The sequence below is a fragment of the Melanerpes formicivorus genome, unplaced genomic scaffold, assembly GCF_026170545.1.
Source record: "Melanerpes formicivorus ecotype bairdi unplaced genomic scaffold, bMelFor1.0.p_v2 SCAF_13, whole genome shotgun sequence".
Classification (NCBI taxonomy): domain Eukaryota; kingdom Metazoa; phylum Chordata; class Aves; order Piciformes; family Picidae; genus Melanerpes; species Melanerpes formicivorus.
Genome location: NW_027142365.1, coordinates 1,806,357 through 1,945,189, shown reverse-complemented (window position 1 = coordinate 1,945,189; position 138,833 = coordinate 1,806,357). Strand labels below are relative to the sequence as shown.

The 138,833-nt window shown below is 53.5% G+C and overlaps 3 protein-coding genes across 8 annotated transcripts; 1 reads left to right on the top strand and 2 right to left on the bottom strand.

The window, feature by feature from the left end:
- Positions 1-29,344: 29,344 nt before the first annotated feature.
- On the bottom strand, positions 29,345-50,388 carry SNAP47 (synaptosome associated protein 47). Of its 3 annotated transcripts, none has more exons than XM_068145822.1 (5): positions 50,342-50,388; positions 42,979-43,534; positions 39,689-40,173; positions 35,047-35,171; positions 29,345-29,870 (listed from the first exon to the last, which is right to left on the bottom strand). In XM_068145822.1, exons 2-5 carry the CDS (start codon positions 43,473-43,475, stop codon positions 29,724-29,726), a joined length of 1,254 nt encoding a protein of 417 aa, XP_068001923.1. In that variant the 5' UTR covers positions 43,476-43,534; positions 50,342-50,388; the 3' UTR covers positions 29,345-29,723. The 3 variants fall into 3 exon arrangements, with proteins under 3 accessions (XP_068001923.1, XP_068001922.1, XP_068001924.1); XM_068145821.1 differs by lacking the exon at positions 50,342-50,388 and adding an exon at positions 46,222-47,099; XM_068145823.1 differs by lacking the exon at positions 50,342-50,388 and adding an exon at positions 45,996-46,018.
- A 110-nt stretch (positions 50,389-50,498) lies between these two features.
- JMJD4 (jumonji domain containing 4) lies at positions 50,499-61,085 on the top strand. Of its 4 annotated transcripts, none has more exons than XM_068145819.1 (8): positions 50,499-50,583; positions 51,243-51,462; positions 51,549-51,875; positions 52,523-52,688; positions 53,933-54,058; positions 55,330-55,597; positions 56,494-56,640; positions 57,959-61,085. In XM_068145819.1, exons 3-8 carry the CDS (start codon positions 51,611-51,613, stop codon positions 58,268-58,270), a joined length of 1,284 nt encoding a protein of 427 aa, XP_068001920.1. In that variant the 5' UTR covers positions 50,499-50,583; positions 51,243-51,462; positions 51,549-51,610; the 3' UTR covers positions 58,271-61,085. The 4 variants fall into 4 exon arrangements, with proteins under 4 accessions (XP_068001920.1, XP_068001921.1, XP_068001918.1 ...); XM_068145820.1 differs by lacking the exon at positions 50,499-50,583 and adding an exon at positions 50,716-50,866 and having other exon boundaries at positions 51,243-51,406; XM_068145817.1 differs by lacking the exon at positions 50,499-50,583 and adding an exon at positions 50,716-50,866.
- Positions 61,086-61,977: 892 nt separating this feature from the next.
- Positions 61,978-97,430, bottom strand: ALS2CL (ALS2 C-terminal like). The gene is given in 27 exon segments (XM_068145815.1): positions 61,978-62,333; positions 62,765-62,861; positions 64,010-64,159; positions 64,776-64,837; positions 65,923-65,965; positions 66,411-66,584; positions 67,572-67,640; positions 70,083-70,240; positions 70,836-70,929; positions 72,226-72,399; positions 73,830-73,957; positions 76,707-76,784; positions 79,813-79,924; positions 80,770-80,928; positions 82,112-82,210; positions 82,483-82,548; positions 86,026-86,154; positions 86,156-86,223; positions 87,363-87,429; positions 88,151-88,227; positions 89,898-90,017; positions 90,315-90,443; positions 91,892-92,057; positions 93,067-93,132; positions 95,331-95,523; positions 96,798-96,906; positions 97,312-97,430. Coding segments are annotated over 27 exon segments (2,940 nt in total). The 5' UTR covers positions 97,393-97,430; the 3' UTR covers positions 61,978-62,261.
- Between the last annotated feature and the right edge of the window lie 41,403 nt (positions 97,431-138,833).

Sequence of the window (138,833 nt, the reverse complement as noted above, 5' to 3'; positions counted from 1 at the left end):
CAAAAAAACCCAAAACACAGTCTGAAGGAGTGTTCAGGTGGGGCTTGGGCTCTGCCCCCAGGCAACCAGCACCAGAACAAGAGGACACAGTCTCAAGCTGTGCCAGGGGAGGTTTAGGCTGGATGTTAGGAAGAAGTTCTTCCCAGAAAGAGAGATTGGCCATTGGGATGTGCTGCCCAGGGAGGTGGTGGAGTCCCCAGCCCTGGAGGTGTTTGGGAAGAGCCTGGATGGGGCACTTGGTGCCATAGTTTAGTTGATCAGATGGTGCTGGGTGATAGGTTGGACTGGATGATCTCAAAGGTCTTTTCCAACCTGGTTAATTCCTATTCTATTCTATTCTATTCTATTCTATTCTATTCTATTCTATTCTATTCTACTCTACTCTACTCTACTCTACTCTACTCCACTCCACTCTACTCTACTCTACTCTACTTCACTCCATTCTACTCTATTCTATTCTATTCTATTCTATTCTATTCTATTCTATTCTATTCTATTCTAACAGCCTGGCTGAGGCACTTGATGCCATGGTTGAGTTGATCAGATGGTGTTGGGTGAGAGGTTGGACTGGATGATCTCAGAGGTCTTTTCCAACCTGGTTAATTCCGTGAGTTCATCTCTTCAGACCCTACAGACTCAGCAGTGGCAGAGGTTGCCTCCATGAGCCCTAGAGGATTTAGGATCACTCAAACGAATGCCACAAGCCTCAGCAATGGTGAAAGTCACCATCCCAAGCTCTGGAGGTGTTATCAGAGAATCAGAGAATCAATAAGGTTGGAAAAGACCTCAGAGATCATCAAGTCCAGCCTGTCACCCAGCTCAAGCAAATGCCACAAGCCTCAGCAAGTGTCACTCTGTGTAGCTGATCATATTAAGCTAGGTCCTGGTGCAGGTGGACATCACTCTGTGCCACAACTCCACCTCAGCCCTAAGGTCAGCAGCTGCCCACTAATAAATATCAATGTCTAAGGGTTCATGAGGCTGGGGCCAAACTCTGCTCAGTGGTGCCCAGGGACAGGACAGGGAGCAACAGGCACAAACTGGAACCCAGGAGATTCCATCTGCAGATGAGGAGAAACTTTTCATGCTGTGAGGGTGCTGGAGGCCTGTCCCAGGCTGCCCAGAGAGGTTGTGGAGTCTCTTTCTCTGGGGAGATTCCAAACCCACCTGGGCATTGTGCTCCTGGGCAAGCTGCTGTGGGTGCCCCTGCTTGAGCATCAGGGTTGGACTGGATGATCTCCAGTGGTCCTTTCCAACCCCTACCATGCTGGGGGGTGGGAATTCTGTAAATAGAAATCAATGCTGACAAACTGTCACCAAAACAAAGGATATTGCCAGAGCTTTTTGTCCTCCCAGATCTTAGCTCAGTGCCCTCACCAGGAGATCATTTTCTCTTTGTGATGGGAAAAGCAAAGCATCCATGAAATCATCCAGAATGGTGCTGGCACAGCAGCAGGAGCTGTGGGTGCTCTGTGGCTTTCAGAAGTGAGCCTGGCTGGCCTGTGTGGTTTGCACACATACATAACCCAGAGGGAGCTCCCAGATCTGCCTTTTCTTCCTGGCTCTCCCACACATCTGTGGTGTGATGCTGGGCAGCTTCCCATCCACAAGCTCTTCCTCAGTTTCTCCACCCTTGGAGGGCTGCTATACTTTCAAAGGGGAAGTAGTTGGCATGTTTTCTAGGCTCCTGTAGGAGGGCACAACACCTAGGCTTGAGGAGAAGGCTCCTGTAGGAGGGAACAACTCCTAGGCTTGAGGAGCAAGGCTCCTGTAGGAGGGAACAACACCTAGGCTTGAGGAGAAGGCTCCTGTAGGAGGGAACAACTCCTAGGCTTGATGAGCAAGGCTCCTGTAGGAGGGCACAACACCTAGGCTTGAGGAGAAGGCTCCTGTAGGAGGGCACAACACCTAGGCTTGATGAGCAAGGCTCCTGTAGGAGGGAACAACACCTAGGCTTGAAGAGAAGGCTCCTGTAGGAGGGCACAACACCTAGGCTTGAGGAGAAGGCTCCTGTAGGAGGGAACAACACCTAGGCTTGAGGAGAAGGCTCCTGTAGGAGGGCACAACACCTAGGCTTGAGGAGAAGGCTCCTGTAGGAGGGAACAACACCTAGGCTTGAGGAGAAGGCTCCTGTAGGAGGGCACAACACCTAGGCTTGAGGAGAAGGCTCCTGTAGGAGGGAACAACACCTAGGCTTGAGGAGAAGGCTCCTGTAGGAGGGAACAACACCTAGGCTTGAGGAGAAGGCTCCTGTAGGAGGGCACAACACCTAGGCTTGAGGAGAAGGCTCCTGTAGGAGGGAACAACACCTAGGCTTGAGGAGAAGGCTCCTGTAGGAGGGAACAACACCTAGGCTTGAGGAGAAGGCTCCTGTAGGAGGGCACAACACCTAGGCTTGAGGAGAAGGCTCCTGTAGGAGGGCACAACACCTAGGCTTGAGGAGAAGGCTCCTGTAGGAGGGAACAACACCTAGGCTTGAGGAGAAGGCTCCTGTAGGAGGGCACAACACCTAGGCTTGAGGAGAAGGCTCCTGTAGGAGGGAACAACACCTAGGCTTGAGGAGAAGGCTCCTGTAGGAGGGAACAACACCTAGGCTTGAGGAGAAGGCTCCTGTAGGAGGGCACAACACCTAGGCTTGAGGAGAAGGCTCCTGTAGGAGGGAACAACACCTAGGCTTGAGGAGAAGGCTCCTGTAGGAGGGAACAACACCTAGGCTTGAAGAGAAGGCTTCTGTAGGAGGGCACAACACCTAGGCTTGAGGAGAAGGCTCCTGTAGGAGGGAACAACACCTAGGCTTGAGGAGCAAGGCTCCTGTAGGAGGGCACAACACCTAGGCTTGAGGAGAAGGCTCCTGTAGGAGGGAACAACACCTAGGCTTGAGGAGAAGGCTCCTGTAGGAGGGAACAACACCTAGGCTTGAGGAGAAGGCTCCTGTAGGAGGGCACAACACCTAGGCTTGAGGAGAAGGCTCCTGTAGGAGGGAACAACACCTAGGCTTGAGGAGAAGGCTCCTGTAGGAGGGCACAACACCTAGGCTTGAGGAGCAAGGCTGCTGTAGGAGGGAACAACACCTAGGCTTGAGGAGCAAGGCTGCTGTAGGAGGGAACAACACCTAGGCTTGAGGAGCAAGGCTGCTGTAGGAGGGAACAACACCTAGGCTTGAGGAGCAAGGCTGCTGTAGGAGGGAACAACACCTAGGCTTGAGGAGAAGGCTCCATGAGGACCTGCAGAGGAACACTTTGTATTAAACCCACATCTCATCAGTGTCTGCAGGCTCAGACATCCCTGCAGTTGTGGTGACCTGGTCATGCTGGGTTAATGGTGAGGCCCTGATGATCTCAAAGGTCTCTTCCAGCCAAAACAATTCCCTGATCCTATTATTCTCTTGACCTGAGGCAGAGACATGCCGTGCCTAGCTTAGGTGCAAGACAGATTGCCCCCCAAAGAGGGCTGCCTTCCAAGCTCTCCACAAAGCTTCCATGAGATGTGATGCCCCAGGGAGAAGGGGTGGTGGATGGAGAAGAAACCTGCTGAACAGGGCTGAGGCAAGGGAAATGAGATGTAAATCAGGGCTGTCATCCCTTTCCTGACCCGGGCTGCAGCACATACTTCTGCCCTAAAGTATGTTTGTCCTGGAAGACAGAGACACATCAGCCTGCAAATAGCTGAGTGAGAGCACAGCAAGGAGAGCCAGTGCTTTTTTTTCCCCCTTCAGACCCCTGCTATCCAAATTGTCCTGGCTTTTATACCTGGGATGGAGGTAAGACCAAATCCACACACACAGACTGGTGAGGAGATTGGCTGAGAAAGGTTGAGGAGATGTCTGGGGACATTGAGAGTATTGCTGAGAGCACTGAGGAGATGGCTGAGAATATTGAGAAGGTAGTTAAGAGCACTGAGCAGATGGCTGAGAACACTGAGGAGATGCTGAGAACACTGAGGAGAGATGGTTAAGAACACTGAGGAGATGGCTGAGAGCATTAAGAAGATGGTTAAGGACATTGAGGAGATGGCTAAGAATATTTAGATGGCTGAGAGCATTGAGAAGGTGATTAAGAACACTGAGGAGATGGCTGAGAGCACTGAGGAGATGTTTCTCCAGTCCCAGAGCCTGTTTGCTTTCAGTCCTACACCTCAGACATGATGAACATCACGTGGATGCCCCTCCAGGATATTCCCCCAGGCAGAAGCAGCTTGCATCCAGCCAATGTCACCCTCCACACCCCAGCATCATCACTGAGTTGAGCTCCTTCAGCACTCCCCAGGTGTCCACACCCCATGTGCCACAGGAATTCTGACACCTGGCCCCAGGCAAAGTCACTCCAGGCCCAGGTTCTGCATTGGGGCATCAGTGCTTTGGGTGGGGAGGGTTGTCCCAGGTGGACTGCCAGGTCCTAGCTGGTGGTGGACATAAGTGGAGTCAAAGGAGAGTGTCTGCTGCCTTCACAGGCTGGAATTGGTGCCATGGTTTAGTTGATTAGATGGTGTTGGGTGAGAGGTTGGACTCCATGATCTCAAAGGTCTTTTCCAACTTGGTTAATTCTCTTCTCTTCTCTTCTCTTCTCTTCTCTTCTCTTCTCTTCTCTTCTCTTCTCTTCTCTTCTCTTCTCTTCTCTTCTCTTCTCTTCTCTTCTCTTCTCTTCTCTTCTCTTCTCTTCTCTTCTCTTCCCTTCTCTTCCCTTCCCTTCCCTTCCCTTCCCTTCCCTTCCCTTCCCTTCCCTTCCCTTCCCTTCCCTTCCCTTCCCTTCCCTTCCCTTCCCTTCCCTTCCCTTCCCTTCCCTTCCCTTCCCTTCCCTTCCCTTCCCTTCCCTTCCCTTCCCTTCCCTTCCCTTCCCTTCCCTTCCCTTCCCTTCCCTTCCCTTCCCTTCCCAATAAAATTTGTCTAGGTTGAGAGAGACCTTTGGAGTCACTGGGTCCAACCCTTCAGGTAGGGCTTCAGAGTGAGCATGCAGGCAGTGGGTCTCAGTGGGCCCTGTGTGTTTGAGGTCTGTGGCAGCAGGGTGGAGGACCTCAGGGGAGCTTTGTGACCGAGCAGCAGCTGGCTTAGATGCATGAGTTGGCTCAAACAAGCTTTAAGCTGCTTCCTCTGGGGCAAATGCCAGGCTGTTAATGGTCTGTTAGAGCTAACTCTCAGCAGCACTGGGTCTTCCAGGGGACAAGTTGCTCCTGGAAGGCAGTCACAATGCTACTATAGAGAGAAGGGTTTTCAGCTGAGGGATGTTTGCCACCAGCTGCTTACACAACACCTTGTGCTTCCTTTGCCTAGGCTGCCCAGAAGCCAGCCATGCCCTGGGCTGAGCCCCAGCAGGGTGGGCAGCAGGGGCAGGGAGGGGATTCTGCCTCTCTGCTGTGCTCCACTGAGACCCCCCTGCAGTGCTGGAGCCGGCTCAGGAGTCCTCAGCACAGACAGGGACCTGGTGCAGAAGGGTCAGAGATAGCTACAGCAATGCTGGCAGGGCTGGAAGCCCTCTGCTGTGAGGCCAGGCTGAGAGAGTTGGGCTTGGGCAGCCTGGAGATAAGAAGGCTCCATGGGGGCTTTCTGGTAGCTTTTCAGGGCTTTAAAGGGTCAGTCAGAAAGCTGGGGACAGACTTTTTAGCAGGAGCTGTGGTGGCCAGGCAAGGAATGATGGGTTTAAACTCAAAGAGGGATATTTAGACCAGAGAGGAGTAATGACATTTTGGAATAGAAGTGGTGAGAGCCTGGCCCAGGCTGCCCAGAGAGGTGGCAGCTGCCCCCTCCCTGGCACCAGTGCAGCTCAGGTTCTTTGGGCCTCTGAGCAACCTGCTCTAGTTACAGTCTGCAGGGGGATTGGACTGGATGACCTTTGAAGGTCCCTTCCAACCCAAACCCTTCCATGGCTCTCTGAGTCTAAACTATGCAGCAGGATGACATCTTCCAGCAAGGCTCCGCTGCAAGCAGGCCTCCATGAACCAGCATTCCCTCATGAAAACACGTGCTCCTGCTTGGTGATTCCCCTGGGGCTGGCAATGCCAGGCAACAACAGCAACCACAAGAGTAAAATAGCAATTAAAAACCTGAAGGGGAAGCCTGTGTGTGAGGGAGCCCAAAGAGAGGCCAGCTGTGTGGCTCCTGCTCAACCTGAGCCTCCCCAGCTCTGCCTTGGTCAATCACCAACTCTCCCTGCTGCAAGCAGAACATAGAATCATAGAGTCAATAAGGTTGGAAAAGACCTCAGAGATCATCAAGTCCAACCTGTCACCCAACACCTCATGACTAGACCATGGCACCAAGTGCCACATCCAATCCCCTCTTGATCACCTCCAGGGATGGTGACTCCACCACCCCCCTGGGCAGCACATCCCAATGGCCAACAACTCTCTCTGTGAAGAGCTTTCTCCTCACCTCCAGCCTCACATCACCAATGCCAAGCCCTTGCTGGCTGCAGGACTGTTTGGTGACCCTCCTGTGGCCCCATCAGGCTGGTGCAATGGATGGGGCAGAAAGGAGAGCTCCCATTTTCCAACCACAGCCAGGGATCAAGAGCTGTAGTCTGGAGGCAGCTCCTGCAGGAGTGACTCACACGCTGTAAAGGAGCAAGTGCTTAAGGCCAGACCCCATAAATCCACCAAATTAGATGCTGGTGACATTATAGACCTGTTTTGTTAGTTTTTCCAGCTGAGCTGCAGACCACAGAAAAAGATTTATCCTCCAAGGGTTGGGATGGGGGGGAGGAGGGAGAGCAGGATGAGGGGAAAGGGGCAAGAGGGGAGTGAGTCTCAGAAGTTAAGTTTCTCATTGATTCTTTTCCTCAGGAAGGGGGAGAAAAACAAAAGAACATTTTGTTCCTGCTGCTGGGAAGATGGAAAATACAAATTGGGTATGGGGGTGAAGCAGAAAGGAGGAGTTAAATATCTTCCCTCCAGCAAAATATTCTTCCCTCCAGCATTCATGCAGAGTGGAGGAGGCAGCAGCAGCCCTGGAAGGGGCAGAGCACAGCCAGTGATGAGGACAAAGCAAAGAGAAGGGGAAGATAGGGACAGAGAATTCACCACATGCTAGAGAGGCTTGCAGCAATATGCCACAGAGGTCTTGAGCCTCTGATAGAGACTGAGCAGAAGACAGCCCTGAGAGTGTGACCAAAACCTCTCTTCCTCATCTTGACAGCCAGGCAGCAGTGCCTGTGTGGTTGACATGGACAGCCAAGCTGGAGGGGAACCAAACCTCCTGACTGGAATCTCAGAACCATCAGAGAACCACAGAGCATCACAAGCTGGAAGGGACCTGCAAAGCTCACCTAGAACAACCTCCCTGCACTCAGCAGGGACCACCTGCACCTAGAGCAGCTGGCTCAGAGCCCCAGCCAAGCACATCCTGGAGCTCCAGCAACAGGGAAGGAAAGAGGTGATCAGTGCAGATGTAGATGGCTGTGGTGAATCAGGGAATTCCATGGCAGGAGCCTGGTCAGATGGAGATGAATTGAATCAGGGAATTCCATGGCAGGAGCCTGGTCAGATGGAGAGGAATTGAATCAGGGAAGTCCATGGCAGGAGCCTGGTCAGATGGAGATGAATTGAATCAGGGAAGTCCATGGCAGGAGCCTGGTCAGATGGAGAGGAATTGAATCAGGGAAGTTTCATGGCAGGAGCCTGGTCAGATGGAGAGGAATTGAATCAGGGAATTCCATGGCAGAAGCCTGGTCAGATGGAGAGGTATTGAATCAGAGAAGTTTCATGGCAGAAGCCTGTCCTTCAGAGTTGCACACAGGCAAGATGACCTCAAGACCATCATGTGGATGGGCTGGAGAGATATGGAACAAGAGAAGATGGACCAAGACAAGAAGACTTGGTCAGAGCAGATCCTCCCTTTGCTCATGCAATTCTGCTAACCACATCTAAAGCTCTGAGCAGTCAGGACCTTGTCCTTCTGACAGCAATGTCCTGGAGTAAGAAGGGAGGGGGGAAAACTAAATAGCTTGAACACCACTGGAAAGGTTTTGTGTTCCTTGCCTGCCATGCTGACAGGTGAAGAATGGCATTAAAATGAAAGGAAAGAGTTTTTCCCTCTTTCTGCTTTTTATTTTCCCCTCTTCATGGCAGATGTTGACCTGGTGTGCAAGCTCCAAGCACCACAAGCTGCTGTGGTGACGTGAGGCTTGGGTTGCCCAGCAGTGCCAACCCATAGAAGGAAGCAGGCAGGAGCCTGCCCTCCAAAATGGCCTTGGGTACAAATAAGGACCTGCACTCTGCAAGCTGTCCAGAGTCAAGGAGAGCTTTGGAGATCCAGGAGGCAGCATTAGCCTGTCTGAGGTGAAATATTTAGTAGCAGGGCTTAAGGACTGAAATATCTTTTCAAATATAGCTTTTAAATGTTATTTACCCAGGAGGAGCTGCTGAAGGAACTGAGATTGTTTAGTCTGGAGAGCAGGGGACTGAGGGGAGACCTCATGGCTCTCTACAAGCCCCTGAAAAGAGGCTGGAGATGAGTGAGGGCCAATTCTGTCTAGGATCAGGTGATTGAAAGAGAGGAAATGGCCTCAAATTGTGCCAGGGGAGGTTTAGGCTGGACTTGAGGAAACATTTCTTTGCTGCAAGAGTGGTCAGGGATTGCAACAGGCTGCCCAGGGAGGTGGTAAGAATAAGACTAGATGAGGCACTCAGTGCCATGGTTTAGTTGATCAGATGGTGTTGGGGGACAGGTTGGCCTTGGTGATCTCAAAGGTCCTTCCCAGCCTGGTTAATTCTGTGATTCTGTGTTGCAGACACCACCCCTGCAGGTGTTCAAGAAACCTGTGGCCATGGCACTTTGGGACATGGTTTACTGACCATGGTGGTGCTGGGTTGAAGGGTTGAAGGGACTCAATGATCTTAGAGGTCTTTTCCAAACAAAACAAATCTGTGATTCTATGATTTAGAGCTCAGTTCAGGCAGCAAAAGCATTGATTCCAGCTGAGACCAATCACAAGTGGAGTGGAATGGAGTGGAGTGGAGTGGAGTGGAATGGAATGGAATGGAATGGAATGGAATAGAATAGAATAGAATAGAATAGAATAGAATAGAATAGAATAGAATAGAATAGAATAGAATAGGAATTAACCAGGTTGGAAAAGACCTCAGAGATCATCCAGGCCAACCTCTCACCCAGCACCATCTAATCAACTAAACCATGGCACCAAGTGCCTCAGCCAGGCTCTTCCTAAACACCTCCAGGGATGGGGACTCCATCACCTCCCTGGGCAGCACATCCCAGTGGCCAATCTCTCTTGCTGGGAAGAACTTCTTCCTAACATCCAGCCTGAACCTCCCCAGGCACAGCTTGAGACTGTGTCCTCTTGTTCTGGTGCTGGGTGCCTGGGAGAAGGGACCAAGCCCCACCTGGCTACAACCTCCCTTCAGGGAATTGTAGAGAGCAAGAAGGTCTCCCCTGAGCCTCTTCTTCTCCAGGCTGAGCAACCCCAGAGCTCCCTCAGCCTCTCCTCCCAGGGCTGTGCTCCTCCTGGACATGCTGCTGGCTGAGGTTCAGCAGGATCCAGTCTGTAGGACTTGTGACAGGCCAGAGCAGAAGCTTAGCTCACTGGAGGACTGGGAACACAGGAACGGGAGGAGGCAAAGGTGTTAGCTGATAGTGCAGGTGCAAGGTCCCTGTGTTTTTGCAGCTGGAGCACCAGGGGGCTGGGACTTTTCCCTGGGCTCGCTGCACAATTCAGACTCAGTAATTGCACAGCTGCTCCAGAGGGACCTGGAGTCGCTGTGTTTTCTTAGGACCCATCTTCGCCATCAGACTCTTCAAGGTCTAATCCAAAGGAGGGGGAAGGATTTTTCACCGGGCAGGCACATGAGAGTCGATGTTGCTGGAAGGATGGATTTGGAGCATTCTTCTGAGCACGCTGTTCCCACCTCAGCCCCCAGCTCGCTCCAGGGCAGAGCTAATTCCCACATCCTGGGAACATTAGGTCAATTGTTTGTCAAATTACCCAGGTGAGTTCACACTTGCAATGAGCTCGCTTTCACCTCGGGCTGCAGCTGGGCTCTGGGTAGACCTTTCCTCTTCCTTACTTTTATCCACCCAGGCATTGTTCCATGGAGCGTTTTCCTTTGGAAGAGTCGGACAACCCCACGACGAATCCTTGGGAAAGACTGACCTCTTCTGGGAAGCCAAAAGGCAGCTGCTCAGGGAACCTGAAGCCAGCCATTGTGGCCTGGAATTTCCCTTGGGCATATTTGGGCAGCCAGCTCTCGGCGTTGGATGCTGAACAATTTCAGTGGCTTCTCTAGAGATGCCTCTCTGCAAGGTGATTTCCTCTTGCTGGCTCTTGAAGCCACAGAGGATTCTGGCCTTACACTAGCTATTTTTATCTATCTATCTATCTATCTATCTATCTATCTATCTATCTATCTATCTATCCATCCATCTATCCATCTATCTATGTATTTATTGATTGATTATTATTGTTCTCCCTCATGTCCTTCACACTCATTTTTAAGCTCACTGAGGTTTTCTAAGCCCATTCAACTCCATATCATCTCCCCCAGCTTCCCCTTTCTGCTTCCTCCTTAACACTCAGCCCTTCTCCTGGTGCTCACTGCTGGCCATAATCCATTAAAGTCTTCCTGGAGAGATTCCAAACCTGCCTAGACACTGTGATCATGGACAGCCTGCTGTGGGTGCCCCTGCTTAAGTAGGGGAGTTGGACCAGACAGAATCACAGAATCATGGATAGACCTCATAGAATCATGGATAGGCCTCATAGATCTCATAGACAGACCTCATAGAATCACAGATGACCTCCAGAGGCCCCTTCTTACCCCCAGCACGCTGGGATTCTGTGAATCTTTGTGGTTCTTTACACTACAATGGCTTGGAGAGCCCAGTTTGGTAGAGCTACTCTCTTCCATCATCCCTCTTGAACACAGACTGTGTAGGGATATAAGAGCCTGCCCCTGGCATGCACTTCCTCTCACACTTGCAGCAGCGCCAGCTCTTGCTCAGGAGGCTTTGGGAAAAGCCTGTGACTTGCTAAAGCTTGTTCCAGGTTTTTCATTGGCAAAGATTGCCTCAAACATAAGGCTTCAGAAAACTTTTGAATCTCTTCCTATTTAGATTCATAGAGTCACCAAATCAGTGGGGTTGGAAAAGACCTTTAAGGACATCCAGATTCACAGAGTCACCACATCAATGGGGTTGGAAAAGACCTCTAAGAACATCCAGATTCATAGGGTCACCAAATCAGTGAGGCTGGAAATGACTTTTAAGAACATCAAGTCCAACCATGAACCCAGCACTGCCAGAGCACCCCTAAACCATGACCCTCAGCACCACATCTCCATGGTTTTCCAATCCCTCCATGGGTGAGGTCTCCACCATGGCCCTGGGCAGCCTGGCCTAGGGCTTGACAACCTCTTTGGTGAAGTCATTTTTCCCTACTATCCAACCTAAACCCCTCCTGGTGCAACTTGAGGCTCTTTCCTCTTGTTCCTTGGGAGAAGAGGCTGACTCCCACCTGCCTCCAACCCCTTGTTCTACCGATGGAGTGAGGGAGTGGTGATGTTTGGTGGTGGAATGCCTGTTTCATCTAGGCAGGCAGGAGTCTAGTCCTTGAATCTTGAATCTTAGTGCTCTCCATGGGCTATCTGCCAGTTTTTCATTTCCCCTCTCTTTCTTTATGCTGATGGCATCCTCAAGGTGCCTTTGCCATGAGTCAAGGTGCTGCTGTCTGTGTGTACACAGGCACAGGCCAAACTCTGGTCCTGCCCAAGGGAGCTCAGTTCTTCAGCTGTCCCCTTCAGCTCTCAAAACCACTGTGTGGGAGAAGGATCTATATTATAACACCACTGAGAAGACCTTTAGCTTCAGCTGATGTTTTTGGCCACATGAAGAATTATCACCCACTAAAACCCAAAATCAGAGAGGTCTTTGCAGCTGTCTCAAGGTCTACTTGCATGTCCCTCCTGTTTGACCCATGGCCTCCAGGAGCTCAGGGGGTTGCAGTAGCATTTGACAAAGGCTTTCAGAGGTTAGTGTGGATGGGCTTGGACAGGAGAGCAGCAATATTTGCCTGTATGGAGAACAAACATCCAAGCAAAGAAAATCTTTCCAAGGCAGGGTTATTGATATTAAAACCACAGAACTTAATTAAAGATGAAGATAATTGAAGCCATATGGCAGAAAACTTTCCCTGTTGCCCCTGCATGCCACGTTGTAGACTCAAAGCCTGACTCCCAGAGAGAGAGCAGTAAGTCAAGGTGACTGGGAGCATTCAAGGAGTGATTATCTGGGATCATTAGTGGGGCTGGTGGGCAGCAGCTATAAACTGGGAAGGGATCCTGATGAGGTCCATGGCCTTTAACTCCTCTAGTAAGTAATGAGAGCTGTAAATCTGCCCATTACAGGCACTGGTAATGCTGCTGCATTCAGCCAGCAGCTTTGCTTTAATCTCTTCATGACATCAAGAGAAAAGGAGGGGGACCCTTGCTCCAGGACCTGAGTGATCTGAGCCTCCTGGACTGGGTGCAACTCCCCATTTCCAGGTGGGCATTAGGTGCAGCAATCTGAAGACTGAAAAGCCAAGTTCTGGTCCCAATACCTCTGGTTCCTTGAGGAACTGAATGGGTTCCCAGGGATCTACAGCTCTCAAAGTGGGAAAAGGCAGACTGAGAGGGGATTTTTCTCAGGGAGAAGCTCCAGGGAGACCTTCCTGTGCCCCTGCACTGCTCAAAAGGGGCTGGTCAGAAAGCTGGGAGTAGACTTTTTAGCAGGACCTGTTGTGACAGGACAAGGGGTGATGGTTTGACACTGAAAGAGGAAGATTCAGACCAGACAGGAGGAAGACATTTTTCACCCTGAGGGTGGTGAGGCACTGGCCCAAACTGCCCAGAGAGCTGTTAGATCTCTGAAATCATTTCAGGTCACGTTGGATGTGGCTTTCAGTCACCTGTTGTGGTTGCAGACATCCCTGCTGACTGCAGGGGAGTTAGGCTAGAGGACCTTTAAAGATCCCTTCCAACCCAAACCATTCTATGATGCCATGACCTCCTCCCTCATTCCAGGCCAATTCAGTGGGGCTCATTTCTGCAGCTAGCCTTGCCTCTCTCAGCAGGGAGCAGCTAGAGATGTGCTCACATAACCAAGTGCCTCCACTCACCTCCAGCCACCAAGAGCTGCAGCAGTTAAACCTCTGAAGTCTGAGGTCGTCTGGCATTTCTCATCTCTCCTGGACAACTATCCCTGAACTTGCCCAGGCTAAGAGTTTCTGCTGCTGGCAGCAAGAGGAATTATGTCCTGTGAAGAAAGTGCCTACAAATCATCAGCTGGAAATGGACCACATCTCTGAAAGGAATTTCCACAGCTTTCCTGGGCAACAATCAGAAGGTTATTAGCCATCTGCAAATCCAGACTGATCATGAGCTCACCACCTTGCTGGGCTATCTCATGTTGCAACTGTCTCATTCTCTGCCTCAGTTTTTCCCACTTCTGGAGCTGAGCACATTCCCCAGTGACCATCTCCTCCACTAGCGATAAATCAGGGGGTTCAGTTCTGGGCCCCTCTGTGACTTCCTGTTCCAAGCTTTGCCAGATTTAAGCCAACAGAAATGCTTCACTGCCCCTTCTCACAGGTCCATTATGTATTCACAGAATCCCAGCATGGTGGAGCGTGGGAGGGAGCGCTGGAGATCACCCAGTCCAACCCCCCTGCTCCAGCAGGGTGCCCACAGCAGCTGGCCCAGGGGCACAATGCCCAGGGGGGGTTGGAAGCTCTCCACACCAGGAGACTCCACAACCTCTCTGGGCAGCCTGGGACAGGCCTCCAGCACCCTCACAACAAACAACTTTCTCCTCCTGCTCAGGTGGAACCTCGTGGGGTCCAGTTTGTGCCCTCTGCCCCTTGTGCTGGCCCTGGGCAGCACTGAGCAGAGCCTGGCCCCAGCCTCTTGCCCCCCCTGCTCCCTTTAGCTCTTGCTGAGCATTGCTCAGCTCCCCTCTGGGGCTGCTCTGCTGCAGGCTCTCAGCCTTTGCTCCTCACAGAGCTGCTCCAGGCTCTTCAGCAGCTTCCCAGCCTCCCCTGGACTCTCTTCCTGCCTCTCTTGAACTGGGGAGCCCAGAACTGGACCCAGTCCTGCAGCTGTAACCTCCCTGGGGCAGAGCAGATATTTACATTGGGCAGGCTGTGTTCCCTCTCTCTTTCCTTCCATACTCGCCCCCAAAGCAGAAGCTGCACTTAACCCTTGCTCCTTCAGAGTATTTAGGTGCAACCTTTCCATCTAATCCTTTCCAGTTTATGCCTTTTCACTGAGCTGGGCAGAGTGGCTGCCACCCAGCCAGGCTGGATGCAGATGGTTACCCTTGGCAAGCTTTACCTTTGGGTTTTGTTTGGGTTTTTGTTTTTCCCTCCTTCTTCTTCTTTTTCCAAGTAGGAATAAAAATTCTTCTGGTGGTGGCCAAGCTTCTAAGCACCCCCCAGGCATTAACAGCAAGCCTGGTGTTAAGTGTTTATGATTTCCAAGCTGCTTCCCCTCCCAGGCTAAATGTGTCCTTTTATTGTCTCGCCCCTTGCTGGCTGGCTCACCTGGCCATTGTTTCCCTTCCTGCAAAGCTTCAGGCTTTTTGTCCTGCAGCTTTGAGTTCTCTGCCTTTTGTGAAGCTCTTGGATGCCTTCACCTTCCCTGAGCTGCACCATTATGTCCTCCTCGAGGCACAAACCACCATTTCCCCTTCTGGAGCCCAGAAGCCCCTGCCCAGTGCCAAGGCTGGCATTCCTCAGGCTGAGACCTGAGCCAGCCTGGAGGATTTGGAGAAATGAGCCTCAGGTATTGCAAGGAAGAGCTCTGGGGATTGCCAGACACTGCTGCAGCTAAGGTTCCACTGCCCTCCCTCCCTCCCTCCCTCCCTCCATCCCTTCCTTCCTTCCTTCCTTCCTTCCTTCCTTCCTTCCTTCCTTCCTTCCTTCCTTCCTTCCTTCCTTCCTTCCTTCCTTCCTTCCTTCCTTCCTTCCTTCCTTCCTTCCTTCCTTCCTTCCTTCCTTCCTTCCTTCCTTCCTTCCTTCCTTCCTTCCTCCCTCCCTCCCTCCCTCCCTCCCTCCCTTCCTTCCTTCCTTCCTTCCTTCCTTCCTTCTTTCCTTCCTTCCTTCCTTCCTTCCTTCCTTCCTTCCTTCCTTCCTTCCTTCCTTCCTTCCTTCCTTCCTTCCTTCCTTCCTTCCTTCCTTCCTTCCTCCCTTCCTTCCTTCCTTTCCTCCTTTCTTCCTTTCTTTCTCTCTCTATTTACTTATTTATTTAGGACAGGGTTCAGCTTCAGAAGTTTTTATACCTTTAGCCCTGGCCTCAGGAACACAGAATCATTTCATTTGGAAAAGACTTTTAAGATCATTCTTCCACCTTCCCATTCTGAGGAAGCTGAAGCGAAAAAAAAGCCTCCCAGAAACAGCAGCCTCCTCTCAGCTGGCTGCAGGAGGGTTTGGATGATCCCCAGCCCCTGATGACAGTCCTGGTTCCACGAGCTGGTGAAGCTGCTCATCAAGATTCCTGGGCACAGCCATCCTAACTTGCATAGAATCACAGAATAGTTTGGGTTGGAAAGGACCTTTAAAGGTCATCAAATCCAGCTTTGCACTTCAGGATCTCAGGAGCTTGCTCGTTTTTCAGTCCTGCTTGTGGACAGATTGACTTTGGATGCCTGTTGAATGTGCAAAGCAGGAATTTGACACTAAGCCAACGAATGCCTCATCAGAAATATTGTCCTTCCCTTACACCAGGCTTTGCTTGGCCTGCAGAATTCTCCTTTTACTTCTTGAACTTGCAAACCACCAAAAGAGAGCCAGGAGAGACCTGGGGCTGTTTAGGCTGGAGAAGACTGAGGGGAGATCTTGTCAATGCTGATCAATATCTAAAGAGCTATGTCCTGTCTTTCCATGTTGAGCAGAAGCATGGAAGAGCAGAGGCCATACCGCTCCTTGCACCTCCTTCAGACAAAGGACTCTTACTTACATTGTTCTGGCAGGAGATAGAAGATAGAAGAGAGAGAAGATGCAAGACAAGAAGATAGAAATAGAAGATAGAAGAGATAGAGGATAAAAGAAGGTAGAAAATAGAAGACAGAAGAAGATAGAAGATAAAAGAAGATAGAAGATAGAAGATAAAAGAAGATAGAAGATAGAGGGTAGAGGTTAGAGGGTAGTGGATAGAGGATAGAAGATAGAAAGTGTGGCCTCAGGAAGATATGGAGGAAGAATGGAACTGAGTGGAACTTCTTAGCTATGGAAGAAACCTAAGACATAAACAGAAGCTCCAAGGTTGGAAGCTAACCTCTCCACAGCTGGAGATCTTCTCTGCAGCCACAAAGCTGGAGGAGGAAATGAGTTGTAGGTGAGGAGCAGATTAAAGACTCCACTAGCTGGCTGCCCCTGAGATTGTGCCAGACTAAAACTCAGCCAACAGTGATCTAGGATGCAGTCAAGCACTCACTGATCTCACTGTGGAGACTCCTGAGGAAAGAGAAGTTGTGCTCCTCAGGTTCACCAGATGAAACATAATGGGTCTGAGCAGCAGCTTGATCTCTCTGCCCTCAGCCACCAGGCTGGATGGTTGGCATCAGTTTTGGTAAATTGCTTGTGGCAAAGAATGTTTCCAGAGACTCAACTCCACCTGAATGGGAGCAAACTGTTAGAGCAATCCATGGTACAGCTTTGCTCTTGGGCATCTGGCACCTTCCCAAACCATTTCTAGATACTCTGGCAATGCCTTTGCAGGGATGGAACCCCAAAGGCAATTGGGATGTGGCTGCCTACTTGTGGAGGTAAAAGAGCTTCATAGTGCCAATGCAAATCTTTCTATAGCATGGCCTCAGGGCCAGAGAACAGCCCTTGGAGCCTGGCTGTGATTGCCACGGCAGAGCCTCTGCCTCCAGGGGCTCCAGGCTTGTGTAGAGCAAAGAGAATAATCAACCTCATCATAAGCACAAACACAGAATCATAGAATCAATAAGGTTGGAAAAGACCTCAGAGATCATCAAGTCCAACTTATCACCCAACACCTCCTGACAACTAAACCATGGCTTCAAGTGCCACATCCAATCCCCTCTTGAACACCTCCGGGGATGGGGACTCCACCACCTCCCTGGGCAGCACATCCCAATGGCCAATTACTCTTTCTGGGCAGAGCTTTCTCCTCACCTCCAGCCTAAACCTCCACTGGCACAGCTTGAGACTGTGTCCTCTTGTTCTGCTGCTGGTTGCCTGGGAGAAGAGACCAACCCCCACCTGGCTACAACCTCCCTTCAGGTAGTTGTAGACAGCAAGGTCATACCACAGGTAACAGAATGGTGAGGGTTGAGAGGGACCTCTGGAGATCATCTAGTCCACCCCATGCAAGGCTGAGGAGAGACTTCTTGAAAGGGCTTGCAATGGTGGGGTGAGGGTAAACAGGTTTGAGCTGGAAAAGAGGAGATTGAGACTGGAGATAAGAAAGAAGTTCTTTACAGTGAGGGTGGGGAGACAACAGGAACAGGTTGCCCAGAGCAGCTGTGGATGGCCTCTCCCTGGAGATGTTCAAGGCCAGGTGGGGTGAAGGCTTGAGCCACTTGGGCTGGTGGGAGGTGTCCCTGCCCTTGGCAGGGGGTGTTGGAATTAGATCTTTAAGATGCCTTCCGACCCAAACCATTCTATGACTCTGTGACTCTGATTCTGTGACTCTGTGACTCTCTGATTCTGTGACTCTGTGACTGATTCTGTGATTCTGTGACTCTCTGATTCTGTGACTCTGTGACTGATTCTGTGACTCTGTGACTCTCTGATTCTGTGACTCTGATTCTGTGACTCTCTGATTCTGTGACTCTGATTCTGTGACTCTGTGACTGATTCTGTGATTCTGTGACTCTCTGATTCTGTGACTCTGATTCTGTGATTCTGTGACTCTCTGATTCTGTGACTCTGACTCTGTGACTCTGTGACTCTGTGACACTGATTCTGTGACTCTGATTCTGTGACTCTGTGACTCTCTGATTCTGTGACTCTGATTCTGTGATTCTGTGACTCTCTGATTCTGTGACTCTGACTCTGTGACTCTGATTCTGTGACTCTGACTCTGTGACTCTGTGACTCTGTGACACTGATTCTGTGACTCTGATTCTGTGACTCTGTGACTCTCTGATTCTGTGACTCTGACTCTGTGACTCTGTGACTCTGTGACACTGATTCTGTGACTCTGATTCTGTGACTCTGTGACTCTCTGATTCTGTGACTCTGATTCTGTGATTCTGTGACTCTCTGATTCTGTGACTCTGACTCTGTGACTCTGATTCTGTGACTCTGACTCTGTGACTCTGTGACTCTGTGACACTGATTCTGTGACTCTGATTCTGTGACTCTGTGACTCTCTGATTCTGTGACTCTGACTCTGTGACTCTGTGACTCTGTGACACTGATTCTGTGACTCTGATTCTGTGACTCTGTGACTCTCTGATTCTGTGACTCTGTGACTCTGTGACTCTCTGAATCTGTGACTCTGTGACTCTGATTCTGTGATTCTGTGACTCTCTGATTCTGTGACTGTGATTCTGTGACTCTCTGATTCTGTGACTCTGTGACTCTGATTCTGTGACTCTGTGACTCTGTGACTCTGTGACACTGATTCTGTGACTCTGATTTGGTGGCTCCATGACTCTCTGATTCTGTGATTCTACTATGACCTTATGATCTTATCTGCAGGGAAGCCCAGAAGACTTCAGCAAGGTCTGAGGTCTGCAAACAGCAGGATTGGGACCTTCTGTGCTTGCTGTTGCCCCGGTCTGGAGGAAGTTCAGCTTGGAAGCCTCGAGGGGCCAGGCTCCCCGCTCCACTCAGCCTTCCCTGCCAAGCTCTTTAATTTGGAAAAGGTGAGCACTTGTGGCAGAGAGCTTCGTGCCATTTAACTTCTTGTTGTTGTTGCTGCAGCTGATGGGAAACTCACTGCTTTCCAACACAGCTTTCATTAAACTTATTAAAAGGGTAAATATAGCTACTCCCTTTGGGGAGTTCTTCCTTCTTTTCCTTTTCTTTTCTCTTTTCTTTTCTTTTCTTTTCTTTTCTTTTCTTTTCTTTTCTTTTCTTTTCTTTTCTTTTCTTTTCTTTTCTTTTCTTTTCTTTTCTTTTCTTTTCTTTTCTTTTCTTTTCTTTTCTTTTCTTTTCTTTTCTTTTTTCTTTTCTTTTCTTTTCTTTTCTTTTCTTTTCTTTTCTTCTTTTCTCTATTTTCTCTCTTCTCTCTTCTCTTCTCTTCTCTTCTCTTCTCTTCTCTTCTCTTCTCTTCTCTTCTCTTCTCTTCTCTTCTCTTCTCTTCTCTTCTCTTCTCTTCTCTTCTCTTCTCTTCTCTTCTCTTCTCTTCTCTTCTCTTCTCTTCTCTTCTCTTCTCTTCTCTTCTCCTCTTCTGTTTTCTTCTCTTCTCCTCTCTTCTTCTTTTCTCCCTCTCCCTCTCCCTCTCCCTCTCCCTCTCCTTTCCCTCCCCTCCCCTCCTCTCCCCTCCCCTCCCCTCCCCTCCCCTCCTCTCCCCTCCCCTCCCCTCCCCTCCCCTCCCCTCCCCTCCCCTCCCCTCCCCTCCCCTCCCCTCCCCTCCCCTCCCCTCCCCTCCCCTCCCCTCCTCTCCTCTCCCCTCCCCTCCCCTCCTCTCCTCTCCTCTCCTCTCCTCTCCTCTCCTCTCCTCTCCTCTCCTCTCCTCTCCTCTCCTCTCCTCTCCTCTCCTCTCCTCTCCTCTCCTCTCCTCTCCTCTCCTCTCCTCTCCTCTCCAAACCTCTCCTCTCCGAACCTCTCCTCTCTGAACCTCTCCGAACCTCTCCTCTCTGAACCTCTCCTCTCCTCTCCGAACCTCTCCTCTCTGAACCTCTCCTCTCCTCCTTCCTTTTCTTTTTCTTTTCCAACTGATTATTTCTCAGAGGTAAAACTTTTCCATGCAATGGCAAACCATCAGCAGTGCTTAGATTAAGGAGGGAGGGCAGGAGGGAGGGAGGGAGGGAGGGCAGGAGGGAGGGAGGGAGGGAGGGAGGGAGGGAGCTGTTGCATTTATTCCTGTTTTTTGTTTTCTTTGAGAGCTATAAAGCAGAAATGAAACAAAACTGACTTTATATTTGCAGACAAGAGTGTGTGTGTCTTTATGCATTTCCCTCCTACTTGCCAGTTTTTGCTCTTTTTTATCCCCCCTCCCCTTTCAGAGCACTGCAAGCAATAACACTGTGGGATGATAGAAGCCTTTCTGTTGCTTCTTGTTTCCTTTCCAATAATGAATAAGCTTGAAGGGCATTATTTTAACTAGGCTCTTGTAATCCTTTAACAGGGCTTGTTGAAAATAAGACCCAGCACTGCCAGACACCAGGCAGCAGAAAGCTGCTTAGTGCCAAACTCCTTGGCACTGGAGAAGCTGGGAACTGGCTGCTTTTGCCTCCTCTGCTGTGCTTGAATGTGTACCTTCCCGGGTCCCAAAGGGGGCTGGAATCCAGGCAGCACCTAAAGCTTGGTCCCTGTCCTCCAGGAGGGACCAGGCTCACTCTTTGTGTCACACCTGGTTGAAGGAACTGCTTCCAGGATGGGCTGAGCCCTAAGGGGTTGGGAAGGTCTCGGTGCTGTAGGGTCAATGCCATAGCATGAAATCATACAGTGATGTAGCAACTCCTGCTCCTAGTCCTGACAGGCATGGAGGAACACTTCAAAGCACCAAGTCCAAAAGCTCTGAAACCAGAAGGCAGTTCAGAGAACCTCAGACTGGCTATTAAGGATCTTAGAAGGGTTTAAGGCCATCTTGCTACTGTCAGAGGAGAGGAAAGGATCACACACTCTCAAAGTCAAGCTCTGCAGCTCAGCAGCTCTTGGCTCAGTCCTTTGCTCTCCCACCTGGGGAAGGACATTTTGCCTCTGAGCTCTCCCACAAAGTGTGTGAGAGTCTTTTTTATGCCCATGTCAACCATCACCCTGAGCCAGGAGCTGATCCTAGCAGTCCCTATGGATGTGGCTTACTGGCTTGGGCATGTGGATGGCGAGGATGAGGTGTCACAGGACTCACAGAGAGCTGATCCTTTGCTTCCTTGATTTGCTAATACAGCAGCAGCAATGCTCCCACTGACAATTCTCACCCCACTAAAGAGGACCATGAGCAGGTCCAGCCTCAGTAGGCTTTGCTAAAGGATGTGAGAGAATGGCTGTGGGATAGGTGCTAGAGAAGGAAGCAGCTGAAGTGCCCTGGGTTTGCCCAAGCTTTCCTACCCAAAAAGGTGCTGCTCAGCACCCTCAGCAGAAAAGGAAACAGAGACAATCACAAAAGATCTCTCCCTTCTCTCCAGTCTGAATCTCCCTCCCTAGTTCAAACCATCCCCCCTTGTCCTGTCACAGCAGGCCCTGCTCAAAAGTCTGCCCCCAGGTCTCTGCTCAGCCCTTGAAGCACTGAAAGGCCAACAGAAGGTCTCCCTGCAGCCTTCTCTTCTCCAGGCTGCCCAAGCCCAACTCTCCCAGCCTGGCCTCCCAGCAGAGGGCTTCCAGCCCCTTGACCATTTTTTTGTGGCCCTTATGATAATAAAGAAGAATTAAGAGCAGCCACAGGATGGACTTGCACTGGATCATCCAGACCATGGTTCCTCATGGCAGGAACCTCTCCACTGTGCATTTGTCCCTTCTCAACAGCTCTAACAGCAACCAACTGATCAGTAGCAGTCAACTAAGGTCATGGTCATGGGGCTTCATCACCTCCAACAGGGCCAGAAGTCATGCCTTGCCCTTGCCTTGCCGCTGGCCTGCTCATGGCCATGGCTACTGCCCCAGCTGTGGAGCTGAGAGCTCCTTCAGGACCTTTGAACCCAAAGGAAAAGCAACCCTGAGAGCCGGATGGAGCCCTCCATTAATCACATCGCCTAAGGACCATGAGGACTGTTGAAAAAAGCTTTGGGAAGCCAGAGATAAGCTGCCCTGGCTGCTTCCTCCTTGCCAGTGAGCTCATCAGAGTGCTCACATTTTCCACTCACGTCTGAAGAGCCTGCTGGGGCAAGTGAGAGGCTGGAGGAGCTACCTGCACACACCTGGGAAAAACAAACAGGGCCTGGAGATAAGAGAGTGGCAGAGCAGAGAGATAAGAAAAGGACTCAAACACTCATCTCTCCTCTCTTCATCCTCTCCATTTCCTCCCAGGAGCAGCTGAGTTCACAGCACGCTGCTCTCCAGCCTGAACTTCAAGGGCTGGGTGATCAGCATCACTTTCACAATGGACTTCTGTTCTCCCTGGCAGAAAGGTGAAGTTTCACATAGCTCCTGAAGGCATCACCCCTGCTGGCCTCAACACATGCTACAGGTCCTCAGCATGGTGAGGCTTGGAAGATCACCCAGGCCAACCCCCCTGCCCCAGCAGGGCACCCACAGCAGCTTGCCCAGGAGCACAATGCCCAGGGGGGTTGGAATCTCTCCAGAGGAGACCCCACAACCTCTCTGGGTAGCCTGGGACAGGGCTGCAGCACCCTCACAACAAAGAAGTTTCTCCTCATGATGAGGTGGAATTTCCTGTGCTCCAGTTTAAATACATTGCCTCTCATCCTATCCCTGGGCACTAATGATAGGCTGCTCCCATCCCCTTGACACCCACAGGCTGCTCCCATCCCCTTGACACCCACAGGCTGCTCCCATCCCCTTGACACCCACAGGCTGCTCCCATCCTCTTGACACCCACAGGCTGCTCCCATCCCCTTGACACCCACAGGCTGCTCCCATCCTCTGGACACCCACAGACTGCTCCCATCCTCTTGGCACCCACAGGCTGCTCCCATCCCCTTGGCACCCACAGGCTGCTCTCATCCTCTTGGCACCCACAGGCTGCTCCCATCCTCTTGGCACCCACCTTTAAGGCATTTGTAAAAAATGATCAGCCTCCCTCTCAGCCTTCTCTTCTCCACACTAACCAGCCCCAGCTCTCTCAGCCTTTCCTCATCAGACAGATGTTCCAGTCCCTTAATCATCCTTGTAGCCTTTGCTGGACTCTCTCCAGGAGCTGCCTGCCTCTCTTGAACTGGGCAGCCCAGAGCAGGACCCATTACTCCAGATGAAGCCTCACTAAGGCAGAGTAGAGGGGGAGGAGAGTAGAGGGGGAGGAGAGTAGAGGGGGAGGAGAACCTCCCCGGACCTGCTGGCCCCACTCTTCTTCATGCCCCCCAGGAGACCATAGTCCCTCCTGGTCACAGGGCACATTGCTCTCTCATGGTCAGCTCACTGTCCACCGAGACTCCAAGGTCCTTCTCCGTGGTGCTGCTTCCCAGCAGCTCAGCCTCTCACTCACCTGCACTGTGCACAGGCTTATTTCTGCCCAGGTGGAGGACTCTGCACTTCTCCATGTTGAACTTCATCAGGTTCCTCGCTGCCCAACTCTGCAGACTGTCCTGATCAAGCCCACTAGCCCAGTTCCCTGGTGTGCTGGCTGAGGGGACTCTCCTCATTCGGATTCTTTCCTGCCCTCGTTGTCAGAAGACTGCAGTGGGAGGAGGTTTTCCTGGAGCAGCCTCTCTGCTGTGGCCCAGATGAGTCCCTTCAGGGAGCAGCCATGAGGCTGAAGTTTCAGGAGATTTGAAGAGGAGATTTTTTTCTTGCTTTGGAAGAGAAGGTTTTTGAGATTTAAAGATCACAGAAGAGCTCTCAGACAGCGTGGGCTAGATCAGCTCAGTGGTTTGAACACCAGTGCCTGCTTGAGATGCTCTGGAATACACCCCCTGGCTGTCCCCCTGCTTCTAGTCGTGAGCATGGCTCTGCCACACAGCTTGTGTGGACATCTCATGTACCTCACAGTGCTTCAGGTGGCTTTGGGCATCTGGACCACACCTTGGGCTCCACTCACTGCAGTGAGGTTCATTTTGGTTACACCAAATGTCTGGGGTTGTTGTGACACCCTAGGAGGATAACATAGGGTAGAGAGATAGGACTCTGCTCTGCTGAGACCACAGCTGGAGCACTGTGTCCAGTTCTGCAGCCTCTGTCCCAGGAAGGATCTGGAGGGGCTGGAAGGTGTCCAGAGAAGAGTCAGGAGGATGAGCAGAGGGCTGGAGCTGCTCTGCTCTGAGGACAGACTGAGGGAGTTGGGGTTGTGCAGGCTGGAGAAGAGAAGGCTCTGAGCAGACCTAATTGTGGCCTTGCAGGATCTGCAGGGGAATCCAAGAAAGCTGGGGAGGGACTTTGGAGGGTGTCAGGGAGTGACAGGACTGGGGGGAATGGAAGAAAACTAGCAATGAGTAGATTGAGATTGGATGTTAGAAAGAAGTTGTTGCCCAGGAGGGTGGTGAGAGCCTGGCACAGGTTGCCCAGGGAGGTAGTGGAAGCCTCCTGCCTGGAGGTGTTTGCAGCCAGGCTGGATGTGGCTGTGAGCAACCTGCTGTGGTGTGAGGTGTCCCTGCCCATGGCAGGGGGTTGGGACTGGCTTAACCTTGAGCTCCCTTCCAACCCTGACAATTCTATGATTCTATGAACTATGGGAGGCTCTTGGTGGTGTCCTCCTGGAACAGCAGCTGCAGCCCCACAGTAGCTGCAGCCCCACAGGAGCTGCAGCCCCACAGCAGCTTCAGCCCCACAGCAGCTGCAGCCCCACAGCAGCTACAGCCCCACAGCAGCTGCAGCCCCACAGCTCCCCAAATTGCCCCAAATCCTGGTGCATGAGGAGCTGAACTGAACCCTGGGTGTCCAACTCTAACCAGACAAGAGAGACATTGCCAGTATGAAGTCTCTTAAAGCTGGGTGTTTGACTAGAAAGGAAAAAGAAAGAAAAAAGAAAGAAAAAAGAAAGAAAAAAGAAAGAAGGAAAACCAAAAAAGATAAAGAAAAAATGAAAAGAAAGAAAAAGAAAAAAGAAAAAAATGGGGGAAAAAAAGGAAAGAGAAAAAATTAAAAAGAAAAAGAAGAAAAAAGAAAAAGGAAAGAAAAAAGAAAGAAAAGAAGAAAGAAAAAAGAAAGAGACAAAAGCAAGAAAGGAAAGAAAAAAGAAAATAAAGATAGAAAAGAAAGAAAAGAAGAAAAACCAATGAAATATAAAGATAAAAAATAAAGAAGGAAGGCAACAAGGAAGACAAAAGAAAGAGAGTGAGGATGAAAGCATTGAGAAAGAGAGAGGGAAAGCAAGAGAAGGAACATCCATGGAGGGGGAAGCAGAGGCTCCCTCTGATGAAGTCTCTCTGGTTTCAAAAGCAAGGACAAAGACTTGCTGCTGTGAAAGTGAAGTTGTCATCAGCCCGGGGATTTCAGCCCAGAGCTGCATATACAAGGGTGGTCGGGCACTGGAAGTGGCTGCCCAGGGTGGTGGTGGAGTCCCCATCCCTGGGAGTGTGGAGGAAACCCGTGGCCATGGTTTGGGAGCCATGGCATTGATAGGTCCTTTCCCCCTTTCTCCAGTGACTGATTCACAGCCTGCCTTTGCCCATCCCTTCCAGAGGGAGCCTGGAGCTTCCTGAATGAAGGCCAGGTGTATCTTGTCCTCTTGTCTTGCTTCCTCCCCCCCTCCCCCAAAGCCTTTCAGTCCCTTTGAGGTGGGTCTCAGGGTGAGTCCAGCTTGCAAAATGCAAGCCAAGAGGAGACAAGCCAGCTTGGGGCTGGGAGCAAGAGTGTGTTGCAAGCTAGAGAGCTGAAGTCCTCTGGCCCCAGCAACTGCCAGCCCTTCCCCTATGGCCTTAGGGCTCCAGGGGTTGGCTTTTTTTCCCCCCCCACATACTGCTCCATTTATTATTTTGCCAGTTCCAAGTATAGCAAAATTCACAGAGTGAGAAAAGTCTCATTTGGAGCTGGTTTTGGCTCCTCTCTTGCACTTGGACTCGTTTGGGAGAAGGCTCTTTGTACTTTATTACAGCAAATGCCCACAGGTTATTATTTTGGAGCACCATTAGGGAAAGGAGTTTGAGGAAGGGGGGGGTAGGGGGGTGGGCAGTGGGTTAAGGAGGGGTGCAGGAGGAAAGGTGCAAAGCTCCTCTCAACTGCATCATTTTTCACCTTGCCATAAAAACAAATGGTGGAGAGAGCCCAAGCTAATAAACACCCCTTGAGAACAGGAGGGGGGTTCACCCCACCTCTCCCTCTTTGGCTCTGAGGGTGGTTTGGGTTTGTTGGGGTTGTTTCTTTCAGTTCTTTTTAAACATCTGTAAAGCTCATGAAAAAAAAAAGAGAGAGAGAGAAACAAATAACTGTGTTTAAACTCACAAAGGCACAGCCTGGGCCACAGGAGCCTGAGAAGCAGCAAGGAGAAAAGCTGGGTTGGGGTAGGGTCAGAGCAGAGAGGCAGGGAGGCAGATGGATGGGAGGAAAGGAGGAAGAGGAAGGGGGAAAAAAAGGGGAAAGAGGGGAAAAAAAGGGGGAAAGAGGGGAAAAAAGGGGAAAGGGGGAAAAAGAGGGGAAAGAGGGGAAAAAAGGGGAAAGAGGGGAAAAAAAAGGGGAAAGAGGGGAAAAAAGGGGGAAAGAGGGGAAAAAAGGGGAAAGGGGAAAAGGGGAAAAAGGGGAAAAGGGAAAATGGGGAAACAGGGGGAAAGGGGGAAAAAGGGGAAAGGGGAAACAGGGGAAAAGGGGAACCAAGTCTAGCTGAGAGGTTTCCCAGCCCCATGGCAGGGGGGGGTTGGAGCAGATGCAGAACTCTGAGGTCCCTTCCAACCTAAGCCATTCTGTGATTAAATTCTGGGTTAGTCTATGGCAAGGAGGTGGACTGAGGGTTTATTTTACAGCAGCTTCTCAGTGAAATGAACAAAGGAGAGAAGATCTCCACTCCAAGGTATTTAGTAAGAAGAAATTACAGCTTGGAAGTCCTCTGGGCACATGAAATGCACCTACTGCACAGCTCTAGAGTGGTTTACAAACATCAGCACAACACTTTTGCTCTAGCAGGGCTGTGGTGGGCTACCACAGAACACTAAGTCAGAGGCAACAAGGCAGTGCTTAAAGACCCCACAGTAAAAAAACATGGCAGCAGTAATGATAGTAATAACAATGATAATAACAATAATAATAACAACAATAACAATAAATAAATAATAACAATGATGATAATAACAGCAGCTCAATTAAACAATAATTAAGTCTTTCATTAGATTTCTTCCCTGTCAGCACCCAGGCTCAGTCAACAGAAAGTTTTGTGCAAAAGCCACTCTGAGAAGTCATGAAAGGAGCAGATGTGTAAACATGTCCTCTTCCCACAGTGACACCAGAGGGGTTTGGAAGCAAAGAGAAGGCCAGACAAATCTTTTATTGCACAATATACAGTGGATGCCAAGATCACCATACTTAGCCTAGAGGTAAAGTGCATGCCAGTGAGAGTATAAATGAAGAAGTGATGGAGCAGAAGCACAAGAGGTGAAAGGGAAAACTGCCTGGGCAGTGGGTAGGTATGGGGAAGGGAAGGAAGGGAAGGAAGGGAAGGAAGGGAAGGAAGGGAAGGAAGGGAAGGAAGGGAAGGAAGGGAAGGAAGGGAAGGAAGGGAAGGAAGGGAAGGAAGGGAAGGAAGGGAAGGAAGGGAAGGAAGGGAAGGAAGGGAAGGAAGGGAAGGAAGGGAAGGAAGGGAAGGAAGGGAAGGAAGGGAAGGAAGGGAAGGAAGGGAAGGAAGGGAAGGAAGGGAAGGAAGGGAAGGAAGGGAAGGAAGGGAAGGAAGGGAAGGAAGGGAAGGAAGGGAAGGAAGGGAAGGAAGGGAAGGAAGGGAAGGAAGGGAAGGAAGGGAAGGAAGGGAAGGAAGGGAAGGAAGGGAAGGAAGGGAAGGAAGGGAGAAAAAAAGAAAAAATACAAAGAAAAAATAAAATTAAAAAATGAAGGAAAAAAATTAAAAAATTAAAAGAGAAGAAAGGAAAAGAAGAAGAAAAAAGGAAAAGGAAGAAAAGAAGAAGAAGAAAGAAAAGAAGAAGAAAAAAGAAACAGAAGAGAAAGCAAGCAGGGGAAAAGGAGGGAAAGAAGCACAGACTAGAACAGAAGCCACATCAGAGCAGCTCCTTTGCAAGGGAACAGGTGGGAAGTTGCAGGACTGGGGAAATGTGAGCTCCCTGCCCCAGGTTATAGATCCCTGGATCACCTGGGGTCCTTCCTGCAGACTCTGAAGTGATTTAGGAGGGGCAAAGGTCTCCCTCCCCTGTCCTGGAGTCTTGAGGGAGCCAATCTCCAGCTCAGCAAAGCCCTCAGGCAGCAGCTGGCACCTCTCCCTTTGCATTTAGAAACACAGGGCTAAGAGCAGCCTTGAAATGCTTCACCACCACTTGCTGCTACCGAAAGCCACAGGATCAATGCAGGCACCACAAGGGTCAAATCTTCTCCTGATGCCCACAGCTCAGAGCTGTGAATCCGCAGCAGACACGCCAGAGCCACCTGAGGCTCCACACAGCTCAGCCACTTCCCATTTGCAGAGCTGGAGAGGAAGGGCAGGGAGCTGCTGGGAGGATGAAGGACAGAAGGAAAAGGCCTGGGCTGGCACCAGCAGCCAGCAGAGAGGTGGCAGCCCAGACCCAATATGCTATTTGGGGACCACACCAAGTGAGCAGCACGTGCATGGTGCTGAGGGCACTGCACCCCACGGCAGACCCAAAGCAGAACAGCACTGGGAGGGAGACAGTGAACTCCAACACCTGAATAAACTCATCTGTGAAGAAAAGCACTTTCTCCACTCCAGAAATCAACTCCTTCACTACAGCTTGCCCAGGGAGGCCGTGGATGCCACCTCCCTGGAGGTGTTCAAGGCCAGGCTGGATGAGGCCTTGAGCAAGCTGGGCTGGTGGAAGGGGTCCCTGCCCACGGCAGGGGGGTTGGAACCAGCTTCCTTTAAAGCCCCTTCCAACCCAAACCATTCTGGGATCCTATGTGCAGCTTAAAGGGGGAAGAAACAGACCACCAGGAAAATGTGTTGCTGACCATCAAAGAGCAGCAATCCCTTTCTGGGAGGCAGAAGATGCACTGAACTTTGGGACTTCCCTTTTAGAGGTGACTTAAAGTGAGCAAAACGTCAATGACATGGCACAGAGCAGCCCCACCAGCTGCTCAGCAAGGGGTCTCTGCCCAGCCATGCACACCAACCTCCTCCTCTCCATTTCCCAGGGCAGGGGAAGCCTTCATCACTCCCTTAAGAATTTCTGGGGAGATTAAAAGCAAGATGGAAAGCTATGAACACTCCTTGCTGAGGGAACACAAAGGTTCTCTCAGCATCAGTTGCTCTCCTCAGCGTTAACTTAGCACACACACACACAACCCCAACCAAACAAAACCGAGCCCCAATGACTTGCAGTTGGACATCTGGCCCTCAGTTGGGTTATTAAGTGGTTTAAAAGAGCCACCTTGAGAGGGAATTAATGGGCTGTAATCATCTAAAGTAGTCTCAGATGCAGTTCAGTTCTCCTTCACTTCGTTGCAGTGAGGAAATCACACAACCCCCCCAACCCCCAAACCCCCAACCCCCAACCCCCAACCCCAGCCCTTTCAAAAGCAGCAACATAAAGAAGCACATCAAAACTGCCTCAGGTTTATACCCCACCCCTTCCTATTTACAGATGTTCTGCAGTAAAGGATCAGCTGGCAGGGCTTCACCACCCTGCAAAGTCACCAAGGAAAAGTGTTGACCTTTTCCATCCCAAAACACCCTTCAGAACCTCTCCCCCCCCACACACACCGCCTCAGCCTGGAACGGCTTGCAGACCCCTCAGGAACCCAAGCACAGCAGCAGCCTGCTGTTCCAGGGGACACTGCAAACGCCTCCCACGCCATCCAAGGGTCCCTTAAAGCAGCAGGCTGGGGAAGCAGAGCTCCCTGCCGCTCCCCCTCCTGGCAGCGGCCAGCCCCGGCGCCCCCGAGGCGCTAGGTCAGCTTCCTCATCCTGCGGTTCTGCCGGTCGATGGTGAGCGTGGCGCGGTCCACCGAGCAGCTGATGGAATCCAGGGCCTCGTCCTGTCTCTCCAGCTCAGCTTCTGTCTCCAGGGCAAGGCCCTTCAGCTTCTGCAGGATCTGTCAGGAGACAAGACTCAGAGAGCTCAGGGGCTGGACCAGCTGCTTCTCTGGGCAACGCGAGACCCACAGCAGGAGTTCCACAGGATCAGTAAGGCTGGGAAAGACCTCAGAGAGCATCCAGAGAGCATCCAGCCCAACCTACTACCTCTCACCCAGCACCTCCTGACAACCAAACCATGGCTCCAAGTGCCACATCCAATCCCCTCTTGAACACCTCCAGGGATGGGGACTCCACCCTGGGCAGCACATCCCCAGGGCCAATCTCTCTTGCTGGGAAGAACTTTCTCCTCACCTCCAGCCTAAACCTCCCCTGGCACAGCTGGAGACTGTGTCCTCTTGTTCTGCTGCTGGTTGCCTGGCAGAAGAGACCAACCCCCACCTGGCTCCAACCTCCCTTCAGGGAGTTGGAGAGAGCAATGAGGTCTCCCCTGAGCCTCCTCTTCTCCAGGCTAAGCAACCCCAGCTCCCCACACAATCTCTCCACACCAGGAGACTCCACAACCTCTCTGGGCAGCCTGGGACAGGCCTCCAGCACCCTCACAACAAACAACTTTCTCCTCTTCTTCAGATGGGACCTACTAGGTTCCAGTCTGTGCCCTCTGCCCCTTGTGCTGGCCCTGGGCACCACTCAGCAGAGCCTGGCCCCAGCCTCTTGCCCCCCCTGCTCCCTTCAGCTCTTGCTGAGCATTGCTCAGCTGCCCTCTGGGGCTGCTCTGCTGCAGGCTCTCAGCCCCAGGGCTCTCAGCCTTTCCTCCTCCCAGAGCTGCTCCAGACCTCTCAGATCTCTGTAGCTTCCCCTGGACTCTCTCCAGTAGTTCCTTGTCTCTCTTGAACTGGGGAGCCCAGAACTGGACTCAGCACTGTGAGGAAAGCAGTGTGGAAGCTCCTACCTAGCTGCACTGGCAGGGGAGTTCTCTGCAGACAAAATGCTTTGACTGAAGCTGGACATCAGCCAAAGGAGTGAGATTTATCTCAGAAACCATCTCCCAGCTCTCCCCATAACTCACAAGCAGCCAGAAACACTGCTGGGAGAGTAACTGGGTCTGCAATCTGGCTGCCAAAGTGCAAATACAAACCAAACCATGGATCAAGCTTAATCTACCTTCTCCTGTGCTAACCAAAGCTACAAGCTGGACTCTCCTCTGAACCTAGCCCAAACAAAACACTGGAGGCTCTGCAGCTCCAGGAGGAGAGAGGCTGAAAGCCCCAGAGTGGAGGTGGTAGATGTGTGTAGGAGAAATGACATCATCAGCTCTACCCTGTGTATGATTCAGGGCAGGGAAGTGAAGTAAGGAAACAGCTTCACTGCTTGGGACTGGGGAGTTCAGAGGTCCCTCAGTCCTTCCCAGGAGCTTCTTCTCCACATATAAAGACACAAACAGAAAAGCCTAAAATACCACTGAAGAGTCACAGAAGGGTCTGGGTTGGGAGGGACCTCCAAAGGCCATCCAGTCCAACTCCTTCTGCAGTCAGCAGGGGCATCCTCAACCAGGTCAGGCTGCCCAGAGCCCTGCCAAGCCTCCCCTTGAATACCCCCAGGGATGGGGCCCCAACCACCTCCCCAGGCAACCTGCTCCCCATGGTAAAGGACCTGTTCCTAACAGCCAGCCTAAACCTGCTCTGCTCTAGTTGGAAGCCATTGCCTCTCATCCTACCACTGCAGGCCTTTGTAAGGCCACAGGGGCTGACTCCCACCATTCATGAAGTCCCAGTCTGTTTGACCTCCTGCAGAAAGGACTCAGGGCAACTTCTCAGAGAATTCCCAGAATGGTTTGGGTTGGAAGGCAACCTAAAGATCCCCCAGTTCCACCCCCTTGCCATGGCCAGGGACACCTTCCACTAGAGCAGACTGCTCAAGGCCTCATCCAACCTGGCCTTGAGCACTTGCTGGCAGGAGGCATCCACAACCTCCCTGGGCAGCCTGTTCCAGCGTCTCACCACCCTCACTGGAGAGAATTTCTCCCTGATCTCCAGCCTCAATCTCCCCTCTTCCAGCTCAAAGCCCCTGAGCCTCATCCCATCACTACAAGCCCTTGTAAAAAGTCCCTCCCCAGCCTTCTTGTAGCCCCCTCCAGGTGCTGGGAAGCTGCTCTAAGGTCTCCTGGAAGCCTTCTTTCCTCCAGGCTTTTCTCCTTCCCCACCTCTCCAAGAGCCACCCAAATGATTTGTAAATCAAAGCTGTGCCAAAAAGAGGGGGGGGGAGGGGGAGGAAGGGCCCAGGTTTGCCCATGGAAATGATTGATTGCTTCTTTGCAGCTTCCAGCCAGGCTGCCTCTGCTGGGCTTTGCAGTCATGAGGGCACCCTCAGTGCTGCAAACACAGAAACAGACACAACTGTTGAGGCCAGAAAAGCTTTGGAGCAGCTGAGGAGCAGTAAAATGGAAACCCAGCTCCAGGGCTCTGCTCAGTCCACCTGCCAACGAGGCTCTGCCTCCAAACACAGCAGAGCAGGCAAGGGTGCTGTGGTTACTCACACAACAGAAAGCAAAGGCCAGTGGCTGCACTCTCAGCTCCTTCATTCTCTTTGCCAAAGAGGTTTTGGTAAGGCAGCCCTTAACCCTTTCCCTGTCAGCACCTGCCAGCTGAGGGCTGGCTCCTCACTCCAGAGGGAGCTTGAAATGGTGAAGATGCTTTCCCTGCACAGCCCACAGGGCTTGCTGGAAAGAGCTCCTGCACTCTGAAGCCTGGCCAAAGCTGCTCACTGTTTCTTGCAGGGCCAAAGGATGGCAAGATGTGGAGCTCTGGCTGCCCCAGCTCTGTCAGCTGCTGACAGCAGCAGGGCCTTCTGTGCCAGCACAGTGTCTGCATGGGGAAGCAAGCCCTGAAAACTCAGGGTGAAACTCTTCTCTGCCACCCAACCAGCAGGTGCCAGCTGGGTAGGTGAGAGCAGAGGGCACTGTCTACCTCAGGTGCACTCCAGCTCACAAAAGCTGCTTCAATTCTAATTCCCAGCCAGGAAGTGCAAGGAGGAGGCCAGAGAACAGCAGGTTTGGCCAAGAACCAGCACAGACTTCACATGGTGCTAACATGAAGCTACAGCTTCCAAAGGATAAGATGTGAAAGGGGGAAAAAAGAATGCAACTAAGTCTTCAATCCTATCTCCTGTGATCATTCACAGCACACCTGCTGTAATGGGGGAAAACCCAGAACACCACAAATGCTGTGCTCCTGTACAACAGCAGAGAACAGACCAGGTTGGAAGAGACCTTGGAGATCATGGTGTCCAACCTATCACCCAACACCACCCAACCAACTGACCCATGGCACCAAGCAGCCCATCAAGTCTCCTCCTGAACACCTCCAGGGATGAGGACTCCACCACCTCCCTGGGCAGCACATTCCAGTGGCCAATCACTCTCTCTGTGGAGAACTTCCTCCTAACATCCCACCTAAACCTCCACTGGCACAGCTTGAGACTGTGTCCTCTTGTTCTGCTGCTGGCTGCCTGGGAGAAGAGCCCAATCCCCATCTGGCTACAACCTCCCTTCAGGGAGTTGGAGAGAGCAAGAAGGTCTCCTCTGAGCCTCCTCTTCTCCAGGCTAAGCAACCCCAGCTCCCTCAGCCTCTCCTCCCAGGGCTGTGCTCCAGACCCCTCCCCTCTCTGGACACCTTCCAGCATCTCAACCTCCTTCTTAAACTGAGGAGCCCAGAACTGGACACAGGACTCAAGGTGTGGCCTAACCAGTGCTGAGCACAGGGCAGAATGACTTCCCTGCTCCTGCTGGCCACACTGTTCCTGATGCAGGCCAGGATGCCATTGGCCCTCCTGGCTGCCTGGGCACACTGCAGGCTCATGTTCAGCCTACCATCAACCAGCACCCCCAGGTCCCTCTCTGCCTGGCTGCTCTCAGCCCCTCTTCCCCCAGCCTGTAGCTCTGCCTGGGCAGAGCAGAAAAGGGATTCTTAACTAGAGATTCTGGACACCAGCTCTGAGAGAAACTCCTCCAAGGGCCATTTAGAGGAAGACCATCAGGCTGCAATGCTTTCAATAACTGTTTTCTCCCCTAGTAAAAACCTCCAGCCCACTTCCCTTTCATTCCTTTGCTCATTTCCTAACTCTCTCTCCTCTCTGTGTGTTTGTAAAAGACACACTCTGTCCAGCTGGGGAGATGTTTGCTGGAAGAAAACTCCTGCTTCTTAGCAAAGAGAAAGAGTAAGAGAGCCCAGGGGTGGTGTGAGGGGGAAAAAACCCAACAGCAAACCAACCCACACAGGGGAAAACCACCACCCTGACCATGGTTTAGTTGTTAAAGCTTCTTAATCTTAAAGAGGTTCTGGCTAAGGATTTTCCCTGGGTGATAATCCTGTCACTGAATAGGTTTTGCTGATAATCCCTGAGGGGAAAACAGTTTAATAGCTGAGGGGAGAGCAACTGATGTCGTTCACCTGGAGCTGAGCTGAGCCTCTGGCACTGCCCCACAGCACAGCCTGCTCTCCAAGCTGGTGACACATGGCTGTGATGGATACAGAGCTGGCTTGATGGATACAGAACTGGCTTGATGGCTGCAGCCAAAGAGTCCCTATGACAAGAGGGATCTGGAGGTGCTGGAAGGTGTTCAGAGCAGGGCCAGGAGGATGAGCAGAGGGCTGGAGCTGCTCTGCTATGAGGACAGACTGAAGGAGTTGGGGCTGTTCAGTCTGCAGAAGAGAAGGCTCTGAGGTGACCTCATTGTGGCCTTCCAGTATCTGAAGGGGGCTCCAGGAAGGCTGGGGAGGGACTGATCAGGCTCTCAGGCAGTGATAGGACTAGGGGGAATGGAATGAAGCTGGAGGTGAGGAGATTCAGGCTGGAGGTGAGGAGGAAGTTCTTCCCCATGAGAGTGGTGAGACCCTGGAATGGGTTGTCCAGGGAGGTGGTTGGGGCCCTGTCCCTGGAGGTGTTTAAGGCCAGGCTGGCTGAGGCTCTGGCCAGGCTGATCTAGTGTGGGGTGTCCCTGCCCATGGCAGGGGGTTGGGGCTGGCTGATCCTTGTGGTCCCTTCCAGCCCTGACTGATCCTGTGCCAATCACTAGAAATGTGTCAGTGTGCTTTCCTAACAAGAGGCTTGGTCAAGTGCTCCAGGGAGAGGAATGCTCTGCTGTGGGACAGTGACTGCTCAGGAGGTTGACAATTCACCTTACTGAGGAAGCAGAGGGAGTGACCCAGGTCCCACCACAATCAGCTCAATCCCTACCTGTCTCAGCTCTTGTGCTTCTTCCTGAGAGACCTTCTCGTGCTTCTGCAGCTGCACCTGGTCACTGTCCACTCCTTCTCTGGCAGGAGAGCCAGGCTGCACCACTCCTCCCAGGAGACCTGTGGCTACAAGAGAAATTCCCAGCTCTTACTGCAGCATCAGGTCCTGGCCAGCAGCAGGGACCTGCTGCAAGGAAAGCTTGGCACTTGGGATTCACATGCTGCTCAGTAAGTGAATCACAGAACCACAGAATCAGTAAGGGTGGAAAAGACCTCAGGGATCAGCAAGTCCAACCTTGAGACACACAGCTCCCAGAGGTGCTCTGAACATGGGATCACAGAATCATTTTGGTTGGAAGAGAGCTTGAAGATCATCAAGTCCAGTCATGAACCCATCACTGCCAGGGCACCTTTAAACCATGGGCCTCAGCACCACAGCTCCAAGGCTTTGAACCTCCCAGGTGGGGACTCACACACACTGCCCTGGGCAGCCTGCTGCAGATCTGCACAACCCTTTGGGGGAAGAAATTGTTCCTCTCAGCCAACCTAAACCTCCCCTGGGGCAGCTTGGGGCTGATCCCTGCTGTCCTATTGCTTGTTCCCTGGGAGAAGAGCCCAAGCCCCACCTGGCTCCAGCCTCCTCTCAGGGAGTTGCAGAGAGCCAGAAGGTTTCCCCTCAGCCTCCTTTCCTTCAGGCTTAAAACCCCCAGCTCCCTCAGCTGGTCCTCCCCAGCCCTGTTCTCCACCAGCTTTGTTGTCCTTCTCTGCACCTGCTCCAGCTCCAAACTGTCCTTCTTGGGGTGAAGGGCCCCAAACTGAGCCCAGGATTCCAGCTGTGGCTTCACCAGCGCCTAGTCCAGGGGCAGGATCCCTGCCCTGCTCCTGCTGGCAGGGTGCTGTTGCCTCTCTCACTTAGAAGAACACTTTAGTAAGTCAACTCTCCAGCTGCCACCTGTGAGCACGTGGCCTGGGCCAGCCAAGGCCAGTGACAGCAGCTCTTGTGTGCATCAGGACAGAAAGCAGGCTGGAAGGTGCCAGAGCTCTCTGCCAGGACACACAGCTCTTCACAGAGTGGTGGAGGTTGGAGCTCAGGCAGCTCAGCCCCTGCCCCAGCAGGGCTCCCACAGCACAGTGCCCAGCAGCACAGTGCCCAGGGGGGGTTGGAAGCTCTCCACACCAGGAGGCTCCACACCCTCCCTGGGCAGCCTGGGACAGGCCTCCAGCAGCCTCACAGCAGAGAAGTTTCTCCTCATGGGCAGATGGACCCTCCTGGGCTCCAGCTGGCTGCCCAGCTGCCAGCACCCACCCAAGCCCTTTGGACAGCATTACTTCTGTGCAAAGGGAGACAAAAGCTGAAGCCAAAGTCCCCAGCCCTAAATCCCTCTCAAGTAATTACTGCAAGCTCCTAATCCCTGGAATTATTTGTTTCTCAGCCTGAGAGTCACTGGACTCAGGCACCATCCAGCTGTAAGACAAGTGAGTCATTCACTGTGCTGCTCTCACCCTGAGCAAATGCTCCTTGGTTTTGGAGGGGGGAAGAACCAGGCACTGCAAATGCTGCTCATGGCAAATGAGTGCTGTGGCCTCCCTCAGCCACAGACCTCCCCACTGCAGCCAGGAGCCAGGTGAGCTTCTCTGTGCTTCTGATCCACTCAGTCTCACCAGATGCTAATTGTTCCCTCCAACCCCCCCCAAATCCCTCAGCTTCTCTCCCTTGCTCTCCCTGAGGACAAGGGCAGGAGGAGGGTGTGACAAAGGCACCTAAGAAGAATGAGCTGAAGGAGGAGGTTTGGCTTTTCCCAGCTATGCTCCAGTTAAGAGAGCATTGGATAGGAAGGTAAAAGCACTCCAACAATACAAAGGCAGTTTGCTTTGTCTCTGCTGCACTCAGCTGGCCTGGGAGAGGCCCTGCCTCCACACTGAGGAGGAGAGGTCACTACACCTTGGGGTTCCCCAGCTCAAGAGAGACAGGAGAGCTATTGGAGAGTGTCCAGGGGAGGCTACAAAGATCTGAGGGGCCTGGAGCAGCTCTGGGAGGAGCAAGGGCTGAGAGCCTGCAGAAGAGCAGCCCCAGAGGGGAGCTGAGCAATGCTCAGCAAGAGCTAAAGAGAGCAGGGGGGCCAAGAGGCTGGGGCCAGGCTCTGCTCAGTGGTGCCCAGGGACAGCACAAGGGGCAGAGGGCACAAACTGGAACCCAGGAGGTTCCACCTGAGCAGGAGGAGAAAGTTGTTTGGTGTGAGGCTGCTGGAGGCCTGTCCCAGGCTGCCCAGAGAGGTTGTGGAGTCTGCTGGTGTGGAGAGCTTCCAACCCCCCCTGGGCACTGTGCTCCTGGGCATTGTGCTGTGGGTGCCCCTGGGTTAGCAGGGGCTGGGACTGGATGATCTCCAGAGGTCCCTTTCCAAGCTCCACCGTGCTGGGATTCTCTGATGCTCCTGCTGCAGGCATATCCCTCCCTGCAAGTCTCTGAATCTGTGTTTGCTATCTGCAAACTCACACCTCTACCCCATGGAAAGGCTGAAAGGCTGCACCAGATCCCTGGAGTCCCCTCCAGGCTGGCACTGTGTGACCTGTGGACACAGAGGCAGGCATCTGTAACCCTGAGCTTCCTCCTGCCCTGGTTTTAGAGCCAGGGGGGTGGGGGGAAGAAAAGAGAAGAACTGAAAATGAAAGCCCTGTGAGCAGCCAGGGAGAGAAGAGCAGAGGGGGAAGCCTGGTCCATGAGTGCCACCTTGTGCCAGCCAGCAGCCACTGAGAGGCTGCAGGGGAGGCACACAGAAGGGGCTTGGTGGAGCTGGGGAAGTCAGCATTTCCATAAGCTCCAGTTTGCTGCACTGCCATTTCCAAACCAAACAGCCCAGCTGCGGGGGGGGAGGAGAGCAGCAGCCCCCAGGGACTGACTCAGCTGCAAGCAGAGCAGAGCAGAGCAGGGCAGGGGCAAACCAAAGCACAGGAGGGCTGTCTGACCAATTATTTTATGTAAGCAGCCTTAAGACCATCAGGAACTGAACAGCAAGCTGCTGGAACAGCTCTGGGCAGGTTGTTTTTCCCTCTGAGCTGTTGTGCTGACACTTTGGGGCAGGTGCCCAAGGCTGGCTTCCTGCACTATTAACAAGCTTTTCCAAGCCAGGGCCCTGCACAGCTTGTCAACAAGAGGCCATTGCCCTTCCTCCCCAGTCCACTTCTGGCCTGGTGCTGCACACAAATGCCTTCAGCTAGTGGGGCACTGGATCACCTTCCCACTGCTCTTGAACACCCTGCCAACCCACCCACCCTCCAGCTGACTCTTTGGTCACTGATTAGGAAGGAAAGGAGGTTAGGCCTCCAAGGAGACCTAACTGTGGCCCTCCAGGATCTGAAGGGGGCTCCAAGAAATCTGGGGAGGGACTTTGGAGGGTGTCAGGGAGGGATAGGACTGGGGGGAATGGAGCAAGACTAGAAGTGGGGAGATTCAGATTATATGCCAGGAAGAAGTTCTTCCCCAGGAGGGTGGTGAGAGCCTGGCACAGGCTGCCCAGGGAGGTGGTGGAAGCCTCCTGCCTGGAGGTGTTTGCAGCCAGGCTGGAGGTGGCTGTGAGCAACCTGCTGTGGTGTGAGGTGTCCCTGGCCATGGCAGGGGGTTGGGACTGGCTGAGCCTTGAGGTCCCCTCCAGCCCTGAGAGTTCTGTGATTCAAGGGTGCTGACAGAAATGAATCCCTAAGTGATAAAACTTCTCCAAATGAACCCAGAGTTGGATTACAAATAAACAACTCTCTGTGGAATTCTAGGAGCAGCAGCAGCAAGGAAGAAGAACTGAAGCAAGAAAGGACCTGGGGTGCTGGTGAAAAGCAGCTGAAGATGAGGCAGCATTGCCCAGGTGGCCAAGGCCACCAAGCACCCTGGCTGGAATCAGCAATGGTCTGGCCAGGAGGAGGGTAAAGGATTGTTCCCCTGGACTGGGCACTGAGGGCACACCTCAAATCTTGAGGTCAGTTTTGGGTCCTCACTCCAAGAAGGACACTGAGGGCTGGAATGTGTGCAGGGAAGGACAAGCTAAAAGACTTGTGAGGAGCAGCTGAGGGACCTGGGCTTGTGGGGCCTGAAGAAAAGGAAGCTGAGGAGAGCCCACCTGGCTCTCTACAGCTCTGTCAAAGGAGGCCGGAGCCAGGTGGGGGTTGGTCTCTTCTCCCAGGCAAGCAGCACCAGAACAAGAGGACACAGTCTCAAGCTGTGCCAGGGGAGGTTTAGGCTGGAGGAGAGGAGAAAGTTCTTCCTAGAAAGAGAGATTGGCCACTGGAATGTGCTGCTTCTCCAAGGCAACAAATGACAGGACAAGAGGAAACAGCCTCAAGCTGCCCCAGGGGAGGTTAGGTTAGACCTGAGGATCAAGTTCTTCATGGCAGGCACTGCCCAAGCCTGCCTCAGGCTGCCCAGGGCAGTGGGGGAGTCCCCATCCCTGGAGGGGGTTCAGAGCTGTGGAGGTGTGGTGCTGAGGGCATGGTTCAGTGGTGACCTGGCAGTGCTGGGTTAACAGCTGGCCTTGGTGACCTTCAAGTTCTCTTCCAAGCAAAGCTACTGCATGGGAGAGAGTCCATGCAAGCAGGCTGGCAGAGGGCCCCACGCTCCTGCCTGCTGCTCAGAGCTGCACTGCTCATCTGCCACATACCTGCCTGCCAGATGGAGGTCCCCAAATCCACCTGAGGAGACTTTGTGGCACCAGCAAATCCCAGGGCATCTTCTAGGAACTGCATCTTCTTGCTAAACTGCACCTGGAGGATGGGGATGGCCTCAGGCATCCTGGCTGAGAGCAGCCTGTAGGAGGTGTCGGGCCTGCCGATGAAGCGCTGCCGCACGCTGAGCTCGTAGGGCGAGTGCACTCTGATGTCATCCACCTCCCTGGCCTCAAACCTGTGAATCACCTGAGAGCTGCAGTCACTGATCTCCAACCCAGAAGCAAAGAGGGTGAGCTTTCCTGGCTTGACATTGGAGTCTGTTCTGTGGGTGATTATGACTGGAATTCTCATCAGGATTCCCTCCTGGCTCTTGGGCTCGGAGACTGCGGCGCTGCCCTTCGGCTTGGCCTCCAGCGGAGCCTTCCAGAGCCTGCTGCTGAAGGGCCACCAGGAAGGAGATTCCAGCTCAGTCAACAACCTAGCAGGGGAAAGAAGAGTGTGTTAGGAGAGAGGGAACCAGCAGGAGGCTCCTGCTGCCCCACCAATTCAAAGCAAATGACCCTGGACACCAAGGTCTCCTACACACTGGACCCAGCCCTCTGCTCTTTTGCTCCTCAGCCCTGTCCACACAGAGCTGGCAGGCTTGGAAGGGAGATCAAGGCTCAGCCAGTCCCAACCCCCTGCCATGGCCAGGGACACCTCACACCACAGCAGGTTGCTCACAGCCACATCCAGCCTGGCTGCAAACACCTCCAGGCAGGAGGCTGCCACCACCTCCCTGGGCAACCTGTGCCAGGCTCTCACCACCCTCATGGCGAACAACTTCTTCCTAACATCCAATCTCAATCTCCCCACTTCTAGTTTTGCTCCATCCCCCCCAGTCCTATCCCTCCCTGACACCCTCAAAGGTCCCTCCCCAGCTTTCTTGGAGCCCCCTGAAGATCCTGGAAGGCCACAATTAGGTCTCCTCAGAGCCTTCTCCTCTCCAGCCTGCACAACCCCAACTCCCTCAGTCTGTCCTCACAGCAGAGCAGCTCCAGCCCTCTGCTCATCCTCCTGGCCCTTCTCTGGACACCTTCCAGCCCCTCCAGATCCTTTCTGCAGTACAGGCTCCAGAGCTGGACACAGAGCTCCAGCTGTGGTCTCACCACAGTGGAGCAGAGGGGGAGAATCCCCTCCCTGGCCCTGCTGGCTCTGCTTCCCTTGCTGCATCTTCACCAGGACCCATCCATTTCTCAGCACAGCAGGTCCTCCTTTGCCAGTGCTTTGGGATCTCACTGCTGTGGTGTGAGACATCCAGCTTCCAGCTTCCATTCATTCTCTGGCCAACCTGCACCAGGGTCCCACCACACTCAGTGTCAAAGAATTCCTTCCTTCTCTCCTGTCTGACTCTCCCTCTTTCAGTTCAAGCCATCAGCCCTTGTCCTGTCACAGCAGGCCCTGCTCAAAAGTCTGTCCCAAGCTTCCTGCTCAGCCCTTGGAGCACTGAAAGGCCACCAGAAGGTCTCCCTGCAGCCTTCTCTCCTCCAAGCTGAACAAAGCCCAGCTCTCTCAGCCTGGCCTCCCAGCAGAGGGCTGCCAGCACTGCTGTGGCCTCCTCTGGCCCTGCTCCAGCAGGTCTCTGTCTCTGCTGTACTAAGGACTCCAGAGCTGCCCCAGCACTGCAGGTGAGGTCTCTGCAGAGTGCAGCAGAGGGGAAGAATCCCCTCCCTGCCCCTGCTGCCCATGCTGCTGGGGCTCAGGCAGGCCAGGGCTGGTGCTGGGCTGGGAGCACAATTAGCAGCTCATGTCCTGCTTTTCACCCCCAAGTCCTGCCCCACAGGGCTGCCCTCAATGCTTCCCCCTGCACAGCACCTGCTACACACGCAGAAGGCATCAGAACACCTCCAGGAGCAGCCAGAGCATGGCTTCACCCATGGCTCCTGCAGGCAAGGGGAGCAAACTCTCCCTGCTGCAGATAAAACAGCCTCTCAGCTAACATTTGGTCAGTGCCTTCCTTTGTTTTCCCTTTCAAAATCAAAGCACTGAGCTCTTCAGATTCCTGAGGACAAATAATACCTCCCAGTGCCTCTGAACCCAGCCCAAAGCTGCCTTCCAAAAGCAATGAGCAGGGATTTGTTTTCCTCCTCCCCGTTTGTTGCTGCAGATCTTTCCAAGCTCTTGCTGAAGCCCTCAGCTGGCTTGGCCTTCCATGAAAGGGGCTGGAGAGCAGCACCACAGCCACTGTGAAACCAACACTCCCTTTCAGACATGATAGCCCTCTGAAAACACAGCCTGCTTCCAAAAGCAACCCCTTTGAATTTTGTTTGTTTCCCCAGGCAGGTGTCAGGAGCTTCCACAGGGACACCCAGGGCTGCAGCTCCTCCAAGGCACAGCACTGCTGCCCAGCCTCACCCTCTGCTTTGGACTCAGCACTGCTCAGGCCACACCTGGAGTCCTGGCTCCAGTGCTGGGCTCCTCAGCCTAGGAAAGATGTTGAGCTGCTGGAAGGTGTCCAGAGAAGGGCAACAAAGCTGGGGAGGGGTCTGGAGCACAGCCCTGTGAGGAGAGGCTGAGGGAGCTGGGGTTGCTTAGCCTGGAGAAGAGGAGGCTCAGGGGAGACCTTCTTGCTCTCTACAACTCCCTGAAGGGAGGTTGGAGCCAGGTGGGGGTTGGTCTCTTCTCCCAGGCCACCAGCACCAGAACAAGAGGACACAGTCTCAAGCTGTGCCAGGGGAGGTTCAGGCTGGATGTTAGGAAGAAATTCTTCCCAGCAAGAGAGATTGGCCATGGGGATGTGCTGCCCAGGGAGGTTGTGGAGTCCCCATCCCTGGAGGTGTTTAGGAAGAGCCTGGATGAGGCCCTTGGTGCCATGGTTGAGTTGATCAGATGGTGTTGGGTGCTAGGTTGGACTGGAGGATCTCTGAGGTCTTTTCCAACCTGGCTGGAACCCATGGCAGGGGGGCTGGAACCCATGGCAGGGGGGCTGGGACCCATGGCTGGGGGGCTGGGACCCATGGCTGGGGGGCTGGGACCCATGGCTGGGGGGCTGGGACCCATGGCAGGGGGGCTGGAACCCATGGCAGGGGGGCTGGAACTGGCTGATCCTGGAGGTCCCTTCCAAGCCTGACAATCCTGTGATTCCATCAGAACCAGATGCACCAAAGCCCATCACAGGCTTCAGCTGCCAGTGAAAGTGAACACTTCAGGCTCCTCAGGGACCTGCATGGATCTGCCCCACACATTCCAGGTACAAACACCACAAAGCCACCAGCACTGCTCAGCTCAGAGGCTGCTACAGTACCTGTCTGCCACATCCATATCCCCTTCAATCTTGTTGAGTCCTCTCATGATGTTATCAAACTGCTCCCCCTGGTAATGCAGCACCTTTGCTGTGTCCTCCAGACGCTTCTGTGAGCCAGCCAGCAGCCCTGTCAGCTCTTTTCCCTTTGTTGACTGCAAAGCTGCTGCTTCTGCTCCTCCACCTTGGCTTGAGAGCAGCTGCTCCCTCCAGAAGTGCTCGAGGATGTTGAACACCACATTTCTGCTGGGCTGCAGAGAGCTGAACCAATGCTTGGTGCTCTTCTCCAAGATGGTGAGGGAGCTGAAGATCAGGTTTGAAGATTCCTTCTTGATCTCACTGATACTGGAAAGGTGGAAGTCGACCAAAAGCTCCCCAGTCTTGTCAGCTCTGAATTTGATTGCCCCAGGGGTCAGTGAGAGTCTGCCTGAGACCCATTGCTTGGTGGTGTCCAGGTAGTAGGAACAGGGCCAGCTATGGATCCGCAGCTCTTCGCTCATCAGCTCCAAGTTCAGATCCTCTTCTTCAAGAGCAATGCCCTCCAAGCCAGAAGGAGAAGCTTGAGTCAAAGAGGAAGAGGGAAACAAGAAGGATCAGCAACACAATCATTTTGGTTGGAACAGACCTTTAAGATCAAGCCCAACCCTTAACCCAGCCCCACGCCAGGCCACCACTGATCCACACCTCAGCACCACATCTACACTGCTTTGAAAGCCTTCCACCACTGCTCTGGGCAGCCTGGGCCGTGCCTTGAGGACCCTTGCCATGAAGAAACTCTTCCAACCTGCCCTCCCCTGGGGCAGCTTGGTGCTCTTTCCTCTTCTCCTCTCATTTGTTCCTTGGGAGAAGAGACCAAGCCCCACCCAGCTACGACCTCCCTTCAGGGAGCTGGAGAGAGCCAGAAGGTCTCTCCTCAGCTTCCTTTCCTCCAGGCTTAACAGGCCCAGGTCCCTCAGCCTCTCCTCACAACACCTGTGCTCTAGACCCTTCACCAGGTTCCTTGCCCTGCCCTGGATTTGAGCATACCTGCCTCCACATTCCCCCAAAGCCAAGACCAATGTTGATCTACAGTGCCAGTAAGTACCTGGCACTTCCCTCTCCACTCTGCCACCTCAAATCCAGGCATGCTAAAGAGACCCTAGAGTGGCTATCCAACACACTCAGCAGTGCAGGTGAGACCAAAATCCCTCCTGAGCAGGCCTCACCATCATCAGAGAGCAGAAACAGCCAGGCACAAATGGCCAGCTCCACCTCAGGGCTTGGCTGCTGGGCTCAGGAGGGGCTTGCAGGAAACACCTCACAGATCTCCAGAACTTCTGCTAGAGCCTCACTGCCAAGCTAAACCCTCCACATCTGCAGTGTCTGCTGTGTGAAGTATTTGTTGTTGCTCAGTTGCTACCAGGACTGTTTGGAAAGAAGAGTTTAGGGAGAACTGGAATCAGCCTCAGAATGCTGCTGGGCAAACCTTGCCTGACCCCAGGGGGAGTTAAGAGGAAAAAGAAGCCAGAGTGGTGCTGGAAGAGGTGCTGCTGGCCTGGCATGCAGAGCCACTGCACACACATGGCAGTGCAGCAAGCTGGAGCAGAAGAGTCAGAACTGAAGCAGGACTGCCTCTGGTGACTCAGCATGAAGGGCACAAGCTTCAGGGCAGTGCTGGCCTCATGGCATCTCTCTGACAGGTCCTGTGTCCCCATGCTGTCATTTGATGACTCAGTATCACAGTCTCACAGTATCACCAAGGTTGGAAGAGACCTCAAAGATCATCAGGTCCAACCTGTCACCACAGAGCAGAGCAAGGAAAACAACATTCAAAATGAATCACCACCCCCCCAGGTCATCAGAGCAGCACCTCATGGTCAGGGAAGCAGCAAACCCCAGCTCCCACACAGCAGCTGACATCCCTTCTCCCACTCCAAGTCTTTGCTACTTAACATTGGTTTCTGAAAATCAGAGAATCATAGAATCAATAAGGTTGGAAAAGACCTCAAGGATCATCAAGTCCAACCCGGCACCCAGCACCTCCTGACTAACTAACCCATGGCTCCAGGTGCCACATCCAATCCCCTCTTGAACACCTCCAGGGATGGGGGCTCCACCACCTCCCTGGGCAGCACATCCCAATGGCCAACAACTCTCTCTGGGAAGAGCTTTTAATAGGTTGGACTTGATGATCTCTGAGGTCTTTTCCAACCTGGTTCATTGATTCTGGATGTTCCCTCCATAGCCACAACCATAGCCAGAGCTTGTCACTGCCATATGTCCTGGCACAGACTTTCCCAGGCCACTTGTGCCACATGGAACCAGAGCAGAACAAAATGTGAGAGAGGAAAGCACTCTGCCAGCCCTCTTGGCTTTGAATTAGGCAACCCAAGAAGACTTGTGGCTGCTGCCTGCTTAGCCCAGGGAATTTGAAAGGCTTAACTCCCACTGCAGGTTAGGGAAATTCAGGTGGTCCAAACCAGCAATGAGAAAGAAGGTTCATGGTCATGATAAACCTATTCATTCCCCACCAAGGGGGGAAGAGGTTAGAATAGTTTGGGTTTGGAATGAACCTTAAAGGCCACACAGTGCAAAGCTCCACTGCAGTCAGCAGAGACTAGCACAGGCTGCTCAGAGTGCCAGGCAACCTGATCTGGAATGGTTCCAGGGATGGGACATCTTCCACCTCTATGGGCAGCCTGTGCCAGGCTCTCACCACCCCCTGCAGAGAAAACTGTCTTCCCTCTCTAGTCTGACAGTGCCTCCCCCACCTCCCTGGGCAGCACATTCCAATGGCTCACAAACATCAGCAGGCTGCTCACAACAAGCTGTTGCCCAGAGATGTTATCTTGTAAACACAGATGAAACCAAGTCACAGAAAGGTTGTAGGCCCTGGAGAAGATCCCAAGAGAAAGCTGAGCAGGCTTCTGACCGCTGGCTGCCGGGCCGGGCGCTGCGGAGCAGAACGTCAACGCCAAACAACTCCCAGGCCTTGCAAGCAGCAGCAGCAGCCTCCATCCAGGCACAGCCAAAACTCTTACCAAGCAATACAGCCTTCAAGGTTTGGAAAAATCTCCTCCTGGAGCCCATTTTTCACCTGCTGAGTTCCTCAGACTCCATACAAGCACCAGCAGCTCCCCACCAAGGCAGCAGTGCTCCCTCAAGCTGCTCTCTGCCACCAGGGCTGTGGAAGGATTCATGGCTGATGCAGTCTCCCAACTGTAGACTAAATCCCCATCCTCCTAAACCATATCCCAGGCTCCTTACCTCTATCTGTAGATGCAGAGCCCTCAGGCAGCACTTTAGGGGCTGCTGCCTTTACAGAGTTGTCCATCTGTAGGCAGAAGCTTTTATCCTGAGTATTCCTCTCCTTTCACAGTCCAAAAGTGGAGGTTAAGCCCCTTGATGATGAAGTCAAACTCCTGCTGTGCCCTCCCCCAAAAAGAATAAGGTCTAAAGAAGAGAGAATGTCTTTAACCCTGGATCTAAGAGTGAAGCAAGCCCTCTCAGTCCAGCAGGAGCAATGAGGCAGTCACTTGGCCTGTGGTATGTATGTGCATGTGCCCTGGGTCTCATGACTTTTGACTCACCTGAGAGCTTCAAGGCCCTGCCTGAGTCAGCTCACTCCTGTGCCTGAGGCCAGAGCTTCCAAGTGAAAACCTATCAGGTAATTAAACCTATTCATTCTTCTCTTTCTTTTCTTTCTGTCTCTCTCACAAAGAAATGTATCCCTTGCAGAAATCCAGGGGTACAGAAGGCTAACCAAGGCTGGGTTTATTCAGCCAGGAAACCAGAACACAGCCACTGGTCTGGACATTCAACAGCATCCTGTGACTGGGCACAAGACTCCCATGCCAGAGGGAAGGGATCTGACCAGACCTGGGCAAGTTGGAGAGGTAGGGATGTGTGAACATCATGAGGTTCAGCAAGGCTAAGGCAAGGTTCTGAACCCAATCAAGACAGGATGGGGATGAAGGGCTGCAGAGCACCCCTGTGGAGAAGCAGCTTGGGGGTACTGGGGATTGAGAAGCTGGAGATGAGCCAGAGCCAAGCACTGCTTGCCCAGACCCAGCCATCTCCTGGAGTGATCCCCAGCAGCTTGGGCAGCATGTAGAGGGAGAGGATTCTGCCTCTGCTCTGCTGAGATCCCAACTGCAGTGCTGGGGCCAGCTCTGGAGTCCTCAGCACAGACAGGGACCCGTTGGAATGGGGCCAGAGAAGGCCACAGCAGTGCTGGCAGGGCTGGAAGCCCTCTGCAGGGAGGCCAGGCTGAGAGAGTTGGGCTTGGGCAGCCTGGAGAAGAGAAGGCTGCAGGGAGACCTTCTGGTGGCCTTGCAGTATAGGATATAGGAAAAAGGAGGAGGGCCTCTTCATCAGGGGATGCAGTGCTGGGACAAGGGCTAACAATGACACTGAGAGCAGGAGACATTTCCATTACATGCTATGAAGAAAGGACAAGAGAGACTGGCCCAGGCTGCCCAGAGGGGTTGGCAGATGCCCCATCCCAGGAACCACACAAGCTGAGGTTGGACAGGGCTCTAAGCAACATGCTCCAGTGGAAGCTGTCCCCACCCACGGGCTTGGAACTAGAGGACCTTTAAGGTCCCTCCCCAGCCAACCCATTCTGTGGTGCTGTGATGATGGATGTGCCTCACTGCTCTACTCCTGCTGAAGGAACTCCTTGTGCTAAAAGACTTGGACTATTCACAGAGTTGTAAAGCACACCTGCCACCAATCAAAGCATTCCAGGACTCCCCCCAAGAAAGGAAGAAACAAACCCAACCACCACAACAAACCTTTTGTAAACCCTTTAGAGGGTCACAGCAGGAGGAGGGTGGGAGAAAACCAAAACATAAACACAGGGCTTTCAACACAATCCAAGATAGGTTTATAAACTTGAGAAGGTTACAGTCATGGATGGAGTGGAAGAGGAAGAGGCACCTAAAGGACTTCACAATAAATGCCTTCATAGTTTGATTGATTCACAAGCAGCTCACCTTTTCTGGTTTAAGGAACATATGTCTGCCTCCAGAGCAGATGACACATGCAGTCTCTCCCTGTCTGGGCTTCCCAACATCAACACATCATCCACAGCCTGTTTATCACTAATTTTTTCAGCCATCAGGTTGTCTTCTTGACTCCCCCCCAAGCCCAGTGCAGTACCACACAGAGCAAGGACTTGGGATGAAGAGCCTGGATGGGGCACTTGGTGCCATGGTTTAGTTGATCAGATGGTGTTGAGTGATAGGTTGGACTGGGTGATCTCAAAGCTCTTTTCCAACCTGGTCAATTCAATTCAATTCAATTCAATTCAATTCAGTTCAATTAAATTCTATTCTATTCTATTAATTTATATTCTATTCTATTCTACTCTATTAATTTCTATTCTATTCTATTCTATTCAGTTCAGTTCAATTCAACTCAATTCAATTTTATTCAATTCTATTCTATTATATTCAGTTCAATTCAATTCAGTTCTATTCAATTCAGTTCAGTTCAAGTCTAATCAATTCTATTCAATTCAATTCAGTTCAATTCAATTCAGTTCAATTCAACTCAATTCAATTTTATTCAATTCTATTCTATTATATTCAATTCAGTTCTATTCAATTCAGTTCAGTTCAGTTCAAGTCAATTCAATTCTATTCAATTCTATTCAATTCAGTTCAATTCAATTCAATTCTATTCTATTCAATTCTATTCAATTCAATTCAGTTCTATTCAATTCTATTCTATTCTGTTCTATTCTATTCTATTCAGTTCTATTCTATTCTATTCTATTCAGTTCTATTCTATTCTATCCTATTCTATCCTATTCAGTTCAGTTCAGTTCCATTCCATTCCATTCTCTCCTCTCACAGGGCTGTGGATTCTCTTTCCGGCAGCGTCACCACAGCATCCCATAAATTCTTTTGCTCACACACAACTCAGTTGGCTGCTTCTATAAAAAGGAGGTGACTCAACCCCCCTCTTGTGAAGTGTTTTTGAGCTCACTCCATGGAATGGAAGTGTCCCCCACAAGCTGAGCTGTTAGTCCCAACCTCGGGTGTGAGGAGGCGCCACAGACGCTGGGAGGAGGTGCTGCCAGCTCCCCGTGCCTCCCCAGGCTCCAAAACCTCAACCACAGATTCTCATCCTCCCTTGGTCAACTATCAGCATGCTGAACACTTCTGAGTGCATTTCTCCCATGTGGTGGTGGTGGACTCTGTTTTCTCCTCCTCCATGGCTGGTCACAGGACCACAGGATCTTTCGTGGTGTGAAAAGATCTTTCGGATGATCAAGTCCTGCCGCTGCCTAACTCCAAACCATGCCAAACCAGGGTGGGTTATTCCCCCCAAAAATAGGGATGATTGGATATGAGGCACAATCTGTGTACTGAAAGAGTGAGGCTGCCCAGGAAGAGGTGAGGGAGTCACTGCCCCTGGAGGTGTTCAAGAAACAAGCAGATAGAACAGAATAGGGTAGGGTAGGATAGGATAGGATAGAATAGGGTAGGGTAGGATAGGGTAGGATAGGATAGGGTAGGGTAGGATAGGATAGGGTAGGATAGGATAGAGTAGGGTAGGATAGGATAGAGTAGGATAGAATAGAGCAGGACAGAATAGGGTAGGATAGGATAGAATAGAACTAACGAGGTTGGAAGAGATCTTTGAGATCATCCAGTCCAACCTATCACCAACACCATCTAATCAACCAAACCATGGCACCAAGTGCCCCATCCAGTCTCTTCCTAAACATCTCCAGTGATGGAGACTCCACCACCTCCCTGGGCAGCACATTCCCATGGCCAATCTCTCTTGCTGGGAAGAACTTCTTCCTAACCTCCAGCCTAAACCTCCCCTGGCACAGCTTGAGACTAAAATAGAATAGAATAAACCAGGTTGGAAAAGACCTTCGAGATCCTCAAGTCCAACCTATCACCCAACAGCATCTAATCAACTAAACCACGGCACTTGGGGACGTGAAGGGTTAGGCTGGCCTGGGTGATCTCCGAGGGCTTCTCCAACCTTGATGACTGTCAGTCTGTACCATCTGGCGAATCCCCGAGTCGCAGCATTTGGCAGGAAGCTCTGGAGACCACCCAGTCCAACCCTCCTGCTGAAACAGGGTTGCCTGCCAGAGCAGGCTGCCCAAGATTGCGACGTGCAGGTGAATTTCGGAAGCAACCCCCCCCCCAAAGTCTAAACCAGATCTCCCACTCCCACCCTTAGGCCCATCCTAACCTTCCCATCCCCACCCTCCCCTCAAGTTGAGGCCCGGCCATTGACCCCACCCCTCCAGCCAGCCACTACCAACCTCCCGCTATTCTCCCAGCCTCTCCTAGACCCTCCCGAGCCCCTCCCAGGCCCTCCCCAGCCTTCCCACCGCCCCCAGCCCCACACCCACCTCGCTCAGCGCAGCGCCGCCGCTTGCCGCCGCCCCCCCCGCGTCGCCGCTCCCGCGCCTGCGCGCTCCGCCCGCTCCCATTGGCTGAGCGCTGCGTGAGCCGCTGCTCGTCCCTCCTGTCCCCTCCTCCCCCCCAGGCCCCGCACCCCGAGCGCTGAGGTTCCGGCCGCCGCCTCTCTTCTCCTGGCCCCTGCGTCTCGCCCGCGGCCTGCCCCCGGGGTCCCGCTCCGCTGGTGCTGAGGGTAAGTGTAGTTTTCCCCACTCCACGCTGTCCTCTCGGCCTCTGCGGCCCGTGGGTGCGCGCAGAGGGGGGGTGGGAACATCAGGCGGGGACGGTGTGTGCGGCAGCCTGTAGTGTCCGGCAGCCTGTAGTGTCCGGGTTCCCCGCTCCGGAGCTCCGTGAGAGGGGAGCCGCTTGATGGCAGCCCCGTTCCGCTCCCCTCCCCGCCCCGCCGCTCTGCCCTTCATCTCCTGGTCTCCTCTTCCTCGCCGTGCGCCCCCTCTCCTGATGCCAATCGCTGTAGGGTGTGTGGCCTCCCTTGCCCTCGGGCCTCCTCCCTCCCTCCCTCCCTCCCTCCCTCCCGTGCTGTGTTCTGTCTCTGCTGCCTGCCCCCCCGCCCCCCTCGCGTCTTCTCAAAGCCTTCCCTGTTATTCACTGGTCGTGCTTTAACCTATGGTTTTGTAACCTGTCCTTGCCGCCTGACCCGTGCCGGAAGGTGCGGTGAGGATGGGAGGAAGGTCGGGGTGCGGCGCCAGGCAAAGGGCTGAGCCCAGCTACGGCCGCTGGCAGCAGCGTTTTCCCAGGGCCTCAAGTATTTAGGGGGTTTCCCCTCCCTCTACTGCTGCACTTAATTACTTTAACACTGCCATGAATGTTTCTGCTGTCATCTTTCCCTTTCAGGAAGGAGCCAGCCTGTGCTGGCCACCCCCAGAGAGCCTGGTCCCCCTGGCACGAAGACAACGAGGGACAAGCAACATCTTCACCATCCCTGGGGCAACTTTGCTGGCAGACATCCCCCTGGCATTAAGCTTTTAGAAGCTATGGAAGATGCTGCTTAGCCCAAGGTGCTGGGGTGTGTCAGCACAGTCTTGCTTTTTTATCTGGGCACTTCTATTTTCTTGTGAGTGTTCATGGATTTAGAGACTCCTGCTTTGAAACACTTGTGGGCTTGTTCATTTGATTGGTTTTTTTCCTTCTTTGCTGTAGCATAACTGGATAATCCCTGCTCAGCACTGCCTTGGCCAAGCCAGGAAGGGTATCCAGCCTGCATGGACAGAGCAACATTTGCCTGTTCCACTGCCTTCTTCCGTGACTACAGCAGCTCGGCTCAGGGTGCACCCTGCCTCCCCGGAGGGCAGGTTGACTACATTGAAAAAGCAGAATCCTTCACCTACTCAGATTTTTTCAGGGATTATTTGATTCCCAACCAGCCCTGTGTTTTCTCAGCCAAGTTCACTGAGGATTGGGGCAGCAGGAGAAATTGGGTCACTTGGGATGGAAAGCCAAACTTTGATCACCTGCTGCAGAGGTTTGGTAAGTCGTGGAGTTTCAAATCCCTAATTAAAAGGGGGTTGCTGAATGCCAGAGGATGGGGACTGCCACTTTTCAGTGGGGTCTGGCAATAGGAGAAGGGGCAACAGGCACAGACTGGAGCCCAGAAGGTTCCATCTGACCATGAGGAGAGAATTCCTTGGTGTCAGGGTGCTGAAGCTGTGGAGCAGGCTGCCCAGAGAGGTTGTGGAGTTTCCCCTCTCTGGAGACATTCCAAACCTGCCTGGGCTTTTTGCTTGAGGGCATTGTGATTTTGCAGGGGATTGTAGCAGCAGGATGAAGGGCAGGGACTTTAAGGTGGAAGAGGGTGGTGAGACACTGGAACAGCTTGATCAGGGAGGTTGTGGATCCCCCTTCCCAGAAGCCTTCAAGGCCACATTGGATGGGGCCTTGAGCAACCTGGGCTTTAATGAGAGATGCCCCTGCCCATGGCAGTGGTGTTGGGAACTGGATGATCTTTAAAGTCCCTTCCAATCCCAATCATTCTGTGACTCTGATCCTGAGCAAGCTGCTGTGCATGACCCTGCTTTGGCAGCAGGGGCAGACTAGATGCTCTCCAAATGTCCCTTCCTGTCCCAGCTGTTCTGTGAGTCTGTCCCCACATGGGCTCAAAAGAGTTTATATTTCAGGAGAAGCTGTAGTTCCTGTTGCCAACTGTGATGTCAAGGAGTACAATTCCAACCCAAAGGAGGAGCTGCTCTTCAAGGAGTACATCAAGTACTGGCAAGAGTACATTAGGAATGGCTACCGCTCCTCCCGAGGCTGCCTCTACCTGAAGGACTGGCACCTGAGCAGGTGAGAGAGCGCTGGGATAACCTCTGCACACTGCAAGGAGCTGCCCTGGAGCCTTAATGCTCCTGTCTGAGTGTTTAAGTGGCTGCAGTGCTGTTTGTTAGCACCTCCCAGGCAAAATACCAGTCTTAAAGTGCACTGTTCTTGGTGTGCTTCAGACAGCAGAGTCCTTGCTGCTTGTAGAGACTGACAGGCCTGAGCTTTCTCTTTTTAACTCTCTGTTAAATGACTCTCTGTTGGAGTCAGGAGGTCTTGGGTGACAGGCTGGACTTGATGACCTTTGAGGTCTTTTCCAACCTCCTTGATTCTATGATTCCATCCCTGTGGAGAGCATGTGGATGGAACAGTTTGCCTGCTGCAGTGCAAACCTTCCTTCTTAAAAGGAAGGGGGACATAGACTCATAGAATGGTTGGAGTTGGCATGGACCTTAAAGGTCATATAGTTCCCTCTGCCCTCTGCTGGGACACCTTCTACTAGCCCAGGCTGCTCAAGGCCTCATCCAGCCTGGCCTTGAGCACCTCTAGTTGCATGTGATTCAGAGAGCAGGTGTGAGTTACAATCCTTTAGTCAGTTTTTTCTGTTCATCTTCTCAGTTGTTATCTTCTCCTCCCCCTGTTCTGGCTCTCCCTCTCCTCCAGCTCACTGCTGGATTGTCCATTCCCCACATCCATGCAGGACTTCTATGTCCTTTCACTCAAGTCTCTGAAATGCATCCAGCTTTGGTTCTATCCTCACCTTCTGTTTTCTCCTTTGAGTGTGCCAGTAACTCAAAGTAGAGACTTGTCACTTTGCCTCCCTGTTTGTGTGATTTCTCTGGCAGGAAGTCTGCCTAGCCAGCCTAGGCTGGGGAAGGGGTGGCACAGCCAGTGGGAAAAAGCCAGACCCCTGTCAAAGTCCCACAGCCTGCCCTGCCTCCCAAGCCTCACACCTCCAGCCTGTCATCCACTTGGACAGCCAGTCTTGCAGGCATCTCACCTAAAGAGAATGTGTTTGTTAGGAGCTGCTTCTGCCGTGCTGAGGAGTCTCCCCAGCAGCAGTTAAGCTTCACAGCTTTGCTGGGGGACAGAAGAGCATCCAAGTGTGCCTCCTGCACACAGCTCAGCCTCGGCAGCGCCGTGCAGGCAGAGGGCAGCCAAGGATTAGCAGCCCGTTAGAGGCCTGGTTGTAGCTGTGCTTTGGGAACTGAGGTAGAAGGAGCAATGCTGCATCCTCCTGAGGTCCATTGCCCACACCTTGTCTTTTTCAGAGCTTTCCCTGCTCAGGATGTGTATACAACCCCTGTGTATTTCTCCTCTGACTGGCTGAATGAGTACTGGGATGCTGTAGCCGTGGACGATTACCGCTTTGTCTACATGGGACCTAAAGGCTCCTGGTAAGGCAGAGAGGCTGCTGCCATCCTTACCTCCTCTGCTTTATTCTAAGGTTAATGTTGTCCATCAGGACAGCAGTGTGCTCAGGTGACTGAGAAAGCCACCTGCACCCTGCCTTGTATCAGCAATAGCGTGGCCAGCAGGAGCAGGGCAGGGATTATCCTCCTGGACTGGGCACTGGTGAGGCCCCACCTTGAGGACTAGGCTCAGGTTTGGGCCACGCACTCCAAGAAGGACATTGAGGTGCTGGAGCAGGTTCAGAGAAGGGCAGCAAAGCTGAGGAAGAGTGTGGAGAGCAGGTGTGGTGAGGAGCAGCTGAGGGACCTGGAGCACCTCAGTGCACTGGTGAGTTGGTCAGAAGTGATGTCCAGCTCTGGGGATGAAGGTGCATTGGTAGACTTCTCAGCAGTTCTCATCACAGAATCTCTTCTGGTTGAGCTGTTTGTGGGACAGATTGAGAACAGGCTGGTGGAGCAGCACAGAGGGTGTAAAACCCTGCAGTATTGTGTAGACAGAGAGGCCTTTGACTCCACAGACCAACTGGAATGAAGAGAGTTTAAGGTCAGATTTCATAGAGTCACAGAACTGTCAGGGCTGGAAGGGACCTCAAGGCTCAGCCAGTTCCAACCCCCCTGCCATGAGCAGGGACACCTCACAGCAGGTTGCTCACAGCCACTTCCAGCCTGGACACCTCCCTGGGCAACCTGTGCCAGGCTCTCACCACCCTCATGGGGAACAACTTCTTCCTCACATCCAATCTCAATCTGCCCATTTCTAGTTCTGCTCCATTCCCCCCAGTCCTATCCCTCCCTGACACCCTCACAAGTCCCTCCCCAGCTTTCTTGGAGCCCCCTGCAGATACTGGAAGGCCACAATTAGGTCTCCTCAGAGCCTTCTCTTCTCCAGCCTGCACAACCCCAACTCCCTCAGTCTGTCCTCACAGCAGAGCAGCTCCAGCCCTCTGCTCCTCCTCATGGCCCTTCTCTGGACACCTTCCAGCACCCCCAGATCCTTCCTGGCACAGAGGCTCCAGAACTGGACCCAGAGCTCCAGCTGTGGTCTCAGCAGAGTGGAGCAGAGGGGCAGAATCCCCTCCCTGGCCCTGCTGGCCACACTTCTCTTGCTGCAGCCCAGGCTCTGCTTGGCTCTCTGGGCTGCAAGAGCAGATGTGCAGAGTGAGGCTGGTTTCTCTGTGTGTGCATCTGACTCCCAGAGCCATGAATTCATCTCACAGCTCTGAGGTGTTCTCTCAAACCTCTGCTCTGCCCCACAGGACTCCCTTCCACGCTGATGTCTTCCGTTCCTACAGCTGGTCAGCCAACATCTGTGGGAGAAAGAAGTGGCTGCTGTACCCTGCAGGGCAGGAGGAGTTCCTGAAGGACCACCATGGCAACTTGCCCTTTGATGTCACTGCACCGAGTCTCCAGGACAGGAGTGTTTACCCTCGCTACAACCAAAGCCAGCCCCCTGTGGAGATTGTGCAGGAAGCAGGGGAGATAGTCTTCATCCCCAGTGGGTGGCACCATCAAGTTTACAATCTGGTGAGAGAGAGCTGAGAGCAGCCTTTGCATCCCACACAGGGAGAGAAGCAGGCAGCAGGTGTCAGCAGGAGCAGGACATGGCCCTGCTGGAGTGAGTCCAGAGCAAGTCACAAAGATGAGTAGGGGGTTGGAGCACCTCCCTGTGAGGGCAGGCTAAGAGGCTGGACTCAGTGATCTCAAAGGGCTTTTCCAACCTGGTTAATTCTAGTCTAGTCTGGTCTAGTCTACTCTATTCAGCTTGAAGAAGAGATGGCTCCCAGGGGGACCTTCTGGAGGCCATTCAGTGCTTAAAAGCAAGCAAGCTGGGGACAGACTTTTCAGCAGGGCCTGTCTGACAGGACAAGGGGTGATGGGTTGAAGCTGAAGGAGGGAAGACATAGGCTAGAGAGAAGAAAGATATTCTTAGAGGTGGTGAGACCCTGGCCCAGGTTATCCAGAGGTGATAAATGCCCCAGCCCTGGCACCACTGCAGGTCAGGTTGGTCTGGGCTCTGAGCAGCCTGCTGACTGCAGAGGAGTTGGAGCAGGTGAGCTTCAGAGGTCCCTTCTAACCCAAACCATTCTACAGTTCTGTAAGAAGGATGGGAGAGAATGGTAGAGCCACAGGATGGTTTGTCTGGGTTGGAAGGGAGCTTAAAGCTCAGGCAGTTCTAAGCCTCCTACCATGGCTGGGACACCGCCTGTTAGACCAGGCTGCTCAAGGCCCCATCCAAACTGTGCTGGAGTTGAAGCATCCACAGCTTCTCTGGGTAACCTGAAGGAGACACTGTGGTGATGTTGGTGCCAAAGGAGCATTTTCCTTGCTGAGGAAGAGAATTCTGCAGCCTCACTGATGCTAAGCTGTTCTCTTGCACTACCCTGCCTCAAGCCTAACAACCCTTTCCATCTTTCCTTCAGGAGGACACCATTTCCATCAACCACAACTGGGTGAATGGCTGCAATGTGGCCATCATGTGGTGCTTCCTGCAGGATGAACTAGCAGCTGTCCAGAGGGAAATTAATGAGTGGAAGGACCCCGTGGATGATTTGCACCTACAGTGCCAGGTACCACAGTGGGTCAGGTTGTCTGGGGCTCTGAGCAGCCTGCCCTGCTTGCAGATGTCCCTGCTGACTGCAGTGGGCTTGGACTGGATGACCTTTAAAGGTCCCTTCCAACCCAGACATGGATTCTGATTTCTGCCTGATTCTGTGTTTGAGGAGCATGTGTTTGTAAGATGCTTTGCAGCACTTTGTTAATGCTCTAAGGCACACAAGTCCTTAGCTCCATGCCTGAGCTTGGTAGATGTCTCATACAGAGGTGGGAACTGGGCCAGCTTCATCTTGCAGGTGATCAAAGAGTTAGTAAGAGAGAGGGGAAGGGAAGTCTTGTGTGCATTTGCTATGTCAATCCTTCACCTGCTCTCCTGCAGCCCTCAAGGCCTATATCAGCATCTAGTTCAATCCTCTCTGAAGTGTTTACCTTGCCCTGTAGAAATGATTTGCATGTGAGCAGAGGACTGGCTAGCACAGAGCCCACAGAGAGCTGCTTTGAAGACCATCCCTGCTGAGACAGTGAATCTGAAACAAGCAAAACTGCAGGGAAGGTGGCAGCAGGGTTGGGGTTGCTGTCAGAGCATGAAACCACACTCAGCAGTGCTGTGTCCTGTGTGCATGAAACAAAGGTGCAGTTTGTTTCTGGAGACTGTTGCTGCTGCTGCTGGGGTGAAAGCCTTCAAGAATGGATTCAAAGCCAAGGCATTTAGTGCTTAGAAGAAAGAGGCTGGGGGGGGCTAGGGGCATGTGAAGTGACATGCAGAATTCTAGAGCCATAGGGGAATTACAAAACATGATGGAACGTGGTTGCTGGTGCAGAGGAGGGCCAGCAAGATGCTCAGAGGGCTGGCCTCTCCTGCAAAGACAGCCTGGAAGAACTGGGGCTGTTCAGCCTGGGGAAGAGAAGGCTCCAAGGAAACCTCATGGCAGCCATCCAGGACCTGAAGGGGGCTGCAAGAAAGCTGGGGAGGAACTTTTTACAAGGGCTTGTAGTGAGAGGATGAGAGGCAGTGGCTTGAAACTGAAGCAGGTAGGTTCAGGTTGGCCACCAGGAGGAAGTGTTTTCCAGTGAGAGGGGTGAAACACTGGGCCAGGTGCTCCAGGGATGGGGTTGAGACCCTGTCCCTGGAGGCATTCAAGAAAAGACTGGAGGTGGCTCTGTGCAGCATGGTGTGGTTGGAGGTGTCCCTGCTGACTGCAAGGGGTTTGGACAGGATGGCCTTTGGGGGTCCCTTCCAACCTGCTGCAGGCTGTGGCTCTGTGCTAGGATGTTTTCATAAGCCTTCAAAGCCTTGGCTGCCTTTCAGTGGTGTTTTTTATCCCTTCCCAGCTGATCATGAAGTCCTGCACGGGTATAGACTACAAAGAATTCTACAACTTCCTCAAAGTTATTGCAGAGAACAGGATTTCTGTCCTGGAGAAGGGCCTGGATGATGAAGCTTCAGCAAAGAACACCCCCAAAGCTGCCATTTCCACCTTGGGCATGCTCCATGCTGTGTTTGATTTGAAGAGGACTGTGAAGGTGTTGACATCATTGAGTGCTAATGAAGACTTCAAGAAGCTGGACCTGACCTCACTCTCTCCACCTCCGGAGGCACTGCTCCACCACTTGAAAGCAGCAATAGACACAGCTCTGCTCTAGCTTCCTATTTGTCAGCCCTCTGTCAAGTGAACCTCTTGCAGTGTGGGTGGCTGTGGAAGTTTGCAGACTCCTCCCTGGTTAAGAGCTGTTGAAGTACAAAGAGCCTGAGTAGGGAGTGGGGAGAGAGAACCTTCCCAAGGCTGAGTCCTTCTGACAGTGTGGAAGGGTCTAGAGCAATCAGACAGGAGCAAAACCAACTCAGATAAAGGGAGGGGAGAAAAACCAAACCCAAATCCTGTTCATAGTTGCAGCCCTGCTGATGCTTTTCATGCACTCAGGGAATGGAACAGAAATTCTCTGTGGATCAAGTTTACATCTGTCAGGGCTACCCACTGTGGCTGCAGTGCCCTGTACCATATTCCCTCTGCCTGAGAGCACTGTACACAGACAGCAAACCTCCAGCAGCTAAGCTTCACACCTGAATTGCTTTAAGATCTGTCCTGAAAACCTCAGCTTTTCCTTTTCTCCTTGAGTTCTCCCTCGAAGCCTGGGCTGGCCCTGCAGCTGCCCCCTGGCTGGGGAAGAGCTGGCTGTACCCATCTTGTACAGTGATACCTCTCTAAAGCTGAAAGTCTCAGGTAGGCTCAGCCTTCACACTCCTCCAGGACACACAGGGTTCAGTCTGACACAGCAATCAGGAAGCTGAAGTCCTGCTTTTTGCAGGGCAGGTGACAAATCTGCCACTTGCATCACAGGATCCACCCAAGCTCAGGAGGAGGAGCTGCTGTACTCCCCTTTCTACACAGCTCTTTCAAGGCACAGTACTTTAGCAAGCAGAGATCTGATCAGTCAGGGAAGCTAGCACACAGCCTCTCACCCTGTCTCCTCAACAGCAGGAAGAAGCAAGCCATGCTCCTCACACACCAAATAGCACCACTGCATGGTTAGAGAGCACAACTTCCAACCTGACTGCTACCTTTGGGCTTAAAAAGCAAAGCACCCCCAGTGAGGTATCCCTGCTGCTTTGACTGGTTAGTGAAGGAAGCCTAGAAGCACAAATGGCTGCACACTGTTAACCTCTGGTGCCCCTTCAGGGCTTCACTTGAATTCCTGCTCAAGAGCTTCCTCAGTTTTCAGCCTGCTGAGCAGTAAGAGCTCCCTGTAGGCTTAGGATGTGCAATAGCAATCCTCAGTAGGGCAGAATCTATCACCTCCTTTTCTAGGCAATCCCATGGCCTGCCTTTTGCATGTCTCTTTTTCTAGTAGAACTTCTGCAGTTTGAGTAGGAAGTGGTACCTGAAGCTAAGCTTCCAGAGCATGGAAGAACACAGCATGGAGAAAACAGACTTCTTTTTCCCCTCTCTAAGCAGCTGTGGCTGTGGCTCAGTGATTCAGCCTCCTGGCAGGCTGTTTCTTTGCACTGGAAAACTGCCAGCTTTAAGCACCTCTGCCACTGAAAGTTCCTAGCTGGTACTTCTGGCTGTTTACATCCTCAAGCAGGCAGCTTGGAGCTTTCCTGCCCCAGGAAGGTGAGAGTTCAGAGGTGAGGAACAATGGTTTAAAGCTGACAGCTTGATGTTGTGGTAGGAAAGCCTGGTGGTGGTGGTGGTGGTGGTCTGCCAGGCTCAAAGCATGCTGTGCAACTGGGATTGGCACTGCCCACTTGAAACACTGCCCTTTCAGAAAGGCTTTTGGCTTTGGTGTCCAGCACTTCTCATCTCCCATCCCATGATGCTGGAACTGCTTGGCTTTGCTGGGTGAGACCAGCAGGAACACAAGCCTGGCTTTTACACCCACAGCCAGCTTGGACACTGTCCAGCAGACTGCAGCCTCCTCCTTGGGATGGATGGATGGATTCTGGGAGTTTGCTGTGAGGCAAGAATCCAGGCAGCACTTCCTGGGGCAAAGGCATCACTTCTGCACTTAGTTCCTCTTCCCTGTGGAATGAAATGAAGGACTTAAGAGAGGCCAGGATGGTAGAGTGGCTAAAGAGGTGTTCAAGAAGGGAGGTTTCAGCTCCTCACCTTCTCTTGCTCCTCACCCACACTTGCTCCTCACCCAAGCTCCCTCTGCACCACAGACTAGGACAAGAAGCACCAGCCTCAGGGTGGCCTGGGGGAGGCTGAGGTTGGATATTAGGAAAAAATTCTTCTCTAAAAGGGTTGTCAAGGCCTGGCCCCAGCTGCCCAGGGCAGGAGTGCAGTCCCCACCCCTGGAGGGGTTTGGATGTGGCACTTGGTGCCATGGTCTAGTCATGAGGTCTGTGGTGACAGGTTGGACTCGATGATCTTTGAGGTCTCTTCCAACCTTGGGGATGCTGTGAGACTGTTTCAAAGCCCTGGAGATGTGGCAGTGCTGAGGGACATGATTTGGTGGTGACCTGGCAGTGGTTTTACTAGATGATCACAGAAGGTCTCATCCAACCAAATGCATTCTGTGATGCTCACCTCTGAGGGTGCCTGAAGGCCTCCTCCACAAGCCCTGCTAAGGCTGAGTGTGGTCAGTGCAGGACAACAGGGTTAAAAACAAGAGGAAATGATCTGAAATGTTTTGAATCTTCTGATGGCTGCAGCAGGGAACTGAAACCCAAAAATCAATGTGAGTGATCCCATGGCATCAGGAATCTAAGCTGCAGTTCACATTCTCTGGTTTCATTAATGACCAAGGAGCAAGGAGAGTGAACTCTCAGATGCCTGAAGGCAGCAGTGAGAGTGGCACAAGAAGTGTGCAAGCCTGCAGCCTCTCTTCCAACAGCTTTATTTACATACCAGGTTACTGCCAACCCTCCCTTAGGCTCCTCTCATCCCAATATATTAACTGTTGTAACCAGTGTACTATTTATTAAAGCATAACACTTGTGATCAACAGCAGGAAACAGCCTCTAGAGCTTGGGGGTTTGTTTCCCTGGACAAGGTGAAGTCAAACCAAAAAGGCACAGAAATGAAAATAACCCCAAAGCAGGTTAAAAGAGGCCAGAAGAACCTTTTGTGTGCTCCAAAGATGCAGCTCAGACAGGCCTCCTTCTGGCTGCTGGGAACAGGAGGCCAAAGAGCCATTTGCCTTTCCTAAAGGCACCATCAAACCCAGCCTGCTTCCCGGCTTGACTCCTACCCCCCTGGCAGCAGGGGGTGGGCTGGCAGCCCACAGCTGGGCCCTGAGGCAAAGCAGTGGTGGCTGCAGCTCTGTCAGTGCAGAAAGCCAGGTGGCTTTGAGACTGCTCTCCCCAGGACTCCAGACTGCTCTCCCCAGGACTCCAGGCTGCTCTCCCCAGGACTCCAGACTGCTCCCCCCCAGGACTCCAGACTGCTCTCCCCAGGTCCTTTGTTAGGCACACACAAAACCCCAACAGCATTCCAAAGCAGCACAAGCATGGGCAAGGTGCAAGTGTGAGTATCCCTGAGGTTCCACAGAGTCTTGCAGAGTATAAAATGCACCCTCTGAAGTTGTCATCAAACAAAGAAGTTAGTCCATAGCAGCTTTAGAAGGGGCTGGAGAGGCACTGAGTTGGGCAGAGGGATGGACAAACCTTCCTCTTAGAGATAGAGGAGAATCCACATCGCTCCAGGCAGAGCTTGCTGAGGAGCAGAGTTCTGGCTCCTCTCCACACCACATTTCTGCCAACCACAAAGTGTCTCCCAGCAGCATAGTGCTGGTGGTTTCCTTTGACTGCTTCCCACAGAATAAACTCTCTTCCCTTCTGTCAGTTCACCACCATCTGAAATAATGGCTAAAGGAGGTTCCAGGGCAGGCTTCTACGTGCAGGAAAGTGGAACAAAACCACAGGGCAGAAGAAGCCTTGGCCACTTTCCACAAGGAGACTCCCAGCCACACAAGCTGGGCTTGCTGGGGGCAGGCTTGCAGCCCCCAGCATCCAGCTCTGTGTTTTGTGAGCTACTCTAAAGAGAAAAGCCAGTAAGAAACCCTCCTCTGAGGAAGGCCTCTCCTTCCCTTTCCAACAGCAGCCAGCAGAGCAGTGACACAACTGCTTCTTCATACACCAGTGTGTGGTCAAGAGTGCAGCAGGGAGGAGATTCCCTTGGGGTCCTCAGGCTCAGGAGCTGTGAGCCACAGGGCAGTTGTCTCTCTGGTTCAGCCTCATCTTCTGGATGTGTTTGTAGCATGACTGCCAAAGGAAGAGAGCAACCCATTAAAGGAGGAGGTTGGGAGCTTTGAAGCCAAACTCTGGCCTCTAACACACCAAGTGAAGCTGTGCAGCCCCCCAGCATGGGCCAAGAGAGTCAATCTACACAGGAGCGCAAGGGAGATGGAGAAGATGACCTCAGAGGGTCCCTTCCAACCCACTGCACTCTGTGCTCAGGAATTAAACAGCAGATTCCCCAGGCTAGAAGGAAACCAACCTGTGCTAGGCACACAGACAGCCCTCAGATCAAATGAGAGTAGGACACAGCAGTGTCCTGATCACCCAAGGAATCACAGAATGGGGGGGTGGGGGGTGGAAGGCATTTGAGGAGGTCACCATGCAGCCCAGCCACCCTGCCAAAGCAGGAGACTCAAGGCAGCTTGCCAGTGCCCCTGCTGAAAACATTTCCTTACCTCCAGTGCTGTCAACAGAAAGTCATAGAGCCCTCCTTGGTTGGTGGGGTCCATCAGGTCTCTGATCAGATGGATTTCAGCTCCCAGGTGTTGGATTCTAGGGGGAAAGAAAGAAACAAATAAGAAATGACTACAGAAATCTCTGGGCACTGATGTCTGTGGGTTTGACATCAGGTTATGGAGGGGAGGCATGGATCTGCAAGCTCAAGCTTGGTGCACACAGTCCCAGTATGGTGCTGGGGCTGGAAGGAGAGCCCAGCCCACACTGCTAGAGCAGGGCACCCACAGCACACTGCCCAGGAGCACAGTGCCCAGGTGGCTTTGGAACCTCTCCAAAGAAGGAGACTCCACAACTTCTCTGGGCAGCCTGGGACAGGGCTCTAGCACCCTCACACCAAAGAAGTTTCTCCTCCTGTTCAGCTGGAACCTCCTGGGTTGCAGTTTGTGCCTATTTCCACCTTTCCCTGTCACTGAGTCTTGCTGAGCACTGAGATCCCCTCTCCAGGCTGAACAGCCCCAAGGTCTCTCCTCTCCTTCCCTCCTCACAGAGCTGCTCACAAGGTGATCCTTTGTGCATCACCTCAGCCTTCTGGAGGCTGTGTCCTTGAGGTGTCCAGGATGGCTGAACCTCAACAAAGATGCTCAATTAGAAGACAATTGCAGCTCCTCCTTTTCCAGTCCATCTCCCCTTCTCTCTCACCTACAGCCAAGGCAGCTGCTCACCAAACAAACCTTGCCTGGAGAAGAGGAGGCTCAGGGGAGAGCTCATTGCTCTCTATAACTACCTGAGGGGAGGTTGTAGCCAGGAGGGGGTTGGTCTCTTCTCCCAGGCAACCAGCACCAGAACAAGAGGACACAGTCTCAAGCTGTGCCAGGGGAAGTTTGGGCTGGAGGTGAGGAGAAAGTTCTTCCCAGCAAGAGAGATTGGCCATGGGGATGTGCTGCCCAGGGAGGTGGTGGAGTCACCATCCCTGGAGGTGTTCAAGAGGGGATTGGATGTGGCACTTGGAGCCATTGTTTAGTTAGTCAGGAGGTGTTGGGTGACAGCTTGGACTTGATGATCTCTGAGGTCTTTTCCAACCTGATTGATTCTATGAATCATCCACCAGGATTGCAGGGACAAGACCCCACAGCCATGAACTTCATGGCCCCACATGGCAACATTGCACCCTTCCTCTTTGGAGAGAGGCATATCCAGGAAGTCAGTCAAGGTTGTTGACTCCCCATTTGCCAGCTTGGACTTACTTTGCTCGAGATACAACATAGATCAGCAGAGAGAGCAGGTCATCCATGGGCAGCCTGTAGTCCTTCTCCACCACCCGGGCCACCGTGCTCTCTATCTCCTCGTAGGTCTTCTGAAGGATCAACAGCTTTTCCCTAGGGTCCACTGTGGTGCTGCCAGGAGGAAAAGAGTCACATCAAAGGTGCTTCCACCACACAGCCAAAGGCATAAAGCAGCAGAACTGAAAATGAGCAGAGGAGGCTACAAAAGCACTTCCATCCATCCTTCCATCCATCCATCCATCCGTCCATCCATCCATCCATCCATCCATCCATCCACCCCCACAAATGGCTGCACCAAAGAGTCACAGAATCAGAGAACTGTCAGGCTTGGAAGGGACCTCAAGGCTCAGCGAGTCCCAACCCCCCTGCCATGGGCAGGGACACCTCACACCACAGCAGGTTGCTCACAGCCACCTCCAGCCTGGCTGCAAACACCTCCGGGGATGAGGCTTCCACCACCTCCCTGGGCAACCTGTGCCAGGCTCTCACCACCCTCATGGGGAACAACTTCTACCTCACATCCAGTCTCAATCTCCCCACTTTTAGTTTTGCTCCAAACCCCAAAACCAACCCCAAACCAAACCAAAACCAAACCCAACCCCTAAAACCAGAACAACAACAAACAAACAGAAAATAACCCCAACAACAGCAAAACCAAACCAACCAACCCACCCCAAACCCCAGCACCCTCCTGGGTGTCAGCTGGAGGTTGTGGGCAGTGACTTACATCAGCTTCTGCAGGCACTCAGTGGCAGACAGGAAGCACTTGTCTTTGATGAGGGACCGCCTCTGAAGAGGAGAAAGAGAGTTGGCCTTCCAGAGGAGGAACTCCCCCAGAGGCAGCGTGGGGCTCCCCAAACATCAGTGTGTTTGCTACCCAGGATCATAGAATCAATAAGGTTGGAAAAGACCTCAGAGATCATCAAGTCCAAGCTGTCATCCAACCCCTCCTGACTACTAAACCATGGCTCCAAGTGCCACATCCAAGCCCCTCCTGCACACCTCCCTTCAGGGAGTTGTAGACACCAAGAAGGTCTCCCCTGAGCCTCCTCTTCTCCAGGCTGAGCAACCCCAGCTCCCTCAGCCTCTCCTCCCAGGGCTGTGCTCCAGACCCCTCCCCAGCTTTGTTGCCCTTCTCTGGACACCTTCCAGCATCTCAACATCTTTCCTAACCTGAGGAGCCCAGAACTGGACACAGGACTCAAGGTGTGGCCTGAGCAGTGCTGAGCACAGGGCACAATGACCTCCCTGCTCCTGCTGGCCACACTATTCCTGATGCAGGCCAGGATGCCATTGGCCTTCTTGGCCACCTGGGCACACTGCTGGCTCATGTTCAGCTGCTGTCAACCAGCACCCCCAGGTCCCTTTCTGCCTGGCTGCTCTCAGCCACTCTGACCCCAGCCTGTAGCACTGCATGGCGTTGGTGTGGCCAATGTGCAGCACCTGGAACTTGGATGTGTTCAATCTCCTGCCCTTGGCCTCTGCCCATCTGTCCAGCCTGTCAAGGTCCCTCTGCAGAGCTCTCCTACCCTCTAACAGCTCAGCTCCTGCCCCCAGCTTGCTGTCATCTGCAAACTTACTGCTGAGGGACTCCATCCCCTCCTCCAGATCATCAATAAAGATATTGAACAGGATGGGGCCCAGCACTGATCCCTGGGGGACAGCACTGGTGCCTGGCTGCCAGTGGCACCATTCACCACCACCCTCTGGGCTCAGCCCTCCAGCCACTTCCTAAGCCAGCATATCTCACAGCTCTGGTTTCTCTCTGCCCTGTGGTTACTTAGGTGAAGATCCATCACAAGCCAGCACCAACATGAAGCTCCAGCCCCATCTCACTAACCACCCCCAAGATAGCTCTTAGCATCACCTCTTACCTGGTTGGTTGTCAGGGTGAGATCCTTCAGAGGCCAGAGGTGTCTGCAAGGAGATTACAGAGAGAAGCTTTAGGAGCAGCTGCCCACATCTGAACTCCACTCTAAGTCACTTCTGATTTTTATCTCCTTGTGATGCTGAAGTCTTGGGGGTGCCTGAGGCTGAGTTTGTTCCTCTTGTTGCACAGATCAGTTCCAAAGATGGATCCATCTGCAGGGATGGGTGAAGGCAACACCTGCATCCAAACCCTTTCCCCTGTCCTGAGACCATGTGCCTACATTGCTCCAGAGGATACCACTGGCTGGACTAAAGCCCTTTCTAAGCCACATTAGTGCTGGGCTGGAGCAAACCATTTGTCTGATGAGCTAGAAAAGAAGGTTTTCTACAGCCAGTGATGGACCCAGGAAGAGGTTGTGTGTCCTTTCCACCAGGACATGCCCTGGCTGTTGCCTTCCCAGTGGCTCTGATGGGCTTGCAGCCGGGCACTTACTTCTGCACATCCAGAAACTCCAGCAGCTTGATGTCAGGAAACAAGCTAAGGTCCACAATGCCTTGGCAGTAGAGGTCATCTTCCCTTTCATGATAGAGCATGTAGAGCATGGAAAGCTCGGGGTAGAAGCAGGGCAGGATCAGTGGCAGCACCACACTGCAAGCCTTCTGGTCACTGTGGCACAGAAAAGCGATGCAGAGTGAGACCTACAGCCGTGAGGTGACCATGAGCCATGCAGCCCTCAGTGGAAGGGGCAGCTTCTGAGGCTGCAAAGTGCTCCTCTTGTTCTCCCCTCCACCTCAGTCCATCACAGTGAATCTTATGCTGTAGGACACTGTAATGTTTTTCCCATCCCACCTCTGGGAGAAGCCTGGAGCACCACCTCCAGCTGTTCTCTCTGAGCTGTTTCAGCAGAGGGCAAAGAGGGCAAAGGCTAAATCAATCCAGATGAAAGCCCCTTCCTAGCTTCTCACCATCCCACCAACCTCTGGGCTTCATTCAGCCCAGGGAGAGGTGTTTGGAGATAACAGCAAGCAGGAATCCAGACCAAATGGGGACAGCAGAGCAATGTTCCTTCCTAACTCCAAACCCTAAGTCTGTGCCTCCCACAATCCTTCCTGCCCTCATATTCTAGCAACATCTTCTCTTCTGCCTCCTCTGGCACACTGCCCTCATGGTATTTCCCACAAGATATTCCATGTGTTCCCTAGGAAGAAATTCTTTCCAGTGAGGGTGGGGAGGCACTGGCACAGGTTGCCCAGGGTGGTGGATGCCTCCTTCCTGGAGGTATCCAAGGCCAGGTTGGATGAGGCCTTAAGCAACCTGGTCTAGTGGAAGGTGTCCCTGCCCTTGGCAGGGGGATTGGAAGTAGATGACCTTTAAGGTCCTTTCCAAGCCAAACCATTCTATGACTCTATTTCCAAGCCTGCCTTTTAAGCCTGTGTACCACCCACACCTCCAGCTCACCACTCAGACCTGCCACAGATCCTGATTAGAAGAAGTTGCTCTGACCCTTCAAGCAGAGCTCCTGAAAGCTTTGCTTTGAAAGCACTCAGCCTGCCTCAGGGGGACAAATCCAATCAGCCCAGCACTGGGTGTGCTTTGGAAGACACTCCAGCCCTCTGGGCAGCTTCACACTGACCACCCAGTGGTGACACATACCTTGAACCTTCATCCACAGAGGGTGCAGGCTGTTGGCCTTTCTGTTCCAGTGCCAGGTGGAGCAGACCCCTAGAAGAGGAGGAGGATGAAAGGTTAGTTCCCTCCCTCATGTAATTTGTCATTCACACATGAGGAGCTCAGCAGTCCCAGCATCAAGTGGAGCATTGGTAAAGCTCTCTGTCCTCCTTGCAGTGTTGTGTTGGTATTCAGGATGCACTCAGGACCTTCTCCACTGCCAGCAGAAGCCATCAGGAGTGAGTGCTTCAAAAATAGCTTCCAAAGTGTAGAGTGTTCACCCTGGAGACCCTGTGGTGCACACTGAGCAGCCATCTCCTTGTATTCCCACTCAAGGGGCAGGAAGTTGCAGGACCTGGTCATTACCAGCCCACTCTCTCATCCCTCTGTGAAGATCAGAGGATGTTCTTGCTTGGCTTTGTCCTGCTGTTTCCAAGCCAAAGCTTCATCATCTTAATGTGAGGGTTGGGAAGAGGCTTTCCTTTTTCACATCAGCCTAGGGAACTTCTCATGGGGCACAGAGCAAGGTGGATTTCCCTCCCCACACTGCATCTGGAAGGTCCTGGGACACGAGGCACTGGAACAGGTTGGCCAGAGCAGATGTGGATGCCCCCTCCCTGGAAGCATTCCAGGCCAGGCTGGATGGGACTTTGAGCAACCTGGGCTAGCTGGAGGTGTTCCCACCCATGGCAGGTGGCTGGAACTAGAGGATCTTTAAGGTCTCTTCCAAAACCAAACCCTTTGATGATTCTGTGGAGGCTTCCAAGGCATGCACTGAACTCAGCAGCACCTTTGCATGAAGCAATGCTGTGCCAGCCCTGTTGCACTCTTCATGAGCACAGCTCAGATGAGTTGAATCAAATCTGACTTGTTCCTACCAGCTGAGCTGCTGTTCTCAGGCTGCTGCAGGACAGCCAACTCATCACAGAGCTGGCAGCCTTCCCCAAGCACACAATGCCATGCTGATAACAGCAGAGCTTTCACCCAACCTCTTTTTCAAGCATCACCACCCTGGGTTCAGCCAGAGGCAGAGCTCCCCACCACTGCCTGCTGTGGCATTTCTCCTATCTTCTCCTTAAAGATATTAAGAGAGCAACAGGGCCCTAATCACACCTTTGATCCAGCCCTTAATTAGCCATGGGCACAACCACACAACTGCACATCCTCCTTGTAGAGCCACCACCCACACCAGCTGAGCCTCCACGAGGAGTTTGTGCTGCATGCTCTCAACTCCTGTCGAGGCATGCTAAGCTTAAATCTGCCTTCCACCCAAACACTGGCATCAAACACCACTGCTGGGGGCTCTGGTAGGCCTCCCTGTCCTTGCTACCTTCTGAGGATTCTTCCTTGTATCTGTGCTTCTCTAAGTGAAGTCTTCTTCTGAGCAACAGCTCACTGAGCAGCCACAACTCAGTGAGATTTAGTCATGTTAAAGCCCTTGGGTTGAAAGTCAGCAAGGAGCATAGCAAGGGTTAGCTGGGTCCCTATGACCTCAGGTTGCAGGAGTGAGCCTGATGGTTGGACTGGATGATCTTGGAGGTCTCTTCCAACCTGGTTGATTCTATGATGGAGCTTGGAGGGGACCCACCTAGTTCAAGCTAAAGCAGGGTCACACCCACAGCAGCTTGCCCAGGATCACAATGCCCAGGGAGGGTTTGGAATCTCTCCAGAGCAGGAGACTCCACAACCTCTCTGGGCAGCCTGGGCCAGGGCTCCAGCACCCTCACACCAAAGGAGTTTCTCTTCACATTCAGATGGAACCTTCTGGGTTCCAGTGTGTGCCTACTTCCACCTTTTCCTGTCCCTGGACACCACTGACAAGAGACTGGCCCCATCCTCTTGCCCCCACCCTTTAGATAGTGATCAGCATTGAGAATAGAATAGAATAGAACACAATAAGAATAGAACACAATTAGAATAGAATAGACCAGACCAGACCAGACCAGGTTGGAAAAGGCCTTTGAGATCATCCAGTCCAACCTGTCACCCAGCACCATCTGATCAACTCAACCATGGCACCAAGGGCCTCAGCCAGGCTCCTTCTAAACACCTCCAGGGATGGGGACTCCGCCACCTCCCTGGGCAGCACATCCCAATGGCCAATCACTGGGAAGAACTTCTTCCTAACATCCAACCTAAACCTCCCCTGGCACAGCTTGAGACTGTGTCCTCTTGTTCTGGTGCTGCTTGCCTGGGAGAAGAGCCCAACCCCCACCTGGCTCCAACCTCCCTTCAGGGAGTTGGAGAGAGCAAGAAGGTCTCCCCTGAGCCTCCTCTTCTCCAGGCTAAGCAACCCCAGCTCCCTCAGCCTAAACCTCCCCTGGAAGATCCCCTCTCCAGCTGCTCTCCTGAAGAGCCATTGCAGGTAACCCTTTGTTTGGCACCATCCTGAAGCCACTCTTCCAGGAAACACTCTGTGCAAAGCAGCTGCCAGAGGGCTGCTCCCCAAGCCCTCCCTGCTCACAGCCATGCCAGCACTCAGCACTCTTCACTTACTGGTAGAACTCCCATATTTTCTTTGCATAGTACTTGACTTCCTCTTGTGCCATGGACAGCAAGTGTCTGTTGGCCCCAATCCCAGAGTATGTTGCCTGGAAAGCTATGGTCAAGGCCTTCAGCAGCTTTCCCAGTGGGTGTAGGGAGGACTTCAGTGCCTGCATAACAGAGGAAAATTGGATTTCACAAGCCAGCCCTTGCCATTGGCAGGGAGTAACAACTGTGGAAGGCCACCCAGCCTCCTCTTGTCAGCAAAGGAGAACAGGTCTAGAGGCAACCAGCTGGAACTTGGGTCTGGTTTTGCTGCCACAAGAGGCACAAGAGGCCACAAGCCTCTTCCCCTCCCATCACCAGACAGAAGTGTGCTTAGTAGAAATGCTCTTCTGAGGAGATTTGCTGGGCTAGGCAGGAGAGACAGCAAAGGCTGCTCCAGGGAAAGGTTGGTTGGGTGCAAAAAACAACCACCAAGAGCCCCTGGAAGTTTATGAATCATTTCCAGCCACTGGGTTATTCCTTGGGATGGTTTGAGTGCCAGGACCAAAGCTCCATCATCACTTCCTGGCCCTGATTGATTCAGATAAAGTGAGTGTCCAAGAAGCATGAGGGTTAGCCTCCTCTCCACAGGCAGAGGTGTTCACACAACTTACAGCAGTCTTGGAGTCACTGTTTTCATCATAGCTGTCAGCAGGAAGCATCAGAAAGCTGCTGGTGGGTGTGAAGGAAGATGTGGATTGTCACAGCTGGAAACTTTACCTTCTCTAAATAGCTCTGTAGGGACTCCAGCTCCTGGTGCAAGACAAGCTCCTCAAGAATATCTTCTATCTTCCAGGACACTTCCTCAGTCCCCCTGAAAAGATAGAATAGAATAGAATAGAATAGAATAGAATAGAATAGAATAGAATAGAATAGAATAGAATAGAATAGAATAGAATAGGAATAGGAACAGAATAAACCAGGTTGGAAAAGACCTCAGAGATCATCCAGCCCAACCTCTCACCCAACACCATCTGATCAACTCAACCATGGCACCAAGCACCCCAGCCAGGCTCCTCCTAAACACCTCCAGGGATGGGGACTCCACCACCTCCCTGGGCAGCACATCCCAATGGCCAATCTCTCTGTCTGGGAAGAACTTCTTCCTCACCTCCAGCCTAAACCTCCCCTGGCACAGCTTGAGACTGTGTCCTCTTGTTCTGGTGCTGCTTGCCTGGGAGAAGAGACCAACCCCCACCTGGCTACAACCTCCCTTCAGGGAGTTGGAGAGAGCAAGAAGGTCTCCCCTGAGCCTCCTCTTCTCCAGGCTAAGCAACCCCAGCACCCTCAGCCTCTCCTCCCAGGGCTGTGCTCCAGACCCCTCCCCAGCTTTGTTGCCCTTCTCTGGACACCTTCCAGCATCTCAACATCTTTTCTAACCTGAGGGGCCCAGCACTGGACACTGGACTCAAGGTGTGGCCTGAGCAGTGGTGAAATGAAAGAAGAGGATGAAAACCACCCAATGCAGTGCTGGGATGAAGAGCTATTGCAGGCAGACCCCATGGGGGCACCAAGGCTATTAGGACAAATCAGTTTCTCTCTACCCTTCCCAATGGAATTGCTCCTCAGCCTTACCCCTGCCTTCAGCTCCCACTGCAGGCAGCCTGAGCTGCATCCTGCCCATAGCTGTCTGATCTGTTGTGGATGTTTTCTTACAGGAAGATGAGTTTGGCTCCCTACAACTCCCTGAAAGGAGGTTGGAGCTGGGTAGGGGTTGGTCTCTTCAGGACAGGACAACAGGACAAGAGGAAATGGCCTCAGGTTGCACCATGGGAGGCTTAGGTTGGACAGGAGGAACAATTTCTTCCCCAAGGTGTTGTCAAGCCCTGGCAGAGGCTGCCCAGGGCAGCAGTGATGTCAGCAGCCCTGGGGGAGTTTCAAAGCCATGTAGGTGTGGTGCTGAGGGCAACAGCTTAGTGGTGGAGTGGGCAGTGTTGGGCTAGCAGCTGGACTCGATGAGCTTGGAGGTCTTTCCAGCCTCAGTGTTTCTGTGAGCAGGAAGAACTGGACAATGCCTGGGCTCACAGCACATGGCAGACCCTACTGCAGAGCACTACCCTCTTACCCAAGGGGGCTGCCCAGCTGCAGTGAGGACATGCAGTGCTCCTACCTCTGGCAGAAGAGGTACTCCTGAGACTTCCTCAGCTCCTTGCTGGTTTGAACGTGGAACCCTGTGAAGGACTCTTCCATTTCTTCCTTGCAGCCAGAGTGGATGAACTCCAGGAACTGGTCATAAATTCCTTTCCATCTCTTCTCCACTGGGAACTCCTCAAGGCCCAGCTGCCTGCAAACCACAGCAGGACATTAAGCTTCTCCCCATCCCTCCTCAGCTGTTTCAAGGCTTCGCTTTGGGACGTGGAAGGTTCTCCACAACCTGAGATGAGCACAAGAACTGTGGGACCAGCAGCACCTAAGGGTAACTGCACCAAAGGCAGCTCAGGTCTGTTGTCCTGACAGTGAGGTACTTTGGGTGAGGGAGGATGCCTGGGGTGTGGACCATGAACCCCCTGAATCTTTGCTGGTGAATTGATGACAGGTTTTCTACCTAGGGATGTTCCTGGACAGAGACTAATCTTTTTTCAACTGAAAGCCTACAGAGAAGTCTGGGAGCAAGGAGACAGTTGAGCAGCTACCACCAGTAGTTATTACTGAGGTTAGAGCCAGGTGGGCTCTTCTCCCAGGCAACCAGAACAAGAGGACACAGTCTCAAGCTGCACCAGGGGAGGTTTAGGCTGGAGGTGAGGAGAAAGTTCTTCCCAGCAAGAGAGATTGGCCATGGGAATGTGCTGCCCAGGGAGGTGGTGGAGTCCCCATCCCTGGCTGAGGCACTTGGTGCCATGGTTTAGTTGATCAGATGGTGTTGGGGGATAGGTTGGGCTGGATGATCTCTGAGGTCTTTTCCAACCTTATTGATTCTGTGATTCTATTTCTGCCTGGAAAGCACAGGAAGCAGAAAGAGTTTCTGCACCATGCAGATTCTGATGGACTGGAAATGATTTGCAGAGGAAAGAGCAGCAAAATGAACTGAGATTTGGAAGAGGAACTCCCCCCTCAGAGGATGAGCAGTGTGTCCTAAGTAGTGCAAAGAAGCTGCTGAGGAGAAGTCTTCTGAGGAGTGGCTGAGGGACCTGGGGCTGTTGAGCCTGGAGGAAAGGAGGCTGAAGTGAGACCTTCTGGCTCCCTCCAGCTCCCTGAAAAGAGTGCCAAGCCACCACAAAACCAAGACCCTAAGCAGCCTCAGCCACCTCTCAGAAAGCTTGTTCTCTGGAGCCTTCACCAGCTTTGTTGCCCTTCTCTGGACCCACTCCAGCACCTTGGAGTCCTTGGAGTGAGGGGCCCAAAACTGACCCCGGAATTCAAGGTGCAACCCAGCAGTGCCCAGCCCAGGGGGATGATCTCTGCTCTGGTCCCACTGGTCACACTACTGCTGATCCAAACCAGGCTGCTGGTGGCCTCTGTGGTCTCCTAGGCACCCCCTGGCTCATCTTCAGCTGCTGTCAACCAGCACACCCCAGCTCCTTTCCCACCGGGCAGTTGCCAGTTGCTCTTCCCCCACCCTGGAGCATTCAAGGGGTTATTGTGACCACAGTGCAGGACCCAGCACTTCAGACCAAGCCTTCCAGGCAAAGGCTGCCTTGAGCCCTGTGTCTTTTGAGCTGTGTTCATCTAGGCAGAGCCACAACCCAAGCCCTGGCGCAAGGAGCTGCTGCTCACGCTTTGGTTATGCTGTCGTCCAGCTGCTCGTGGGACGTGTTCAGGATGCCGTGGGTCTGAAGACCTTGGCCTGATTTGTTAGTGAAGGTTCCCTCCAGAGTGAAGCCATTGGCAAAGGACAGCTTTCCCTGCAGTGGAGAAAACAAAGGGTTATTCTGCCAAGAGCTCATTAGGGACAGGAAACAAGCTGGACTCAGAGCTCCAGTTCTCTTTGCCGCAGAGCCAGCTGCTGCCACAGCAGCTGAGGACACCTTCCAGCAGGGAGGTGCCCATTTCCATCAAGCACTCATTAAGGTGCCAAGTCTCTGGAGAAGACATGGCCTTGCTGTTGAGCATTCTGGAGGGGAAAGACCACCACAACCCACCCCAAGAGGAGAACATTTGCTCTGTGCTTTAGCCTGGAGGAGGCTCAGGGGAGACCTTCTTGCTCTCTACAACTGCCTGAAGGGAGGTTGGAGCCAGGAGGGGCTTGGTCTCTTCTCCCAGGCAACCAGCACCAGAACAAGAGGACACAGTCTCAAGCTGTGCCAGGGGAGGTATAAGCTGGAGGTGAGGAGAAAGCTCTTCACAGAGAGAGTAATTTGCCATTGGAATGTGCTGCCTGGGGAGGTGGTGGAGTCCCCATCCCTGGGGGTGTTCAAGAGGGGATTGGATGTGGCACCTGGAGCCATGGCTTAGTTATTCATGAGGTGTTGGGTGAGAGGTTGGACTTGATGATCTCTGAGGTCTTTTCCAACCTGGTTAGATCTATGAAACAAGCAATCTCTTGAAGCCATCCAATGTTCAGGCTTAAATTGACTAATTACTTCCACCCTCCAGTGCCCACAGGAAGCTTCCCTTTCTCCTCTGTTTTCTTTTGTTGTTGTTGTTTTGGTCTTTTTTCTCCCATCTCCTTGTTCAAAGCACAGGCCAGCTTGGCCTCACAGGTAAGGGCCACCACATGATCCTCACCATCAATGCTTTCAAGATGCTTTTTGCTCCCAAGAACAACGTTAGGAAGTCTCCAAGACAAATTCAGAAGCATGCAGCAGCTGGACTCAAACTCAGAAGTTGTAATTAAAACCACATCCAAAGCCAAACAATAACCTAACAGGGTCTGGCTGCAAGGAGGAGGTGTTCAAGAGGGCACTGGACGTGGCACTTGGTGCCATGGTCTAGCAGTCATGAGGTGTTGGGTGACTTGCTGATCTTTGAGGCCTTTTCCAACCCTGTTGATTCTGTGATTGTATGCTAGGAGCCATGCTAATAGAATCAGAGAGTCATTTTGGGTGGAAAAGATCATCAGGGCCAACCATTAGCCCAGCACTGTCAGGTCACCACTACACACCATGGCCCTCAGCACCACACCTCTAAGCAGGAGGGTCTCCCTCTTGAGATGAAGGATAGATAGTAGAAGAATAACCCTATTCTTTATCTGAGCACTGTAATCAGTCTCTGCAGCTCTTCTGCTTGAAGATAAAGGAATCCTAGAGGTCTTTTCCAACCAAAAGACTTCTAAGATCATGAGGTCCAGCAGTCAGCCTAACACCACCATGGCCATTACACCATGTCCCAAAGTGCCATGGCCACAGTGCTTTTTGGACACCTCCAGGGATGGGGACCCCAGCACCTCCCTGGGCAGCCTGTGCCAATCCCTGACCACTCCTTCAGTACAGAAATTCTTCCTAGTACCCAACCTAAACCTCCCCTGGTGCAACTTGAGGCCATTTCCTCTCTTCCAACCAAAGGCAAGTAAAGAAACTTTCTGTCTTTACAGAATACAGAATTAACCAGGTCTTCCTATCACCTGATACTAGGGAGAAGAGACCAACCTCCACCTGGCTCCAACCTCCTTTCAGGGAGTTGGAGAGCACCAGAATATCTCCCCTTAACCTCCTCTTCTCCAGGCTGAACCACCCCCAGCTCCCTCAGCTGCTCCTCAGCAGCTCCAGACCTTTCACCAGCTCCATTGCCCTTCTCTGGACACGTTCCAGCCCCTCACCATCCTTGGAGTGAGGAGCCCAGGCTTCAAGGTGTGTGGCCTCACCAGTGCAGACTACAGGGGCAAAGTCCTTCCCTGCTCCTGCTGGCCACACCAGTGCTGCTCCAAGCCAGGATGCTGTTTGCCTTCCTGGCCCCTGGGCTGCCTCATGCCCAGCCCTCTGCCAAGCTCCTGCTCCCATGGCAAGGCTCATCTGCTATCATTGCCAAGCATCTGTTGTGACAACCGCTCCTTCTGACCACGTTCTTCCTGCCAGCCTCACCACAGCTGTCTGTAACAAGCTGCAGGACTTGTTCCCCCTGCACTGGGGCACCTGGTGCACACTCTGACCAGCAACTGCTGTTGAATAACCACAAAGCACTGAACTTGCCAGTGCAGTGGCCAGGCTGCAAAACCAAGCTTCCAAAACTCCTTCAGCTACATCAACCTCTTGGTTCTGTTAGCACAGGGCTGCTACTGCAACCCCCTTTGCTTTGCACATCACTTCCTGCCTTCCCAACCACTCCAGAGGAGAAAATATTTGTTCTGAGAAGAGAAAAAGCCAAACAACAAAAGAATTATCCCAACTGCCTCTGGGGGAGCACCACCAAGACTGTCCCACCAGCAACAACACACAAACCCCAAGCCCTCAGTGCAAACAAACCAATCCAAACCACAACCACACACACAAAGCCCTCAGCTGCTTGAGATGTCTCTCAGCTGCAGACTTCCATCTGTGAAGGAGACTGACAGTGCAAAAAAGGAACCCCCAAACCAAACAAAGCCAAGGAAAAGAATATCTTTTCTAGCAGACTAGGGGAAGTGAAGTGGGGGTGAACCTTGAAGGTGAGTCCAGCAGCCCCTCTGGAAAGCAGATGAGTGCATAGAAAGGCTGAGATGAAGGAAGAGGTCCTCACCTTTCCAACAAAGGTTAGATCCTCCGTGAAGTTCCCCTCATAGACAGAGTCATCCTCCAAAAGCAGGATGCCAGAACCCTTCATGTGAAAAGCAGAAGCACAACAAGGTCACTCCCTTGCACTATTTATGAGTTCCACACCAACCAGCACCCCCCCAGAGCCCTCCTCTGCAGGGCTGCTCTCCATTCCTTCATCCCCAGCCTGGATTGATACCAAGGATTGCCCCACCCCATGTGCAGGACCTTGCACTTGGCCTTGTTGAACCTCAGGAAGTACACATGGTCCCACTGCTCCAGGTCCCTCTGGATGGATCCCACTCCTACTGCACTGACTCCACTGCTCCAGGTCCCTCTGGATGGATCCCACCCCTACTGCACTGACTCCACTGCTCCAGGTCCCTCTGGATGGATCCCACCCCTACTGCACTGACTCCACTGCTCCAGATCCCTCTGGATGGATCCCATCCCTACTGCACTGACTCCACTGCTTCAGGTCCCTCTGGATGGATCCCATCCCTACTGCACTGACTCCACTGCTCCAGGTCCCTCTGGATGGATCCCATCCCTACTGCACTGACTCCACTGCTTCAGGTCCCTCTGGATGGATCCCACCCCTACTGCACTGACTCCACTGCTCCAGATCCCTCTGGATGGATCCCATCCTTACTCCACTGACTCCACTGCTCCAGGTCCCTCTGGATGGATCCCATCCCTACTGCACTGACTCCACTGCTCCAGATCCCTCTGGATGGATCCCATCCCTACTGCACTGACTCCACTGCTCCAGGTCCCTCTGGATGGATCCCACTCCTACTCCACTGACTCCACTGCTCCAGGTCCCTCTGGATGGATCCCATCCCTACTCCACTGACTCCACTCAGCTTAGTGTCACCTACAAACTTGCTGCCAGTGCACTCAGATCCCACTGGCCCTCACTCATGAAGACCCCAGGGACCCCCGAGGGGCTTTGCTTTCCACCCATTTCCCTACAACCAGAGACAAAAAGTGGGTTCCTGTTCTAAGAAGAGTCCCCAAGACTTTGCTCCTGGGCCAGACTCATGCTCCTCCCTAGCCTCTGACCTCCAGGTGCCTGCAGCCACTTGTCTCATCCTTTGCAGGAGAATAGGGAGGAAAGAGGAAGGAGGCTGCTGAGGCCACTCAGCTTTGTCCCTTTGCTGTGCAGTCAAGCAGGCTTTAATGAGCTGCTCCCAAGCCTGCCTAACCTAACTCCTTCCCTTCCCTCCCCAGTGCCACTAGCACACACTGTAGAGAAGGAGCACCAAGCTGCAGGGCAGCCTGAGGAGGATCCCAGTGGAGGGAGAGTCTTTTTGCTGGGGCTTTAAGCCATGCTTTGAGCCCAAAGATTGGAGCAGGCCCACAGCAGCCAGAAACAAGCCCACCCGTGGTCACTTTCAGAGCTGCAGCACATTTTCCACTGGAATGCTTTCCTTGATGGAAAGCTCCTTGTTCTTCTGGCAAAAACAAAAGGTTTCCAAGGGAAGCTTCTTGGCCACAGCAATTTTCCACTAGGAAACCTGAAGTGCCTGCTCCCCCCACGGAAGCTGTGTGAAGTGAGAGAAGCCTTTGGCTGCTGGCAGGCCAAAAGAGAGCTTTCATTTTGGCTGCCCTGTGGATGGAGGGTTTATGGAAAGCCCTCCTGACAGAGTTTCCATGCTAAACATTCTCTCCCAGTCTGGTGAGTGGGGAAGGGGTTGTTTGTTTTCTCAAGCCTGTATTTTCCTCCCCAGAGGAGATGCTTTTCTTTCCAAGCCAGGCCCTAAACCATGCCAACCCCTTCTTGCCCCACCAACATCTAAACTCTCCATGAACTGGACAGCCAGCTGGTCAAAGAGAAGGGAAAGGCTTTGTGATCTCCAAGGTAGGTGAAGCATCCCATAGAGCTGCACTGCTTTACATAGGAGCTCTGCTCTCTAGCTGTAAGCTGATGGGCAGCTGACCAGCCAGACCTAGAAGGTGCCTGAGCAAGAGCAAGAAGTGGCAGTCTCACCTCTGCTTCCCACCTGCCACCTCAGGAAGATGGCAAGCAACAAGGCTAAAGCTGCACTTTGTGCTTCAAGGTGGTTATGGTCAAATATCAGTGCTTCCACTTTCTTGCTTTCTGTTCTCCCCCAAAGAGAGCATCAGAGAATTTTCAGGTGGCAAAGGGCCTTTAAATGTCTTCTAGTCCAACCCCCCCTGCAGTCAGCATGGAGAGCTTTAACTAGATCAGGTGCTCAGAGCCCCATCCAGCCTGACCTGGTTGGTTTCCAGGGATGGAGCATCTCCCACCACTCTGGACAGCCTGTGCCAGTGTCCCATCCTCCCCACTGTAAAAAACTCTGCCTTGATGTTGAAGATTGAGAATCAGAGAATTGTCAGGGCTGGAAGGGACCTCAAGGCTCAGCCAGTTCCAACCCCCCTGCCATGGGCAGGGACACCTCACACTGCAGCAGGTTGCTCACAGCCACATCCAGCCTGGCTGCAAACACCTCCAGGCAGGAGGCTTCCACCACCTCCCTGGGCAGCCTGTGCCAGGCTCTCACCACCCTCATGGGGAACAACTTCTTCCTCACATCCAATCTCAATCTCCCCACTTCTAGTCTTGCTCCATCCCCCCCAGTCCTATTCCTCCCTGACACCTTCAAAAGTCCCTCCCCAGCTTTCTTGGAGCCCCCTGCAGATCCTGGAAGGCCACAATGAGGTCTCCTCAGAGCCTTCTCCTCTCCAGCCTGCACAACCCCAACTCTCTCAGTCTGTGCTAGCAGCAGAGCAGCTCCAGCCCTCTGCTCATCCTCATGGCCCTTCTCTGGATACCTTCCAGCACCTCCAGATCCTTCCTGGCACAAAGGCTCCAGAACTGGACCCAGAGCTCCAGCTGTGGTCTCAGCAGAGTGGAGCAGAGGGGCAGAATCCCCTCCCTTGCCCTGCTGGCCACACTTCTCTTGCTGCAGCCCAGGCTCTGCTTGGCTCTCTGGGCTCACTGCTGGCTTCTGCTGAGCTTCTCCTCCCCCAGCACCCCCAGGTCCTTTTCTTCAGGCTGATGTTGCCCTTGATGGGGAATTGCAGGTCCCATCCTTTTAGCAAGTCCACTGGAGATGTGTACTCACCACCATTTTGTCAGCATGGAATGTCCTTTGGTAGCAGACACCTGACTGGGTCACCACGATGCCTGGGCCGTGCCTGCGGTCATCCAGCCACGTCCCTATGTATCTCTCCCCCCTAGAAGGCAACAGCAAAACCAACCCAAAACAATTATGTTCTTCTCCCCTGCTGTATTAGATCCTGCTCAATTTGATGCACCACCTCCTAGTGTGACCAGCAGAAGCAGGGCAACAACTGTCCCCCTGCACTCAGCACTGGGGAGGCCACATCTTGAATAATTGGCTCAGCCTTGGGCCCCTCACTCCAAGAATGACATTGAGGGGCTGGAGTGTGTCCAGGAAAGGGCAACAAAGCTGGAAAAGGAGCAGCTGAGGGACCAGGGATTGCTCAGCCTGGAGAAAATGAGGCTGAGGGGAGACCTTCTGGCTCTCTGCACCTCCCTGAGAGGAGGCTGGATCCAGGTGGGGGTTGGTTTCTTCTCCCAAGGAACAAGGGACAGGACAAGAGGAGATAGCCTCAAGTTACCCCAGGGGAGGTTTAGGTTGGACAGCAGAGGAAACCTCCTCACTGGAAGGGTTCCCAAAAGCTGGAACGGGCTCCCCAGGGAGGTGGTTGAATCCCCATCCCTGGAGGTGTCAAAAAGAGGCACAGAGATGCTGAGGGCCATGGTTCAGCACCAGCCTTGGTAGAGTTAGAGACTGGTTGGACTCAATGATCTTAAAGGTCTTTTCCAACTGAAAGTGTTATATCTGAGGCTCCCCACAGCACAAGTGCCCTGATGGGCTACACAGACTCAACTCACATAAAGCTTCCCCAGAGTTCAAGCCTTATGGCAGAGGTTGAACACATCTCCCCCTTCATCTCCAAGTCCAGCCCATCAAACCATGAGGCTTCAGCCCTGCCAGCAGAGGGGCAAAACTGTCAAGGTACCTAAAGCCAGCTCTGGTCTCAATCACCTTTACCTGTCTTTGTCTTCCCAGACTCCATATCCACTCTTCTTGTCATTTTCCCACTCTCCAGTGTATCTGAATGGGTGCTCAGCTGAGGTGCTCTCCAGGATCCCAAACCCCTGGCGCACGTCGTCTTTGAAGTAACCTTTGTAGACCACATCATTGCCATACCTGCAGGGACAGAGACACAGAATTCAAGGCTGTGCCTATTTGATCACTGCTACTGGAGCAGGAGGCCAGGGGGGTGAGTAGAGTGAGCTCATCTGCCTCCTGAACATTCCAAATGTTCATCTGATAACCCTGGAGCTGCTTGGTGCTCACTCTTAGGAATGGGAAGCACTCAAGGCAGTCACTCCACACAGAGCTCTGCCTTGGGAGAGCCAGGCTGTAGTGACCACTGCTGAACAGAACAGAACAGAACAGAACAGAACAGAACAGAACAGAACAGAACAGAACAGAACAGAACAGAACAGAACTAACCAGGTTGGAAAAGACCTTTGAGATCATCCAGTCCAATCTATCACCCAACACCATCTGATCAACTCAACCATGGCACCAAGTGCCTCAGCCAGGCTCTTCCTAAACACCTCCAGGGATGGGGACTCCACCACCTCCCTGGGCAGCACATCCCAATGGCCAATCTCTCTTGCTGGGAAGAACTTCTTCCTCACCTCCAGCCTAAACCTCCCCTGGCACAGCTTGACACTGTGTCCTCTTGTTCTGGTGCTGGGTGCCTGGGAGAAGAGACCAACTCCCTCCTGGCTACAACCTCCCTTCAGGTAGTTGGAGAGAGCAATGAGGTCTCCCCTGAGCCTCCTCTTCTCCAGGCTAAGCAACCCCAGCTCCCTCAGCCTCTCCTCCCAGGGCTGTGCTCCAGACCTCTGGCCAGGTCCCTTCCAACTCAAACCATTCTGTGATTTCCTTTTGTCCTGTTGCTCCTTCCTTGCCAGAAGTGACTGAGCACCACACCAGATAGCTGGAGGAGACAGAGTGAGCTGTGTTCTCCACCAAGTCTGCCCAGGGCTGGTGGCTCACCATGAGCTCTCCTCCCTTCAACCACAAGCATGGATGCAGAATTACCCTAATTCCTCACCCACAAGGCACAGAAGCTGCTGTGGGAGGTGGTTACAGTGGTCACAGCTTGCAGAGCAGCTCCTGCTTTCCAGTGCTCAGGAGGCTCAGGTTTGTGTAGCCACACTGCTGTCCATCTCCAAAGCAAAGCTTCTGGAGCCTGACTTCATTACCCTGGGTTTTACACTAAGCCTTTCACAGAGAGGTGGGGACACAAAGTACATGGAATCCTTCACCCCCCTCCTCTCCCCTCCCCCAGAATCCATCTTTGGGTTTCACTTACTCACAGATTCCATAGCCTCTCATCTTGCCCTCATACCAGTGGCACTTGTAGCAGTCATAGCGGTCCTCAGACTGGCGTGGGACAAGGCAGATCCCAAACCTACAAGGGACATGTGGCAGAGGTCAAAAGGTGACTCAGTTGTCCTGGATGAGGTTTGAAAGCTAAGGAACTTCCAGACTCCCAGGTTGGTCTCTTCTCCCAGGCAAAGAGCACCAGAACAAGAGGACACAGTCTCAAGCTGTGCCAGGGGAGGTTGAATTGGGCTGCAACAGCAGAGTCCCCTGCAAGGTGTCAGTGTCCCTGTTCCCCTGGGGAGAGCCACCTCTTGCTTTGAAAACAAGCTAAGAAACAGCCTGCTTCTGGAGGCTTACCCATGCTCCACGCCGTCCCTGAAGTCCCCAACGTGGTTGCGTCCGTCACGCCACTTCAGGGTGCCCCTGTGATGTGAAGCAAGGATTGCATGAGGCAGACGACCTGCACCGCTCACAGCTGCCACAGAAGGCATCAAGGCACAGCCTACAAATGGTGGACATCAAAACCTTTTTCCCCAGGGGACAGAGACACAAATGCTGCTGGCAGCTCTTGCTTTGCGCTGCAAGGAGCAAAGGCTAAGTTTGCACTGGAGAGGAGGAGGCTGAGGGCACTGGATTGCTCCCCACAACTACCTGGAAGGAGCAGGGAGTGAGGTCTCTTGTCCCAAGGAATAAGAGGACATAGGATGAGAGGAAATGGGCCCTCAGTTTAAGAAGGATATTGAGACACTTGAACATGTCCAGAGAAGGGCAGCGAGGCTGGGGAGGGGTCTGGGGCACAGCCCTGTGAGGAGAGGCTGAGGGAGCTGGGGTTGCTTAGCCTGGAGAAGAGGAGGCTCAGGGGAGACCTTCTGGCTCTCTGCAACTACCTGAAGGGAGGTTGGAGCCAGGTGGGGGTTGGTGTCTTCTCCCAGGCAAGCAGCAGCAGAACAAGAGAACAGAACAAGCTGTGCCAGGGGAGGTTCAGGCTGGAGGTGAGGAAGAAATTCTTTCTAGCAAGAGAGCTTGGCCATTGGGATGTGCTGCCCAGGGAGGTGCTGGAGTCACAGTCCCTGGAGGTGTTCAAAAACCCTGTTGACATGGCACTCTGGGACACAGTTTACTGGCCATGGTGGTGGGAGGTCAGTGGTTGGACTCAATGACCTTAAAAGGTCATTGACCTGAAACAGTTCTGTGATGGACCATCATGGGGTTTGTGCCCTACAAGGAGCAGGAAGAATCCCCTTCCAAGTTCCCCAATCTCAGAAGCACTTAGCAGAGTTGCTGGGTCATCCATCCGGGGACCTGCCACGTGGTCCTTTTGTCACTGCAGGGCCACATGTGATGGAGCTGCAGCTCCAGCAGGGCACATGCCTGCAGAGGACAGAATGGCACCGTGGGGTCCAGCACTCCCTGGTGCTGAGCGCTAGGAAAACAAAAGAGACAAGCGCTGGCCTGGGGGGATGGTATCTCTCCATCTGCTGTGGGTGGGTGGGGGGAGGTGTAGGAGCGAGTACACGAGGTAACAACGCAGCAACCAGACTGGAACAGCCAGCAGCAAGGTCAGGTTACAGCGTGGCTGTGCCCAGCTGCATCTCCCTCCCTCCCAGTCTCCCTCTCCACCTGCTCCCACTCGCTCTTTCAGCTCTTGCATCACCCCTGAGGCTCAGCCAGCTCCCTACACACATCCAGAGACAACAGAAGGTGGTGCAGTACCCAACCCCTGACACAGTTGTTTGACTTTCACTGAGGCTGTTTGCAGCCACCCACGTGAGGCAGGCCCTGGTTCTCTCTCCTACTGCTCCATGAGCAGATGAATGGGAAGTGGGTGTAAAAAACCATCTCCTTTTGCTCTGCTAGGGCTGAGTGCTGGCAAAGGAGAGCCAGCCAGAGGCAGCCACTGCTCCAGCCACGGGGAGGGCTGCAGCTCCTTCTCGGGGGGGACATCTCCTTCCCTTTGGGAAACCAAGGGCAGATATTAGGGGAAAAAATAAAGACATTCTTCCCCAAAAGGGGAGGTTGTGGCCAGGTGGGGGTTGGGCTCTTCTGCCAGGCACCCAGCACCAGAACAAGAGGACACAGTCTCAAGCTGTGCCAGGGGAGGGTTAGGCTGGAGGTGAGGAAGAAGTTCTTCCCAGCAAGAGAGATTGGCCATGGGGATGTGCTGCCCAGGGAGGTGGTGGAGTCATCATCCCTGGAGGTGTTTAGGAAGAGCCTGGCTGAGGCACTTGGTGCCATGGCTGAGTTGACTAGGAGGTGTTGGGTGAGAGGTTGGACTGGATCTCAAAGGTCTTTTCCAACCTGGCTAATTCTACTCTACTCTACTCTACTCTACTCTGCTCAGGTTGTTGAGCCCTGCCCCAGGCTGTCCAGGGCAGCAATGGAGTCCCTGTCCCTGGAGGTGTTTCAAAGCCATGGGGATGTGGTGCCAAGGGACATGGTTTAGTGGTGACCTTCAGTGCTGGGTTGAGGGTTGGACTTGATGATCTGCAAAGCCACCTCCAACCGAAGCAGTTTGCAGCAGGGGAGGTTTAGGTTGGGTAGGAGGGAAAAATTCTTTCCTGCAAGAGTGGTCAGGGATGGGAAGAGGCTGCCCAGGGAGGTGGTGGAGTCACCATCCCTGGAGAAGCTCAAGGAATGTGTGGCTGTGGCACTTTGGGAGAGGGTTTGATGGCCATGGTGGTGTTGGGTTGAAGGTTGGACTCCATGAACTTAAAGTCCTTCTCCAACCAAAACAGTTTGATGGTTCTCTGGTTTCCAAATTCCTCTGGCAATGATTTGGATGATGGAAAGGATTTGGGTAGCACAAGACCAAACTTTCCTCACAGTCACCAGCAAAGGCTTTGCACTGGCTGCAGGATTGTTTTCATCCTGATGATAAGATTTCGTGCCCCAGGCTGAGATCTTGAACATAAACATCAGCTCGAGCCTAAGTCCTTAATTAGAGGCTCAATCCAATGCAATGTGGTCATTACCACATCACTGGGGCAGCCTCTACCATTTACTGCACGAACCAGCAGCACCAGCAAGACTTCTGCAGCAGGTCATGCAGCAGGAGTCAAGCTTTGAGCCAAATGTGTCCCAATTGTCCCCCCCAGCCCATCCTCAATTCCAAATTCCCAGAGCCTGTGATCCAGGACCTCAGCATGGGATGGACCCAGAGCCTGTGATCCAGGACCTCAGCATAGGATGGACCCAGAGCCTGTGATCCAGGACCTCAGCATGGGATGGACCCAGAGCCTGTGATCCAGGACCTCAGCATGGGATGGACCCAGAGCCTGTGATCCAGGACCTCAGCATGGGATGGACCCAGAGCCTGTGATCCAGGACCTCAGCATGGGATGGACCCAGAGCCTGTGATCCAGGACCTCAGCATGGGATGGACCCAGAGCCTGTGATCCAGCACCTCAGCATGGGATGGACCCAGAGCCTGTGATCCAGGACCTCAGCATGGAGTGGACCCAGAGCCTGTGATCCAGCACCTCAGCATGGGATGGACCCAGAGCCTGTGATCCAGGACCTCAGCATGGGATGGACCCAGAGCCTGAGATCCAGCACCTCAGCATGGGATGGACCCAGAGCCTGTGATCCAGGACCTCAGCATGGGATGGACCCAGAGCCTGTGATCCAGGACCTCAGCATGGGATGGACCCAGAGCCTGTGATCCAGGACCTCAGCATGGGATGGACCCAGAGCCTGTGATCCAGGACCTCAGCATGGGATGGACCCAGAGCCTGTGATCCAGGACCTCAGCATGGGGTGGACCACCCCAAATCCAGAGCCACTCTGGGGCATATATGCCTCCACTATTCCATCCACTAGATCCAGGCAGTGCTGCACAGGCATTAGGACCAGCTTGCATGGCCTTGCTCAGGAGAGGGGCAAAACAAAGAGTCTCCTTACTTGCCATGGGGCTTTCCCCAGCGCCACTCGCCCTCGTAGGTTGCGCTCCGGAACTTGCCCTCCAGCCGGAAGAGGTAGGTGAAGAAGCGGCAGGGGGGGGGGCTGGCTGCCTTCCCCAGTCCTGCCCCACAAGGGGAAATCTCTCTTCCCATTCAGTGCCTGGCGCACAGCCTGGTTCAGCTTCCACTGCCAAACAGCCTGGGGGAAGAGGGGAGGTGAGGCCATCCTGCCAAACAGCTCCCCAGCAAGAGCTGCTGCAGGAGAGGCAGCAGGAAGCTGCTGTGCTCCCTTCCATTCCGTGCTGTGATGCTGGCTGGGCTGCTCAGGGATGGCTCATCTGGCTGGAGAGCAGCCAGGCAGAGAGGGACCTGGGGGTGCTGATTGACAGCAGCTGAACAGGAGCCAGCAGTGAGCCCAGCGGGCCAAGAAGGCCAAGGACATCCTGGCCTGCATCAGGAACAGTGTGGCCAGCAGGAGCAGGGAGCTCATCCTGCCCTGTGCTCAGCACTGGTTAGGCCACACCTTGAGTCCTGTGTCCAGGTTTGGGCTCCTCAGTTTAAGAAGGACATGGAGACTCTTGAAGGTGTCCAGAGAAGGGCAGCAAAGCTGGGGAGGGGTCTGGAGCACAGCCCTGGGAAGAGAGGCTGAGGGAGCTGGGGTTGCTTAGCCTGGAGAAGAGGAGGCTCAGGGGAGACCTTCTTGCTCTCTCCAACTCCCTGAAGGGAGGTTGGAGCCAGGCACCCAGCTTGTGATGGGTTAACACCCATCCTGGAAGCAGGGGGGGAGAGCTTGTGAGTGCTTTGCCCTCCCTGCAGGGCGTTTTCCCCCTGGGAAACTGAGTCTGTTCCACTCCCCCTCCCTGCCCAGCTAGGGTCTAAAAGGGAGGACACTGCTGCCCACTGCAGGCTGGAGCCCACATCCTTGCTCAGTTGGTGGAGCAGGGGAGTGGTAGAGTGGAAAGTGCAGAACCTACTAATCCTGACTCATCCATCTTCTGATCAGGAAGCTAAGCTCAGTGAGCCACTGAAACAGGCTGTCCATGGAAGCTGTGGATGCTCCCTCCCTGGAAGTGTTCAAGCCCAGGCTGAATGATGCCCTGAGCAGCCTGGGCTAGGGGAAGGTGTCCCTCCCCACGGCACAGGGGTTGGAAGTGGATGATCTTTAAGGTCCCTTCCAACCCAAACCATTCTATGATCCTGATGCTCAACAGCATTTCCTCCTCCACTCAGCAGTCAATCTTTTGCCTCCACTAGAGAGCTGCCATCTCCCCTATGCCATCCTTCTGTTTCCAAACTGGGCTTCTCAGGTGGCACAGAAGCACCTTGCCCACTGCTGACCTTCATCTGAGGGTCTTTGGCAGTGAGGGAGAAGGTTTCTTCAGGGGTTATGATGGAGAATCCATACCTGTGAAGAAGAAGACATTACAGTGACTATGAAAAACTAATTTCTTAGGCAAGCAGCAGTTCCTACCCTCCTTCCTCCCCAGGAGCTAATGGAGCAGCACTTCCTACCCTTCTCCTTCCTCCCCAGGAGCTAATGGAGCAGCAGTTCCTACCCTTCCCCTTCCTCCTCAGCAGCTAATGGAGCAGCAGTTCCTACCCTCCTCCTTCCTCCTCAGGAGCTAATGGAGCAGCACTTCCTACCCTCCTCCTTCCTCCTCAGCAGCTAATGGAGCAGCAGTTCCTACCCTTCCCCTTCCTCCTCAGGAGCTAATGGAGCAGCACTTCCTACCCTTCCCCTTCCTCCTCAGCAGCTAATGGAGCAGCACTTCCTACCCTTCCCCTTCCTCCTCAGCAGCTAATGGAGCAGCAGTTCCTACCCTTCCCCTTCCTCCTCAGGAGCTAATGGAGCAGCACTTCCTACCCTTCCCCTTCCTCCTCAGCAGCTAATGGAGCAGCAGTTCCTACCCTCCTTTCTCCTCAGGAGCTAATGGAGCAGCACTTCCTACCCTCCTCCTTCCTCCTCAGGAGCTAATGGAGCTGTGACCCCATCTCAGAGGTGCTAGAGTTACCCAGAACCAAGCCCAAGGGGTGCCAAGGAGATGGGATACACAGTTTGGATCTCAGCTTCACAACCCAGTTGAACACTTCTCATTTGTGCCTCCAAGTGGAACTTTTTCACTCACAGTCCTGGAGCTGGTTTCTCCTTGTGGTTGTCATCTACCCAGACAAGCTTCAGATCAAAACTCTGGAAGCTGTTTCCCTGGAACAAAAGTGAGAAGACATTCCTGATACTGATGTCAACATCACACTCTGTCCCCATCCTGCTGAGGCACTGGGCAGCAGAGCAAGGCTGGCAGCGCTGTGAACTGCTGCTTTTGTGGTCCACATATCCATCCCACACTGTGATGGCAGACCTTGGAGATAGCATAGAGTAGGATAGCATAGAGTAGAATAGCATAGAGTAGAACAGAACAGAATAGAACAGAACAGCACAGCACAGCACCTGGGCTCACTGCAGGCTCATGTTCAGCCTACTATCAACCAGCACCCCCAGGTCCCTCTCTGCCTGGCTGCTCTCAGCCACTCTGACCCCAGCCTGCAGCACTGCTTGGGGTTGTTGTGGCCAGTGTGCTGAACCTGGCCCTTAGATGTGTCCAATCTTATGGCCTTGGACTCTGCCCACCTGTCCAGCCTGGCAAGGTCCCTCTGCAGAGCTCTCCTACCCTCCAGCAGATCAACTCCTGCCCCCAGCTTGCTGTCATCTGCAAATTTACTGATGATGGACTCAATCCCCTCATCCAGATCATCAATAAAGATATTGAACAGGATATAGGATGGGGCCCAGCCTGATCCCTGGGGGACACCACTAGTGCCTGGCTGGCACAGCCTGTAGTGGCTCACAAGTGCACCACTTAAGGAGTCACAACTGTAGTCAAGAAGCCACCAACCCAGAAGACACCAACATGGTTGAACTGTCAGGCAAAGCCTAAGTGTAATGTCACATCTCCCTCCCATCTCTAATGTCCAGATGCCCACACCAGAGAGCTGCCATCTGTAAGGATCTAGGTGGCCAAGGTTAGTTACAAGCACTGTGGAGTTCACCACAAGGTAACCCCTGATGTATCTGCCCTGTTAGTGGCAGAGGGAAGGGAGGGAGGCTGCCCCTCCTAAATCCAGGCCTGAACAGAGATATCTGCAGTGCAGATCCCTCCATGTGAGCTGCTTTCTGCTCTCATCCCACTTCAGGACATGATTCAGCTCATCCTAATTTTGGCACCTGAACAAGGTCAGGTAAACCACACCCAGATGGAGCATCCCTCTCTCCCCTGACTGTAAAGGGAGCCTGGGGGCACTTGCTCACAGCAGTGCTGAGCCATCTGCAATGTAAAGCTGGGTGAGATAATCACCACCCTATGCCCTCAGGCTTAGACCCTGCAAGCTGAGTAGGGCTTCTCAGGGTCAGGTTTGGAAGAGCCCCATCAGATATATCAGCTCACAAGGCAGTCATGAGTGTGGACACCTGAGGGGCTGGCACATGACTAAAGAGCCAGAAAGGTGCCGATGAAGAGAGCCCTGCTGGCTTACAGGAGCTGTCAGCCAGAGCAAGCCAAGCTGGCCTTGGTTAGCACGCTGCAGAGCAGCCTCAGCACACATTATGGATGGAGGCACTCCCTGCCTGCCCCACACCCAGGCCCAAATTCCTGCACCAGCCCCCAGAACACCTGAAACTTCTGCCCCTGTGCCATTGGCTGGCAGAGTCAACCACGGCAGGTCCTGCTTGCTGCTGTGCACGAGTGCTTACAGCAGAGTGTCTTTGATTCAGCAGGCTCCCATTGCTTTGGCCAGCAGCCAAGCCCTGCTGCGTGTTCAGTGTCCAAGGAACCCAAATCTGACTGTCCTTCCAACCCCCCTGAGGGGCTGCAGCCTCACCTGGATGATCACAAGGACATCATCAAAGAGCAAGATCCGGTCCGAGCGAGTCGTGCTGGCGCAGATGGGAAGATTTTTGCTATCTTCCAGCAGCCTCCTCTCAGGCACACAGAGGATGTCCTGCAGGAAGAACCACAGAGGTCACAACCATCAAGAAGCACCAGGATTTGGGGAAGGCCAGCAGGCCCTGCAGAGCCCCTCTGACTCATGGTGCAAGCTGGCAGCCCAGCGGAACCGGACACAGCACTCCACTTCTAAAGCTGGCCAGGAGGCTTCCACACTGCCCTGCTCTGTTGGCTTCCAAACCAAGCCTCAAAGGCTTGAGCCCTGTTAAGTCTCCTCCATGTGGAAGCAGGAGTGTGAGGCACCCAAAAGAGCTGCCCCATCATCAAGCCACTTTCCACCTCCCTGACTCACCGTGAATTTGTAGCTCAGGTTTTTCCACAGGGACTTGGTAAAACAAGCTTCATCCAGGACTTGGCTGATGAAAGACTCCAGCTTCACATACTCCTTGATGGCAGTGATAACCACATCCTTCTCAGAGCCCTGATGAAAGGAGGCAAGGCTTGAGCAATGCTTCAGGCATGGCTGTGCAGTGCGTTTACTCTCTGGGCTACAGCTGCGGAAAGACCTCAGCTGCTCTGAACCCAAAGGGCTCAGGAGAGGCAACCCTCAACCCCCTTGGCAAGGAAAGCCTCCAGACTCCAGCATTCTCTCTGCCACCAGCAGAAGTGTGCAGCCTTCAGCCAGACCCCTGAGCCTTTGGAGCCTTTCTCTGTGAGGAGTGGCTCACAGCACACTGTTCAGCACTTTGAGACCTGCAGGTGGGCTGCACTCCACCACTGCTGGTTGCTGCCACCGCCCCAGCTGTACCCTGGGCATCATCCCCCTTCCAGCCTGCCTGCACAGAGTCACAGCTTGCATTGGGTTGGAAGAGGACCCTCAAAGGTCACCTTGTCCAACCACCCTGCAGTGAGCAGGGACACCAACAGGCTGCCCAGGGCCACATCCACTCTGGTCTTGAATGTCTCTAGGGACGAGGCCTCAGCTGCATCCCTGCCAGGATTTTGCCACTCTCCTTGTAGAGAGCTCCCCCCTTCTGTCCAGTCTAAATCTGCCCTGCTCCAGTTTAAAACCACTGCTCCTTGTCCTATTGCCACAATCCCTTCTAGACAGTCCTCCCCCAGCCTTCCTGTAGGTCCCCTTCAGATACTGAAATGTAGTTACAAAGTCTGCCTGGATCCTTCTCTTCTCCAGCAGGAAGAGGCCAAATCCTTTTCAGCTTGTCTTTGTGGGAAAACTGCTCCAGCCCTGGACCTCTGGACCACCTCCAGCAGGTCTGTGTCCCTCTTGTGATGGGATCCCATGGAATCATAGAATCAATGGGTTGGAAAAGACCTCAGAGATCATTGAGTCCAAGCTGTCATCCAACACCATCTAATCAACTAAACCATGGCTCCAAGTGCCACATCCAGTCCCTTCTTAAACACCTCCAGGGATGGTGACTCCACCACCTCCCTGGGCAGCACATCCCAATGGCCAATTACTCTCTGTGAAGAACTTTCTCCTCACCTCCAGCCTAACCTTCCCCTGGCACAGCTTGAGACTGTGTCCTCTTGTTCTGGTGCTGGCTGCTTGGGAGAAGAGACCAACGCCCACCTGGCTACAACCTTCCTTCAGGGAGTTGGAGAGAGCAAGAAGGTCTCCCCTGAGCCTCCTGTTCTGCAGGCTAAGCAACCCCAGCTCCCTCAGCCTCTCCTCCCAAGGCTGTGCTCCAGACCTCTCCCCAGCCTCGTTGCCCTTCTCTGGATAGAGTAGAGTAGAGTAGAGTAGAGTAGAGTAGAGTAGAGTAGAGTAGAGTGGAGTAGAATTAACCAGGTTGGAAAAGACCTTTGAGATCATCAAGTCCAGGTGAGTCCCCCCAGAGAGTCCCCCCAGCACTGCACAAGGTGTTGGCATGAGGCAGCCAGGCCACATCAGCTACAGCTTCCTACCTCTTGGAGAGCCTCCTTCAGCCTGGTCAGGAGCTGTATGTAGTGCTCGATGTGGTCTCGGATAGGCTTGTGAAGAACAGTGTACAAGGCCAGAGACATGGAGCTCTCAGAGGTGAAGTCTGTGAGGAATTGCTTCAGCACTGTCTTGTGATGCTTCCAGGCTTCACTGCAAGATGGGAAATGGAGACAGAAAAGGTTCATCAGTGAATTCTGGAAATGGATTCCCACTCCCCTGCCTCCCAAACTTTCTGTGCTTCCTCCCAGAGAGGGCAGGGAAGGACTTGGAAGAGCAGGAGGCAATGTGGTCCAAACACATCTGCAGGCCACACACAGAAATAAGGTGGTGAGGCAAACCAGAGCCCCATCCACCTTGCCTCTGGCCCAGAGGTCTTCACAAACAGGACCCACACCCACAAATACTCAGACTCCAGCCTGACTTTCATGGTGGTGTTCACACTGAGAGGGTGACTCAGCTAAATGGCCATGAAGGAACTGCTGGAGAGAGATCCAGACTCCTGCCAGTGGTGCCCAGGGACAGCACAAGGGGCAAGGGACACAAACTGGAACCCAGGAGGTTCCACCTGAACAGGAGGAGAAACTTCTTTGGTGTGAGGGTGCTGGAGCCCTGTCCCAGGCTGCCCAGGGAGGTTGTGGAGTCTCCTTCTTTGGAGAGGTTCCAAAGCCACCTGGGCATTGTGCTCCTGGGCACTGTGCTGTGGGTGCCCTGCTGGAGCAGGGGGGTTGGGCTGGGTGGTCTCCTCCAAACCCCATCATGCTGGGGCTCCAGGAGCCTGCTCATCTCTAGTGCTCATGCTTTTGTTTGCTGTTTCCACGAGGCTCTGACACCATCTGGGACAAACAGTGGAAGTTTCCTGCCAGATTCCCACAGAATCCTTTCTCAGACCTCAGTCCTTACCTGAACCCCCAAATTTACCTCCTCTGCAAGGGGAGTTGTGCCTGACTAGCAAGGGATGGAGAGAGAGAGGTAGAGGAAATGGCTCAAGAGCTGCTGCTGTGCTCTCGGAAGACGACAGGGGCAGGAAGCTGGACCACGAGGTGATGACGACTGTGAGGTGCAGCACTCGGTGCTGCTCACTCTGGTTTAGTCTCTTGGCCCATGTAACATTCCTGTGCTCCTGCCAGCACCTTCCACAAGCCCTTCTCAGCCCACTGACCTTTTGCTCTTTGTGGCATGTTCAAAGCCCTGCACCACGACGTAGTTGGCAAACGTGACGAAGTATCTGTTGGCAGGAGGGAAGCAGAGAGACAACCAGCAGCTGGGTTAGAGGTGCACAGGGCCTACAACAGTCAAGTGACAGAGGGAAGGAGCAGAGGTCAGGTCCTCCACCTCCACTCCTCAAGGGCAGCAAAGCTGGGGAAGGGTCTAGAGAACACATCTGCTGTCTGAGAACATCTGATTGTGTTCCCTGAAGCTCCTGCCTGCTCAGAGCCCCAGAAAACCTGGCCTTGGGTGGTTGCAGGGATGGAGCATCTCCCATCTCTCTGGGCAATGTGGGGCAGGGTCTCATAAGCCCTGGGAGGAGAGGCTGAGGGAGCTGGGGCTGTTCAGCCTGGAGAAGAGGAGGCTCAGGGGAGACCTCATTGCTCTCTACAGCTCACTGAACGAAGGCTGGAGGCAGGTGGGGCTGGGTCTCCTCTCCCTAGTGTCAAGTGATAGAATGAGAGGAAGGGTCTTCAAGCTGCACCAGAGGAGGCTTAGGTTGGATATTAGGGCAAATGTCTTTCCTGCAGAAGCCAGGCATTGGAACAGGCTGCCCAGGGAGGTGGTGGAGTCCCCACCCCTGAAGATGTCCAAGCCCCATGCAGACACAGCACTTTGGGACATGGTTTAGTGGCCATGGTGGTGTTGGGTTGAGTCATGACCTTGGAGACCTTAGCAGACTTCTCCAAACAGAAGGTGTTCATGACTCTGCAGCTGCACAAAGCAGGCAGAAAGAGACAGAGCTACTCTGCTCCTCACCTTGGCTCACTCCCCTCTGCCCCCTTTGCCAGCCCCATGCTGTAACTGTCACACTGGCTTCAGCACCACTCTTGTCACAGGAAGTTTGAACCATTCTGGTGTTCAGCAAAAGCAGAAGTCAGCTTCCTCACTTTACCTCCCAGCAGTCCTGGGAAGCACACCTGCAAAGGCTGAGCTCGGGAGATCCACCTTCAGGTGAGGGAATTCCTGCAGGGCTGTGTGACTGGTGGCAAACTGAAGCCAAGGTGTCCCACACCAATGTGTCTCAGCTCACACTAGAGGGAGATGGAGCCCTGCCTTGGCAGCAAATAGCAGACTTCTCTTCCCGTGGGGTTTTGGGAGGGGTCCTGTAGCATGTCCTGCCTCTTCATCATTTCTTTCACCTCTAAGGGACATCTATTTGTGTACTTCAGACCCTTGACCCAGACCCACTCCAGGAAGCATGAGGCATTGTAGGATGAGGTCTGCAGAAGGTGAATCAGCAGAGGTGGGGAGGGACCAGGCTTTGATTTCGAAAGGAAGGGAAATTGGAGCTGCAGATAAACTCCTTGGGGCCATCTGAAGCCTCAGCACATACCTTCACCTTTTCTATGGCTCTCTACAGCTCCCTGAAAGGGGATTGGAGCCAGGTGGGGACTGGGCTCTTCTCCCTCAGAAGTGATAGCACAAGAGGAAACAGCCTCAGGCTGTCCCAGGGGAGGTTTAGGTTGGCCATGAGGAACAATTTCTTCCCCTTGAGGGCTGTCAAGGCCTGGCCCAGGCTGCCCAGGGCAGTGGTGGGGTCCCCATCCCTGGAGGGGTTTCAAAGCCATGAAGATGTGGTGGTGAGTGATGTGGCCTAGTGGTGACTTGGCAGTGCTGGGTTCAGGGTTCTGACAGGGCTCTTCCAACCAACTCAGTCTGTCATTCTGGACTAGTCTCTGCTCATCCCTGTGACTCCTTTAACCTTCAGGAACAGGCTGCCCAGGGAGGTGGTGGAGTCCCCATCCCTGGGGCATGGCACTTGGGATGTGGTTTGATGGCCATGGTGGTGTTGGGTTGACAGTTGGAACTGATGGTCTTAGAGGTCTTTTTCCAGCTGCAGCAGTTCCATGGTTCTGTGACCTCTCTGTTCCTGATGGCAACTCAAACTGCTTTCACATAAACACCCCAGGTACAGATCCTGCCCCTTTGCTCTCTTCCCCTTCTCAAGATGCACTAAGAGACCCCTTCTGCTTACAACAACACATTCTGCCTCTTACAGACACACTTAGAGCTACAAACAGGCAGCTCCTTGAGATGCCTGCACAGACACAGCATTCTGCAGCACTTCTTCTGAGCACTGAGGGCAATCACTCCCCTGACCTAATGCCTGAACACTCATGGCCAGAAGTGAACAGATTCCACCCACAGATCAATTGTGCCAAAGCTGCCAGTGGAGAAGTTTGGTCCCCATGCACTGCCCCAGAGTGCACTTACTGGATGTAAAGACTTAGAAACAAGTCTCCTTTCCAGATGGTGTAAATGTCCTGGATGCAGAAGGCCTCAGAGCTGCTCCACTTCTGCTTCAGTATCCAGTAACTCTCTTCTGTGAGGTTCCAGAGAGCTTGGAATCGATCGTTCAGGAGCTGGAAGAGCTTGAAGTTCTCCTTTCCCTTCTGGTCACTGGGCTCTTTTGAGGAAGAAATGAGGGAGAACAGAGGATTAGGAAAGCCTTGATTCCATGAAGAGTCTTGTGGAAACATTGCTCACATCTAATGCTCAGCCCATCTGGTTCCAGGGTAAAGAATAGAATAGAATTAAACCAGGTTGGAAGAGACCTTTGAGATCAAGTCCAACCTCTCCCCCAGCACCATCTCATCAACTAAACCATGGCACCAAGCACCCCAGCCAGGCTCTTCCTAAACACCTCCAGGGATGGGGACTCCACCACCTCCCTGGGCAGCACATTCCAATGGCCAATCTCTCTTCCTATGAAGAACTTCTTCCTAACATCCAGCCTGAACCTCCCCTGGCACAGCTTGAGACTGTGTCCTCTTGTTCTGGGTGCTGGCTGCCTGGGAGAAGAGACCAACCCCCACCTGGCTACAACCTCCCTTCAGAGAGTTGGAGAGAGCAAGAAGGTCTCCCCTGAGCCTCCTCTTCTCCAGGCTAAGCAACCCCAGCTCCCTCAGCCTCTCCTCCCAGGGCTGTGCTCCAGACCCCTCCCCAGAAAGCAGAGGTATGAGAAGGAAAGAGTTCCAAACAGGAATGAGATGCTGCTGCTGCTTTAGGGTTGTGTCCCTGTGACTAATTGCATAGGTTATCCATGATAAAAGGCTTCATCCTTCTCGTTCTGTGGGGCATGAGGCTCAGCCCTGGCTCAGACACAAGCACCAGAAGAAAATTCCTGCTTCCAGCCCCAGGGGCTCTTCCCAGTCTCCTTGGAGGCTAGACCAAAGAGGAGGTGACTTGAGAGGAAAGCACCCCAGAGGCTTAATCCAGTCACTCCACTTTTGGCCAGACAGGTTTGTGAATATTTATGTGGATTTGGTTCAGTGGAGCTGCTCTGATTCACTGCCAGCTCAGAACCTGCACTCACAAGTTTCCCCTTCAAAGGCAGCCATGGCCATGGCCCAAGAGCAGGACCAAGAGCCCTTGTTTAGGGGTCGTGTAGGTGTGAGATACAGCGTGGGTTTCCACACAGCATGCTGGAAGCAAGCCTCAGAGTGGGTGTGCAGGGATAGAATCTGGATTAACACCCCAAAAGCCAGCAGGAACCCCAGGCCTAGCCTTGACACCCTGAAGAGCTCACTGTCTTAACTGAAACATCTCCGCTCCAGCAAACAGCCTCCTGCAAGCCCTCAACTCTGGGGCTTCAGTTCTAAATCCCTTCCTGGGTGTGTCAGTGACTCAAGGCTAGAACTACAGACCAAAAAAGAAGTTAATTAGGTTTCTGCAGCCTACCTGCCTGCAGCAGAGGCTTGAGGATGAGGGCATCTATCCGTGCCAGGCATGCTGAGAAGGTTTCCTCCACCTGGAGCAGAGATGCAGTTGCTTCAGCTGTGCACATGTCCTGGATGCAACACAGAAAGGTATAGATTAACTCCCCAGCAAGAAAGAGTTCCTATCTACCAAGGCTTCCACGCTCATCACAAGCCACCAGCCTTTCCTGCTCCTGGCAGCACACAGGGGTGCAGCTGCTGAGCCTAAAAACCATTTGAAAGTGTTAGGAGATGAGCCAGAAACCAAACAGCTCGGCACCAGCTGGTGCCACAGAAGACCACCAAGGCTACAGCCCATTTTCCTGATGAAGATCTGCTCAGGGGGGCCACAATACCTCTTCCACACGACTGGGAAGGCCCTCAGCTTCTTGATGCTTGTTAATCCTGCTTCGTGCCAGATCTCTTCTCCCAGCAGACAGCTCTGAAGCACAAGGAAGGGAAGGATGAAGCTAAGTGCTTCTTCCCGCCTCTCTCACCAGTTTTCTGCCCAGGTGCCTCAGGCTGCACTTTTTGGCGTGCAGAGCTATTGGATGGACCTGCAGAGCCTTGCTGGCCATGTCCAGACATCCAGGCCTCCAAAGGAGCAGAGGGCTGGCGTGACTCCTTCGCGAGGAGGCCACCGCGCCGCTGCTTATGTGGCACCGCTGCTGCGTCAGGCAGGAAAGCTTGCCTCAAGTGGAAGTGGGCAGTGCTCAAAGAAAGGCAGCTAACCCCTGTGAGCTAACTCCAGGAGCTTCCTCCTTCCCAACAGAAGGCTATCAGAGGAAGTGAGCACTGCCAGCTAATGGCTTGTCATAAGACACTGCTCTGGAAAGCAGCCATGAGGGTGAAGATGCCATGGGCAGGATCAGCTGCTCTTACTAATGGTGGTAAAAGCACAAAACTCAGGGCTTCTGCTAACTTCTTAACAGCCAAGGACTGAAGATGATCTCTCCTCACTGATCCCTCAGCCTGCTTGAGGTCCACACTCAAGGCAGGCAGCGAGGACAGAGCACTGTGCTGCAAAGACTTAGCCTGGCAGGGGCTTTGGCCCAGCTTTGGCACCTGGGAGAGGTGCAGCTTGGCACAGCATCCTCAGGTATGCTGCAGGAGCCACCTCAGCCTGGCAGCTTGCTCACAGCGATGGTGCCTTGGGAGGGAAGGACAAATCAGCTCTGCAGAGGTTCTGCAGTAACCACTTGGCTATGAGGCTGGACCTAACTTATCTATTGAGGGAGACTTAAACCTTTGCACCGTTTCCAGGAAGAGCTAAGCTGAGGCTATCTGCTGGTGGCACCCTCCAAGACATCCTGAACCTCTCCCCTGATTGCTGCAAACAATAGGTGAGAGTCATTCCCTTTGTGTTAAGATATCAGGAAGTCAGACAGAAAAGCTTAACCCTGCCTTAAGCTTCAAGGGAAGAAAGAGCTCCAACAGCTCAGCACAGCCTGCTAAAAAGGTCAGCGGGGGTGGGGGTGGCCGAGCTAGGTGGGAACGTCTGGGTTTTAAAGCCCCACATAGGGGTGGATCTCTTGCTAAATAAAGAGTTTGACCTCCCTAAAGTCAACAAACTCTGCTTGGGAACTCCTTTTCCAGGTCACCCTGGAGCTGGGGCTGAAACGGGGTCACAGAACAGAGGCTGCTTTGCAGCTTGAGTGGTTAGCTGGCCTGGGCTTGGGCATTTCCTCAGCTCCAGGCACAAGCAGCTTCCCAGATGAATGACAAAGGTCTCCCCTTGGTAGGCACTGCCTGTTAGATTCCATTTACCTGCAAAACCGAGCAGCCATGAACCAAGAAATGAGCAAAGCACCACAAGCCCGCTGCTTTGCAAGGTCTCCATCAGGCCCTGCAGGACCATGGGAGGTGTTCGTTATTTTCAGGAGCACCAGCAGGATGCATCCCAGAGGAAGGATCTGAGCACGTAAACAGGTCCAGAAGCTGGAATTCAGACTCCTCCTGGTCCCTCCCAGTGCAGGCAGCCGAGCCAGGAGAAGCAGCAAAACACATCAGGAGGCAGCCAAATCTCACCCTGGAGCACCAAGAGGATGGGGAAGGCCTAGAAGCTGATGATTTTGTTTTTCACCAGCGTTTAATCTCCTGTCTTGCAAACACAAAGCTGTTTCTCACGGGTCCAACAGAACACACTCAGGCCTGCTGGAAATGGGCAGGCATCAAGTAGCCTAACCAGGGAGGACAATCAGGCTGGATGTGTGCTTCAGCAGAGCAGGCAGGCACTGGGGGTGTAATTAGGCTCAGTGAGTAACAGCCTGGTGGATTTTAGGTATTGGTCTGTTCTTGGTGGAAGGAAGGGAGATGATTCTGAGTCATCCTGCATCCTTTCGTGGGGCTCTGATATGGGAGGATGTCTCCCCCTTCTCCTTGCTCAGTGCTGCCAGAGAATGCTTTGTCCTGTGCAAAACCACAAGAAGGGGTGCAAGATGCCCAGTTTAGGAAGTCTTTCCCCAAACCCTTATCAAAACAACCAGAGAAGCCTTATCCATCCCTCACAGCCAGAGGGCTTCATGGAGACTGAGTTACACCAGTGCAAGGTCCTGCAGCTGGGCTGGGGCAATCCCAGGCACTGATACAGGCTGGGCAGGGACTGGCTGGAGAGCAGCCCTGGAGAAAAGGACCTGGGGGTGCTGGGGGAGGAGAAGCTCAACAGGAGCCAGCAGTGAGCACTTGCAGCCCAGAGAGCCAAGCAGAGCCTGGGCTGCAGCAAGAGAAGCAGAGCCAGCAGGGCCAGGGAGGGGATTCTGCCCCTCTGCTCCACTCTGCTGAGACCACAGCTGGAGCTCTGGATCCAGCTCTGGAGCCTCTGTGCCAGGAAGGATCTGGGGGTGCTGAAAGGTGTCCAGAGAAGGGCCAGGAGGAGGAGCAGAGGGCTGGAGCTGCTCTGCTGTGAGGACAGACTGAGGGAGCTGGGGCTGTTCAGTCTGGAGAAGAAAAGGCTCTGAGGAGACCTCATTGTGGCCTTCCAGGATCTGCAGGGGGCTACAAGAAGGCTGGGGAGGGACTTTTGAGGGTGTCAGGGAGTGATAGGACTGGGGGGGATGGAGCAAGACTAGAAATGGGGAGATTGAGATTGGATGTGAGGAAGAAGTTGTTCCCCAGGAGGGTGGTGAGAGCCTGGCACAGGTTGCCCAGGGAGGTGGTGGAAGCCTCCTGGCTGGAGGTGTTTGCAGCCAGGCTGGAGGTGGCTGTGAGCAACCTGCTGTGGTTTGAGGTGTCCCTGGGCATGGCAGGGGGGTTGGAACTGGCTCCAGGAGGGTTTTGAATATCTACACAAAAAGAGACTCCACAGCCTCTCCTCATCACCCACAAATAGAATAGAATAAGAATAGGAGTAAGAATAGGAATTAACCAGGTTGGAAGAGACCTTTGGGATCATCCAGTCCAACCTATCACCCAACACCATCTAATCAACTCAACCATGGCACCAAGGGCCTCAGCCAGGCTCTTCCTAAACACCTCCAGGGATGGGGACTCCACCACCTCCCTGGGCAGCACATCCCCAGGGCCAATCTCTCTTTCTGAGAAGAACTTCTTCCTCACCTCCAGCCTAAACCTCCCCTGGCACAGCTTGAGACTGTGTCCTCTTGTTCTGGTGCTGGGTGCCTGGGAGAAGAGACCAACCCCCACTTGGCTACAACCTCCCTGAAGACCTGAGCTCAGATCTCAGCAGGGTGACCCCAAAGCATTCCCATGGTGCAGTAAGTGGGTTGAGAAACCCCTACAAGTAACAGCATTGTGCAGAGCTGGGGAACCCAGAACTGGACACAGTACTCCTGATGAGACCTCACCAGGGCAGAGCAGAGGGGGAGGGGAACCTCTCTTGTCCTGCTGGCCACACTCTTCGTGATGCACCCCAGGATACCATTGGCCTTCTTGGCCAGCAGGGCACATTGCTGGCTCACAGCCATCCCCTTGTCCACCAGGACTGCCAGCCCTTTTTCCACAGAGTGGGGAACATTGCTGGGTAAATTGCCAGGGTAAATGCTGCCTGCCCAGGGGAGCCTGGGGGCAGCTGCTGCACGGGAGAGCCACAGCAGCCAGCTTTCAAAACAGCCCTTCCGGCACCACGGAGACCAAAGTTGCCACATCCACTCACGTCACCAAGCAGGTCAGCATGACTCTCAGCCACCATTTCCAGGCTTTCTCCATCAGTTCGGTGACAACAGCATCTGCACCTTTGTTCTGGCCCAGCCAGGCAGAGAAGAGCTGAAGTTCATCAGCCAGAGAACAAAGCTCAGCCACAGAGGGGCAAGGGAACAGTCAGGACCATCCGAGGGCACACAGAGTTCATGCTGTGCACTCATCTGTGCAGAGCTGAATGCAAGCTGCAGTGCTGCTGCCTGATGGAAGCACTGAGCAGACATCCAGGGCTGTCCAGGCTGTCTTAGAATAGAATTAACCAGGTTGGAAAAGACCTCAGAGCTCATCCAGCCCAACCTCCCACCCAGCACCATCTGATCAACTAAACCATGGCACCAAGTGCCTCAGCCAGGCTCTTCCTAAACACCTTCAGGGATGGGGACTTCACCACCTCCCTGGGCAGCACATCCCAATGGCAAATATCCCTCTGGGAAGAATTTCTTCCTAGCATCCAGCCTAAACCTCCCCTGGCACAGCTTGAGACTGTGTCCTCTTCTTCTGGTGCTGGCTGCCTGGCAGAAGAGACCAACCCCCACCTGGCTACAACCTCCCTTCAGGTAGTTGTAGGCAACAAGAAGGTCTCCCCTGAGCCTCCTCTTCTCTAGGCTAAGCAACCCCAGCTCCTTCAGCCTCTCCTTATAGGGCTTGAGGAGAAAGTTCTTCACAGAGAGAGTTGTTAGCCCTTGGGATGTGCTGCCCAGGGAGGTGGTGGAGTCACCATCCCTGGAGGTGTTTAGGAAGAGCCTGGATGAGGCACTTGGTGCCATGGTTTAGTTGATTAGATGGTGTTGGGTGAGAGGTTGGACTGGATGAGCTCTGAGGTCTTTTCCAACCTGGTTAATTTCTCTCTCTCTCTTCTCTTCTCTTCTCTTCTCTTCTCTTCTCTTCTCTTCTCTTCTCTTCTCTCTCTCTCTTCTCTCTCTTCTCTTCCTCTTCTCTTCTCTCCTCTCTTCTCTTTCTCTTCCTCTCTTCTCTTCTCTTCTCTTCTCTCTCTTCTCTTCTCTTCTCTTCTTCTCTTCTCTTTCTCTATCTCTTCTCTTCTCTTTCTTCTCTCTCTTTCCAACCTTTGCTGCTTTTCTCTAGGGACAGCTATCCTCCCACATCCTAATTGTGTTCCCAGGCAATGTGCCCCCTCACGTGCCACGCTCCAGCTGAGTCTGCCCCCAGGCTGGCACACAGACCTCCCTGGCATGTGCAAACACAATGCCAGACTTTGTTTAACCAAGACCAACATGCTGGATCAAATTCTCCCATTCAGCCCCTGCTCTTGCCCAGCCTCAGCATGAATTAGTGTCCAGCTCACTGGAGCCACCTCATAAGCAGACAGAAGCACAAAGCCTGGCAGTTCAGAGGTAATTGGGAAGAAATGGAGCAGCAAGACAACCAAACCCCAAATCCCAAGAAAACCCTCAGCAGCATAAAAAAGGGAGACAGGAGCAAAGGGAGCAGTCACTTGGAGCTTGGGTTAGGCTTTGGCATGGGGTGTGCTTATCACGGAGGTGCTGGTTAGCCATGGGCCACCAGGGCGCTCAGGTGGCCAAGAAGTCAAACAGCACCTTGGAATCCATCAGGAATAGTGTGGCCAGCAGGAGTAGGGCAGGGACTGTCCCCCTGGACTGGGCACTGGTGAGGCCATACTTCAAATGCTGGGGTCAGATTTGGGCCCCTCACTCAAAGAAGAACATTGAGGGGCTGGAGTGGGTCCAGAGAAGGGCAAAGAGGTTGGTGAGGAGCAGCCTCGTGAGGAGCAGCTGAGGGACCTGGGGTTGTTTGGTCTGGAGAAAAGGAGGGTGAAGATGAAGAGAGACCTTCTAGTTCTCTCCAACTCCCTGAAAGAAGGTGGCAGCCAGGTGGGAGTTGGTCTCTTTAGTACCAAGTGATAGAATGAGAGGAAATGACCTAAAATTGTGCCAGGGGAGGTTTAGGTTGGAGAGGAGGAAAAACTCATCCCTGCAAGAGTGGCCAGACAGTGAGGTCAGCTCCATCCAGCCTTTGGGCATTGCTGGCCTCTGCCCAGCTACTGCAGAATCAAACAGCTCAAAGGTCTTTCCCAACCAGAATGATTCTATGATCCCATGAAATAAGACCCTTCACTTGTTGACAGCCAAGGCTGGAGGAGGTCACTGTCACCTCAATTAAGGACATCAGGCAGCCTTTGCAAACAGCAAGGCAGGTATGGCAAGGCCCACAGGTGAGGAGGTGTTTACTTAGTGGTTTAATCCCCCATGTCTGGCAGCTCCCCTTGTCATTATCCTTATCACTTACAAGCAGCTTATGGGCACAGAACCAGAGCTGCTTTGACCCAGTAATTCCACTGAAGGACTTGGGGCCACTGGATGAAACTCCAGGCCAGGTCTGAAGCAACAACAGGCTGTCTGGAGGCAGCAAAGGAAAGAAGATCAAGTCACTGATCTCCTTTGGAGTGGGACTAAGGGAGCAGCCAGTAGATAACATCTAGGCACAGTTTGTGTGTGCCACAGCTGTGGGAGCAGCTGTAGGAGCAGGAGCTCTTCCCCCTTGTTCTCACATTCCCAATATGCTTTTCCAAAGGGCAGGGCATCCCAGCATGGCCTCAAAAAGCACACCTGGGGTTTGGAATTGCACCTCACCATCTGCTTCAAGGAGGTTTCAGTTCATGCCCTGAGTATGAGTCTGCATTCCAGCCTGCACACCAACACAGAGGCACAAACACCAGAGGACAGCAGAGCTGGCAGCAGAGCTCCACCACAGATGAGATGGAATTCCCCATGCTCTCCACTCAGCACCTCCAGAACCTAAGCAGGACCAGAGGGGATTTCCCCTTGTGCTAAAATCCTCATCAAGCTATGGCAGTGGCCACTTCCCACAGAATGGCTTCAGTTGGAAGCACCCTTTGAGACCACCCAGTTCCAACCCCCCTGCCAGGGACAGGGACACCTCCCACCTAGATCAGGTTGCTCAAAGCCTGATCCAGTCTGATCTTAAACACTTCCAGGTGTCCACAGCTTCTCTGGGCAAGCTTTCCAGTGTCTCATAGTAAAGAACTTCCTCCTGTGCCCAACCTGAATCTGCCCTGTTTAAAACCATTTCCCCTCTGGAGAGGGTTGCTCCACCACATATTCCCAAGCAAGCCTCTGGCTCCATCCTCTTGCTGCCTTGCCTTTTGATACCACTGCTTACCTCTCCTCCCTCCTTGCAGATGTTTGCTTATGCCAGAGAAAGTGTCCCAAAGCTAAGAGCATGGCACACCAAAATGCCACTTGCAAAGCCTCTTAAGGGGCTGAGAGCCTGGCCCAGGCTGCCCAGAGAGCTGGGAGCTGCCCCATGCCTGGCACCAGTGCAGCTCAGGTTGGTTGGGGCTCTGAGCAGCCTGCTCTAGGTGCAGGGTGGCTTGGACTGGATGAGCTTGAAAGGTCCCTTCCAACCCAAAGCATTCCATGATTCCAGGTCTGCCCTATCAAGTGACCTGTGCAAAGCTTAGCCACATCACAGCATCCTCACCAGCTGCCAGGAAGAGGGCAGGGCTGAAAGGGACTGGAGAATAAAGACTTGCTTGGATCAGATCAATCCTTGCACCCAGCATTGGTCTGCTTTCTGTTTGGGTCCCTTAACCTCACTCCTGCCTAGGATCATCAGCAACAAACCCCAGTGAAAGGCTGCCAAGCTTTGCTTCTCGTCTCCTCTAGTGCACAAGGCCTTTACCAAAGGCTGAGTGCAGTAGGAAGCATCAAGTGCTTCACCCAAGGAAGCATCAAGTGCTTCACCCAAGGAAGCTTCCAGTGTTTCATCCAAGTCCTCACAGAATCACCAAGGTTGGAAGAGACCTCAAAGATCATCAAGTCCTACCTGTCCCCACAGACCTCAGGACCTCTTGGGGGACAAATGCCAAGCCACTGAAGGCAGGACAGACCTGCCAGGAGTCACCTGTGCCTCCTAACCTCTGATCACTCAGACACCACAGCTCACTGGGGTGATGTGAGTGCCAAAGGCCAGGCCCTGTGATGACCTGAAGAGCTGGTCAGTGCTCTGGCAGAGCTGTTTCACAAGGCAGTTCCTGTTTGTTGAGCCCTAGGTGCTTTGCATGAGCCCTCTCCAACTCATCAGGAATGTAAACAATACCCAGCCAGGCCAGGCCAGCAGTCTGGCTACTCTGGCAGCAAGAGCAAGAGCTGTTCTCCAGAGGGCATAAGCTTGGCCACTTCTTGAGGTCCTCTTATATTCCCTCAATGCCCAACTGTTGCATCAGATGCCTCAAAGGGGGGGAGCAACCCTTTTCCTAGTGCCTGCCTGTAGACAGGTCTCTGAATTGATCTTAGAATCATGGAACCACTAAGGTTAGAGAAGACCTCTAGGATCAAGCCTAACCCTCAACCCAACACTGCTATGCCTGGTAAACCATGTCCTGAGGTGCCATGATCCCTCCTCTGACAGTGTTTGTCTCCAGAGGGCATTACTAAGTTGAAGGCAGGGTCTTGAAGGACAAATCCACCTGGTTTCCTTGCAGAGCCTCCAAAAAACCACCTCATGATGCAGCTTCTTGGGGAGTGAAGTCATTGCAGGAGCACTGATGCTCCTGGAAGGTGTGCAGAGAAGGGCAGCAAAGCTGGGGAGGGGTCTGGAGCACAGCCCTGGGAGGAGAGGCTGAGGGAGCTGGGGTTGCTTAGCCTGGAGAAGAGGAGGCTCAGGGGAGACCTTCTTGCTCTCTGCAACTCCCTGAAGGGAGGTTGGAGCCAGGAGGGGGTTGGGCTCTTCTGCCAGGCACCCAGCACCAGAACAAGAGGACACAGTCTCAAGCTGTGCCAGGGGAGGTTCAGGCTGGATGTTAGGAAGAAATTCTTCCCAGACAGACGGATTGGCCATTGGGATGTGCTGCCCAGGGAGTCACCATCCCTGGAGGTGTTTAAGAAGAGCCTGGATGGGGCACTTGGTGCCATGGTTTAGTTGATCAGATGGTGCTGGGTGGGAGGTTGGACTGGATGATCTCGAAGGTCTTTTCCAACCTGGTCTATTCTATTCTATTCCATTGAAGCTACCAACTTCAGGGAGCAGCTGTGAGGTCTAGGGAGCTTCCAGATCACAGGAAATTTCCACAGACAAAGATAATGCCTTGGTTCAGGTCCAAAATAAACTAAGGCAGAGTTTAAAGCAATCCCTCCTGTGAAATGCAGCTCCTGCCCAGCTGACTGCACACACGTAGCTGCCTGGACCTTCTCAAAGCCTTCAGCCTGTTGCTCTTCTCCTGTAATTGTGCCTTTGACCCAGACTTCTCACTCCACCCCTCAGACACCTGCAAGCTTCTGACAGCTTGGAGGAACCTCAGGAAGCCTCTCAGCCTCTCTCACCGTGACTAATTGGTTGGGTATTCCTCTCTTTACTCCAGCCTTACCTCATCAGGCTTGTACTGCCAGGTGAGACTGGCACGGGTGGAAAACCCTTCCCTCAAAACAGGAGCAAGCCTCAACACACACAGGATCAAGCAGCTGCCTGCAGGAGGAGGACCACAAGCCTACACTCTTCTCCAGCACCTCTTTCTGGAAAGCACAAGGTGAGGGCAGAGGATTTCCTGCCTGAAGCCTGGATGGCACTGGGAATTAGACACCTCAGAAGACCATGCACCCTCTCCATGCAAGGCCAGCCTGCTGCCTGGGTGAAGCGCAGGGGGGCATGTGCCTGCATTTGGCACCCCCAGAAGATGCCCTCCACACATCCAGTCCTTTGCAGGGGGAAGATTCTGCCTGTAGAAAGCACTCCCAACCCTCACTCTGCCTCAGCACTTTGGCTCACAGCACATTGCCTTCAACAGTCCCTTCAGCCTCCTAAGGCTGACAGACTCACAGAATGCATTTGGTTGGAGGAGACCTTGAAGATCATCAAGCAACCAAATGCATTGACCCAGCACTGCCAGGCAGCCACTAAAGCCCCTGCCTCAGCACCACATCTCCAGGGCTTTTCAATCCCTCCAGGGCTGGGGACTCCCCTGCTGCCTTGGGCAGCCCAGCCTAGGGCTTGACAGCACTCAAGGGGAGAGAGCAAACTGTTCATGTCCAATCTAAACCTCTAATGGGGCAAACTGGGGCTCTTTCCCCTTGTCTTATTGCTTGTTCTTTGGGAGAAGAGAGCAAGCCTCACCTGGCTCCAGCCTCCTTTCAGGGAGCTGCAGAGAGCCAGAAAGCCTCTCCCCAGCCTCCTTCTCTCCAGGCTGAGCACCCCCAGCTCCCTCAGCTGCTCCTCACCAGCCCTGTGCTCCAGACCCTTCCCCAGCTTCCTTGCCCCTCCCTGGACCTGCTCCAGCCCCTCGGTATCACAGGCTCATGGAATGAGAGAGGCTGGGAGGGACCTCTGGAGGCTGCCAAGCAGGCTCACCTCCAGCAGGCTGCACATCTTGCTTGCAGCGCTCTTAAACCCCTGCTGTGGGCGGCTCAGCCTCAAAACCAAGCCCCGGGATCAGTGGGAAAGCAACCAAGCACCAACCACCGGTCACAAACCCCCAGAAAACAGCCGAGGTGCAGAGCAACCTACCTTGCATGAGGCAGTTACAGCTCCCCCGTGGCCAGCGCTCGGGCAGCAGCTCCTCCGAGCCGCGGAGCCGCTCTGCCCTCGCCCCGCTGCCGCCGCTTCCCCTCCCACCTCTTCCTCCCACAGCCAGCCTCCTGCTCTGCTGGAGCGCAGATCTGGGCCTGTTCAGGAGTGCAGGCACCCCGGGAGCCCGGGCAGGCAGTTACGAAATGAGTGCAGAGAGCCGCTCCGAGCCTGGGCTTTGCCTTCCCCTTCTCCCCCCAGGGACACGGGGCCCGTGTGTCCTGTGCTGCTGGAGCTGAGGGAGCTGCAGGGAGCTGCAGCGGGGAGAGGGCAGGGTGGGATTTGTCCTGTCGGCAGTGGTGTTTCGCAGCTCCGAGCCCTTTTCACCTACACGACATTCCCGGAGCAGTTTGCCCGGTTAAGGTCCCAACCCCTGCCCCCCGGCCCTGCCTTTTGTCCTGGTCCTGCCAGCCTCTCCCCTTGCCCCTCTTGTGTGCTGGCTGCAGCCAGCCAGCCTGGGAAGCAGGAGGCTCCCTGCTGCTCAGAGCGTGTGACAGCCTGCACACGCAGCATGCAGAGCCTGTCCTCTGCTGCTCCTCACCCGGCAGTGACTATCCCCCTTCTGCACCTACCAACCGCCCCAGCCCCCTCCATCATGAGTCCTCCCCAGCCCATCTACCGCAGCCCAGCTCCCCACCCCCTACAGCACCAAAGCAAGGGATCCCAAATTATCTGCAAGTCACAGACTGGTTTGGGCTAGAAGGGACCTCAAGGATCATCCAGTTCCTCCCACCAGCCCAGGTTGCTCAAGGCTTCATCCAACCTGGCCTTGAACACCTCCAGGCAGGAGGCAGCCACAGCCTCCCTGGGCAGCCTGTGCCAGAGTCTCCCCACCCTCACTGCAAAGAATTTCTCCCCTCCAGTCTGAACTCCTCACAGACCTTTTGTCCAAGCAGCAGCTGCCACCATGCATTGGCTCTCCCCACCAGAGAAAGGAGCTCTGCTGCCCAACAGCAGCCCTGTGCCCTCCCCTTCTGCTTCAGGGCACGAACAAAGCCCCATTCTTTCCTTCCCAGACACTCCAACACGTTCCACTTCAGCAGCTTCCCTCTTCCCTGCCTCTATCTTTTCAAGGACTATTCAAAAAGTACTGGAACTTGCTTCAGGCTGAGCGTTCAAGACAAGCTGAGGATGCTGAGGGTAGAGCAAGGAGACAAAAGATGCCTCAATCACCTTTTGTTCAGAGAGATTCTTCTGTTGTCTTGACTTCCTTCCCACTTCTCCTGACTCCTGGGGGTCTTTTTAGGGAGGGATCTGCCCATAACTCACTGTCTGCCTCAAGACAAGGATTGGCACCTGCCTGATCTCTGTTTTAAGTCTTTGCCTCCTGTACTTGCATGTGTTGCTCTGGAGAGCATGGCTTAAAGACAGGCTTAGCACCATCACTAGAAACAAAGGATCAGGGAGGGAGAGGCACCAAGGCACCTCCAAGAGGTCTGCCCTCAGAATCCCAGAGTGGCTTGGGTTGGACAGGGCCTTAAAGGTCATCTAGTCCCAGCCCCTTGCTTTGGGAGCAGGGATAATGTTCCCTGCCAGCCCAGGCTGCTCCAAGCCCCAGCCAGCCTGCCTTTGAACACTTCAGGGATGGGACATCCACAACCTCTCTGGGGCAATCTGTTGCAGGCACAGCCTAGTGGCATCCAACCACTTGCAGGCAATGAAATGGAAACCATCCACCCCCCCCCAGAAACAGCCAACTGACCAAGAGAACTCCAAGAGAAGGAGTTCCCCTTGCTCCTCCCTCTTAGGAATTTTAGCCATGGGAGCAGAGACCTCCCCTGAGCCTCACCCCAGGTTCTACCTCATGACAAAAGTTCTCTCATAGAGCCCCAGAATGGCTTGGGTTGGAAGAGATCTTGAAAGATCATCTAACCCAACCCCTCTGCTGGGGGCAGGGACACCTTTAGCTGGGTGAGGGTGCTCAAAGCCCCATCCAACCTGACTCTGAGTGCTTCCAAAAGGAGGCAGCCACAGCTTCTCCAGGCAGCTCGCTCTAGTGTCTCCATCCCCTCACAGTGCAGCGTCTCACCACCCTCAGATTCCTCTAAATGCTGCCTCCCTCTTGCCTTTTCCCATCAAGGACATCTTGTTTTGTTTTGACCAGAGCCTATTTATAGGCCAGTTTCTGCTGAAACCAGGTCCCAAGCAAATTCCTGAGTTCTGGGGACACTGGTGCTGAGCCAGCTGTGTTGGCCAACACATCTCTCAGCAGGGCAGCACCACACCATGCTACAAGACCCAACCATTCCTGAAATAGCTGCTTCATGACTCACTCAGTTACAAGAACTGTCCTTGACTCTACCAGCTGTGACATGAGGTCACTGCAGCGTGGCCCAGAGGAGCAGCAGCACACAGCCTGCAGCCTCCCATCCCACAGCATCAGCTGGGGAAGCCTCAGCTTCTGCTTGCCCCGAGCCAGAGGTTGGCTGAAGGTGTGAGGAAAAGTCACAGGATGGGATCCCAGCATGGTTGGGGTTGGAAGGGAGCTTTGGAGATCATCTGGACCAAACCCCCTGCTAAGACAAAGCCACCCCCAGCAGGTGGCCCAGGATCACAATGTCCAGGCAGGTTTGGAACCTCTCCAGAGAAGGAGGCTTCACAACCACTCTGGGCAGCCTCATCCAGAGCAGTTCCAAGTGAAGACATCTTTGCTGATCTAGTTTCAGCTAAGCTGGTTTCTCCTAGCACAAATCCCAGCACCCCACAGCTGCCTTCTCCTTCCAGAGAGCTACTTCAAAATTCAGCAGCTTCATTTGCTCCACCCTCAAAGCATTCCAAGAGGTTTCAAATGCATGTTGGTGGCAAGAAGACTGAGTTAAGAGATGAAGGAGACAATGCAAACCTCAGGTGGCACCAGGCCCACAATCCCAGCTAGCACCAACTTGCTGGGTGTGCTGCCTTGCTGTTGCCAAGCCACAGGACCTTTGGCAAGGAACAGGGCATCAGAGCTGGGACCTCATAGGATAGGATAGGATAGGATAGGATAGGATAGGATAGGATAGGATAGGATAGGATAGGATAGGATAGGATAGGATAGGATAGGATAGGATAGGATAAACCAGGTTGGAAAAGACCTTTGAGATCATCCAGTCCAACCTCTCACCCAACACCATCTGATCAACTAAACCATGGCACCAAGTGCCTCAGCCAGGCTCTCCCTAAACACCTCCAGGGATGGTGACTCCAGCACCTCCCTGGGCAGCACATCCCAATGGCCAATCTCTCTTACTATAAGGAACTTCTTCCTCACCTCCAGCCTAAACCTCCCCTGGCACAGCTTGAGACTGTGTCCTCTTGTTCTGGTGCTGGCTGCCTGGGAGAAGAGACCAACCCCCACCTGGCCACAACCTCCCTTCAGGGAGCTGCAGAGAGCAAGAAGGTCTCCCCTGAGCCTCCTCTTCTCCAGGCTAAGCAACCCCAGCTCCCTCAGCCTCCCCTCCCAGGGCTGTGCTCCAGACCCCTCCCCAGCTTTGTTGCCCTTCTCTGGACACCTTCCAGCATCTCAACATCTTTCCTAAACTGAGGGTCCCAGAACTGGACACAGGACTCAAGGTGTGGCCTGAGCAGTGCTGAGCACAGGGCACAATGACCTCCCTGCTCCTGCTGGCCACACTAATTGGATCTGTTAGACTTTATCCAGCTGAGGAACTAACACAGCCCCCACCCCAGCTGGGCTCAGCATGCTGACCTGCTCCCATTCACTCACCCAGGGGACTCCAGCGTAGAGGTGGAAGTCTGCTCAAGCAGGAGCTGGAGCTCATGTGCCTTGCAAGCCCAGGAGCAGGGTATTTGTACATGCCATTGAGAAACTATGCATGAAAACAGGAATAATTGCACACTTAGCTCCTATCTCATGCAAAAGACGTTTCACAATCTCCCAGACAATCAAACTTGTCCTGGTTCTTTTCACCACACCAGGGTTTTCCCCACAGGATAAGGCAGGCATGCAGGGCAGGAGCAGTGGCACACATGGCTGGGGTGGTGGGGAGGGGTCTCTGAGGCAAATTCACTTTGCAAGATAGTCTTCTACTGTTCTCAGTCTGGTTTATTCCCCTCCTCTGAGCTGGAGCTCTCAGTCCTGCAAGCTCAAGTGAAAATGCTCTGGAACTCAGCTGTGGAGTGAGCTAAGGGCAAGGGATGGAAACTCCAGCACTGGAGGTTCCACCTCCACAGGAGGAGGAAGTTCTTCACTTGTTCTGTTTACCATCAGAACAAGAGGACACAGTCTCAAGCTGTGCCAGGGGATGGATGGATGTGAGGAAGAAGTTCTTCCCAGCAAGAGAGATTGGCCATTGGGATGTGCTGCCCAGGGAGGTGGTGGAGTCCCCATCCCTGGAGGTGTTTAGGAAGAGCCTGGCTGAGGCACTTGGTGCCATGGTTGAGTTGATCAGAGGTTGTTGGGTGATAGGTTGGACTGGATGATCTCAAAGGTCTTTTCCAACCTGGTTCATCCTCTCTATCTTCTATAACAGGAGGCTCCCAGAGCCCTGGAGCAGGCTGCCCAGAGAGGTTGTGGAGTTTCCTTCTCTGGAGCCTTTCCAGTCCCATCTGGATGTGTCCCTGTGTGACCTGTGCTGGGTTCTGTGGTCCTGCTCTGGCAGGGGGGGGTTGGACCCCATGATCTCTGGAGGTCCCTTCCAACCCCTATCCTCCTGTGATCCTGTCTCATCAGAAAACCAGGGATGAGAACCTGGGGTCAGCAATGGATAGAGGTGAGTCTTGGTGGCAGGGTCTAGCTGATGTGCTGGTGTTAGGTCATAGGTTGGACTTGATGATCTCAGAGGTCTTTTCCAGCCTCAGTAATGATTCTGTGATTCTGCAGCTGAGTTATCACCCACCCAGAGGTCAAACTCTCCTGGAAATTCCCCAGGCTGATGTCAGGATGGCCGGAAGAACTCAGGTATCAAGCACTGCAGAGAATCCTGTGTCTGCAGGAGTGTTCCTGTCCATAAGAGATGGAGAAGACCATCAGACAAGACCAGGGGCAGACTGCAGCTGGCCAGGAGCAGGGCAGGCACAGAGCAAGCATAAGAAGAGAGCATGGAAAAGAGATTGATGGGGACTCAACACCCTCACTTCCCACACTGCTTTCCTTATGTGGGAAAGGCCCTCACAGAGCTGAGCAGCTGATTCTTCCTACAACCTCCTGTCTCAGTGCCTGCTGGGGAGAGCTCAGATGTCCCAGTGTTGGTCCCACAGGGACTGTCAGCTTGAAGAGCCAAGAGTTAATCCCTGGAAGTGTGCACAGCCCAAGCACTTCAGCCTCACTGGAGCTCACCTGACCTGGATACCATGTCCCCAGCTGTTTACATGACCTTGGACAAGTCCACTCCACCTGTGCTCTCCTCTGCTAGACAGCAGCTGCTCCTGCTGCCACCTGTGATGACATCTCCATGCAGTGCCTGAGCTGTGGCAGGCACTTCTTAGCAGCAGCACTGGCAAAGCTCTGTCACCAGCAGGAGCTTGTAACAGATTGAAGTCATCCAAGGCATTGACAAGACCTGGACAGACAGCAGCTGCTGGCTGCTGGCCTTCACCAGGCAGCATCTGGTTCTAGGTAGAGGAAGGAAGAGCTGGAAAGAGGCAAAAGCAAACAGAAGCAGACTGGTCACCAGCATAAGGGGGCAAAGTGTTGGTCCTGATCCAAGGACTAAAGAGTAGCCAAGAGTGTCATGTCTCCTTGTGCCTGCTAGTCAAGCTGTACCAGTTCTTGAGCCTGCTGGACAAATTCCAGCTGCAAGGAGGTGGTGCTGAAACTGCATCATGAGCTGCACCAACTGGTCCCATCCTCCCCTCATCCTACACAGTGCAGATTAGGCTGCCAGGGCAGGAGGGCTAGATGGTCATGGTGGAGGTGGTCACCACTCCAAGGTGTGACCTGTGGTCTTTGCTCCTACACTGAAGGCAGAGGGGCAAGTCAGGATGCCCTTCCACCTGCCCATGGCTGCCACCCAGAGCTCAGGGTGCTCCTTTGCTCTCAGGACTCTGGGAAGCCTGGATGCTTCACAGAAGCTTTGAGAAGCTCTCAAGCACCTCTGCAGTCACACCAAGCCCCACACCACATCCCAAAGGCACAAGCTCACCTGGGGCACCCCATGGAGTTACAGTAGAGCAATCCTAATTCTTCCTCCACAGAGCGAAGCAGTCAGAAGCACCAGCCCTGAGAGCAGCCTCTCTCAGCTGGGGACAGACCAAGAAGCCCACTGGGACTCTACCTGAGGATTATTTCTCTGGAGCAGTGCACACAGAAGGAAGGAAGTCTCTGCCAAGTAAAGCCAGGATGGCCACTTGGCTGCAGGAATGAAACATGGCCCTAGAGTCCAAACTGCCTATTGCTCTGTGGCACCCTGTCTGCCCCTCTCTGGCCTTGCTAAAGAGGAAATCTGCCTCTACAGTCACAGCATGGGCAGAGCTGGAAGAGACCTCTGGAGACCACCCAGTCCAACCCCCCTGCTCCAGCAGGGCACCCACAGCAGCTGGCCCAGGAGCACAGTGCCCAGGGGGGGTTGGAATCTCTCCAGAGGAGGAGAAAAATCCTCTCCCTGCCTTTGACTGACTGTGTCCAACCTCTCCCTTCAGCAGTCCAAGAGCAAGGGCTGGGAGTGACCTGAAGCCATGAGGCACAGCAGTTCCATATTTAGTCACAGGTTGGTTTTGGTTGGAAGAGACCTTTAAGATCATCAAGTCCAACTGTTAACCCAGCACTGCCAGGGCACCACCAAACCACAGCTCCAGGGATGAAACCCCTCCAGGCATGGGGACTCCACCACTGCCCTGGGCAGCCTGGGCCAAGCCTTGACAGCCCTCAAGGGGAAGAAATTGTTCCTCATGGCCAACCTAAACCTCCCCCGGGGCAACTAGAGGCCATTGCCTCTTACCCTATGGCTTGTTTCCTGGGAGAGCACTTTGAGTCCCACCTCACTGCCATCACCTGGAGACATGGTGCTGGAGAAACAAAGGCACCTTGTCCCACAGCCTGCTGGTGAATCACCCCACTCCATGCCAGCCCTGCAGCACACACCCTCTCAGCACTGGGAGGCATTTTGTGAGGGTTTGTCTTGCTTCCAGTAGGAAGTGAGCAGCATTCCTGGCTTATGGAGGCAGAGAGGGCAGGATTTTGCTCGACCCACAGCCTCCCCAAACTTGGTTCTTAAACATGGACACATTTCCCACCCCACCCCCCCAACCCTACAAGATAAAATCATAAACCCAAACAACAAGCTTTAGGGATTATTTCACCCTGTTCCCCCCTGGTTTTCATCATCGTTTGTGAGAGGACCACAACCTCCCCTGAGACCACTTCCTAGAATCAGAGAATTGTCAGGGTTGGAAGGGACCTCAAGGCTCATCCAGTTCCAACCCCCCTGCCATGGGCAGGGACACCTCACACCAGATCAGGCTGCTCAGAGCCACATCCAGCCTGGGATGTGACTTTGTAGGATCACAGAGTTGCCTGGTTGGAAGAGACCTTAAGATCAAGTCCAACCATCAGCCAAACACCTCCCTGTACAGAGCTGCCAGACCATGTCCCTGAGCACAAGAGTTTAGCAGCATCTCCAGGCAACCAAAGCACCACCTGAGCAAGAAGTCCTCCTTACCACGGGCTGAGCAGTCACCCAGGACACGTAGCCATGTGGATGGAGAGAGAGAGGAGCTGCTGCTGCAAGCTGCTGGCTCCAGCTTCTCAGATGCTTTTGGATTTAGTCACTTTAAAGGGAGGGGACAAAAAAAGAAAGAAAGAAAGAAAGGAGGAGGGGATAAAAGAACAGATTGAGGAAGTAAAGTTCCTCTCCCAAAGTGCACTGCAAAACATTCTTGGTAGGCATGGAAACCCCTGGCAGGCTGCCATGGCTTGGCCAGGCTCCACCTGAAACTTCAGTGAGCAGCTCCACACTGGAATGGCTAAAAGAGACCTTCAAGGGGAGATGGCCAGCAGCAGAGGGCTGAGGTGCAGCTGCTGCTCCCCACGGGCAAAAGGATGTTCCCTGCTTTGCCTTCAGCTCCTCTCTTGACTCCTGTGGTGCACAGGGCAGGCAAGTCATGGCAGAGCCAGCTGGGAAGAGACACAACCTCCACACTTCTCCTGCAAAGGAGGTTTCCCAAGGTCAGAGGACAACCTGCAAGCACAACCACAGGGGCACCAAATGATGCAAGGCATCGGGTTGGAAGGGACCCTTGCAAGCCATCCTGTCCAGCCCCCCTGCAGTGAGCAGGGACATCCCCAGCTGGATCACGTTGCTGAGGGTCCCATCAAGTCTGACCTTGGAGACTTACCTGAAGGGGAGCTGCAAGGCAAAGCAAGATTAAAAGCACTTCACCATGTTCTGGGGATTAAAGGAAATCCATTCCACCCTTCTCCTGGCTCCAGCTCTGCTTCCCTGCCCTGAGGCTGCCCTCTCTTCACTCTTGCTTGGCCTGAAGAGAGTTCGGGAGCTGAGAGACTTGGCTCCCTGGAAGCTTCCAAACATCTGGCACCTGGGCTTGGGAGCTCACTGCTCTGGGGGAAAAGTGAGGAATGGAATGGAATGGAATGGAATGGAATGGAATGGAATGGAATGGAATGGAATGGAATGGAATGGAATGGAATGGAATGGAATGGAATAAACCAGGTTGGAAAAGACCTTTGAGATCATCCAGTCCAACCTATCACCCATCAACATCTAATCAACTAAACCATGGTACCAAGTGCCTCAGCCAGGCTCTTCCTAAACACCTCCAGGGATGGGGACTCCACCACCTCCCTGGGCAGCACATCCCAAGGGCCAATCTCTCTTGCTGGGAAGAACTTCTTCCTCACCTCCAGCCTGAACCTCCCCTGGCACAGCTTGAGACTGTGTCCTCTTGTTCTGGTGCTGGGTGCCTGGCAGAAGAGACCAACCCCCAGCTGGCTACAGTCTCCCTTCAGGGAGTTGCAGAGAGCAATGAGGTCTCCCCTGAGCCTCCTCTTCTCCAGGCTAAGCAACCCCAGCTCCCTCAGTCTCTCCTCCCAGGGCTGTGCTCCAGACCCCTCCCCAGCTTTGTTGCCCTTCTCTGGACACCTTCCAGCACCTCAACATCTTTCCTAGCCTGAGGAGCCCAGAACTGGACACCTCCCTTCAGGTAGCTGTAGACAGCCATAAGCTCTCCCCTGTTTGCCCTGTTGAACCTCAGGAGTTCCACTTCTCAAGCTTGTCCATGCTCACTACCACCCCAGCAGCATTCCCTGCAGTGCCAGCAGCCCCCCAGTGACTGGAGACACGTTTGATGAGTCTCCCAGGAGCAGGCCAGAGGCACATGCCACAGGCAGGAAGCTGGCAAGTTTGTCAGCCCCCTGTGGTTTCACCCAGAGCTTGGTGGTCCTCCACTCCCCAGTGAGTGCAGAACAGCTGTGAGTAACCCAACCCAGTGAGAGGTCTCTGCTGGTAGAGCTGAGCAAGGGAAGAGAAAACCATTGCCCCCCTCCCTCCCTGCAGAGCTCAGTTCCTCAGCCTTGCTCAATCCAGGAGTTGTGCAACACTTCTCTTTTGGTTTTGGTTGTTGGTTTTTGTTTTGTTTTGGTTCAGGTTTCTCCCACACAGACCTCTAGATGAAATCTCCAGGAATGAGTTCACCAGGTGAGGAGCAGATGCTTGCACAGGGAGAGTTCCTTTCTCCTCCTTGTCATGACAATAAAATTCAAGCAATTAAATAGAAAGGAAATAGAACAACTCAGGAGGCTCAGAGGAATGCTCCACCTTCCCAAATAGAGGTGGTAGAAGCTTTCCAGGTCAGGTGGTTTGGGGCTCTAAGCAGCCTGCTCTAAGACCACAGCTGGAGCTCTGTGTCCAGTTCTGGAGCCTCTGTCCCAGGAAGGATCTGGAGGTGCTGGAAGGTGTCCAGATAAGGGCCACGAGGAGGAACAGAGGGCTGGAGCTGCTCTGCTCTGAGGACAGACTGAGGGAGTTGGGGTTGTGCAGGCTGGAGAAGAGAAGGCTCCAAGGAGACCTAATTGTGGCCTTCCAGGACCTGCAGGGGGCTCCAAGAAAGCTGGGGAGGGACTTTGGAGGGTGTCAGGGAGTGATAGGACTGGGGGGGATGGAGCAGAGCTAGAAATGGGGAGATTGAGATTGGATGTTAGGAAGAAGTTGTTCCCCATGAGGGTGGTGAGAGCCTGGCACAGGTTGCCCAGGGAGGTGGTGGAAGCCTCCTGCCTGGAGGTGTTTGCAGCCAGGCTGGATGTGGCTGTGAGAAACCTGCTGTGGTGTGAGGTGTCCCTGGGCATGGCAGGGGGGTTGGGGCTGGCTGAGCCTTGAGGTCCCTTCCAACCCTGACAGTTCTGTGATTCCATGTCCCTGCTGACTGCAGGGAGGTTGCAGTAGATGATCTTTAGAGGTCCTTTCCATCTCAATCCATTTCAGGACTCTGGGAACAGAAGGCCAGCAGGAAATACTACAACTGCAGCTGCAGATCCTGCTGTGACCTCCTCCAGGTACTTTCACATTGTCCCAAGGAAAGAAGGTGAAATGAATTGCAGAATGGAGATGAATTGCAGAAGGGTTGAGGTTGGAAGGGATCACTGCAGATCACTCAGCCCAAGCCCCCTGCTCCAGCAGGGCACCCACAGCACAGTGCCCAGCAGCACAATGCCCAGGGGGGGTTGGAAGCTCTCCACACCAGGAGACTCCACAACCTCTCTGGGCAGCCTGGGACAGGCCTCCAGCAGCCTCACACCAGAGAAGTTTTCTCCTAAGCCACCATCACAATGTCTAAAAGTCCCTTAAGGAATCAGCTGGGGAAAGCCAAACCAAACCAAACCAATCCAAACCAACCCAACCAAAAACCAAACCCCAACCCAAACAAACCCAAACTAAAACCAAACCAAAACCAAGCAGCCAACAACAACACAACCACCAAACCCCCACAGCATTAAAAGCAGCTCAGTGAACTTCTTCTTAGCATCTCAGAGCCCCAGACTGGATTTTCCTGAGGGGAAGGAGGAGGAAGCTGCACAACCTCCTCCGTGACAGCTTCCTAACTCCCTGCCTCGATGCTGCCACCCTCTGTCGCCTGCTGGTCCTAGACTCGTGGCTTAGGCTGGGAGGGACCTTTAATGCACACCCAGTCCAACTCCCCTGCAGCCAGCAGGGACATCTGCACCTAGAGCAGGTTGCTCAGAGCCCCAAACCTGACCTGGGATGCTTCCAGGGATGGGGCAGCTCCCAGCTCTCTGGGCAGCCAGGGCCAGGCTCTCACCACCCTCAGTGGAAAAGAAATAAGTAAAAATACCTAATCCCTTCCTTCTCCCTAGCCCAAATCTCCCTCTTTTAGTTTCAAGCTGCCACAGCAGGCCCTGCTGTCTCCACCTTTCTCCCAGCTCCCCTTCAAGCACTGAGAGGCCACCAGAAGGTCTGTCTGGAGCCTTCTCTTCCCCAGCTCTCTCAGCCTGCTGTGGGCAAGGACATCTTTCATGGATCAGGTTGCTCAAAGCAGTGTGCCCAGGTGGGCAAGAAGGCCAAGGGCATCCTGGCCTGCATCAGGAACAGTGTGGCCAGCAGGAGCAGGGAGGTCATTCTGCCCTGTGCTCAGCACTGCTCAGGCCACACCTTGAGTCCTGTGTCCAGTGCTGGGCTCCTCAGTTTAGGAAAAATGTTGAGCTGCTGGAAGGTGTCCAGAGAAGGGCAACAAAGCTGGGGAGGGGTCTGGAGCACAGCCCTGGGAGGAGAGGCTGAGGGAGCTGGGGTTGCTTAGCCTGGAGAAGAGGAGGCTCAGGGGAGACCTTCTTGGTGTCTGCAACTCCCTGAAGGGAGGTTGTGGCCAGGTGGGGGTTGGTCTCTTCTCCCAGGCAACCAGCACCAGAACAAGAGGACACAGTCTCAAGCTGTGCCAAGGGAAGTTTAAGCTTGATCTTAGGAAGAAGTTCATCACAGGAAGAGAGATTGGCCATGGGGATGTGCTGCCCAGGGAGGTGGTGGAGTCCCCATCCCTGGAGGTGTTTAAGAGCCTGGCTGAGGCACTTGGTGCCATGGTTTAGTTGATCAGATGGTGTTGGGTGAGAGGTTGGACTGGATGATCTCAAAGGTCTTTTCCAACCTGGTTAATTCTATTCTGTTCTATTCTAAACAAAGCTTCATCCAGCCTGGTCATAATCACTTCCAGGGATGAGATGTCCACATCTTCTCTGAGCAACCCATTCCAGCATCTCACCACCCTCAACTTCATCCCAGTGTCCAATCTGAACCTACCCTGCTCTAGCTTCAAACCCTCACCTAGGGGAGCTCTGGTGGTGATGGTACATCTGCTTGGCTCACAACCCTTGCTCCTCAGGGGAAGAGAATTCTCGTGCCAGGCCAAGAGGAGAGCAAGAGAGCTGGAATCACTCAGGCAGCTGTGAAAAAGAACCAACAAAGCCAACAAAAAAACAACAACAAAGCAAAGCCAGGACCTGAGTGAGTGAATTGCCTTCCTCTGAGCAAGCAGCAGGAGCTCCCAGCTCTGCTCTGCTCCCTTCCTCCCCCACCCCTTCTCCAAGCCCAGCTTGAGGAGCAGCAGAGCCCTCTGTAAGTGACACCAACCCTAATTAATTAATGACTCCTCAGCGTCAGCTCTGGCTGCTGGGTTCGAAAGCAAGGCAGGAAAGGGAGACCAGGGCAGCATGTGGCCACTTCTGGTTAAATGCTGAAGGCTGCTGAGAGCTGGCTGGGTCATTCACCACCTCCCCCTGCTCTGGGCTGCAGCTGAGAAGTCAGAGATACCCTGGGAAGAGAAGATGGCGTGGGATCCACCCCTGCAGCATCCTTTCTCCTGGGCAAGGTCCTCCTGCCTCCTCTTGTCCTGCTCAAGAGCTGCTGTGGCACAGTTAATCGAGGTAAGGAGCATCTTGCTTTACAGAACAGGGGGGCTCAGCGGGGCCCAGGGGGGTGGCTTTTCCATGCACGTTATCCGGGGAGGGCAGAGAGCAGGGGATTTAAGGTGGCTCCGAGGAGTTAGAAGCTTCTTTGGGAGGTGTTTGGTGTTTTCTACAGGTTCAGTGCTAAAAAGTGCTGCTGGAACTCCAATGACTGCTGCTGAAGACAGTCAGCCCTTAAGGGCTCCTTTAAGCCCCCGAGAAGAACTTGGCACGGTGCAGAGGGTCAGAGTCAGAGCACAAGGTTTCCTAGCCCGGTGCAGTGTGTTCAACCACAGCCCCACAGCAGGAGTCCAGAGACAAAAGAGAGAAGGACCAAGCATGAGCCAGGTGCTCCAGTCCCTGGGCATACCTCTCAGGTGCTTGGGCTGCATTTTCCTTCCTCTGCTTCCCCCCCATTTCCTCAGGTTTGACTCCTGAGCTGATGTTCCTCACCCACAGCTCGATTTCAGAGCTTCCCCCTGAGGATGCCCTGAGGATCCCATGGCCCCAGCTCCCTGCAGCAAAGCTGGGATCAATCAGGAGGGAAAAGCAGCTTTGTAACACTCAGTTATAGCAGGGGCTGGAACTTTTGCTAGCACCAGTTTCAGAAGCAAGAATCCTGCCTGGAAAGACAGCCTGGGGAAAAGAAGGCTCCAGGGAGAGCTTAGAGCAGCCTTCTAGTACCTGAAGAGGGAAAGCAAGCTGGGGAGGGACTTTTGCTAAGGGCTTGGGGATGCCCTTATGGGGAATGGCTTTGAGCTGCAGGAGGGGAGATTTAGAAGGCATCCTTCACAGTGAGGGTGGAACAGGCTGCCCAGGGGGGTTGTGGATGTCCCCTCCCTGGAGGAGTTCAAGGGCAGGCTGGGTGAAGCCTTGAGCAGCCTGGGCCAGAGGGAGTTGCCCCTGCCCATGGCAGGGGTGTTGAAGCTGGATGATCTTCTAATCCAAGCCATTCTCTGCTGCTATGAATTAGAAGGCTGCCCAAACTTTGGCAGCCTGGAGGTTCCTAAGCCCTTCACCACTTTTTGTGAGTCATGGTAGGGGCAGCTGCTGGGTGGTGCTGTGCTGTTGTGTTCTCTCAGCAGAGCTTGCTCAGCTCAGAGCTCTGACTTACACTCAACTGCTGGAGAAGGGATCTGTGCAGGCACAGCTCTGGTGGGTTGACAGATGAAGAAGAGATGAGTTTAAAGACTCCTTTTCCCAGCCTGTTAAAGCTTGCCATCCATGTCTGCCCTGCCCCTCACCTGGCCTTTCACCCAGCCAGGGCTGGTGCCTGCAGCCCTTGGCTGCAGCTTTCAGCAGAAGCATTTTGTGCAATTGTGCTGAGTCAATAGAATCAGTTTGGGTTGGAAGAGACCTTTAAGATCATCAAATCCCACCAGGACCCGAGCTCTGCCAGGACACCACTAAACCATGGCCCTCAGCACCACATCTCCACAGCTTTGGAAGCCCTCCAGCAATGAAGGCTCCACCACTGCCCTGGGCAGCCTGGGCCAGGCCTTGACAACCCTCAGGGGGAAGAAATTGTTCCTTATGTCCAAGCTAAACCTTCCCTTGGCCAGCTTGGGACTATTTCCTCTTGCCTTATTCCTTGGGAGAAGAGATCAACCCTCAGCTGGCTCCAGCCTCCTCTGGAGGGCATTGTAGAGAGGCAGAAGTCTCCCCTCAGCCTTTTCTCCAGGCTCAACCTCCCCAGGTCCCTCAGACACTCCTCACAAGACCTATGCTCTAGACTCTTTGCCAGCTTCATTTCCCTTTCTTCATACCCTCATCCCCTGGTCCAACTATTACCCCAGCCCTCTGGCTGCCTCATTGCACACTCCCCAGCCTACCCTATCTGACCACAACACCCACAGCAACCCAGACCTGAACCTAAACCTCCTTTACAACCTCACACACAAAGCTGCTGTAGACATTTTCCACCTTTTTTGCTTCCCCCTCCCAAGCCCTTCAGCAGCTCTGAAGGTGACAAGTGAGGCAGAACTTGCTCTGACAGTGCACATTTCCCACAGCATGCTCTGCTGAGCCCAGGCAGCTGTGCAGGCACAGCATCCACCCCACCAAGGAAGGTGCTCCCCTTCCTCAGCAAGTCTGCTGATGACCCCAAGCTCTGGGGTGCAGCTGACAGGCTGGAGGGAAGGATCCATCCAGAGGGACCTTTGACAGGCTGCAGAGAGGTGAGCCCAGGACAGCCTCATGAGGTTCAGCAAGACCAAGGGCAAGGTCCTGCAGCTGGGTTGGGGCAATCCCAGGCACTGATACAGGCTGGGCAGGGACTGGCTGGAGAGCAGCCCTGGAGAAAAGGACCTGGGGGTGCTGGTGGAGGAGAAGCTCAGCAGGAGCCAGCAGTGAGCACTTGCAGCCCAGAGAGCCAAGCAGAGCCTGGGCTGCAGCAAGAGAAGCAGAGCCAGCAGGGCCAGGGAGGGAATTCTGCCCCTCTGCTCCACTCTGCTGAGACCACAGCTGGAGCTCTGGGGCCATTTCTGGAGCCTCTGTGCCAGGAAGGGTCTGGAGGTGCTGGAAGGTGTCCAGAGAAGGGCCAGGAGGATGAGCAGAGGGCTGGAGCTGCTCTGCTGGGAGGACAGACTGAGAGAATTGGGGTTGTGCAGGCTGGAGAGGAGAAGGCTCTGAGGAGACCTAATTGTGGCCTTCCAGGATCTGCAGGGGGCCCCAAGAAAGCTGGGGAGGCACTTTTGAGGGTGTCAGGGAGTGATAGGACTGGGGGGGATGGAGCAAAACTAGAAATGGGGAGATTGAGATTGGATGTTAGGAAGAAGTTGTTCCCCATGAGGGTGGTGAGAGCCTGGCACAGGTTGCCCAGGGAGGTGGTGGAAGCCTCCTGCCTGGAGGTGTTTGCAGCCAGGCTGGATGTGGCTGTGAGCAACCTGCTGTGGTGTGAGGTGTCCCTGGCCATGGCAGGGGGGTTGGGACTGGCTGAGCCTTGAGGTCCCTTCCAAGCCTGACAATTCTGTGACTCTGTTTCTCAGCTGCACACTTGGGAGGAGCTATCCTCAAAACAAGACAAAAGGGGAATGACAGCAATTGTTGTTACCCCCCCTGCCATTTGATGTCCTGCTGCACTCACAGCAGCCTTTCATTAGAGCTTGTCTACTTATTGCAGATCAGAAGGAACAAATCTCCTCTGAAAACACAAGCTGCATGGCAGCTTGGCTGCCAGCTCTCCAAAAATGAGATTAAAGGAGCAATCAGTTTCTGTAGTTCCACAAGCAGATGAATTCCAGGTGGCTCTGGAGAGCTGCAAGTTCTTTCTGCATCCAACAATTACACAATGTGCTTGTCCTGAATAATTCAATCTGTGCCAAGCCAGCCTACCAAAACCAAATGGAGAGACAGTGGCCTGCTGGAGCAGGGCCAGGGGAGGCCACAGCAGTGCTGGCAGGGCTGGAAGCCCTCTGCTGGGAGGCCAGGCTGGGCTTGGGCAGCATGGAGAGGAGAAGGCTGCAGGGAGACCTTCTGGAGGCCTTCAGTGCTTCGAGGGCTGAGCAGAGAGCTGGGGACAGAGTTTGGAGCAGTGCCTGCTGTGACAGGTCAAGGGGTGGTGGTTTGAAATAAAAGAAGGAGATTCAGACTAATGGAGAAAGACATTTTTTGTGCTGAGGGTGCTGAGAGCCTGTCCCAGGCTGCCCAGGGAGCTGGGAGCTGCCCCATGCCTGGCACAGTGCAGCTCAGGCTGGTTGGGGCTGGGAGCAGCCTGCTCTGGCTGCAGGGGCTTGGAGTGGATGAGCTTTACAGGTCCCTTCCAACCCAAAGCATTCCATGATCCTATTCTCTGGTTCCTGTCTGCTCAGGGTCACCCCTGGGCTCTGGCAGGGTTTCCTCTCCACTGCAGAGGATTTTGATGGCCTCACTGGGCAAGCTTTGCCTTCATGGATGGCACATTGTCCCTCTTCTCCTTGTTCCTTGAGAGGCAGAGGGCAGCCTTCACTTAAAGCTCAGCCTCCCTAAGTCTCTGTGGCCCTTGGGTGTGCACTTAGGAATAAACTTTGCCAGTTCTTCCTTTCTGCTGCAGGGAGAGCAACAACAGAAGCAGCATTCACACCAAAGCCCTTGAAATGTAACATCTTTCACCATTTTTTCCTCTCTGCTGCTTAATGAAGCAAAGAAAAAACCCTCCTGCCTCCAGCACCTCTCCCTTCTTGCCCTGGGGACAATGCCTCTGCTTCCCACCACTACCCCAGCAGTTTCTGCCTGCCTGAAATGAGTCACAAACAAAAGGTCCAGTGTCAAACTGTTCTGACCTGAAACAGCAACTGGCCTGGAAGTGATTTAATGTTTTGGAGTTCAGTAGGTGTTTTACAGCCCTGGGTGTCCAGTGCCAGCTCAGCTTTCAGACCCAGCTCCTTGTGGGGTGCTGTTTCCACCTCCCACCCCTTGCTGGGCACTTGGAGTTACTGCAGAGGTGATGCCTGCACAGCAGGCAGAGATTCTTTCTTCAGTGCAGCTCTGAGAGACACTGGGGTGAGAGGGATGTGCTCAGGCTCCATCACACCCAGGGGCATGCTCAGGGCTCCATCACACCCAGGGGCATGCTCAGGGCTCCATCACACCCAGGGACATGCTCAGGGCTCCATCACACCCAGGGACATGCTCAGGCTCCATCACACCCAGGGATGTGCTCAGGCCCCATCACACCCAGGGACATGCTCAGGGCTCCATCACACCCAGGGGCATGCTCAGGCTCCATCACACCCAGGGATGTGCTCAGGGCTCCATCACACCCAGGGGCATGCTCAGGGCTCCATCACACCCAGGGGCATGCTCAGGCCCCATCACACCCAGGGACATGCTCAGGCTCCATCACACCCAGGGGCATGCTCAGGCCCCATCACACCCAGGGATGTGCTCAGGGCTCCATCACACCCAGGGGCATGCTCAGGCCCCATCACACCCAGGGACATGCTCAGGCCCCATCACACCCAGGGGCATGCTCAGGCTCCATCACACCCAGGGACATGCTCAGGCCCCATCACACCCAGGGGCATGCTCAGGCCCCATCACACCCAGGGACATGCTCAGGCTCCATCACACCCAGGGGCATGCTCAGGCTCCATCACACCCAGGGACATGCTCAGGCCCCATCACACCCAGGGGCATGCTCAGGCTCCATCACACCCAGGGACATGCTCAGGCTCCATCACACCCAGGGACATGCTCAGGCCCCATCACACCCAGGGGCATGCTCAGGCTCCATCACACCCAGGGACATGCTCAGGCCCCATCACACCCAGGGGCATGCTCAGGCTCCATCACACCCAGGGACATGCTCAGGCTCCATCACACCCAGGGACATGCTCAGGCCCCATCACACCCAGGGGCATGCTCAGGCTCCATCACACCCAGGGACATGCTCAGGCTCCATCACACCCAGGGGCATGCTCAGGCTCCATCACACCCAGGGACATGCTCAGGCTCCATCACACCCAGGGACATGCTCAGGCCCCATCACACCCAGGGACATGCTCAGGCCCCATCACACCCAGGGGCATGCTCAGGGCTCCATCACACCCAGGGGCATGCTCAGGCTCCATCACACCCAGGGACATGCTCAGGCCCCATCACACCCAGGGACATGCTCAGGCTCCATCACACCCAGGGACATGCTCAGGCTCCATCACACCCAGGGACATGCTCAGGCTCCATCACACCCAGGGACATGCTCAGGCTCCATCACACCCAGGGACATGCACAGGCTCCATCACACCCAGGGACATGCTCAGGCCCCATCACACCCAGGGACATGCTCAGGCTCCATCACACCCAGGGACATGCCACCTAGCAGGGTTTGGGAACTGTTTGGACCTGATGATCTTAAAGGGTCTTTTCCAACCCAAATGTTCTATGATGATACCATCCAGTCTTCCCTGGCAGCAGATGTGGTGCCAGCACAGCTAGGGAAACCTGCCATGGTGGGTAATAAAGCAGGAGAGAGGCCAGGGTGCCATGAACATAGTCCTTGGCTTCCACTTCAGATAACCACCCCCCCAAAGCAGGTCTGCAGGGTTTGAGCCGTTGGACACCCAAAGTGTGGGACAGCAATGGGACCCCAGCCCCTGTCCAGTCTCCTGCTAGAGAGCCATTTGATCTCTAGGACACCCCAAAACCATTCCTGGCTCTTTCCCCTACCCCTACTCCCAGAAACCAAGCAAAAGGATTGGATTTCAAGGGCAGGATTTACCTGCCCTGAAGAAGACCTCTAGAAACTGGATGCCCAAATCTGAGCTAGAACCACGAGCTCCACCTAACAACCACTGGTGAGAAAGGCTCAGTCCTGCATCAGACCAAGGTGAGCTTCCTCAGGGGGATGAATAGCCCCAGGGCAGTGCCACTTGCAGCCACGAGGAACCCTGGAGTAATTAGTTGAGGCTTAAGTACATGTACCACACATTGTACAGCAGCCAAGGAAGGGGAGATGCATTCTATGCAGAGGCAGATGTGTAGCCTGAAGGGTAAGACACAGCAGTTGTATCTGCAGCCTTGGCATCGACAAGTCACAGGTGGTGATGGTCTTAAAGCTCTTTTCTCACCCAAACTACTCCAGGATTTTGAAGTGCCTCAGTTTCCATAGAAGCTGCAACCAATGCATCAACCCAAACTGTGCCCAGCCAGCCCCTGCTGCCCCTGGCAAGGCCCCAGCCCTGAATGCTGTGGTTCTGTCCTGTGGAGGACCTGGCCCCCAACTCAGAGCCCCAAGAATTCTGAGGTTACCAGCTTGCCTTGGGTGGGGAACCCATGCAGTCAGGGAGCAAAGGAGCTGTGAGGCCAGGCTGAGAGAGCTGGGCTTGGTCAGCCTGCAGAAGAGAAGGCTCCAGGCAGACCTCATAACAGCCTTCCAGGACTTACAGGAGAGATGAGGAGGCACAAGGGGTAAAGGCTTTAAACTGGAAGAGTGAAGATTTAGTTAGGTGCAAGGAAGAAAATCTTCCCTGTGAGGGAGGTGAGACACTGGCACAGGCTGCCAAGGGAAGCTGTGGCTGCCCCCTGCCTGGCTGGATGAGCCCTTGAGCAGCCTGACAGAGTGGAAGATGCCCTTGCCCATGGCATGGCAGTGGGATGGGTGTCACATGAGACATGGCTGGGTGGTGCTGAGCAGCCAAGGCAGCCTGGAAGAAACCAGCTCAGACAGCAGCCCTTCTCACCACAGATGGAGTCTTAATAGCAAGTCCCTGGGAGACAAAGCACTCCAGACTTGGCAGGAAGCTTCCTTCATTAGGAAGGGATGAAAATATGGTTTGTATTGAGCAAATGGGAAAGTAATTGGAGAGCAGCTCCAGCTCCACTTTGCGCAGTGGTGTCCATTACAGCTGGGTTTTAACAGCACTTTCATGGGGGAGAAGGAAGAAGCACTGCAGGGAACGAGATGCCTGCTCAGCAGAGGGGTCTGTTAGAAATGAACTGGGGCCAGGCCCTCTTCAGTGCTGCCCAGGGGCAGGACCAGAGGTAACAGGCACAAGCTGGAGCATAGGAAGATCCATCTGAAGATGAGGAGGACCTTCTTTACAGTGAGGGTTGTGGAGCACTGGAACAGGTTGCCCAGAGAGGTGATGGATTCTCCATCGTTGGAGTCAGTCAAAACCCACCTGGACACCATCCTGTGCAGCCTGCTCCATGTCAGGGCAGCTTTAGGCTGGAGGTGAGGAGAAAGTTCTTCACAAAGAGAGGAACTGGCCATTGAAATGTGCTGCCCAGGAGTCACTATCCCTGGAGGTGTTCAAAAGAGGATTGGATGTGGCACTTGGAGCCATGGTTTAGTTGTCAGGAGGTGTTAGGTATTAGGTTGGACTTGAGGATCTCTGAGGTCTTTTCCAACCTGGTTGATTCTATGCTAAAGCAGGAGGGTTGGACTCAATGATCTCCAGAGGTCCCTCCCCAGTCACTGCCACTCTGGGACTCTGTGTTTCCAGCTTCTATCAACACTGAACTGATAATCCATAGCAGCTCCTCCTTTCAGACAGGAGGCAATGAAGGTGTCCCCAGTAATGGAATTATTAAGGTTGGAAAAGACCCCTCCCTAAGATGACCAAGGCCAACCATGCCCAGTAAACCATGTCCTCACATACCTTCAGGGTAGGATGCAGGACTAAAGACTTGGAGAACAAGATGGACTTGGACTTGATGGTCTCCAAAGGTTCCTGCCAGCCCCTGCCATTCTGTAATCTGAAACACTGCCCTGTGGGGAGAGGCTGAGAGCCCTGGGGCTGTGCAGTCTGGAGGAGGCTGAGAGGGGATCTGATCAATTAATTCCATCAATAGCTGAGGGCTGGGGTTCAGGAGGGAGGGGACAGGGACAGGCTCTGCTCACTGTGCCCTGGGATAGGACAAGGGGCAAGGGATAGAAATTACAGCACAGGAGGTTCCACCTCAACAGGAGGAGGAATTTCTTCACTGTGAGGGTCCCAGGTCCCTGTCCCAGGCTGCCCAGAGAGGCTGAGGAGTCTCCTTCTCTGGAGCCTTTCCAGCCCCATCTGGATGCATTCCTGTGCAGCCTGTGCTAGGTCCTGCTCTGGCAGGGGGGGTTGGACTCGATGACCTCTGGAGGGCCCTCCCAACCCCTAACATCCTGGGATCTTGTGCCACTGGCACCTCTCTGACTCTTTTAGGCACCTTTGCAAGCCTCAAACCCTATTTCTGTTGATTTTTTGTTTTTCTTCTCCCTTCCCAGGCCACCACAGCACCCCCAAAAAAGAAACCAGACCCTGTGACCTCGGAGACGGTGGTGATCTGGGGGCTGCGGCTCTGGCAGGTGGTTGGTATCTTTGCCATCTTTGTCCTGGCAGTCAGTAAGTTGTAATTCTCTGCCTTGCACCAATCCAAGTAGGACTGGGTCCCAGAGGACTGCAGACCAGGTGGCCACGGAGGCCACAGGCTGAGGCTTTTTGGGCTACTCACTGAGTGAGGGTTGCAGCAGGGTGAGGTCTTGGGAGGAACCACAGATAGGTCACTTAGAAACACATGGATCAACAGGGCCTAGCTGAAAGAGAAACTACAGAGCCAGCATAGAGTCCCTGCAAGAGCTGGGACTGTGTTCAGCAGAGCATCAAGTGCATGTTATGGCCAGCCACCATACAAGGTCTGTGTGACCTCCTGTGGTGCCGTGCCACAGGCTGCAAGTTTGCAGGCACAGACAGAACTTGAGGTGTTCAGTGGCTAAGGAGGAGACTGAGGGAGGATCTTCTCAATGCCCAGCAATAGCTAAGAAGTTAAGAAGGATGTTGAGTTGCTGGAAGGTGTCCAGAGAAGGGCAACAAAGCTGGGGAGGGGTCTGGAGCACAGCCCTGGGAGGAGAGGCTGAGGGAGCTGGGGTTGCTTAGCCTGGAGAAGAGGAGGCTCAGGGGAGACCTCATTGCTCTCTCCAACTCCCTGAAGGGAGGTTGTAGCCAGGAGGGGGTTGGTCTCTGCTCCCAGGCAATCAGCACCAGAACAAGAGGACACAGTCTCAAGCTGTGCCAGGGGAGGTTTAGGCTGTGTTAGGAAGAAGTTCTTCCCAGCAAGAGAGATTGGCCATTGGGATGTGCTGCCCAGGGAGGTGGTGGAGTCACCATCCCTGGAGGTGTTTAGGAAGAGACTTGATGGGGTGCTTGGTTTGGTTGGAAAAGACCTCTAAGACCATTGAGTCCAACCATCAACCTAATGTCACCATGGCCATTAAACCCTGTCCCAAAGCCCCATGCCCACACAGCTTTTAAACACCTCCTCCAGGGATGGTGACCTGACTCCACCACCTCCCTGGGCAGCACATTCCAGTGCCTGACCACCCTTTCAGTAAAGATGTTTGGGCACCCAGCCCAAACTGCTACACTCATGTCCAACCTAACCCCCCTCCCTGGTGCAACCTGAGGCCATTTCCTCTCATCCTCTCACTTGTTCCTTTGGAGAAGAGACCAACTTCCACCTGGCTCCAACCTCCTTTCAGCCTCCTTTTCCCCAGGCTGAGCAACCCCGGGTCCCTCAGCTGCCCCTCACAAGACCTGTGACCCCTCACCAGCTTTGTTGCCTTGCTCTCTTTAAAGCAGCCATCCTCACATTCAAAGCAACTACTACCATCTCCCTTTGTTTCCTTTCCCCTCCTGGGCAAACACCACACCCTGCACCCAGCAATCTGAGGGACAGCAGCTTCTGCCCCTTGCCTGCTCTCCATCGACAAAGCTTCTGCCAATTTGTCACATGCCACAGCACCCTCTGCGAGCAGGCACAAGGAACTCCACCGAGCACCCTCCTGACTCCCTGGGAAAGAGGCACCAGACTCAGCAGCAGGAATTCAGAATGCACAGGCTGCTGGAGGAGTTTCTGTAGCTGCCTCTCCTCTATGTCCAGGGAGGGGGAAGGCAATTGCAAAGAGGCTTTCACCCAGTAGATCCAAGGGTTTGATTGTTTGGTTAGCAATTGGCTTTGGCAGTGCCAGGTTGCTTAGGGAAAGGCTGACAAGCACAGGCTGCCCAGGGAGGTGGAGGGGTGACCATCCCTAGGGCTGTTCAGGAAATGTGTGGCTGTGGCACTCTGGGACATGGTTTGATGGCCAGAGTGGTCTGAGGCTGAATGTTGGACTCAATCTCATAGAACCACAGAATCACCAAGGTTGGAAGAGACCTCAAAGATCATCGAGTCCAACCTGTCACCACAGCCCCCATGACTAAACCATGGCCCCAAGTGCCACATCCAATCCCCTCTTGACCACCTCCAGGGATGGTGACTCCACCACCTCCCTGGGCATCTCAGAGGTCTCTCCCACCCCAAGCAGTTCTGTGGTGCTATGCAAGCAGTCAGCTTTGCAAAACCCACTAAGCACAAGGTGAAGATACCAACTCTGCACCAGGTCTGTGCCCCCAGATCAGAAGAAGGCAGTTGCAAACACAATGACATCAGAACCACCCCAGCAGGCAGGCAGCTCTCACCAGTTCCTCGTATCTCGCTCCAGCAACATCCTCCTCCTCCTCCTTTCCTTTGTGGTCTCCAAAGCATTGATGGTTCCCCAGCTTTACAAGCAAAGCTTGGAGCCTCAGGAGCAGACAGGTTTTTGGGTGAGTGAGCTCTTGGAAGCTTCCTTGCTGTCAGCCCAGACAAGCAGGCAGTGCTCAACTCTTCTGATGGGACAAGAGCTGGAGAACAGCTGCAGTAAGGTTTCCTTTTCTTGGTTCCAGGAGCAGCTTCCCAATCAGAGCAAGAAGACAGCACAAACCTCTCACAGCACTAACCTCTCACAGCACAAACCTCTCACAGCACTAACCCTCTGCCCCAGAAAACAGAAGAGCATCCTTCTTCCCAGGGCTCCTCAGAGCCTGCCCATGATGCCCCTGGCTCATTATCTCACCTTGTTATCAAGGGTGTGCCTGCTTTGTCATGTGAATTCAGGAGGAGTAAAGGAGGATGGGGAGAGGAAGTGAGAAGTTCAGGACACTGAGTGGTTCAGTCTGGGTGACTGGGTAACGTTTGAACTGGATTCCTTTCAGATGAGATGGAAATAGAAGGTCCTAGATGTGCAGGATAACTGCTCAGGGCAACCACAGGACCCGACTGGAGTTCCCCACCTGAATTCAGGATCCTCCGTGCTCTTCCACCCCACAAACCTGCTCCTGCTGAGTGACCGAGCCTGCAGACACAGGTGTCATAGAATCCCAACGTGGTAGGGGTTGGAAGGGACCTTAGGAGAGCATCCAGTCCAACCCCTCTGCTAAAGCAGGGCACCCCCAGCAGCTTGCCCAGGAGCACAATGCCCAGAGGGGGTTTGGAATCTCTCCAGGGAAGGAGACTCCACAACCTCTCTGGGCAGCCTGGGGCAGGGCTCCAGCACCCTCACAACAAAGGAATTTCTCCTCCGGTTCAGATGGAACCTCCTGGGGTCCAGTTGGTGCCCTCTGCCCCTTATCACCACTGAGCAGAGTCTGGCCCCAGCCTCTTGCCCCCAGCCATTAGCCACTGATGTGCCTTGCCCAGATGCCCTCTGGGGCTGCTCTTCTCCAGGCTCAACAGCCCCAGGGCTCTCAGCCTTTGCTCCTCACACAGACGATGCATTTCTCCTCTCAATCCGATCGAGGTGTGGTTTCCAACGCCTGCTCTTCACAACTTCCACGAGATGGCAACATTGCATAGCAAAAGGCATAACGAAAGGGGAAGAACTTCCTGATATCCAATCTGAAGCTCCCCATTTCTAGTTTTGTTCCATCCCCCTCCCCAGTCCTATCACTCCCTGACACCCTCAAAAGTCCCTCCCCAGCTTTCTTGTAGCCCCCTTCAGATCCTGAAAGGCCACAATTAGGTCTCCTGGGAGCCTTCTCCTCTCCAGACCAAGCTGGGGAGGCGATCTGAGGAGATCTTCTGACTTATCATAGAATCGTCAGGGTCAGAAGGACCCTCAAGGGTCATTCAATTCCAACCCCCCTGCCACGGGCAGGGACACCTCACACTGGCTCAGGCTGCTCAGAGCCACCAAGCTTTTCTAGGCAAGCTACAAACCAAAGGGAGCAACTCTGAGCTCTATCCAGCAGAGGCCAGAAGATACTAAAGGTGTGCACACCTTTTAGCAGAAGGCTTTTCTGCCTCTCCTGCAGCAGCTGAAAACCAGCATCCTGGGAAGGCCTCTCCCCACCAGCCCCATCTCAGCTGCAGAATCACAGAAACATTCAGGTTGGAACAGAGCCTCAGCATCACCAAGTCCAGCCCAGAACCCTGCTCTGCAAGGGTCACCCCCAAACCATAGCCCCAAGCACCACATCCAAACCGCCTTGAAACACAGCCAGGGTTGGCAACTCCACCACCTGCCTGGGCAGCACATCCCAGTGCCTGTTTCTGCTCTGTGTTGGGATTGTGCTATGAGAGAAGGAAAATCTGGGGAGTGAGGCAGCCCACAGGGGAAAACACAGGCAGCAGCACATGCAGAGCATCAGCCAGGCCATGCTGGGGGTATAGGCTTCAGGGCTGTCTGTGCCATCACCCAATTCCTATTCATCTCCTAAAACACCAGGAACATCCAATCTTTTTGCTGCTACTGCAGCTCATTTTTAAAGCAAACACAACCTCTCCAGGGGGTAAAAAGCCCTACCAAATCTGGGCAGAAAGGGAAGGCAACAAATGGTTCTGTGATTCCACACCCATCAGAGCTACTCACTGCTGCTCCTCTGCCTCCAAGCTTGCAGCGCAGTCATTGTCCTCCTTGGTTAAAGGAAACCTTGCCTTTGGGTTATTTGAGTCAGGTCGAGCGAGAGAGTCCCAGCTGAGCCTTGAAATCCTTATCAGGGCTGTCTCTGAGCACCAGGCATCCCCCAGCTTCTCTGGATGGCTTCTCTGGTTGATAAGATAGGAGACCACTTGAGGAGCAGACACAAGAGCTGCCCCTGAACTTTCCTTGGAGAGTCTTTGATGAGACAAAAAGCAGACAACTAACTAAGAAGAGATTAGCTGTCAGGAGGGTTTGATTCACTCAGGTCATTGGTATCTGGTTTCTGGGTCTTGCTTTTGGGTGGTTTTGGGTGGCTCTGTGAAGGCTGTAAACACGGAACTGAAGCTCAAAGGTGTCACCCTGCTAGGCTGGGATTGAGTCATAGCCTTGGAATCTTGCACAGCCTGTTTCCTCCACACAGACTGAGGACCTTGCCCAAAAGCATTACCCTTTGCCATGCTTCTGGCACAAACCCCTCAGTCTTTGTGGCTGTGATGGAGGAGGAGGTGATCCTCATCCATCCCTAGGAAAAGCAGCACTTGGCCCAAGGCTTGCTCATTGTCCTCTCCACTGACTCACCCTTTTCTTTGACATCACAACCACCATCAAGGTTCTTAAGCAGGCCTTCAGGTTGCTGATTTTCCCCTCTGGGTGTTACTTTGGTTTCAAAGTCTGCTGGTTTCCTTCTTCACATACAGCCCCAGGCCTGTGGACAGCAGCCCAGGAGGGAAGATGCAGGCAGCACCTCTCGGAGCAATGCCCTGCTGATTCCTGCAGAGGCAATTCAACAACCCTCACAGTAAAGAACTTCTTCCTTAGGTCTGGGTGGAAATTCCTTTGCTGCAGTTTCTGCCCATTGCCCCTTGTCCTTTCACAAAGGAACCACCATGGCTGAAGTGTTCCAGTTGCTATCTAGTGAATATTCCTTCTCCTGGATAACAAACAAGCTGTGCTGTACTATCATGTCACCTTAAACTCCCCCAGCTCTGCATGCTCACATGCCCAAGAATTAGCTGTTGTGATCCCTATCAGCTCAAAAGCTTTGGAGATGCCATTGCCTGAGGCTGGCTGGTCTCAAAAGTGTCAGCTGTCAGGTCACAGAGGCTGTGTCTGGAGCTACAAGGGGAAGAACTGGGGTGTTAGACCGTGGTGGGACTCTAAACCACCTTTGCTGTATCATAGTATCATTCAGGGTTGGAAGGGACCACAAGGATCATCCAGTTCCAACCCCCCTGCCATGGGCAGGGACACCCCACACTAGATCAGCCTGGCCAGAGCCTCATCCAGCCTGGTCTTAAACACCTCCAGGGACTCCTTCATCCTCCCACCCACTCAGTGGACCTTCAGACTCAAGGCAATGTGGTCATGGAGAGCAGAGGTGGACTCTGGCAACAGAGATGGAGACTTACAGAGCACTGTCCCAGGCTGCCCAGAGAGGCTGTGGAATCTCCTTCTCTGGAGAGACTGCAAAGCCACCTGGGCAGGCTGCTGTGGGTGCCCTGCTTTGGCAGGGGGTGTTGGACAGGATGATCTGCAGAAGGCACTTCCAACCCCCACCCTGCTGGGATTCTGGGATTCAATGACCAGCCCTACAAACAGCCACCCAAGAGCTCATTTCCTAGAGAGTTTAATAGCCCTCCCTGATTATTACAGCATCACAATTAGACAGTAATTAACACTGCCATGATCATGTGGAACAGTCAGAACACCAAAGCTCTTCCCTGCTGCAAGCATCACTGTAGTCAGAGTCACACATTTCCAGGCTCCTCAAAGAGCATTTACCCAGCAGTGCTACATTTAACATGCAGTGGAATAAATCTGCATGCATTGCTTACATTATTAACAACAGCCTGGCTCCTTAATTAACTCAGAACAGCACAAGCTAGGTGGCTAGATGTTAATTGCCTGCTCCACTGGCAGGCTCTGTCTTTCAGCTTCAAAGGGAGCTGTGTACTGCAGCCAGTTTCTCAGAATCTCAGTCTGGTTCTGGTTGGAAAGGACCTTTCAAGTCCACCTAGCCCAAAGCCCTGCAGCCAGCAGGGACAGCTGCAGCCAGAGCAGGTTGCTCAGAGCCCCAACCTGATCTGCAATGGTGCCAGGGATGGGGCAGCTCCCACCTCTCTGGGCAGCCTGGGCCAGGCTCTCACCACCCTCCATATGAACAATGTCTTCCTTCTCTCCAAGTCTGAATCTCCCCCTTTGAGTTCAAACCATCACCTCTTGTCCTGTCACTTACACACCCAGCCAAAAACTCTGTCTCCAGCTTTCCATTCCATTTCTTAAACCCTTCCTTTCTCAGCCCCAGCCCTGAGCAGTCCCTGGAGAAGAGATTTCACATCTTACCCAGTTGTTTATTTCCTTCTTGATTTTGGTTTCTTAAACTTACTGCCCCAGCTAAACTAGAAGCAACTGTGTGGTTGCTGATGAGCTAAATTCACTTAAGTGAAAAGAAACAAGAGGCCAGGAACAGGAGAACTTGGCCCCATGGATATTTAGCCTAAGCTCATCAAGCTGCTTCCATGGTCTTTTGCATAACTTCTTTAAGTGGCCTCAATCATGGAAGAAAATATTTTAGCTCAGGCCAGTGGAAGCAAACAGCCAGCCCCTGCTGGGTTGCAAGCACCTGGTTGTTTATGATGGCAGTGATCTGTTTGCCACTGGCTCTCTGGCTGCTCTCTGAATGGAAGGGTTTGGGGGGCACTCCTCAGCTCCTCCAAACCCAACAGCGTTGGGAATGCAGCCTGAATCAGACATGGGCCCTGGGAAAAATGATGGAAACCTGCCAACAACTCATGCCCACATTCTCCACTTCTTTTGGGCACACTAAGAAGAATGTGACCAGAAGGTTGAGGGAGGTTCTCCTCCCCCTCTGCTCTGCCCTACTGAGGCCTTTGCTGGAGGACTGGGTCCAGTTCTGGGCTCCCCACTGCATGAGAGACAGGGAACTGCCAGAGAGAGTCCAGGGCAGGCTGGGAAGCTGCTGAGGGGCCTGGAGCAGCTCTGGGAGCAGCAAAGGCTGAGAGCCCTGGGGCTGAGAGCCTGCAGCAGAGCAGCCCCAGAGGGCAGCTGAGCACTGCTCATCAATGGCTAATGGGTGGAGGCAAGAGGCTGGGGCAAGACTCTGCTCAGTGGTGCCCAGGGACAGCACAAGGGGCAGAAGGCACAGACTGGAACCCAGGAGGTTCCATCTGAACAGGAGGAGGAATTTCTTTGTTGTGAGGGTGCTGGAGGCCTGTCCCAGGCTGCCCAGAGAGGTTGTGGAGTCTCCTGGTGTGGAGAGATTCCAAACCTCCCCTGGGTGTTGTGCTCCTGGGCACTGTGCTGTGGGTGCCCTGCTGGAGCAGGGGGATTGGACTGGATGCTCTCCAGAGGGTCTCCCTTCCAAGCTCTCCATGCTGGGATTCTGGGATACTTCAAAAATCCAGGGAGGAACAAGCCTCAGAGCTCTTTGCTATTGCCTGAGTCAGGGATTTTAGTTCATGATGGAGAATGTGTCTGCTGCAACACTTCTTTTGTCATCTCAGACAGCCCAAAGTTGACTTCTTCAACCCACTCATTCCACAATGACCACCAAGTGTTTGTTAGCTTCTGGAGAAATCACATTGCACATGATCAGCCTGGCAGGAAGGGTAAGAACCTATTTGATAGCTTGTCAGCTTGAATCTTCAGTGTGGAAAGAGAACACCATGTGCTGGATCAGACCTGACTTTCCAATTTACAATACAAATGCTCCTTCAGAGGAAGGAAGAATTCAGCTGGGGCTGTCAGGGAGCTGAAAAGGTGTGGGGGGGGGGGGGGGGGGGGGAAGGGGAGAAACAAAAACCACAACAGAATATTTTAGAAGGCAGAGAGCAAAGCAATCCACAGCTTGTTACTGAAGAAGAAAAAGGCTGTGGTTTAATTTTGCAGTGTCACAAACCAGGGATTAGAGCTGGGGAGCTGAGAAACTGAGGAGAATTGGAAATGACTCCACTGGGTTTTGTCACACAGGATCCCTCTTCTGCTGCTTGATGAGGTTTGATAGCAGAGAAGCACAGAATCATAGAAGTGATTGCTTTATTTGAAGGTGACCTTCATGGTCATCAAGTCCAACCCTTAACCCAGCACTGCCAGGTCACCACTAAGCCATGGCCCTCAGCACCACATCCCCACAGCTTTGAAACCCCCTCCAGGGATAGGGACTCCATGGGGACACCTTGCCAAGCTCTTGAAGGAGGAAATTGTTCCTCATGCCCACCTTCAACCCTGCCCAAAAGCCAGTGCCCAGCTTTCTGATCAGCCCCTTTTAAGTCCTGGAAAGCCACCAGAAGGTCTCCCTGCAGCCTTCTCTTCTCCAGGCTGCCCAAGCCCAACTCTCTCAGCCTGGCCTCGCAGCACTCCATTCTCTGACCATTTTTGTGGCCTCCCCCAGCTTCTCCCTGCTGCCTGCCGGCTGCAAATGGCCCAGCTGGAGCTACTGACTAACCTGAGCGCTCCTGCTCCCCTCTGTGCCTTGGCAGTTATCACCCTGTGCTGCATCTTCAAGTGCCGGATCCCCCGCACCAGGAAGGAGATCGAGGCGCGCTACGCCCAGCGGCAGGCGGCCAAGAACTACGCAGACAAGCTGGACACGGTGCCCCCTCTCAACGAGCTGACTGAGATCCCTGGAGGTACTTCCCATGCCCTACCCCTGCACCTGACACCCACCCCTGCTTCTGGTGCCTGGGAGGATGACCATGAGCCAGCAGTCTGCTCTTGTGGCCAAGAAAGCCAATGGCATCCTGGGGTGGATTAGAAGGGCTGTGAGCAGTAGGGCAAGAGAGGTTCTCCTCCCCCTCTGCTCTGCACTGGTGAGGCTGCAGCTGGAGTGTTGTGGCCAGTTCTGGGGCCCTCAGGTCACAAGAGACAGGGAGCTGCTTGAGAGAGTCCAGTGCAGAGCATGAGGATGAGGAAGGGAGTGGAACACCTTCTGTACGAGGAGACTGAGGGAGCTGAGGGCTCTGTAGCTTAGAGGAGACTGAGGTGACTTCATCAATGGTTATAAAGCTGTGCAGGGTGAGTGCCCAGAGGCTGGAGCCAGGCTCTGCTGGGTGCTGCCCAATGCCAGCACAAGGGGCAGTGGTGGAAGCTGAGGCAGAGGAAGTGCCATGTGAACATCCTCTCTAAGGATGACAGAGCCCTGGAGCAGGCTGCCCAGGGGGGTTGTGGAGTCTCCCTCTGTGGAGATATTCAAAACCCAGCTGGGTGTGTTCCTGTGTGCTCTGCTCTGGGTGCTCCTGCTCTGGATGAGCTTTGGAGGTCCCTTCCAGCCC

Coding starts and splice junctions, on each gene's coding strand:
- JMJD4 (XM_068145819.1), top strand. CDS start 51,611: ATGGACAGAGCAACATTTGCCTGTTCCACTGCCTTCTTCCGTGACTAC. Junction 54,059..55,329: donor ATGGGACCTAAAGGCTCCTG/GTAAGGCAGAGA, acceptor TCTGCCCCACAG/GACTCCCTTCCACGCTGATG. Junction 56,641..57,958: donor ATTTGCACCTACAGTGCCAG/GTACCACAGTGG, acceptor ATCCCTTCCCAG/CTGATCATGAAGTCCTGCAC.
- SNAP47 (XM_068145821.1), bottom strand. CDS start 46,288: ATGGACAACTCTGTAAAGGCAGCAGCCCCTAAAGTGCTGCCTGAGGGC. Junction 43,535..46,221: donor CTCTGCATCTACAGATAGAG/GTAAGGAGCCTG, acceptor CTTTGACTCAAG/CTTCTCCTTCTGGCTTGGAG. Junction 40,174..42,978: donor GATATGGATGTGGCAGACAG/GTACTGTAGCAG, acceptor TTCCCCTGCTAG/GTTGTTGACTGAGCTGGAAT.